The following is a 105,069-nucleotide window of genomic DNA, read 5'->3' on the forward strand; positions in this document are numbered from 1 at the left end:
AGTGTATATGAAAATTTTTTTTATTAAAAAGGCTTTTAAGAAAAAATCTTTTACCAAATATTCTTTATGAAAAATTAATTTTATAAACAAAAGGTTTAGAAAAAAACTTTTTATAAAAATAGATTTTATAAAGAAAAGCTTCGACAATTTTGAAAAAAACTTTTTTATGAAAAAAGCTTTTAGGAAAAGACTTTATAAATTTTATAAAGAAAAGCTTTTGATCAAAAACTTTTTATTAAAATAGGTTAAATGAAGAAAACCTTTTATTAAAAGATGTTTAATGAAGAAAAGCTTTTACATAAAAAGCTTTAATGAAAAAATGCTTTTACAGAAAAATGTTAAAAAAAAGCTGTTAATTTTTTTTTTTTTTTTTTCAAAAAATGTTTATTAAAAAATGTGTTATAAGAAAAACTTTTAACAAAAAAGGTTTTATGAAAAAAGCTTTTAACAAAAGATGTTTTATGAAGAAAAGCTTTTAACAAAAAAGGTTTTATGAAGAAAAGCTTTTATAACAAAATTTGTAGAAAAAGCTTTTATAAAATTTTTTCCGAGAAGATATTTAAAGAAAAAGTTACTATAACAAAGTTCATCAGAGAAAAACTTTTAGAGAAAAAAGTATCAAAGAAATACCTTACAAAAATAAAGCTTTTCAAAAAGCTACTTTATTAAACAAAACATTAATAGGAATAAAGAAGAAGTACTCTATCCATTAGATAATAATTTAAAAGTTCTTTATCCGGTACCTATTACTTTAATAACAAGTGTTAATACGTTTTTTTTTCGTTATCTGTCAAAAATGTATACGCAAAACCTACACTTGCCTCCAAACGCGGTTGTGATTTGTAATTTTAATAAAATCCCAACCAAAGATCCACATGATTCCGGTGTGTGTGTGTGTCAAGAAAAAACTCTGTATATGCAGAGAATGAAACAATCTATTAGCAATGGTGTTGTTTATAATCCCAGCCAAGATAATGATAATATTACATATACTCAAACACTTACCTAAACTTATAACAAAATATGTATTAACTGAGTATGTGTGTGTGTGTTTGGGTATAAGAGTAAAGGCATAAAGCTAATGGTTTTACTTGTGTTTTTTTCGCATTTCTTTTACTAAGTTAAGGAATTTCAATTACTATTATTATAGAGCGTGTAAATTAAATTAGTATGAGTCTAAGGAAGAGTTGAGTTTATGAGTCTAAGGAAGAGTTGAGTTTATGTGCAACTGTTTAATTTATATAACGGGGCATAAAAAGTCACCCACCAGGGACACTTTATGGGTTTAAATATGAACTACTTTGTTATAGTAGATTGCCAGTGTAAAAATACTACATATTTAATGTTTATTTGCATCAATCATTTTCACTTTATAAACGATGAAACGAGAAACTTAATAAGAATTATTACTTACCCGATCAAAATAATGTAGAGTTGACGAATGAGTAGAAAACGGTGGTAGTAGTTTCTGAGTAATTAAATTTAAAATGAATTAAATGTTTAGCTGCAAATAAAAAGAGAAAAAAATATGTTGTTATAAAAAGGGTAATAATTATATATGAAATATGATCTACAATATTATAATAAAGGGGGTAAAATTTGTAATTAAGTTTAGAACTAAAATATCAAATATCTTTTAAATTCTGAGAAAAAATTTAATTTGATTTTATAAAATCTTTAAAATGTAAAATCCCACAACATTTTTGTTTCACAAAATCAAAATTTATTCATTGAATTTCCCTAGAACTAAGTAAAAACAACAACAACAATAATCGAAATTACTGGACTCTAACGAAAAACAAACACAATTGTAGCAAACCATGTGTCATGTCGATGGGCGTTATAAATACAAATTATGTAAATTACAAAATGTTGTTGGATCAGAAGGAAGACCTGGATGTTGCTGCTACAAACTCATGCTACTGCTGTTGATATTGTTGCTGTCATTGTAAACAATTTAATTAATCAGTTTGCGTGTAGTTGTTTTAATTATCTCATCTACAGTAAACTAATACACAAAGGCAGCAATAAACACACCATCGCTCTCCTTCACTTCCTTTTTTTTCACCCTCTTTCGTACACTAAAAATCCTATACACTACCACACACTAACGTATAAACAAAGTGTAATGAATTGTTATTTGAAGTTAATTTAATTGTTACACTTTATAATTGAAAAGACAACAAATAAAATGATAATTGTTTATCAAAATAATCAACAGCAGCCCGTGAGCACCTAAAAGTATGCTAAATAATTTGTCATAAAATTACAACACAAAACCATGTGCAACTCACATTAGCGCACACATACAATGTTGCGTATGATTTATATGTATTTTAGTTATTCAGTTCATTATCATGGGGGCGTATGAGTAATGTGAGACAATTTGACTAAATAATATTGATTATGCGTGCGGGATGATAAATTTTATTTGGGAAACATATGGAAATTTACATAATTGATTTTTAATGAGTGCAAAGTACCATATAGACTATATACTAGACTATAAAGTAGACTTTAGAGTAGACTATAGACTAGACTATATACTAGACTATAAAGTAGACTTTAGAGTAGACTATAGACTAGACTATATACTAGACTATAAAGTAGACTTTAGAGTAGACTATAGATTTGACTATAGTCTAGACTATAGACTAGACTATAGACTGGCCTATAGACTAGACTATAGACTAGACTATAGACTAGACTATAGACAGACTATAGACTACGACTATAGACTAGACTATAGACTAGACTATAGACTAGACTATAGACTAGACTATAGACTAGACTATAGACTAGACTATAGACTAGACTATAGACTAGACTATAGACTAGACTATAGACTAGACTATAGACTCGACTATAGACTAGACTATAGACTAGACTATAGACTAGACTATAGACTAGACTATAGACTAGACTATAGACTAGACTATAGACTAGACTATAGACTAGACTATAGACTAGACTATAGACTAGACTATAGACTAGACTATAGACTAGACTATAGACTAGACTATAGACTAGACCAACGGTTCCCAAAAGGGGGTCCGCGGACCCCTAGTGGTCCGCTAACAAAATCCTAGGGGGTCCGCGAAGACGAACGAAAAAATCATGAATAAAAATATTCTCTATATGTTAGAAAATATTAAAAATATCTCCAATTTTTCATAAATACTAAAATACACAATTTTTATTCAATAATCCCAGATTTGTTGGTGACTCTTTGAATTTTATTGTTTCGGTCGTTTATCAGGATGAAGCTAGGCCCTACAAATTTATTGTTTCACTTTTATAAAGTAAAGTATTACGTGATTTGTAATTTTTATAAATGTATATGTATCGAAATAAATGTTTTTAAAGCAGACGGATAATCATTTGCCTTAGAATTAAATACTGATACTGGTATCCCAGAATATGAAGTTAGGTCACATTTCATAATATTTTTTTAAATTGTAAGCAAAAGTGTTAATCTAGTTAATTTTAAATATAAATATTCCATTCCGACGTGATACACAGATTTTAACTTAATTTTGTTGTCCAATATTATTAAATCAACATCAGAAAATTCATAGCGTTTTGCGTAAATAGTCAAAACCACGCAGTAAAATAATTCGTAGGTATTTTAAAATTCAAATTTAAGATCCAAATTCACAGTACATTCGCAAAGAGTTCAGGTCATATTTTATGTTGGTAACGCATTCCGCAACAACATCGAAGAAGTCTAACTTTCACATATTTTCCCGAAAACTTAGCTTACATTCTCAGCTCACTCCTATGCAATCGCAAAAAAATTTAGAAACATGACTCTTTAAGCGCATGTCGACAATACTTGATAAAGAAACCTTTTCGCTACCTTGACGAAAAATGAACATGAAAGCTCTCACGATCATAAAATTAAACATCATGTTAGAAGTCATTCTATATTTAAAACCATGCAATTGAAAACATCTCCGAAATACTAAATATTCTCAATATACGGGAATATTTTACAGGGTTCATGGACCAGGACTAAGACAATTTTCGGACGAACAATTATTTATAACAATAAGATATCAAAATATGTATGGGGGTCCGTGAAATTAAATAAATTCCTCAAGGGGTCCGCGAAGTAAAAAACGGTGGGAACCGCTGGACTAGACTATAGACTAGACTATAGACTAGACTATAGACTAGACTATAGACTAGACTATAGACTAGACTATAGACTAGACTATAGACTAGACTATAGACTAGACTATAGACTAGACTATAGACTAGACTATAGACTAGACTATAGACTAGACTATAGACTAGACTATAGACTAGACTATAGACTAGACTATAGACTAGACTATAGACTAGACTATAGACTAGACTATAGACTAGACTAGACTACTAGACTATAAAGACTAGACTATTGACTAGAATATTGATTAGACTATAGACTAGACTATAGACTAGACTATTGACTAGACTATTGACTAGACTATAGAGCATACTATAGACTAGACTGTAAACTAGACTATAGATTCGACTATAGACTGTAAACTAGACTATAGATTCGACTATAGACTGTAAACTAGGACTATAGATTCGACTATAGACTGTAAACTAGACTATAGATTCGACTATAGACTAGACTATAGACTAGACTATAGACTATAGACTAGACTATAGACTAGACTATAGGACTATAGACTAGGCTATAGAGAGCTATAGACCTATAGACTAGACTATAGACTAGACTATAGACTAGACTATAGACTAGACTATAGACTAGACTATAGACTAGACTATAGACTAGACTAATACTAGACTATAGACTAGACTATAGACTAGACTATAGACTAGACTATAGACTAGACTATAGACTAGGACTATAGACTAGACTATAGACTAGACTATAGACTAGACTATAGACTAGACTATAGACTAGACTATAGACTATAGACTAGACTATAGACTAGACTATAGACTAGACTATAGACTAGACTATAGACTAGACTATAGACTAGACTATAGACTAGACTATAGACTAGACTATAGACTAGACTATAGACTAGACTATAGACTAGACTATAGACTAGACTATAGACTAGACTATAGACTAGACTATAGACTAGACTATAGACTAGACTATAGACTAGACTATAGACTAGACTATAGACTAGACTATAGACTAGACTATAGACTAGACTATAGACTAGACTATAGACTAGACTATAGACTAGACTATAGACTAGACTATAGACTAGACTATAGACTAGACTATAGACTAGACTATAGACTAGACTATAGACTAGACTATAGACTAGACTATAGACTAGACTATAGACTAGACTATAGACTAGACTATAGACTAGACTATAGACTAGACTATAGACTAGACTATAGACTAGACTATAGACTAGACTATAGACTAGACTATAGACTAGACTATATAGACTAGACTATAGACTAGACTATAGACTAGACTATAGACTAGACTATAGACTAGACTATAGACTAGACTATAGACTAGACTATAGACTAGACTATAGACTAGACTATAGACTAGACTATAGACTAGACTATAGACTAGACTATAGACTAGACTATAGACTAGACTATAGACTAGACTATAGACTAGACTATAGACTAGACTATAGACTAGACTATAGACTAGACTATAGACTAGACTATAGACTAGACTATAGACTAGACTATAGACTAGACTATAGACTAGGCTATAGACTAGACTATATATATTAAACTGTAGAGTAGACTATATATATTAAACTGTAGAGTAGACTTTACATTTACCTAAACATTTCACTCAAAAATATTTCTAAACAATTTCAACAAATCCTCAAAATGCCTCTAACAACAATTTTTAAAATAATTATCCCATGAAACTAAAAACCAAATGTATTCAATTCCTAAAACTAACAACACATTACAACAAAAAATTTTCCATATCAACAACATTTCCGACAAAAATTTTAACATCAAAGTTGAATATTGAAAAATATGTTTGTATGTTGCTCTAAATCAACATTGATTTATTAATTTCCATTTCATAAAATAGAAAAATGTTATGGAAACATAACAAAAGTCAAATAGCTATAATTTATTTATGATGATATCAATACGAGTTTTATTACAAAAATTCAATTGTCAATTACAAAAGCAAACTTAAATGTTAACTTATTTTAAAGGAATTCAAATGTCAATTGCATTCTACAGAACTTGTATGTTAAAGTTCAAAATTCTAAAGAAAAAAACGAAATCAAATTAAATTATAGTATATTTATAAGGATTTGGTAGATATTAAAAATGGATTATTGAATACGAGAAAAAAAGTTGTAACTGTTGCAGGGTCTGCACAAAACGTTTTTCTATAAATAGCAACAATAGCCATCGAGAGGAATAACAAAACTCAGAAGAAATATGTATAAAATCAGCAACGAAATTTGTAATAAACCTTAGAATAAATAAACAATTTACTACAGATGCAATTTGGCATACCAAAATGGAGGAAAGCCAAACAGGAGTGTTGCTAAAAGAAACCATATAGATTCAACTACAGTGTAGAGTTAAATCTTGGGTATTGTTTTGAATATATACTCAACTATAAACAAGACCATAGTTTCGACTATAGACCACAGACTATAATCTCTAGACTAGACTATAGTCTCGACTATAGACTAGACTATAGTCTCGACTATAGACTAGACTATAGTGTCGACTAGAGACTAGACTATAGACTAGACTATAGACTTGATTATAGTCTCGACTATAGACTAGACTATGGGCAAGACTATAGTCTCGACTATAGCCCAGAATATAGACTAGACTATAGTCTCGACTATAGAACAGACTTTAGTCTCGACTATAGACTAGACTATAATCTCGACTATAGACCAGACTATAGTCTCGACTATAGCCTAGGATATAGACTAGACTATAGTCTCGACTATAGACCAGACTATAGTCTCGACTATAGACCAGACTATAGTCTCGACTACAGTCTATTCTATATTCTAGACTATAGTCTCGACTATAGCCTAGAATATAGACTAGACTATAATCTCGACTAGATTATAGTCTCGACTATAGACTAGGCTATAGACTAGACTATAGAATAGACAACAGTCTCGACTATATATACAGACTATAGTCTCGACTGTATACTAGACTATAGTCTCGACCATAGACTAGACTATAGTCTCGACTATAGACAACACCATAATCTCTACTATAGACTAGACTATAATCTCGACTGTATACTAGACTATAGTCTCGACCATAGACTAGACTATAGTCTCGACTATAGACAACAACATAATCTCTACTATAGACTAGACTATAATCTCAACTATAGACTAGACTATTGTCTCTACTATTGACTAGGCTATAGTCTCTACTATAGACTAGACTATAGTCTCGACTATTGACTAGACTACAGTCTCGACTATAGACTTGACTATAGTCTCGACTATAGACTTGACTATAGTCTCGACTATAGACTAGACTATAGTCTCGACTATAGACTAGACTATAGTCTCGACTATAGAGTAGACTACAGACTAGACTGTAGTCTCGACTATAGACTAGACTATAGTCTCGACTATAGACTAGACTATAGTCTCGACTATAGACTAGACTATAGTCTCGACTATAGACTAGGCTATAGTCTCGACTATAGAATAGACTATAGTCTCGACTATAGAATAGAGTATAGTCTCGACTATAGTTTTGACTATAGACTAGACTATAGTCTCCACTATAGACTAGACGATAGTCTCGACTATAGTCTTGACTATAGAATAGACTATAGTCTCGACTATAGAATAGACTATATTCTCTACTATAGACTAGACTATTGTCTAGACTGCAGACTAGACTATAATCTCGAGTATAGACTAGAGTATAGGGTCGACTAAAGACTAGACTATAGTCTCGACTAAAGACTAGACTATAGTCTCGACTACAGACTAGACTATAATCTCGACTATAGACTAGACTATAATCTCGACTATAGACTAGACTATAGTCTCGACTGTAGACCCACTATGGATCAGACAATAGTCTCGACTATAGACCAGACTATAGTCTCGACTATAGACCAGATTATAATCTCGACTATAGACCAGACTATAGTCTCGACTATAGACCAGACTATAGTCTCGACTATAGACCCGACTATAGTCCAGACTATAGTCTCGACTATAGACCAGACTATAGTCTCGACTATAGACCAGAATACAGTCTCTGCTATAGACCAGAATACAGTCTCTGCTATAGACCAGATATAAAAACCTTTGACGTTCGCCCTCCTATACTGGTAAAAATGAAAGAAGGAAATTGTATAAAAGAATAAAGATTTTGATTTATTTAAACGTATAAACACACGTACAAACACTGATTCTAAAGCACTTTCGGACACATGTTATTGCACTTCAACTACAAAATAACAAGAAAAAAACTGTACAAAAGTAGACAAAAAAATCTAAACTTGTTATGTGTATTTTATAAATTGATTTTTTTTTTAATAAATTTCCTATAATAAAATTAATATTTGGTTTAAAGAGAGTTATTCAAGTCATGATTAGAGTTATTTAAATTAACATAAAATTCTTTATATTTTTATATAGCTTATAGATTTTCTTGGGGTCATAAAATTATACTCTAAATCATTTTAATCTACTGTCTTTTTTTCAGGGATTTTATTGGTCTATATTAAGAAATCTATAAATCTAGGTTATAAAAAATTTGAGTAATAAATTTGTGGGACAAAGATGTTAAAAAAAAAATAAAGTTGTTTTTTATGTCTAAGGGACATAATAAAATAAAATGCAACAATTTTCTTTACTAATACTAATAAATAAATATTGTGTCATCGAGTTGAGCTTATTAAACTAAAAAGGTCATCTTTGCAACAGATAAAACTAATTTATTTTTTATTAATTTAAAATTGCAAGCTTTATAAATTTGTCAAAAAATTTTACTTTAATATTAAATATGTCCTTTAAATTATGAGGCAAATGATGACAATTTTTCTCCCTGCTAAAAACTTTTAAAAAGACTTATAAAATTCTAATTTAAAAAGTTATTACAAAAGCACAGAAAACCTCCAAAAAAAAAATTGGCAAAATTTCAATCAGGCTTTTATAAAAAAGAAACATTACAATCTATTTTTATGTAAACATGGAAACATAGAAAAATTATATTAACATTTACTTATACAAGTCAATAACATACATTCATATACATAGGAGTACTTACATATCATGCCCTTAAGGACCTAAACAAACACAGGCAGGATGCATACGTACATACGTTTGAGTGTGTTAAGTATGTAAGCGCCAGAACAAGTACATTAGAGGAGTTCAGTTTTAGACTAGATTATAATCGTAATTAGAGAAATGGTTGTAGAAAATATTAGACTGATATGTAGACTATAGAATCGACTGGAATATGGACTATAGACTATAATCCGGACAATAGAATAAACTATACCCTGCTATAGACTATAGACTTGAATATAGTATGGACTGTAGACAAGACTATAGTATTGATTATGGACTATACTAAAGTCTGGACTACAGACTAGAATATAGCCCAGACCATAGACGACTATAGTCTATATTATAGCCGACTACAGTCTGGACTATAGACTAGACTATATTCTGGACACTAAACTGGACTAAATACTAGACTATAGACTGGACTACACATTAACTATAGTCTGGACTATAGACTTGACTATGGTCTAGACTAAGACCGGACTATAGACAGGACTATAGACTAGACTATAGACCAGACTATAGACTGTACTATAGACTCGACTATAGACTAGACTATAGTGTGGACTATAGACTAGACTATAGTCTGGACAATAAACTGGACTATATACTAGACTATAGTCTTGACTATAGACTGGACTATAGCCTGGACTATAGACTCAACTATAGTCTGGACTATAGATTCGACTATAGTTTGGACTATAGAATCGTCTATAGTCTGGGCTATAGAATCGACTAGCTGGAATATAGACTAGACTAAGACTATACTATAGTCTGGACTATTGACTACACTGCAGTATGGACTATAGACTGGACTATAGGCTATATGGACTATATTCTGGACTATAGGCTACTATAGACTACTATAGTCTGGACTATAGACTAGACTATAGTCTGGACTACAGACTAGACTATAGTCTAAACTATAGACTACACTAAAGTCTAAACTATAGACTACACTATAGTATAAACTATAGACTTCACTATAGTCTGGACTATAGACTAGCCTATAGTCTGGACTATAGACTCGACTATAGTCTGACTATAGACTCGACTATAATCTGGACTATAGACTCGACTATAGTCTGTATCTTAAATTTATCCATCATATTATGAACCCGTCTACTACATCATATTGCTCTTCATGTCCTGGATTTTTTTTTTCTTTTTCATGTAAATTATTTATTTTTTTTTTTAAACTTGTACCGTTTATTTTTCATGTAATTTATTTTATATCTAAATTTATTTATTTTTCCTTGCATTTTTTTTTTTCTATAATTTTATCATGATATTTAACCATAAATATTGTTAAAGGCTTTTTTATGCTTGAATCACCATAAATAACAATAGATTCTATTACAAGCTACTTGCTGTACTAAATGTTTGAGGGAGGACAACAACAGTATTACAACCAGCAGATGACAAACATTATTTTTGTACTTGGTATTTTAATGAAGTCATTTCACACATCGATGCGGTGGGTAAGATGTGTTTAAGAAAAATTGTAGGGAAAATAGGGTTCTATAGAAAGAAACTGTATATATGAATATGGAAAATCACTTAATATTGAGCAAAATATTTTCAGATTTATTTATTAGAAAAAAAGTTTTTTTTTTTTGTACTTTATTGGTATAAGTATTAGTAAAGCATATTTTTGTATTTAAAACTTTAAATCAAGTTTTTGCTTTTCGATATTTTTTGTTCTGTTTTAATTAAGCAAATTTAAAGCCTTTTTGTTCACTAGCAAATCCCCTTCAAATCTAGTTTAACTTCATTTTTTAATTAAATTCTTGGCAATTTTGTTACTAGTAGTATTTTTTGGGATTTTAATTGCCACAAATCCAGCCAATCTAAATTGTGTGCATCGATGATCTTTACAAGCTTAAAATAAATAAATTTTTCAAAAGTAAAGCTATTGCATTTTAACTATTTACAAGCTGAAAACCATATTAAGGTGGCACTGATTTCTTCGCCCACGACGCCCCCCCAAACAAAAAAATATATGAAAACTTAACACAAAACTTTAGGAAAAACTACAAATCATTCCCGCCTATTTTAAACCTTAAAAAATCTACAAAATTTTAAACACAAAATACAATAACAATCTGCTGCACCCTAATTTCAAAGGGGAACAACAACCATTACTCTTTCAACCACTCATCCATTTTGCATCATTGGTTGCAATATTTTTCACAGTTGTCAGGCCAAATCTCAAATGTAACAAAAACTGCAAACCCACACAGATATGCTAAAATATGGACTCTGGACATCAACATTCATATTCATTCAATTCAATAATAATAAAAAAAAACAAACAAATAAAAAATGATTTTATAACGTTACAAATTCTATTTGTTTTCGATTTTAATTGATGGCACGTGATGTGGATTCATTTTGTTTTGTTATATTTTTTCTTTAGTTAAACACAGTTATTAAATGCAATAAAAAATTTGAATATAAAAAAAGATTTATGAAAAATATTGACTTTATTTTAAATGTGTTGAAATTTCCAATATATTGCGTGACTCTGTGGCAGTTATAAATTCAATTTTGTAAAAAAAAAGGCTTAATTTGCTGGGAGGCAATTTTGTTGGAGCTAGTTTAATGGCTAGAAGTTTGAAAATTTAAATAAAAAGAAAAGTACATGACCTAAGCTAGATGAAGCCTGGCATTTCAACGAAATCGAGATCGAGTTGAATATTCTACACGCTACGAGACACTGGACTATAACCTCGACATCAAACTGCATTATATATAGAAGTATACAGTTTTACTATAGAATCGACAATAGAACCGACTATAGAATCAACTATATACTCGACTATAGACAGAATAAATGTTCAACTATAATGCGGATTCAACTACAGACAAGATTAAAAACTATAGACTCGACCATAGACTCGAATATAAACTCAATCATAGACTCGACTATAGACTGGACTATAGACTCGACTATAGACTCAACTATAGACTCCAATATAGACTGGACTATAGACTCGACTATAGACTCGACTATAGACTCGACTATAGACTCGACTATAGACTCGACTATAGACTCGATTATAAGCTCGACTAGAGACTCGATTATAAGCTCGACAATAGACTAGACCATAAGCTCGACTGTAGACTGAACTATAGTCTCCACTATATACTTGACTAAAGACTCAAATAAGTCTTGGCTGCAGACTTTAGTTCGACTAATAATGTGGACTACAGTCTCAACTATAGACTTGACTGTAGATTCAACTTCAGATTCGATAATAGACTTGACTATAATCTGGCCTATAGACTCGTCTATAGTCTGGCCTATAGACTCTGCTATAGTCTGGCCTATAGACTCTGCTATAGTCTGGCCTTTAGACTCTGCTATAGTCTGGACTATAGACTCGATTATAGTCTGCACTATAGACTCGACTATAGTCTGGACTATAGGCTCGACTATTGTCTGGACTATAGACTCGACTATAGTCTGGACTATAGACTCGACTATAGTCTGGACTATAGACTCGACTATAGTCTGGACTATAGACTCGACTATAGTCTGGACTATAGAATCGACTATAGTCTGGACTATAGACTCGACTATAGTCTGAACTATAGACTCGATTATAGTCTGGACTATAGACTAGACTATAGTCTGAACTATATACCTGACATAGTCTGGACTATAGATCTGACATAGTCTGGACTATAGGCTCAACTTTAGTCTAGACTATAGACTCGACATAGTCTGGACTATAGACTCGACATAGTCTGGACTATAGACTCAACTATAGTCAGGACTATAGACTCAACTATAGTCAGGACTATAGACTCAACTATAGTCTGGACTATAGCCTCAACTATAGTCTGGACTATAGACTCGACTATAGTCTGAACTATAGACTCGACTATAGTCTGGACTATAGACTCGACTATAGTCTGGACTATAGACTCGACTATAGTCTGGACTATAGACTCGACTATAGTCTGGACTATAGACACGACTATAGTCTGGACTGTAGACTCGACTATAGTCTGGACTATAGACTCGACTATAGTCTGGACTATAGACTCGACTATAGTCTGGACTATAGACTAGACTATAGTCTGGACTATAGACTAGACTATAGTCTGGACTATAGACTAGACTATAGTCTGGACTATAGACTAGACTATAGTCTGGACTATAGACTAGACTATAGTCTGAACTATAGACCTGACATAGTCTGGACTATAGATCTGACATAGTCTGGACTATAGGCTCAACTTTAGTCCAGACTATAGACTCGACATAGTCTGGACTATAGACTGATCTGGACTATAGACTGATCTGGACTATTGACTGATCTGGACTATAGACCTGACTACAGTTTATACTATATATATACTCGACATAGTCTGGACTATAGACTCAACTATAGTCAGGACTATAGACTCAACTATAGTCTGGACTATAGCCTCAACTATAGTCTGGACTATAGACTGATCTGGACTATTGACCTGACTACAGTTTATACTATATATATACTCGATTATATTCGAAATTATAGACTCTTCTATATCTCGACTACAGATTCGACTACGGAATCGATTGTAGACTCAACTTCAATCTCGAGAACAGACTCAATAAACTCGAATTTGTACTCGAAATAAAGACACGACCAGGACTCGATTATACTCCTCACGGTATGTAGTCTCGACCATAGACTCGATTACCGAATTTTTTCTAGACTCCAACCGCAAGTAAGTACCAATATGTATAATATATTTTTCAGACAAATCAAAAATTCTGTTGCTATAATTTTTCTATAACAAATTTTCACTTTAACAACTTAATACGACAATTTCCTTTAAAACAAGGAAGCAATTGAATATTAAAATAATTTTCAACAAATAATCACCTATTACATGTTGTTTAACGGTTGTTTCCTAAATTTTATAAGACTTTAGAAAAGGGGTGGGAAAAATACGCTATAAAAACCAAAACACAAGACAGAATAGATGGCAAACTAGCAGCAGAAGTTAAGCAGGAAATATAACTGATAAAAAAGTGATACAAAATAAAAACAATGAAATTGCTAATTATAGCAATAGCATTGCTATTTTATGTGGCTAAAAGTGTGGAAGACAATTGTAATAATAATAAAGGCAACAATAAGTGGTTGACATCAGTAAGAAATTTGAAAAAGGATTCTGTTAAAAACATAACTTTGGCATATTTTCAATACCATGGTGTACGCAGTTTAAACTTGATAGTATGTCCGGCTGAAAACACAGGTATTAAAGGGAGTAAACTTTCCAGTTTTCCAGTTGTTAAAGAAGTTATTAAAATTTCAGCTCCAAAAATTTCATCAATAGTTTTATTTTATATGGAACATAATCTACCAGTACGTGTTTGGTCGGGTGAGGATTATTTATCCGAAATGCCCAAGCGTGAGGTGTTTGGTCCACCTATAACTTTTCGTGAGATTAAAAATGATACCCATCGACGTCCTTTAAAACTTAAGCTCGAACCTTTGGCCCATAAAACGGGAGTAATTTTGATGGATTTCAATACACCCTGTGCTTTGAATGTTTTACGTTGGTCGGCTGCCTCGGAAAATAACTATTTCAAAACCAATAGCTTTTGGTTGCTGATAACAAAAGATATCGCAGATTTAAAGGCTTTAGAAGATGAGGATATTTTCTTGCCACCCGATAGTGAAGTAAAAGTTTTAGTAGAGGAAGTAAATAAGAGATTTTCTCTAGTGGATGTCTATAAAGTTGCAGCCTTTAAACCTTTAAAGCATAACATTGTAGTGGGAAACTTTTCGGATGTACAGGAAATGAGCAAAGCTTTAAGTTCCTATGGTTCTGTTATTTCCCTGAGAGAAGATTTGGAGGGTATTGTTTTTAATACCGGTTTAGTGATCAATTTTCCCGATATGTTTACCGATATAGAAGATTTATCTTTAAGACATATTGACACCATGGCCAAGGTTACTAATCGTTTAGTGGTGGATATGGCCAGGAAATTAAATTTGAGGTTAGATCAGTTTTGTAGCTTAAAATTTTTAATTTTCTTTATTTTTCCTTTACAGATTTAATACTTATCAAACTGACAACTATGGCTGGCATAAACCCAATGGCTCTTTTAGTGGTTTAATGGGTCGTTTTCAACGTTATGAATTGGATTTTGGCCAAATGGCTTTTTTCATGCGTTTAGATCGCACTAAAGTGTGTAATTTTCTAGTAGAAACTTTTCGCATAAGAGCGGGTATAATGTTTAGACAGCCTCCTTTGTCCTCGGTGGCCAATATTTTTACCATGCCCTTTGATATTAAGGTATGGATTTGTTTGATTATATTGGTAGTGGTTACAATTTGTGTATTCGCCTTGGAATTGGCTTTGTCACCGCATACCCATGAAATGCATTACTGGGATTGTGCCATCTTTGTTTGGGGTGCTATGTGTCAACAGGGTTTCTATGGTTCGGTTTCTAATCTTTCAGCTCGTATTATAATTTTCACCACTTTCGTGGCCACCTTATTTCTGTTTATTTCTTTTTCTGCCAATATAGTGGCTTTATTACAAAGTCCTTCAGAAGCCATACGTACTTTAAGTGATTTGAGTCATTCTTCTTTGGAACTAGGGGTAATGGATACGGTATACAATAGAGTGTTTCTGAATGTAAGTTTAATTATTTATATAAGTTTAAAATATAACTTTCTTTGTGCTTAAAAGGAATCTACTGATCCGGTGACTAGATATTTGTATCGCAAGAAAATTTTACCCAAAGGTGAGAGTATATATATGAGTCCCGCAGCTGGCATTAACAAAATGCGCTATGAAACCTTTGCCTTTCAAGTGGAGCTACAAACTGGCTATCAAATTATAAGCGATACTTTTAGTGAACCAGAGAAATGTGGTCTTAAGGAAATGGAACCTTATAAATTACCCATGATAGCAGTGCCTACACGCAAGAATTTTCCCTATAAGGAGTTATTTAGGAGACAGTAAGTATTGCTTTTAAGGAAATCTAAATCCCCAAGCTAACTGCCTTTTTTCTTTTTTATAGATTAAGATGGCAACGTGAGGTGGGTCTTATGAATCGTGAAGAAATGAAATGGTTTACCCAAAGACCCAAATGTGAAGGTTTGGGCCGTTTTGTTTCGATTGGTTTAAAGGAGTGCCGTTATGCTTGGGCTGTTTTAGGTTGGGGTTGTCTATTTGCTTTGATCGCCCTGGGCTGTGAATTGCTTGTGAAGAAGTTTTTGAAATAGATTAATCTTTAAAAAATATACATCATCAAATGCACAATGTAGTAGAAGATATCTTCAGTATGCTTTATTTAGTATAAATACACCAGAAATTATTAAATAAACTTTAAAATTTGACACCATACTTGCGACTACGGATTCATCGTTCCTGATTGACTGGATACGTAAGATGATGAGTTGCAGAGTATAATTATTATTAATTCCTTCGATCCTGATAGGATTATAGTAAAGTGAGATAGATACACTTCATTTCTTTGATCTTCATAGTTTTCCTTTAGGTTTTGGCGTAGTGTTTATCCAATTTTTTCTTTTTATTTCATATCTTACTTTACAATTTGGACTGTCAATCTCTGCTAATTCAGGTTTGCTATACTCCATATCCAGTGATGATTCTTCTTATCGTTAAAATATCATAACTTTAAGATTTTGTGAAATTTACATCTTTTTTCTTTTTATTTCTTATTTTACTTTGTTCAATATTTTGATTTAAAAATATCCCTCGATGTGTTACTTCTGAATATTCCAACCATTCTGCTTTGCGAATGTGAGAGCTATATTTAGACATAAGTCTGTAATTCGTCAGACCACCTTTTCCTTTTTTTCAAATCCATCTGCAAATTTTTTCTTTTTATTTCTATTTTACTTTTCCACACTAAGAATCATTTGAAGCACTTTAACAAAGACATAACTTTATCTTAAGTTCCTTTTAGAAAGGCCATAGTTTTCTCCATTTCTCCAAACATTCAATACATTTTTTTCTTTTTATTTCTCGTTTTACTTTACAACTTTGAATTGGTAATTTCCTTTAACGCCATGACAGCAAACATTTCAATCACAATTTACTTTGATGAGCTTTTAATGGTTAATAAAGCATGTTGTTGTTTAATTACAAATGTTTCACGGACTACACTTTTTTCGTTTTACAGGCAAAGCTTGATTTTTTCTTTTTATTTTCAGTTTACTTTTGTTTAGATATAGTACTTTTTAAGTCTTCTACACTTCACTTTACAAAAAACCATAATTCCTTAGTTCTTAGCAAAATGATCATTATAATTTTTTTTGTTTCTTATTATATCGCCTTACACTTTATCTAACAACTTAATTTGGCAATTTCCTTTAATACGATGATAGTGAACATTACAAGCATTTCAACAACTATGTATTTACCTTGACTGCAATTGTGCTGCGTGCGTAAATGAACGTGTTGTCCCATAATTGCTGGCAAAATAACGGAAACCATGTGCTGGCTATAGGAGGGGGGGGATGTAAAGCAAAAACCTAACATGCAATAGAGTGTGCTGCTTATAAAAAGCCAAAGAAAACCAAAGACAAGTTAAGATTGTGGTGAAAAGATTAACACGAACAGCACAGGAAATACGCTTGATAAAGGATAACAAGAAATATTGCCAAAATACAAACGATGCAATTGCTAATGCTTTTAAAAGCAACATTGCTACTTTATGTGTTAAATAAAGTTAAACAATGTGATCAAGTTTTAGCTGTTAAATCATCTGTTAATGATAACAGCAATCAAGAGTTGCAAGGGGTAGGAAAAAGTGTTTTAATGCAAGACATTATGCTGGCATATTTTCGTTATCATGGAGTACATAGTTTGAACATTATAAGATGTCCTTCAAATGAAACTTCAAGTAAATATAAATTATTTCCAAGATAATTAAATATTACTGTTTGATTTTGTGTTAAAGCTCTTAAACTTTCCTCTTTGGCCTGGTTTTTCTTAAAACACAACATGCTGCTGCATGTTTGGTGGGGTAGGGATTATTTACAGGAAATGCCTGAGCCACCCTTATATGGTCCTGCTAATACATTTAAAGTTTTTTCAAATGACACTTATCGTCGTCCTTTAAAGTTTAAATTAGAACCTTTGGCTCATAAAACGGGTGTGCTATTAATGGATTTCAATACTCCCTGTGGTTTGAATGTTTTACGATGGTCTGCTGCCTCGGAAAATAATTATTTTACAACTAATAAATTTTGGCTATTGACAACCAAACATTTCTCGGATTTGACAGCACTAAATGATGAGGATATATTTTTACCCCCCGATGGAGAAGTTAAAGTTTTAGTAAAAGATCCAGAGAAAGGAAGATATTCCCTTTTGGATGTTTATAAAGTAGCCGCCTTTAAGCCACTCAAACTTAATTTTGTGCTACAGAATTTTAACGAAGTTAAAAATATGTTAAAAGCCTTAAAAAACTATGGTTCGGTAATATCTTTAAGAGAGAATTTGGAGAATATAACTTTTAATACCGCCATGGTAATAGCCTTTCCCGATATGTTTACCAATATAGAAGATTTGAGTATGCGTCATATTGATACCATTTCCAAGGTTAACAATCGTTTGACCATAGAACTGGCCAATCAATTAAATATGCAGTAGGTGTTTCAATTTTCTTACATTTTATAAATTATAAAAACTTTCTAACTACTTTTTAATTTAGTTTTAATACTCACCAAACCGACAACTATGGCTGGCATCAACCCAATGGTTCTTTTGATGGTCTTATGGGTCAATTTCAACGTTATGAAATGGATTTTGCTCAATTGGCCATTTTTATGCGTTTGGATCGTATGGCTTTATGTGATTTTGTGGCGGAAACTTTTCGTGTTCGCGCTGGCGTTATGTTTAGACAGCCTCCTTTGTCAGCAGTGGCCAATATATTTGCCATGCCTTTTGAGAATGATGTTTGGATTTCTTTGGTAGTTTTAGTTATTGTTACCATTTGTCTATTTGCTTTGGAGTTATTATTTTCTCCGTATAACCATCAAATGGATTATTTGGATTGTGCTGTTTTTGTTTGGGGTGCCATGTGCCAGCAGGGTTTTTATGTGGCGGTGGGTAATTGTTCGGCTCGTATTATAATTTTTACCACTTTTGTGGCTACTTTATTTTTGTTTACCTCATTTTCTGCTAATATTGTGGCTCTATTGCAAAGTCCTTCGGAAGCTATACATACTTTAAAGGATTTAAGTCAATCTCCCTTGGAAATTGGTGTACAGGATACAGTCTATAATAAAATATATTTTACTGTAAGTTAGCTTTAAACAAAACACTTGCTAATAAATACTAAACTACTTATCACTTAAGGAATCTACTGATCCTGTTACAAATCTTTTGTATCACAAGAAAATTGCTCCCAAGGGGGATAGTATTTATATGAGACCTACTATAGGTATACAGAAAATGCGTTCGGGTATGTTTGCCTATCAAGTGGAACTTCATACGGGCTATCAAATTATCAGCAATACTTTTAGTGAACCGGAAAAATGCGGCCTTAAGTCTTTAGAGCCTTTTCAGTTGCCCATGATATCCATACCTACGCGTAAAAACTTTCCCTACAAGGAACTATTTAGAAGACAGTAAGTTTTTTATTATGGAAAGGGATATAGATTATTATCTTGTTTATTTCTTTTAGATTAAGATGGCAACGTGAGGTGGGTCTTATGAATCGTGAAGATCGCAAATGGTTTCCTCAAAAACCCAAATGTGAGAGTGGTATGGGCGGTTTTGTTTCCATAGGCATAACCGAGTGTCGTTATGCTTTGGCCATATTTGGTTTTGGTTCTTTATTTGCTGGCGTGGTATTTTGTGCCGAGTTGCTGTTGAAGCATTCGTTTAAATTATGGAAATTTGTGAAGAAATGAATTTGTGAAACGAAGGAATTAACAGATTTTGAAATGTATTTTACTTAATGAAGCTTTTGGAATAAAATGTTACTGGGTGAAGTTTAGTTATATGTAAAATTAAAAAAGCTTTTTATGAAAAATTTCATGGAAAAAGATTTGAGAAAAAGCTTTTTCTAAAAAAATTTTTTTTTGGAAAATAAATAAACGTTTTATATAAAAAAAGCTTTTTCTAGAAAAAATGAAAAAAGCTTTTTTGTAAAAAAGTAAAAAAAGCTTTTTTGTAAATTTCAATTTTTGTCTAAAAAAGCTTAAAAGGATTTTTGTGAAAACAATTTCTAGCCAAAAAAGCTTTTTTTAGAAAAATTTTATGGAAAAAGATTTGTGAAAATAAATAAAAAATTTATAAGAAAAATGCTTTTTTTTAAAACTGTATGGAAAAAACTTTCTACTGAAAAAGTTTTTTATGAAATTTAAGCTTTTATATGAAAGAACTTTTATTCGAAAAACTTTAAAAGGCTTTTTGTGAAAACACTTTCTAGCAAAAAAAACTATTTTATAGACAAATATTTGTAAAAAAAAGCTTTTTGTGAAAATAAGCTTTTTCTAAAAAGGCTTTTTGTGAAAATAAGCTTTTTCTAAAAAAAATATTTTTATGAAGATAAGCTTTTTCTAAAAAAGATCTTTTTATAAAATTCTATTTTCTAAGTTTTTAGTAAAAAAAACTTTTTATAAAAAAAAGTTTCTTCTGAAAAAGTGAAGGGTTTTTCTGTAAAAAAGGCTTTTTTCTAACAAATTTTTAGTAAAAAAATCTATAAAAAAGTTTCTTCAGGAAAAAGTAAAAGTTTTCTCTATAAAAAGCTTTTTATTAGAAAATCTTTCTACTGAAAAAGGTTTCTTAAATAAACTTTTATGTGAAAAGCTTTCTCTTAAAAAAATTTAAATGAAAAAGCTTTTGGTGATGACAACACCTTCTATTGAAAGTTATTTTATGGAAATATTTGTGACAAAGCTTTTTGTGAAAATTTTTCTAATGTTTTTTTTTTTTTTTTTGAAATGACTAAAAACAAGCTTTTTGTACAAAAAGGTTAACTATGAAAAAGCTTTTATATAAAAAAAATTTCCATAAAAAGCCTTTTATGAAAAATTTTTGAAACTGAAAATAAGTTTTTTAAGAAAAAGGGTTTTGATACAAAAAGCCTTTTGTAAAAAAGTTTTTTATGATAAAAGCTTTTTTAAAAAATAATGTGTAAACAAAATATTTCTAAAAAAGCTGTGTATCAAAACAGCTTTGTTAAAAGCTTTAAGTTTTTGAAAAAAAGCTTTTTTAAAAAATGTTTTTTTTTTTTTGTATGAAAAAAGGATTTTCTAAAAAAGCTTTATAAGGAAAAAGTCAGCTTGGGGAAAATTTATTAACTTTTTCAGTTTAAAGTAAATCTTGATTCTTTTTTTCAAAACTACTATTCCAAACTACAAATTTAAAGTTCTTAAAACTTACATTTAAAATCTTCTGCCAACTTTGGAAACTAATTTACAATTATGTCTCTGAAATCAGCATCAGCATTTTAGGAATCTTGCTTTTTAAAATCAATCACACAATCAAATCCATTCTGATAGGCGAAGAAAACACTTATTCTATTATTAGTTTGTGATTTGTTTTGGAAAATTTTACTGGCAAATTTTAAAAATTCTTTGTTTATTTTTGTTGTTGTTTATATTAATTGTTGAAAAAAATTAGTTGTTTTAAATGGGTATAGATATCTCCTTAACGACGGCCTTTAAAATATCTGGAGTCTTAAAACACCAGTTTTTAATATTCTTACTAACACTACACCAGGCTTCGCCATGTTTAGGCTCCGAGGCTATACAACGTTCTAAAACCTCTTGCTGTTGGGTTTCGGTGCCATGCAGCAATTCAAATTTATAGAAATAAGCCCAGGCATCACCCAAATCGGGATCGATTTTAACCTAGAAATAGAGATAATTTAAATATTAAGATTTAGATCCTAACTAAAAGTATTTGCTGTTACAACAAACTTACTGTGCGATTAAACCAATCCCGGCATTTGGAGAATTTATGTTCAGACCAGAAAAGTTTGGATACTGCTAGCAAAACATGAGGATCATGTTCACATTTCTTTAAAGCATCTACCGATTTGGTTTTTCTTTGTGGTTTAGATTCCATGAATATGGCTTCTGCCCATAGTTCACCCGAATTGGGACATTCCTGTAAAGCTCTAGCCATCATAGTGCTGGCTATTTCCTTTAAACCAGCTCTCAGTTCCACACGTATGGCTTCTAGCCATAAAATGGGTGTCTTAGGATTGCGCAAACGTCCTCTTTCTAAGATAGATCTAGCCTTGGTTAATACTCCCTTACGTTCTTCTAGATTAGCCGATAGCAACCACAGGGGTATAGAAGTAGGACATTTTTTGATGCCTAGATTATAGGTGGCGGCTGCCTCTTCCAAACGTCTTTGTTGCTCTTCTATTTGACCCTTCATCATCCATAATTTGGGGAAATCAGGGAAAACTTCTACTGCTTCATCTAGCAGACGTGAGGCCTCATCCAAGCGGTCTAAAGCCCATTCTAAACGAGCCGATTTCATCATTACTCTAGGTGTGGGAGCAGAACCTCTGGCCTTAGCCAGCAAACGCCTAGCACGTTCATATTCAGCATTTTCGGATTCCAATTTAACAGCAGCCAACCAAATATCTTCGGAATTGGGATTAGCCTGGAAAGCCAGGGACAGAATACCTCTGGCAGCGGGTACATCACCAGCCAACCATTTGGATTTGGCACCCATAAGCCATAAGACCTCCGATTTGGGACAATGAGCCACAGCACGTTGTAGCAAAGCTTCCAAAGACTCGCGGGTACCATGATTCTTTTCGAAATAGGCGGCCCTCAACCAAATACTCTTCTTAGAGGGGAATATCTGCAAAGCATGAGCATAAACAGCTCTAGCGCATTCGAAAGCGTTTTCCTTAGCGCACTGAAAAGAAAAATACTGTATTAGTTGACAGTTATACAAATTTATTTCTATACTTACAAAATCGGCATCATCCATCCAGGTTTGTTTACGATCTTCTTCCTCCACACTTACACCTATGACCGCCTTGATAATAGCCTGACAGCAATTAACAGCTCCTGATTTCTCTGCTTCTATGGCCTCTTGGAACCAATGTTCTCTGTTAATTTCTACACCATTGGCCGCCAAAGAGGTCAAAGAACGATCTATAATCTTTTCCACCATGTGTATATTACCATTGGCCTCTTCCAGTTTGGCGGCCGTAGTCCAAATTTGCCTATCAGTGGGTATATTTTCGCGAGCCTTATTCAGAACCTTACGAGCATTTTCATATGTCTCAAGACGAGCCAAAGCCAACCACAATTCCACACTAGTGTTACAACACTCTACAGCTCGAGATAATAGAATTCTAGCATCATCAGGATTTTCCAATTCCACAGCAGCCTTCCATAATCTAACCGAATTGGGAATATGCTCCAAAGCCTTGCGGTAAACTCTTCTTTTGGCTTTAGTTTCAGTTTCTAAATCGGCGGCCTTTATCCAAATACGGACCGAAGTGGGTATATGTCGTGCAGCCTGGGCAATGACCGCTTTAGCGGTATCTATGGGCTGTAAACGAGCTGCTTCTAGCCATAAATCTTCTGATTGGGGATTTATCTCACAACCGCGCATAATCAAATTACGAGCCATTTGCACCTTACCAGTAACCTCCTCTAAACGAGCTGAGGCAATCCAAGCGGGCGGATGATTGGGATTAGTTTCTCTTACACTCTTAAGCAAAAGACGAGCTTTCTTTATATCATTAATATCACCACCATAAGTAGGAATCATACTCTGCAAATCGGTAAGATAACCCTTGGGATCTACTACCGTCTGACCGGTTACCGAATCAGAAACTTGGGACAGTTTGACATTCATAAGAGTATTACGAGCCTGACCTATTTTACGCAAATCTAAATCTCCAGTAGGTGTTAACATGCCCGGTGTAGCTACTCCGGGCACCATTGATGCCAAACCAGAGGAAGGATCTATGGTAGAAGAAGATTCTCCTCCTAGATTTCTAGCCAATACGCTATCGGGTAGAGGAGTGAATTTTTCAGCTCTGGCATTACGTTGTTTCCTATTACGACTGTCTCCCACTTCGGGTATGTTAGACCATTCTTCGGCGGTAACGTTGGATAAAGAACGTTTTAAGTCCGAAAACTGTTGTTGAATTTTGGGTCTGGGAAGGAGTGGTTAAAAATGCAGAAGAAGATAACAGGTTATAAGGAGGTCCAAAAGGAAATTTAAAGAAAATTTTTTGAAAAAAGATAATTTTAACAAAAAAACTAACCTCTCTTGACGATATCTTTCTAAATCTTCCCTGAGACGACGATCTCTATACTCCTTACGTTTTTCATCCATACGCTTGTCAATGGAATCATAAATAGCATCCGCCTCCTCATCATCCTTATCATAAGGATCTTTAGAGAATAAAGAACCACTGTAACCACTAAATTCATCATAATTAGAATCATTCAAGTCTTCATCCTCCTCTTCTTCCTCATCCTTCTTTTTGCGTTTGGCCGCTGGTGGAGCATGACGATCATCGGAAACATCATTGGCATCGCGGGCAGGACCAATATCAGAACGTGTGGTAAAACCTGTAGCACTATAAAACAAAATATTTATTAGTTTATATTTGAGTATAGAAAAACAAGACATTTTTTCAACTTACCCACGACCGACGCCAGCCACATAGCCTAAAGGCGCGGGAACTCCCAAGAAATGTTTTTTATTGCGATTAGCTATAACCGCTGCTGTTACATTTGACATTTTTTAGTTTTTTATATGGAAATTAATAAATTTTAATTATTTTTCTTTATTTTTTCACTAAAATAATTATAAACGTTTTCTGTTTATTTTCACTAGCTTGCTGTTGGTTGAAAAAAATTGTTGTACTAAACAGCTGGTCTATAAGAAAAAGTGAAGCCAAGTTTTTCTTCTCACAACACGAACAATGTTGCCATTTATATTAATAAAAACAATAATAAATGTACCGTTGCATTGTTTACTTTTCAAATTGTTATTTAATTGTTTATTAATCACTTTTTTAATATTTTCTTGATAAAAATATATGGTATTAACTTCTATTATTATGTTATATTTATTTTTTTTAATGTTGTTGAAATTCTACCACCTTTATAAACAATTTGTTGTACTTTCAGTCGGTGTTTATTAAAAAAACAATGCTGCCAAGTTTTTCTTCTTTAAACACAACAATATTGCCATTCATTGACATCTCATTAACACACACTTTACAACAAAAATACCGTCATTTTGTTTATTTACATTTGCATCTAGTTGTTTATATTTATTTAAAACGAGTTTATTTTAACAATTTTAATAACAAAAGTATTAAATAAGTTTATTTTAACCAATTTTATTAATTTATTAATAACTATTTGTTAATTTTAACAAAATCCACTACTTTTAATTATAAATACCAATATTTCCTAATACATTTTTAAAAAGTTGCTGAAAAATTAAGCAAAAAACAAAAATAACCAACAAAATGTATAACAGTCTTTTAATAATTAAGTTCCTCCATTGGATTCCTCCATTTCCAGTTCCCTAGCCAATAGTTGAGTGCGTTCATTTAAGGTTTGTTTCATATCGGGCTCCAGTTTCATAATGTCAATAGCTTCCTTTAGCAATTGCATAGATTCCAAGAATTTTTCCTAAAAAATAATAACACACAAACAAAGTTAAAATAAAAATGTATAAACTGCTATAAAAATAATTAATAAAACATTTCTTCTTATAGATATTAATGGAATTTTAAAGATTTGTTCGTTGTTCTTACCTGTGTAGCCGCTTGTGTTAGCAAACCATTTAAGAACTCCCGTTTAGTTTGCACAAACATGGCCTCTTGTAAATCCAGCAATAGATTACCTCTAAATATACTCCAGCCACCATCTAGAACTTCTGCAACTTCCAAAAGTTCTTGACAGAGATCAATTTTGCGCTTAATAGCAGCATCATTCATTTCTGTAAGTTTTTTGTATAAAAGATTTTAGTTTATTTTAATGAAATCCTTTTTCTAATATTTACCCGGTAAAGTAAATCCTGGTGCATTGCCATACAACTGGGTCAAAGCATATTTCACCTGCAAAACATGTGTGTTCTTTTCATGCAATATATCACGGTACCTGTGCAGAAAATCTTCAAATGCTTTGACCGAAGTTTTATCTAAAGCTTCAATCTCTTTTAACATGGCCATATTACCCAAATTGATTTGTTTAGCCGGCAACTGATGAGGGCATAATTGACAGCGCCAAACGGCCGAATTATCCATGGGATTTGTGGAAATTATCTGAATAAAGGAGAAACAACAAAAGCGAATAAAGTTTTCTGTTGGAAAATTAAGTCTTTGTGGAAGTGTGTAACTTTTCCTTTATTAATTACTCACCTTTCCCACTTTACATTTATGACACAGTACTGCGCCCACAAACAGATTCAGCTCCGTGGGATCTTGACATCTTTTACAAGTACAATCGAAACATTTCGCCTGAGCCAAATGTTCTCTTCTCATCAAAGTACTTTTCAAGGGTTGAGTGTAGGAAGTACAAATGATATCACCCTTAGCTATGGGCTTCTTAGCTATAAATATTATATTCATCTGTTCATCGAAAGTGTGGCGAGTATTGGAGACACAATCATGTGAAAGCATAGCCGCCAAGGGATAAATGGCACGTACTCTACGATTTTCCATGGTCTGACGTACTTCAAAGCTATTTGTATCTAAACGAGCAGCCACACGTAATATCTCTTCCTCACTCCAATCCGTCATACCCAATATAGTTTTGATAAAGGTCAATAAATTGGCTCTTAAAACCTTGTATAGGGGCGTATCTAGACGTTCTTGCAAATGATCTTCTAAAGCGGCAAACTGTTCATATAAAGCAGGATTTTTTTGCTTTAAAAGCATGCAGCGCAAGGGCAAGATGACACAATAGGCGGATTCTTTTTTGCCATTTTGGGCATGAGCGGGTTTATAATCAATTTTAGCTGAAAACTTGCGTGAGGCCATTAAGGCACATTCATCTTTGTGATGAACAGATTTCTCACAATCCGGACCACATAAAGGCCAAGCACAGCCTTTACACTTGTAGTAATTGCCCACAGGCGGGGTAAGTTTACGATGACAACCCAAACACAAGGGGGCACTAGCAACCTTGGGACCATAGATGAGGGGAGGCTCACGCAAAATTACTTCACCCAATTTAATGTCACGTGTGGCGCGTATATGACGCCCCAACACATCATTTTTAGTAATCTGTCAATCAGTTAAGTAATTAGTTTTGAAAACACACAAAAATTTTAAACATTTCTACAGTTGGCAAAATAAGTGAACACACTAATTTGTTTAATATAGAAACTAATTAAAAAAAAGCTAGTCAGGCAAATAATTAACACAAGGCGCCAAAAATTTTATTATATTTAACAATACATTAATGAATTTGAAAACTGTCTCTTTCCTTTTAACAAATAGTTTAAACACTTATGTCTGCAACTGTTTTAATTTAAATGTTTTGAACATATTCACCTCATAACATTTACACTCGGCCTTGTGACCTTTTTTCCAATGAATTTTCTGATGCTCTTTACCGCAGTAATACACCTGTTTGCAGGCCATGCATTTTAATGATGCCGGCACACCACACACAGCACATTTCGAGGAATTCGTCATTGTATTCTATTATTTCCCAAGTGTGTTTATATATTTTATTATAATTTATTTATTAATGCTATTGTTTTATTCACTTAATAATTTATTATTTTTAATTTTGTTTGCGTAATCGAAATTTTGCGATCAGAACGACCAACCACTGTGAACCGTAAGACAAATGAAATGAGTTTCATTCGACAAAGAAAACAAAGAAAATTTTTTTGTTTCTTCTCTCCCAATGCCACCACCACCATCCAAGTCCCCTATAGTTTTATATTAGTTTGAAAAAGAAAAACTGCATCATATAATGAAAAGTGGCCAACATCAACAACCAAGAAATAATAATGAAAACAAAAAAAATCACGTTCAGACATGCTCGTCAATAGAAACAAATAATGTAAAAAAAGAAACAATAAAAGAGAGGCGATTAAATACAAATTCATCCATTTGTCTGACAAATGCGTCTTTTATATTCGGCGGGCAGAACGAAATGATGACGACAAACTTATGTATTTGAAAGCAGTGAAACGGCAGCAGCAGCACCAGAGACTCATAAAAGAATGAAAACTATTTTGGGAAGACTGTAAGATTTGGCTAAAGGGGTATTTCTGTTCTAGTTCAGTTTGAGTTTAGTTCTAGTTCAGTTCTGATTCTGTCCTAGTTCAGTTCTCGCTCAGTTCTAGTTCAGTTCTAGTTCAGTTCCAGTTCAGTTCTAGTTCAGTTCTAGTTCAGTTCTAGTTCAGTTCTAGTTCAGTTCAGTTCTAGTTCAGTTCTAGTTCAGTTCTAGTTCAGTTCTAGTTCAGTTCTAGTTCAGTTCAGTTCTAGTTCAGTTCTAGTTCAGTTCTAGTTCACTTCTAGTTCAGTTCTAGTTCAGTTCTAGTTCAGTTCTAGTTCAGTTCTAGTTCAGTTCTAGTTCAGTTCTAGTTCAGTTCTAGTTCAGTTCTAGTTCAGTTCTAGTTCAGTTCTAGTTCAGTTCTAGTTCAGTTCTAGTTTAGTTCTAGTTCAGTTCTAGTTCAGTTCTAGATCAGTTCTAGTTCAGTTTTAGTTCAGTTTTAGTTCAGTTCTAGTTCAGTTCTAGTTCAGTTCTAGTTCAGTTCTAGTTCAATTCTAGTTCAGTTCTACTTCAGTTCTAGTTCAAATCTAGTTCAGTTCTAGTTCAGTTCTAGTTCAGTTCTAGTTCAATTCTAGTTCAATTCTAGTTCAGTTCTAGTTCAGTTCTAGTTCAGTTCTAGTTCAGTTCTAGTTCAGTTCTAGTTCAGTTCTAGTTCAGTTCTAGTTCAGTTCTAGTTCAGTTCTAGTTCAGTTCTAGTTCAGTTCTAGTTCAGTTCTAGTTCAGTTCTAGTTCAGTTCTAGTTCAGTTCTAGTTCAGTTCTAGTTCAGTTCTAGTTCAGTTCTAGTTCAGTTCTAGTTCAGTTCTAGTTCAGTTCTAGTTCAGTTCTAGTTCAGTTCTAGTTCACTTCTAGTTCAGTTCTAGTTTAGTTCTAGTTTAGTTCTAGTTCAATTCTAGTTCAGTTCTAGTTCAGTTCTAGTTCAGTTCTAGTTCAGCTCTAGTTCAGTTCTAGTTCAGTTCTAGTTCAGTTCTAGTTCAGTTCTAGTTCAGTTCTAGTTCAGTTCTAGTTCAGTTCTAGTTCAGTTCTAGTTCTGTTCTAGTTCAGTTCTAGTTCAGTTCTAGTTCAGTTCAGTTCTAGTTCGGTTCTAGTTCAGTTCTAGTTCAGTTCTAGTTCAGTTCTAGTTCAGTTCTAGTTCAGTTCTAGTTCAGTTCTAGTTCAGTTCTAGTTCAGTTCTAGTTCAGTTCTAGTTCAGTTCTAGTTCAGTTCTAGTTCAGTTCTAGTTCAGTTCTAGTTCAATTTTAGTTCAGTTCTAGTTCAGTTCTAGTTCAGTTCTAGTTCAGTCCTAGTTCAGTTCTAGTTCAGTTTTAGTTCAGTTCTAGTTCAGTTCTAATTCAGTTCTAGTTCAGTTCTAGTTCAGTTCTAGTTCAATTCTAGTTCAATTCTAGTTCAGTTCTAGTTCAGTTTTAGTTCAGTTCTAGTTCAGTTCTAGTTCAGTTCTAGTTCAGTTCTAGATCAGTTCTAGTTCAGTTCTAGTTCAGTTCTAGTTCAGTTCTAGTTCAGTTCTAGTTCAGTTCTAGTTCAGTTCTAGTTTAGTTCAGTTCTAGTTCAGTTCTAGTTCAGTTCTAGATCAGTTCTAGTTCAGTTCTAGTTCGGTTTGAGTTCATTTCTAGTTCGGTTTGAGTTCAGTTCTAGTTCAGTTTTCTATGAAAAACTTTGACTTCTCTGTGAAGACTGCAAAGTTCTTTAAGGAAACTGCAAGAGTTTGAATACCGTATGAATTCTTTTATATCTCTGGTATTCCTAAAGGACTGTCTAGCGTGTCCGCGTTATTATTTTTTTGTCATTCTCTTGCTGTTTAATTGTTTTGGACATGTGTTCACATATTTCAATTTTTATCGCGTTCTCTTCGCGTTAATACAAATGAAATTCTCCTGCTCATGATCATCTTAATGATGTTCATAATCATCAAGATCATTACAGTGTTCTTTAAGTACTTTAGTATAGATACATAAAGTTTTAGTTTTAGATTTTGTATTTTTCTTTTAAAAATAGATGACAAAACGTTTTCTATCACAAGAATATTTTATGCTAGAGAGATTATTGGTTTTTCTTTGTGTGTGTTTTTTTTAGAGCAAGTGAATGGAGGAAAACGTTATAGAACAGACAAAAAAAAAACAAATGTTTAGATACGAAATATTTAGTTTTGAACGAAAATTTGGGGGAAAACTATAACGTCAGAGGGGATATGTTTATATTTACTTTTCTAAAAGTTAAGAAGAATTCTTCAGCATTTAGTATTGGTCCTTCGAACCAGCAAATTATTTGTTTATTTACCTTTTGGGTTACACAATATATATTAAGGTGTTTCAAGATCTTTTTTACTTTGGTCCTTTTTATGTTATGTTTTTACCTTTTTTCTTTTAGTGTTACAAAAAAACTCTTGATTTTTTTATATTATTTAAGGTTTCTTGTTATAGAATTTTTATTTTTTATTTAATATTTGTAGTTTGTATATTAATTAATTATAAGTTAATTGTATTATTATAAACAAGTTGTTTTTTTTATTAGTTTATTTACTTAATTTAAAAAAATTGGAGGAAATCAGTCTTTTTTTATGAAAGAAAATTTAAAGAAAGTATAAACTTATGGGGTTGTTGGTTGGTATTATCTTTTAAGTTTTTTTTTATATAGAAAAAAGTTAGTATGTATTATAATATTATTATTAAATTAATTACAAAAAAATTAGTAGAGAAACTATTAATACAAAATAAGTAATATTAAAGATTGTCTACTATCTAATAATTAATTAAAAATTGTTAATTTTGTTTGATATTATTATGAATATTGTTTTTGTTACTAATTTGTAAGTTTAATAGCATGATTACAAGGAATTGTTTATTTTGAATTTGAAGCGTCGTTTCATATATAGTCTGATTATTGTTTATTATTAAGAGAACTTTTTAAACCTTTAAGTTTTACATGAAATTCTTTAGAAAAAACTTTTCTTTTAACTGTCTTATTTTGTAAATTTAAGTTCTCTTTTGTTGTAGCAAAAACTTTTTTTTTACGATTTTATTAAATTTGTAATAAATTTTTTTTAAAGCAAAATTTCTAAATTACAAACTTACAATTTTACAACTACTAATACTTAAAACAAAAAAAAAAAAAAAAAACATTCACCACAAGAAACACACTTCTAATATATGTACATACATTCAGACATACAGCTCTATATAATACATACATACAACATATAAATATTTTTAAACTTAAAAAACTTTTTTTTTATCTAGACAACAATTTATATTCTTTTTTTTCTCAATTAAACTTTAAACTTGAAGCACTTTTGTTGGTATTTATTTAAATTTTTTTCCAAAAAACGAAATTTGCTTAAATAAACAGAAAGTATTTATATTATTATTAATGTATTTTTAAGTATAAAAAGGAATACATTTTACATTTTAAAGATATTTGTTTTCTGAAGCCTTTTTCTTTTACTAGTTACTTTGTTTAATTGTATTTGTATTTTAATATTTGTATCATTATGTATTTTGTTATATATATATTTGTTTGTTTGTTCAAGGTGGTAAATAGGTTTGTTATCTCTAAGTGTGTGAGGGGGCTTTGAAATCAATCTAACTTTATAAAAAATTCATTAAAAATTCTGGATATGGAAGTTTAAGACTTCGTTTAAGTTAGAATATAAATAAATTGAGGGGTTATTAACTATTTTCCGTAATTTTTGTATATATTTTTGCAAAATTTAAAATTTTTTTCAAAACCTAACCTCAAAAATTTATTTTAAAATTTTCTTTTAAATGACTCAGTTATTGTACAAAATCTTTTCCGTTATAAAACAAGCTCTTAGTTGTTTATAATGTTATACACTTTAATTGTAAATTCTATGTTTTTTCTTAAACTTCTTTAAAATTTTCCATACATAACCTTAAAAATTCTCTTTAATCGCAAATTTTTTCCTTGAAAACTGTTTAAATATTGCAAAAATATATTGTTTAAATTGCCAAATATATAAATTTATTGGTTATTCACTATTTTCTAGGGATTTTTTTACAAAAATTTAAAATTTTTTCAAAACCTAACCTCAAAAATTTCAAATCAAAGTTTTTCTTTATTAAAATCAATTTTCCACAAAATATTTTCAATTACTCAACTATAGCCTAGTTGTTTATAACATTATAAACTTTAATAGTAAATTATATTAGTTTTTTCTTAAATTTCTTTAAAATTTTTCAAATATAACCTTAAAAATTTAAAAAAATCTCTTTAATTACAAAATTTTCCCGGAAAACTGTTTAAATATTGCATAAAAATAACGTTTAAGTAGCAAAATATATAAATTTATGGGTTATTAACTATTTTTTGGGGATTTTTTTATAAAATGTTGCAAAATTTTTAAATTTTTTCAAAACCTAACCTCAAAATTTTCAATTTGAATTTTCTGTTTAAAAACACAATTTGTCTACAAAATCTTTTCAATTATTCAACTAAAGCTTAGTGATTTATAATTTTATAAACTTTAATTATAAATTCTATAAGGGTTTCCTCAAATTTCTTTAAAATTTTTCAAACATAACCTTAAAAATTTAAAAAAAAAATCTCTTTTATTGAAAATTTTCCCCTGAAAACTGTTTAAATATTGAAATTTACACTAGTTCATAATTTTATCCACTTAAATTAAAAATTCTTAAAGATTTTTTGTAATTTAAAAAAAAAATTCAAACATAACCTCAAAATTTATAAAACAAATTTTCTCTTTAATTACTTGAAATTTCTTACAAATCTGTTTAAATTTATAAAAAATTAACTCGTGGTTTATGATTTTGTTACATTAAGGTAAGATTCTTTAAGATTTTTCTTAATTTTTTTAAAAATTTTCCAATTTTAATTTTTCACCAACATAACCTCAAAAAAGTTTAATTTAAGATTTCTTTTCTTTTACTGAGATTTTTTAGGAAAACTTTTTTTACTATTAAACTGTAAATGTAAAGTTATTTGTATAGTTGAATACTTATAAAATCTTGAGAAAGTTTATTATGGAAAATATTCAAATTTTCAAAACATAACCTAAAAACAAATTGTGTAATTGAACAAAAACTACTTTAAAAGTGTAACTAACTGGTTAAGTTGTGGCTGTTTTGAAAACATTTCTCAAGTGTTTTTCAATTAATAAATTTTTTACTTTAAAATACCCAAAAAAAACTCTTTTATGGTAAAAATTTATTAAAATATTGAACATTTTTAAAAGTTTTGAAAGTTTTTTATGTTGAAATGTAAAATCTTTAAGGAACTGTTATAGAAAATTTAAATTTTTAATTGCTAAGAAAAGTTTTTAAAAATTTTAAATATTTTTAAGTTCTTGAGGAGTATTTTTTATTAAAATGTTCAACATAACCTTAAAAAATATTGTAATTGTAATAAACCACTTGAAATTTTGTTATGTTTTTGGTTTTTAATAAAATTTTTCAAGTGTTTTTGTTTCAAGAAACTTTTTACTTTAAAAAAAACTTGAGATTTGTTAATAATTTAGTAAAAACTTGAAGATTTTGAAAATTTTTTAAAGTTTTAATATAAGATTTCTTAAAAGCAGAAGTATTTAATGAACTGGTTAAGCAATTTAGAGCTCTTGAAAAAGATTTACAATTAGAAAAGTTTTAAAGTGAAAGAAATGAAAAGATTTTCAAAAAGTTTTGAAATTTTTCGAAAGTTGTGTCTTTAATACAAAAGTTTTTAAGGAATTGTTTAAGAAATTTGAAATATTTAATAGATATAATTGATTTTGAATAAATTTTTGAAATATTTAATGGTTACAATTGATTTTTTATGATTTTGAATAAAATTTTGAATGAAATATGTTCTTAATAGAGAAATTTTTAAAAAAAGTTTTCAATTTGTAAAGAAAACATTAATTTCCCTTAACACCAAATTTATCTGTCATTGTGAAGTCAATTTTTTCGATAACATTTCAATTTTAAAAAATGATTTGTTAGAAACAAATTTTGTTTAGCTATAAATCATAAAATTTCAATAGCAAATACTCTTAAAACCAAACAATTTATGTGTAAAAAGAAAACTCTAACGACTGCCCATAATACAAACTAACCTCAATTGTTTCCCCTCTACCGCATAACCTCACTTTTTAGTTAATTTTTGGCAGCCCCACACACACACACAAATATAATTAATGTACATTTAAAAATTATTTACTTATAAAAAAAAAAATAAAGAAATAAACTTTGTATAAAAAATTGAGTTTAGTTTTCGAGTACATTATTCATATTTCTTTTTACTTCCCTTTCCATCTTCTTTCATTCTTCTTTCTCTTCGAAATGATGATAATGATGATGTATATGCTCATGAACATAACGATGTATTAAAGAAGAGGAAGTGTTGCTAGTATTAGCACCATTTGTATTGGCCAAAGTGGCGCCAGTCGGATTGCTATCATTGCTGGCCGCACTATTACGGCCACTTTCGGTAACTGCACCATCCACTGGCACTTCATCGGCATCTTCTTCTAGATCATCGTCTAGATCCTCCTCTAAATCTTCTTCTATTTCTAAATTATCTTCCAAATGTAAATGGTGCAACTCATCCTCTACTCTAAGTAAAGTATCGGCATTTAAGGGACGATTTCCCAGGTTAGCAGATTGTGTTAATACCTGCTGCTGCTCTTCCTCATCTTCATCATCCACATCATCTAACTCCACCAAAGTTCCCTCAGCTACATGTCTTTTGCGGTTATTATCTTCCAATAACTTATCCTTATTATGTACAGGAGATTCATTATGGGAGTGTGTATCCTCCTCACTGCTATGACCCAATAGATTTTCACATTCCACAGCATCCACTTCCAAAGGCAGTATAGTAGTATAATCATTTTCCTCTCTTAAACACAGTTTATTGGCTTTTAGTTTGGAACTCAAAGAGACATTATTAGCTTCTGCTATTAGTTGATTAGGACGTCTTTGTCTTAATACTCGGTGCTTACGCCGTGGATTACTTTCACGACTATTAACTCCATTAGCCGCAACTAAATTAGTTTGTTGTAATTTTTCACTCAATTTGGCATATAATAATTGATCATAGTTTTTAACTTGATCGCGACGCCATTTGTCCAATTGTTCTAAAGCTGGTTTCTCCATAGTGGGACTTACCAAATGCAAAGCGGATAAATTGTGTTTGGAGGATGAGGGCAAACGTTGGTAGCCATGATATTGAGGAGAATTTTGGGTGGTTTGTGAGTGGGTTTGTAATTGTTGCTGTTGCTGCTGCTGGTGATGATGATGTTGATTTTGGGCATACGAACCGCTGCGTAAAATTTTACTAGTTTTAATTTGGTTAGCGGTAACTGCCAAACTTAAGTGTTTCGAAGCATTGGGAGAGTTAGTAGACATTATAGGTTGAACAGTGGCAATTTGCTGGCCACTGCTAAGGGCAGAGGCCAAATTTGAGGGACTGGTGATTTGAGCTGCCAGAGAAGAATGAGCAGGTGGCGAATGACTTAAACCACCACCACAAATGGTGGCATGCAGGAAAGAATCATAACCACAGAGATTCATTTTACCATGATGTCCGGCCGCTGCACCACTACCATTACCCCCCAGTAGAGCATTGTGGGCCGCTATAACAGCCGGATTAATGGCCATTTGTTGATGATAGATGGGAATGTGTGGCTGAAGATGTTGATGATAGCTAGAGTTGCTGCTACTTATGTTGAGTGTTTCTGTAGGCAGACTTGTATCGTGTGGCTGATGCTGATTGTTGTTGCTGTTGCTGATGGTATTGACACAACTGCTGGAGCGTTGTTGGCCGTTGTTGCTGCTGCTGGGATAGTGATTGTGTTGCGGTGAGTGTGTTGTATGAGCATTGTTGTGATTGGCAATTAATGTAGGAATTTTCGATACTGTATTTGAGCGTTGACGCTGCGAACTTGTAGGTGTTGTTGCTTGTGAATGTTTGTTGTGGTGGCTGTTGTTGTGCTGGTTGTGGTGTAGATGCTGTTGATGATGTTGTTGTAGTGTTTGTGGTGTTTGTTGCGTTGGCTGTGAATGTCGGATGGGACTCACATTTGCTTGGGGTTTTCTATAAACAGGAAACAGAAAATCAGTTATTAGTGGTGTACAAAAGGTAGTGGGTACATTTTTTCTTTAAGGATTTCTCCAAGGACAAATTTGTAAAATTTTTAATAATTTTACTTAAAGTTTGTAAAAGATTTAACGAATATTTAATTTTTTTTTTGGAAATTTTCTCGAAAATGTTTTGTTATTTTGGATAAGAATGGGAATAACAAACTATTTTTATTAATTTTATTATATATTTGTATTTATTTATTTTTTAAGTTTATAATATTGAAGGTAACTTCGGATTATAGGGTAATTTTTGCTCTGGTTTTTACATTAATTTAACAATACCATTCAAATCATGCCAATTTTTTCTTCAGGAATTAATTTAAAATCATGCAATGTTGCCAAATTTCACAAAAAAACTAAAGTGTAAACAAAAAACTTTAAAAACTCAAAACAGGCTTTTTAAAAAATTTAATAAAAACTTAACAAAAACATAATTTAACAAAAACATATTTAAAAAAGCTTTTTAAAATTTCATAAGAGATAGTATTTAAACGCTTACCCATTCAGCTGAAAACACAAACGATTCTTTTCCATACTCTCCCTTATAATACTTATAAGATCATTACGATTTAAAGCCGTCTTCCAGCATTCGGCGGAATTACGTTTTTGAGCACTCGATGATGACACTTTACCTCCTCCTCCTCCTCCTGCCTTCAAAGGATTACGCAATTGCACACCATCCACCATATCAGTGGCGCCATTAACAGCACCACCAGCACTATTATTCAATTGCTGTTCAGCATGCCAAAGCAATTGTTGTTGTGTGCTGCTGGGTGGTTGTTTTTGTAAATGACGATTTTTCCAGCAGGTTTCATTACCCACCGATAAACTGCGTTGTCTAGTTTCCATGCAGTCTTGATGCTGTTGTTTTTTTTTTAATGGATCAATGAGGATTGATGGTTGGCATGGATGATTTGTTGTTTTTGTATGATAAGTGTTTAAAATATGAGTCCAGGTTAATAACAAAGTGAAAATGTAGCACAAAGATAGTAGAGGCAAAGAGGCAAGTGTTAAAGAAAATTGGTGCATTATCATCACAAAAACAAATTGTACGAGTACATATAAATAAAGAAAAAAAAAACAAAAAATAAAAATTATATTTACAAAATAATTATAAATAAAATTAAAATATAAATAAAACACATGAACTACATGAAAATTGGCAACATGGCAAACATGTTGTTTACAATAGAAAATTATCTCTAAGGAGAGTTTAACGTCAGCTTTTAGATTTTAGAATAAGAAACTCTGGAAGAAATATTAAATTCACTTTTAAAAAATAAGAAATGCACTTTTCTATGAAAATTACATTTTTCTATGAAAAATGCAATTTTGAATGAAATGTGCAATTTTTTAAAAAAAAGCACTTTTTACAAATAATTTTATTTTTTCCCAAAAATTATAAATCTCCTCAAAGCTGATACACTCCTCCCCCTTAAACTATTCTCTTACTTAAGCTAATAAAATTTTTTTCGTTTTAATCCCACAATTACCTTTTGTTTCCGAGATTTCCTTAACATTTTTATCCTTGTCGAAGCCACATGTTTCATATAAGCCTCATTTGTGGCCGACGAGGTGATCTTGGCATGAGCGGGATGGTATTGTGCGATGGGTGAAATGGCAGCACTGCGACTTTCATCCACTGCCGCTAGACATTCTCTACAGGCCTCGGGTGTGGTGACAGCGGTCGCCGCCTTAAGATTATCATAAATAGTTTCGAGTGGTGAACTAGTTAAATCCGGATTGTTGGGTGTGGCGCAGCAATGATGTTCAGTTGCTTTAGATTTATGTAGTTTGTGTGCTTTGGAGCTGGTTTTAGCAGCCAAAACATGTGATAGATTTGAGGAGTTAATGGCAGTTGTGTCACGTTCTTTGTCACTGTTGCTATCATCATCCTCCTCATCAGATTTGATTAGCTTGCGTGGTCTATAACGATGCAGTCTACGAGCTGCTTGAGAGGCAGACTTTTGATTTGAATCTAATACCACTGCGGCAGAGGAGACAGTTTTCTTATTTTTGCTGGCTTTCGATTTGCCCTCGGGCGAAACAGTGAGACGCACATTTATGGTTTTACTACCACTATGAGGCACTACCACTGATTTGCCAATGGACTCATAAATCGTATAAACAATGCCCACAATATCATCTTTGGTTATTTTACCATGATGACCATCCAAATCATAAAAGGTAAAAGAAAACTGCAGGGGTTGTGATGATTTGCCACCCTCCACCGAAACATCGCAAGTAAATTCCTGTAAAAGAAACAATAAAATCATAAAATTAAATAAAATATATTTGTTCATTAGATTTAAAAGATTTTTCCTTCAATATACGGCATATGTGGACTTAAAAGACCTTCAGATTTTGTTTACCAAATAGTAAACTAAAGCCAGTAATGGTCAATTTAAGTGGAGACCACTTGTGGAGACTACAATTGATGGAAATGGAAAAAATCCAAAATACTTGAAAACTAATCAAAACATTTATTAAATACAATTGTTCGAAATATCCAGCAAAATGCCATTAAAAGATTTTTCCAGCCATGGGGGAGCGGCTTTTAATATAAAAATTGTACTTGATGATGACGTTGATGGTGGTGGCTACATTAATGGTTTTGAAATCCAAAATCAATATTATATACAAACATTTATTCCAAACCCACATAAAGATATCAAAATGTTATAAACAGTTTCAGCCAGGCATGGGAAATTGAAATTTTTAAATAGCACCTTTCTTTTACAAAAATATCAGACTAGAAGACTATAGGCTAGACTACACTGTGGACTATAGACTAGACTATAGATTAGACTATAACTAACTAGACTATAGACTAGACTATAGACTAGACTATAGACTAGACTATAGACTAGACTATAGACTAGACTATAGACTAGACTATAGACTAGACTATAGACTAGACTATAGACTAGACTATAGACTAGACTATAGACTAGACTATAGACTAGACTATAGACTAGACTATAGACTAGACTATAGACTAGACTATAGACTAGACTATAGACTAGACTAGACTAGACTATAGACTATAGACTAGACTATAGACTAGACTATAGACTAGACTATAGACTAGACTATAGACTAGACTATAGACTAGACTATAGACTAGACTATAGACTAGACTATAGACTAGACTATAGACTAGACTATAGACTAGACTATAGACTAGACTATAGACTAGACTATAGACTAGACTATAGACTAGACTATAGACTAGACTATAGACTAGACTATAGACTAGACTATAGACTAGACTATAGACTAGACTATAGACTAGACTATAGACTAGACTATAGACTAGACTATAGACTAGACTATAGACTAGACTATAGACTAGACTATAGACTAGACTATAGACTAGACTATAGACTAGACTATAGACTAGACTATAGACTAGACTATAGACTAGACTATAGACTAGACTATAGACTACACTATAGACTAGACTATAGACTAGACTATAGACTAGACTATAGACTAGACTATAGACTAGACTATAGACTAGACTATAGACTAGACTATAGACTAGACTATAGACTAAATAGCAAAAGGGGTAGCAAAAATTTCGTGAGAGCAGCGCAGCATTATTCGGTGTTAAAAAGAACTGTATAAGTAGTATACTACCAAATTTTCCATGCCTGGTTACAACAACAAAATAACAGTATTTCTTCTTTTTCTCTGAAAGCAATCATTATCAAAAAAAGTATAATATTTGATTTTTATGGCCTGAAGATGTGAAGAAAAATCGAAAATTCACTGCTAATGGCGCTTGTAGGAAAATATACAAAAACATGAAAAAAAACAACCAATTGAATACAACAACAACAATAATCTACACAATTCCAGCTAAGAATCTTTTTTATATATAGCAAAGCAATTAAAATTTCCAAAAAGAAAACAAACTGTTTTGAATGTTTATAAAATTAAATAGAAAGTCGTCGTTTGTTGTCGTCCCCTTGGGTGTAGTAGCAAGTAACAACAAAAACAACGTCAACATCTACATAAAAGTGTGAAATTAAATTTATTATGTAGTTTATAAAATTTTTCTAAGAAAATGTTTGTTTTTTTTTCGAAATTTTTCAAAATGTTTTAGAAATCTTTTTTTAATGAGTTTTAATGATTTGGGTGTGTGTTTTCATGTTCATTTGCCTACGTAAACACATTAAGCTTGTTTTTTTTGATAAAAGTTTAAAATGTCAAATTAATAACGGTTTTGAAGTTTATAACTCAAAATAAAATGTTAAAGGCGGGAACAGTGTTGTCAATTGTTTGAAAACAAAAAATGCAGCAAAAAAAAAAACCATAAAAGATCTGGCTTATTATACCTCTAACCACTCTAAATATTGCACACCTTTAAACATCTGTTTATAATTGACTTGTGGTTGGACACTATAATCTTTTTTCAAGCTAAAAACAGTTAATTTTATTTATTTTCTTAAAAATAATTTACCTCTAAACGTATATGATCCTCTGAACGCTGCTGCTGTGATGGCTGTTGATGATGCGACTGCTGTTGCTGCGTATGATGTGCGTGACGTGTTGAGGAGTGGTTATTGGTTTGAGATTCCAGCTGTTGTCCCTCCATTTCATGTTGAAGCGTCTGTTGTTGTGGCTGTTGGCAATCTGTTTGTGATAACTGTTGTTGTTGTTGACCATGTTTGTTAGTTTGTTTTTGATGTTTTCCGTTATTACTACTACTATTACCAACAACCATATCCTTTGTACCGTTATATGCCAATGACAGCTGTTGTGTTGTAACATGATGATGATGATGTTGTTGTTGCAGCTGATGTTGCTGTTGCAACTTTTGTTGGTGATGTCTTTGATTGTTATTGCTGGCAGATGTTAGGTGACACGCATTTATCCCAGAGGAAGGTGATGTTGTTGTGGTGGCTGGAGCTGTGGCTGCGGTAGTTGCTGCTATTATATTGACAACGGGAGAACGTAATGGTATATTATTTTCACGATCACTTACAAGCAAAAGATCGGGTGGTGCACTGCATGAGGATGAGGCACGCACCTGATGATACATTAATTCTTCGGAATCGGTGGTACATTCTTGAACTGTAAAGAAAGAAATAGAAAGAAATGCTTAATAAAAATTTGCAATATAAGGTATTAATCTTAAAATCGCTACAAAAAACCCATTTTCAATACATTTGGCAACATTACTGTTAATCATAATTTGTATAAAGCAGTGATGCCAAGTATGCTATTCCCAATCAAATGCTAAAATTGCATTAAGCAGTAGAAAATATTGAAATACTCAAGTTCTAAGCGAAGTTATATTTATTATAAGATTTTTACTAAAAACAACAAAAATTTAACCAGCATAATCTATCACCCAATCTAAAAAAAAAACTATTTCCTTTTAAAACCCACTCAAGAAAAAAAGGCGGAAATTACAGTCTTACCAAACCTCCGGAAATAATCAATTTCAAACTCTTATAACTCCTAAGCTTAAAATCCAACTTCCCTAGATAATTGCCTCAAACAGAGTAAAGTAAACGGCGACCTAGATGAGCTTTATTAAAAGAATTTTTATAGAAAAAAAAAAAAAAAAACTATTTGAATTATTTTTTTATAAACAAAAGCCAACTGTTTTTCTTTATTTTTAATATCTAATCTTAAAGACGGTATCTCTTTGTTGTTGCTATTGTTATTTGGCGGTGTTTTGGCTCTTAGGGTTTTATTTTTGGTTTGGCTTTAAAACCAAATGAATTTTTAGCCGGCTGACTGGCTGGCTGGTTGGGTTTGGTTGTGGCTTGATTAATGCCTTTTAACATGCAATTTTGCACAGTCAGCGTTTCTTTTTACGCTATTCAAACAAATTCTTTGTCGTCATCATCAGCGTTGTCGACGCGTTCAGTGTCCATTATTGATATATGTACGTAAGTATGTTTGTAGTATAAAGGAGTAGTACTTGAAAGCTTAAAGTGTATTCATCATGCTATTTGAATTTACTACATACTTACACACGACACGTTTGCCAAAGAGGGTAGAGTGAGAATTTTTGTCATAAAGTTTTAACTTTTAGTTAAAAATATGTTTTTTATTACATAGTTTTTAATAACTTTCATATATTTACTGAAAACCTGAGTATTTTCATAACAATTTAACTATTTTTTAAAAAAGTCATTATTAATTTCTTTAAATTTTATATAAATAAGGAGTTTTCAATTGATATTTTATTATTCTAGTGTTTTTGCTGAGGCTTACATATCAATAAATTGGTATCACTAACAAAATCTCCATGTTTGCAATAACGATGCAAGACGAACAAGGCGAATTGACAAAATCTTTGATATTAAGTCAAATGAGGAATCAATTCAAGTATTTTCTTAACATTTTAATAGTTTATTAGAGAAATTTTTATAATTTTTATCTAAATATCAAGTTTTTAATTGACATTTTCATTTCGTAGCCTTTTTGCGGAGATTTACACAAAAAATGGCATCACTTACAAAAACGATATCTTGCAAAAAGTAAACAATGCGAATTGAGAAACTTGGCATCACTAAAATAACAGTCATATTATGAAGGAGAGCGAATGAATAATAATAACAATAGTGACAAAATGACAGTCAAACTCACAGAGTATAGTCAAGCCGTTTTTTATTAACTTAATAATTTTATTTTAAAAATTTTCTGTTCTACCCTCGTATTTTTATATCTAGTGCTTTGTATACGATATATTTTTTGTCTTGTTAGTTAAATAAAATGCCGAGTCTTTGTGGCGCCGCATAAAAAGTAAAAGTTAAAAGAAAAACAAAAACAACAACACCACCAAATACACAAAATAAAAATATAATGGCCCTGCTTGTTGTAGTTGTTGTTTATTTCTGTGTCCATTCAATTAACAGCTCATTGTATTTTTTTTATAAGTTTTTTTCTTTTATTTAATGTGTTGAATTATTAATATGCAAAATGGAGAAAAAAATATAATTATGAACCTTATTTGTTTTGCTGAAGTAAGTTTGTTTTTGTTTTGATAAAATACTGAGTGGAAAAAAGAACTGTAAGTTCTTACAAAAGGATAAATACAATAAAAGCGTTAGGCGTAAAGCGTTAGTGTGCTAAAGAAAAACAAAAAAATTAAGAAAATTTAAGTTTAAGGCTAGAAAACCCTTGTTAAACATAAAAATAAACAAATTATGTTAAACTATATAAATATTATTAAACCAAAATATTATTTACAAAAAAATTACAAACTTTTTCTGTTAAAAAAAAATGTTTATTTGAAAAACTATTTCCTATTTATTACTTTCAACAACATCTCATCACTTTTATTTCAAACAATCAATCATTTATAGTTGTTTTTCAGTGTGCTACCGATTTCATAAATCTAAAATTGATATATTTTCCCCCATTTATTTTTTAATTAAAAAATCTGTTACATTTTACAAACAACTTTCGTCAGTGTGTTTGTAACATGTAATTTTTTGTAATAATAATTTTTGAAAAAATAAGATTTCAAAATCACTGACAGACAGATGTATTTGATAATGACATAAATGTCAGAAAAAAAATTGAAAAATGTTTTTGTTAACTTTATTTAGTAAAGTAGAGTGAAGAAGAAAATAGAAAATTTCGAAAAAAAAATTATCTAATAAATGTGTAAAAGTAAGATTATAGCAGCAAAGACTTTATTAGTAATAGAAAAATCGAGAACAATGGGTGAGTTAGTAAAGTTACAGAGATTTTACGATACTCTTTGAAGTTCTGAATTCCAACCACGTTCCTTGAAGTTTTATAAACTTCTAATTCAGGACTCGACATTATTTTCTATTTAATTAAGTCTAGTTTAATTAGAATTGGTTCAGCCGTTTAGTGTTCAAAACTCAAACTTTTCTTATGTCCAAAGTGCCCTACTTTGTGGGCACTCCCTTTACATTAATAAACTCCAAATAGAAATCTTTATAATCAGCTACAACTATTCATTGGTTATAGAAAATTTCCTTAAAATTGATTTAGGATTTTTTGCAATTACAGCTTGATATTTACCCTTAAACTTTCTGCTAACTCTAACAATAACAGAATGCCAACTTGGCGCTTTTTCGCCGAATTTAAGTAAAATCTGATATTTTTATTTCTATTACCAACTCCTAATTTGTTAACCATGTGTTTACTATATAGTTTATGGTTAACAAAAACACTCATTTGTTGCGCGCTTAGATTCATTATTATAGACCACCTTCTATTTCTTCATTTTGCCTTTACAGTTTATTACATACAAAGCTTAGCCTAAAGCGCGGTATCTTTTAAAACAAAAAATAATAATAAATGCTTTCAAGTTGTTTTTTCCATTTTTTATTTCTTGCTGATTCTTCTCAACTGAAAAAAAGATACAAAATAGTCTTAAAAAAAAACAACAAAATTGTAAACCTCTAAGTCAAAGCCGCCAACATCAACTACACTGACTCTGACTGTTTGCCTGCCTGGTCTCACTGCTGTGAACATGAGAGCACGGAAAATCATCTAAAAAAAGACTAAACGACCGAGTGACAGTAAAACCGACTTACAAACTAAATGTGGGAACAACCGTCATACTGAAACTCAGTGGTTACAGTGTGACGAGTTTCAGATTTAAAATTATGGAGCGGCATCAGATGACTTCAAAGTATGGCTCACATTTTATATATTATATAGATTCGACTTGAAAAATATAATAATTTGACTTAATTATAACCTCACATTAATTCGTCTTAAAATGTACAATATAGGTATTGGTTTAATTTAATGATAAAATTATAAGTCTTTTTAAAGTTATTTTATTTTCATAACTTTGCTCCACTGTGCCTTGTGTGACTCTTTCAGTCACTTAATATTTTCAATTTTTTTCTGTGTTATTTGGCTTACAATCAAGCCGCGTCTTTTTTTGTTTGCCTTCATACAAAATGCCGTAAAAGCGTGCCTTTTGTGAGTGTAAATACGTACATGCAAACAGATTTACATACAAATATACTAATGTAAGTTCGTGTGTTTTTGTTATTGTGCTGAAAGTAGTGTGTTGTTTACAGGCATGGATAATTCAAAACTTAAGTACTTCTTTCAGTACATAGTCTATAGTATAGTCTATAATCTAGTCTATGGTCTAGTCTATAGTCTAGTCTATAGTCTAATATATAGTCTAGTCTATAGTCTAGTCTATAGTCTAGTCTATAGTCTAGTCTATAGTCTAGTCTATAGACTAGTCTATAGTCTAGTCTATAGCCTAGTCTATAGTCTAGTCTATAGTCTAATCTATAGTCTAGTCTATAGTCTAGTCTATAGTCGATTCTATAGTCTATTCTATAGTCTAGTCTATAGTCTAGTCTAGTCTAGTCTATTCTATAGTCTATTCTATAGTCTATTCTATAGTCTAGTCTATAGTCTAGTCTAGTCTATAGTGTAGTCTAGTCTATAGTGTAGTCTAGTCTATAGTGTAGTCTAGTCTATAGTGTAGTCTAGTCTATAGTGTAGTCTATAGTCTAGTCTATAGTCTAGTCTATAGTCTAGTCTATAGTCTAGTCTATAGTCTAGTCTATAGTCTAGTCTATACTCTAGTCTATAGTCTAGTATAGTCTAGTCTATAGTCTAGTCTATACTCTAGTCTATAGTCTAGTCTATAGTCTAGTCTATAGTCTAGTCTATAGTCTAGTCTATAGTCTAGTCTAGTCTATAGTCTAGTCTATAGTCTAGTCTATAGTCTAGTCTATAGTCTAGTCTATAGTCTAGTCTAGTCTAGTCTATAGTCTAGTCTATAGTCTAGTCTATAGTCTAGTCTATAGTCTAGTCTATAGTCTAGTCTATAGTCTAGTCTATAGTCTAGTCTATAGTCTAGTCTATAGTCTAGTCTATAGTCTAGTCTATAGTCTAGTCTATAGTCTAGTCTATAGTCTAGTCTATAGTCTAGTCTATAGTCTATAGTCTAGTCTATAGTCTAGTCTATAGTCTAGTCTATAGTCTAGTCTATAGTCTAGTCTATAGTCTAGTCTATAGTCTAGTCTATAGTCTAGTCTATAGTCTAGTCTATAGTCTAGTCTATAGTCTAGTCTATAGTCTAGTCTATAGTCTAGTCATAGTCTAGTCTATAGTCTAGTCTATTAGTCTAGTCTATAGTCTAGTCTATAGTCTAGTCTATAGTCTAGTCTATAGTCTAGTCTATAGTCTAGTCTATAGTCTAGTCTATAGTCTAGTCTATAGTCTAGTCTATAGTCTATAGTCTATAGTCTAGTCTATAGTCTAGTCTATAGTCTAGTCTATAGTCTAGTCTATAGTCTAGTCTAGTCTAGTCTAGTCTATAGTCTAGTCTATAGTCTAGTCTATAGTCTAGTCTATAGTCTAGTCTATAGTCTAGTCTATAGTCTAGTCTATAGTCTAGTCTATAGTCTAGTCTATAGTCTAGTCTATAGTCTAGTCTAGTCTATAGTCTAGTCTATAGTCTAGTCTATAGTCTAGTCTATAGTCTAGTCTATAGTCTAGTTTATAGTCTAGTCTACAGTCTAGTCTATAGTCTAGTCTTTAGTCTAGTCTATAGTCTAGTCTATAGTCTAGTCTATAGTCTAGTCTATAGTCTAGTCTATAGTCTAGTCTATAGTCTAGTCTATAGTCTAGTCTATAGTCTAGTCTATAGTCTAGTCTATAGTCTAGTCTATAGCCTAGTCTATAGTCTAGTCTATAGTCTAGTCTATAGTCTAGTCTATAGTCTAGTCTATAGCCTAGTCTACAGTCTAGTCTATAGTATAGTCTATAGCCTAGTCCATAGTCTAGTCTATAGCCTAGTCCATAGTCTAGTCTATAGCCTAGTCCATAGTCTAGTCTATAGTCTAGTCTGTAGTCTAGCCTATAGTCTAGTCTATAGTCTAGTCTATAGTATTGTCTATAGTCTAGTCTATAATAGTCTATAGTTTCTAAAATTTCAATTTGCCATGCCTGGTTGTTTATCTTTTCGTTTCATATTCTTTCATATGTAAGCGTTGTTGTAAACAGAGCCTGTTGTAAACAGATATAGAGAGTATAAGTACTCTTATATGTAAGTGTGTTTGTTGTTTGTGTACGTTTAGTTAAAAGGGGTTTTTTTAAGTTAAAATATATACGAAAAAATCGTGCTTTGGAACTGGTTTCTGTTATATTTTTCTTCATTATTTTCAAAGTAAAGTTTACTAACAAAGGTATTACGAATATTTGTGTTTTGTTGTTTTTTCTTGCTGATTGCGGCATTAGTTAACTTAACTCATCATCACACATAAACAGGGATGCAATTTTTGGTACTTTACTACTAAGACCTTTGTTGACGTAAACAAGTAGCAGTAGGTGGCAGTATCCTTTTTTATTTTATGGTGTGTTTTCCTTAAATGTTTATGTATGAAGTTTATTTTGATTTAATATTAACAGTTAAATATCATAAATTATCTAAGGGACTTATAAGTTTTCTTACAATTTTCATAATTTTAAAATATTTCCAATTTAAAATGAATTTATTTAAATTTATAACTCAATTAGCATTACAAATTTTTACTAAATGCTTTATATATTTATAAAATTATCAAGTTTCTTTAAAAGAAATGTTTTAAAACTTTTGAATTATTTAAGAAATTAACAAGTTTTTAGGTATTAATAGCTTTCATTTACAATTTGTTACAATTGTTATAAATTTTCTAAGAAATTATAACAACTTGCTAATAGAAACTTAAACAAACATTTAAAATTCTTAAAAAAGAAACTAAGTTTAAAAAGTAAATTTAAGATTATTATTGTTGTAATGTAAAGAGTGACTGCTATTCTTTGCTTAAGTGTTTGTTTGTGGAGATTTAGCTCTTTGATTTAAGCCATGTGTTCATAATAGCAAATAGAGTTGCCAGATTATTAATTATAATTAATATTATTTACATATAATAAATATTTAAAAATAAAAACCCGTCAAAATTTGCAGATTTTAAGGGATGTTAATAAAATTTGTATTTTTAACAGATTTTCATATTTAAACAAAAATTATTTAAATCAATTTCTCACAATTAACTAATAAAATTGTAAAAATTCCAAAATTTCATAGATTAATTAATGACAAATTAATGGCAAACAAACTCTATGCCGCTTTTAATAGTTTAATAAAACAATAATAACAAGCTCAACAACAAACCACAAAATAAATAATAAATTTTAAATTAAAAAAAAAAACAAAAAAGTCGTTATAATTGAATACAATATTTTTCTAAAACAAATGATGACGTTAATTATTAAGCGGTTTTTTATTTATTTACTATTTATGGCTGGTTTGAGAACGGAAAAGGGCAGGCGGACTTGGTTAAGGTTTTGCCTAGATTTAAAAGTCATAAAAAATTAAAACAAACAAATCAAAAAATTAACTTGCAGGCGGCATATACAATTTTATGACTGTTATTGGGCAATTATTGATTACAAATTTCGTTTTTTTTTTATTTTATTATTTCTCTGATTATGGTTGCGGTCGGTCTGAAAAGGCGGCAATCAAAATTTAAATTCAAAACTAATAATAGTAAATAATAATAAAAAATAATAAAACATTAAAAAGCCGCTCTAATGCTAAGAAAAATAAAGCTTAATGATGTTATTAACAAGTATACAATTTCAAAATAAATATTAATAGAAAATAATATAGAAAAAAGTTATAGATATAGAAAAAAAGATTAAAACAATAACAAATACATAGAATAATTTAGATAATTTTAATTAAGTAGAAAAAAAAGTTTTAAAAAATTAATTTCCAAAACATTTTCTTTATTTCTTCTAAGAAAAATTTTAAAATATTCTTTGTTTTAATTTCATTTGATGTATAAGAAAAAGTTTATTTTTTCCCAAAAAAAAAAATCAAAGATCTTAATTGTTCTTTGTTTCTTTAAAGAAAAAGAAATCAAAAAAAAAAAAAAAACTTAAAATGTTAATAAATATTTTTTTTTTTTTTTGTGATACCAAGTTTTTGTGGCTGTTTATTGTTGTTGTTGCTGTTTATATTAATGATGACTCAACAATTAAAATTGATATAAAACATTTCAAAGGAATTCCGAAAAAAACGTGTTCTGTCTTATCTTGGCGCCGCTATCGTGTCTAAAGAGCTACAAACACACAAATTTGAAAAAAATATACAATAATTTACATAAAAAACCAGTTCGTCTAGTGCAGAGCACAAATAATAATCGTATACAATAGCAGATAATATAATAAAAAAAAAGCTACAAATCAAAGGTATTTTTAATAAAAAAAAGCATTTTAAATAAACCAACAAACAATTTAAAATGTTAAAAGCAGAAACATTAAATTAATTAACAGTAAGGATACGATTTGAAGGATTGTTTACTATAAAACTAAACACTTGTTTAAAGGCTAAAACTTGGCAGCACTTAATCCTTCAAGTTTCAAGTGTTACCATTCTTAAAACACTGTTTAAAATGTAAACAATTTGACAATACTAAGGATAAGATTAAAGGGTTGTTTACTATTAAGCTAACCACTTGTTTAAATGTAAAAAACTTGGCAGCACTTAATCATTTAAGTTTCAAGTATTGCCCTTTTAAAACAATTTGGCAACAGTAAAGATAAGATTTGAAGGATTGTTTACTATAAAGCTTACCACTTGTTTAATGGTAAAAAACTTGGCAGCACTTAATAAAGTTTCAAGTGTTGCCCACTTGTATAACAGTGAAAACGTAAGAAATTTCTTAAGATTTACTACAACTTTTTAGCTTTTCTTAGGAAAAATCACTATAAGACGAAATTAGTGGCAAATTCAGACAAAAGTGAGCACATTCGATATATTCTTATGAATAAGACATTAGTTTACATAAATATTTTGAGTTATTTGGTGTATACTCTACATATTTTTGTAATTAAAACAGTGGTATTTAAGTCCAGTAATTTGAATACTACTGGTTAAGTTTTAGCAACAATAGCAATATAAATCTTGATTTCCTTGCTAAAATTTATCACTGGGTTACGCTCAATCATCGTCGTCGTAGAACTAGTAGTCAATTAAAATAACTTTGAATGAAGAAATGGAATGCCAGGTATTTGAATGATTTATGCATAAACATGACAAGCTCAATGCCCTACCACAGACGGCGCATTAATTAATAGTTATTAAAAGTACGATGAAAAAACAACACAATAATCAAAATTATTCTTGTTTAAGAGGTGTCTTACTTTAAGATCTTCTTACGTATTCAACCCCTTGTAACTATATTAAATTGAAATCTCTAATCTAATCAATAAGATTGACCTGACCTTCTTTGGGTTTTTCTCTTCTGCTAGTTATAAAATTACTTTTAAATTCACCCACGTTTAAACTGAAGGACCATAATTATTTCGCAATCTACTGCTGCTAAATGGAGTGTGCGTTTGTTTACATTGCCACAAGTAGCAGTAGCTTCAACAAGCAATTATGAAAGTGTTGCAAACAGCAACAAATTGTTGCTTGCTTGATACATTCGTTTATTCCTTAAGTATTTCATAGCTACTGTTTCCGTAAGTACTTTTCAACGAAATAAATGACAAAATAATTAAGCTGGGATTAAAGCAATAATTCTTCAAAAAGCTTTTTGTAAATTATTAAGTGTGACAAATATAATTTAGCAAAAAAAACACCATAACAATAAAAATTAAATTGAAAACACTAAAACACACGCCCAAAGCTACAATTTATTATAATAAAAAAGTAAAAAATCATAAAAAAAACACTTGAAATAACGACGGACAGACAGACTTCAAACACACACAGGAAATTTAAAATATTTTATGTCATGTTCTTCCGAAAAGAGGCAAAATTTTTTTCTTCTACATAATTTTTGACTTTTTAAACTTGTTTTTTTTTCTGGGAACATATTAAATACTTAACAAACACTAGTTAATCCTCTGACATGTTTTTTGTTGCCACAAACAAAATTTTATATTTTATTACATTTTTTCATTTTAAGGAAAAACATATAAAAGTCACATTCATCAAAGGCCCGCGCCATTTTGTTTTATGGGGCAAATAAGGGGCTAGGGGGGGGAGGAGAGAGCATGCAAAGAGATGTCTACATAAACATATTGTATACAGTTATCTAGCAACAACAACAACAACAAAATTTTCTTCTTAAGATAAAAGCTAAACACATAAAAACTGTCAAGTAAACATCAAAGTGGATGTGGTTGACATGTTAAAATATATTTATAAACAAAAAAACCAACAACAAAAACACTCATACATTATTGCTGCACACTTTGCTTATTTTAACTTTTCTTTTTTTTTTTGCTACGTCTCTCAAAAATTTATATTTTTCGCATTCATTACCACATTTTATGACAAGCATCACCAAATATATATTTTTTTAGCTTTGTGGCAAAAGAAATTTAAAATTTATCAAAGATAGATTCTTGTTTTTTTTTATTATTTTAAGGGTGTTTATCATAAACTACAAAGAAAAGAAGGTGGTTTTTAATATTAAAGAAATTTTACAAAGAAACCCATCTAAATGAATTCTTTTTTATAATTTTTCAGAATTATTTACAGGTTTGCTAAATGAATAATATTAATAAACTTGCTTTAAGGCAGGAGTTTAGGATAAAACGTTACAACAGAGTAATGCAAGATAAGTATGGCAATACTAGTGTTTTGTTATTTAAGAGATGCCAACTTATTTTTAAGTGAAAACAGTGATGCCACTAGTTACACTTATATAAAACAGTGATGATTATATGTCTGTATCTTATTAAAGCAAGAGTTACGCCAAAATGCTATTAAAATAACCCAAATTTAGACTTTTCTTTAAAATATGAACATTTTGGGAATTTTTTTTTATTAAAAAAGAAAATGTTTATAAGTTTTTATAAAAATTTTGACAAATTTCATGTTAAAAGAAACATTTATGAAAACATTTTGGGAAATTTTTAAAAATTTTTTATAAAAGGGAAGATTTAAGAAAATGTAAAGGGAAGTTTTTATTTAGCAAATCTTGTATAAAAAGGAATTTTGTATCTTCTCCTTTTGTATAAAAGGAGAATTTTAAGAAAATGTACTATAAAAGGGATATTTTTAGAAAATTTGGTATAAAAGGGAAATTTTTAGAAAATGTTGTATAAAAGGGAAATTTTTAAAAAACTTTATACAAAAAGGGGCATTTTTAAAAAATTTTGTTAAAAGGGAAATTTTTCGAAAATCTTGTATATAAGGAAAATTTTTAGAAAATGTTGTATAAAAAGCGCATTTTTTTAAAATTTCCTATAAAAAGGGAATTTTTTTAAAATTTCCTATAAAAAGGGAATTTTTCCAAAATTTCCTATAAAAAAGGAATTTTTCGAAAATGTCCTATAAAAAGGGAATTTTTTCGAAAATGTCCTATAAAAAGGGAATTTTTCGAAAATGTCCTATAAAAAGGGAATTTTTCGAAAATTTCCTATAAAAAGGGAATTTTTCGAAAATGTCCTATAAAAAGGGAATTTTTCGAAAATTTCCTATAAAAAGGGAATTTTTCGAAAATGTCCTATAAAAAGGGAATTTTTCGAAAATGTCCTATAAAAAAGGAATTTTTCGAAAATGTCCTATAAAAAGGGAATTTTTTCGAAAATGTCCTATAAAAAGGGAATTTTTCGAAAATGTCCTATAAAAAGGGAATTTTTCGAAAATGTCCTATAAAAAGGGAATTTTTCGAAAATGTCCTATAAAAAGGAAATTTTTCGAAAATTTCCTACAATTTTAAGAAAATTTCCTTAAAAATGGAAATTTTTCAAAAATTTCCCTTCAAAAATACATTTTTGGAAAATTTCCCATAAAGCAAATTTTTAGAAAATTTTTCAGTGAAAAGGAAATTTTTACAAAATTTGTTCCCAGTAACTCGGCAAAAAATCTCCCCAAAATCAGTAAACTTAAAAAAGAGAAATTAGAACACTTAATTTTAAACCCTTCTTTTTTAAAAACTGCCTTTTTTTAAAAACCTTTGTTTTGTCCCTATTTTCCCCCTGAACTAAAAAAGTATCATTCAAGTACATTGCTCTAGTTTTGTATTTCATTTAATTTAAAACTTTTTTTTCAAAATGAATTTCCTAACAACTCCCCTAACTAACCCTTGCATTATTAATAAATCCCCCAACTACTCAAAACTTGTTTCTATAACACATAAATACAATATAAGTATTATTTGAATGAATGGATTTTCAATAATCTTCAACAAATAACTTTAAGATAGTACATCAGCAAAGCAAAAGAAGAGTTGTTTAAATAAACAAAAATAGCAAGAAGATGAAGAAAAAATTGTATAAAAATACAATCTAAATAAACCGTCAAACAGCAAAATAAATACTTTTAGATATACTGCCTGCATAAGTAAATAACAATTTTTTTTTTGTTGCAGAGTAAAGAAAGCACATCCCTCATCATATTTTTTCTTCCTTTAACCTTTTTTATGGCAAAAATATGAGGCATAAATAAAAGGGGACGAGCTCTAGGAACAATAGTCTTTATATGTGCGTATGAGTTTTAGATTTTTCTTAAATGCTTTTTTTTACTGCTTGTACTCTAGCATTTCTTACAGAACGTGCAATTGTTCGTTTGGGTTTTTTTTCATTAATGCAAAACTTGACCCAGTTTTCTAGCTTCATTCTTTTCTATTCTTGCTTAGCAGCATGGTAAGCACAGTAAATGTAAATAGATTTGAAGTATGTATTCAATTCCCCCATTTGTGTTGAATATAACACTGCCACATAATATCCATGCCACATGGAACGAGTGAATGATGCTTTAAGTAAATATAAAACTCGTAAGTTGTTTGTATGACATCTAAAGGTTTATTTTTCCCCCTTTCTTATTATTCCTACTTGTATACCCCTTAAGAGGGAAATATGGCAACAATAATAATTGGGTATTATACATTAAAGAGGTTAAGTTGGTAACGCTATGCTAAAAGTAGAATAAACAAAACAGCAAATTAAACAGTAGCAGTTTGAGAGAGTGTGAGAAAAAAATCAAAACAAAGCGGCTTAAAACAGAGTTGCATTTCATTAGCTGTAATTGAAAATCAGTTGTAAAGTTAATGTTGGCAAGAAGCGAAGGGTAAGAAAAAACAGCTTAAGACAGGAAATTGAATGTTTAATGGATTGTTGAAGAGTAATAAAGTGAATGACTGCAATAAGTTTTCTTTTTGACAGATATATTAACAGTTCAGTAAATAGGGTTTAGATTATAGAATTTGATCTGGTCTATATTATATTTTATAGTCTGGTCTATAGTCTAGGCTATAATATAGACTAGACTATAATCCACACTATAGACTGGACTGTAGACTAATCTTTAGTCTAGACTACAGTATAGTCTATAGACTGGACTATAGTTTAGTCTATAGTCTGGATTATAGTCTAGTCTATAGTCTGGACTATAATCTAATCTATAGTCTGGACTATAATTTAGTCTATAGTCTGAACTATAGTTTAGTCTATAGTCTGGACTATATTCTAGTCTATAGTCTGGACTATAGTCTAGTCTATAGTCTGGACTATAGTCTAGTCTATAGTCTGGACTATAGTCTAGTCTATACTCTGGACTATAGTCTAGTCTATAGTCTGGACTACAGTTCTAGTCTATAGTCTGGAATATAGTCTAGTCTATAGTCTGGACTATAGTCTAGTCTATAGACTGGACTATAGTCTAGTCTATAGTCTGGACTAATGTCTAGTCAATAGTCTGGACTATAGTCTAGTCTATAGTCTGGAATATAGTTTGGACTATAGTCTGGAATATAGTTTGGACTATAGTCTGGACTATAGTCTGGACTATAGTCTAGTCTATAGTTTAGACTATATTCTAGTCTATAGTCTGCACTATAGTCTAGTCTATAGTCTGGACTATAGTCTTGTCTATAGTCTGGGCTATAGTCTAGTCTATAGTCTGGACTTTAGTCTATAGTCTGGACTATATTCTAGTCTATAGTCTAGCCTATAGTCTAGTCTATAGTCTGACTATAGCCTAATCTATAGTCTGGACTATAGTCTAGTCTATAGTCTGGACTATGGCCAAATCTATAGTCTGGACTATAGCCTAGTCTATAGTCTAGTCTATACTCTAGTCTATACTCTGGACTATATTCTATAGTCTGGACTATAGTGTAGTCTATACTTTGGACTAGTTCGGACTATAGTCTATTCCTCTCAAATTTTTTTAGAAAACGGAAATTATGACAGCTGTAACTTCGATAAATTAACACTATTTAATAAAAATTTAAGAAGTATTACTCTCTAGACGTTTTAAAACATATTCTTTTAGAGTATAAAGGATACCCAGTTCCTTTAGATATGTAAATTAACCAACCCACTACTTTATTATGCTTTTTAATAATGTATGTTAAAAGCATAAAGTAATTTCAAAAGTCTCTAATATGTTAAAATTTTCTTCCTTTTTTTCGTTTTGTCATAAATATGCAGAAAAAGAAAGAAAAAAAGCAAGAAAAAGAAATAATTCATCAGTTATGCTTTAGACATGCTGAATTACTGACAGTAATACGTCAAGGGAGAGATATATGAGGGCAGCCTAACTCCCTCTCTTACAGGCACATTTTGTAAACAAAAAGGCATTTTTTTTTTTGAAAACGTGCCATGATTAAATGATGAGTGTTTAAAGAAAAGAGAATATGAAAATGTTCAAGACTAGAGAAAATAAAAAAAGAAAGAAATTAAATGGACATAATTTACAAAAAGTAAACATAAAAATGGGAAAAATAAACCAGAAATGGCATAATTATATAAATAAAACCCTAAGTAAATAAAACTATAAACAAAAATATCCTTTTTTTTTTGTTTTGCTTTTGCTCACTCTATGGCTTAAGCAAATAATGTACAAAGTGTAACTGAAATTTATGATGACATTAAATGTCATTGTTAGTTACACGTTTTGGTTTTAAGCAGTAGTATGGCAGCTCTTTACGTGAAATTAACATTAGAGTCATAATGTTAGCAAAAATCTACAAGAAATCAATTTATATATTCATCAGGAGAGACTTTAAGTTAAGAACATTAAAATTTATTACTTAATATCACACCTTTATTTCCAGCAAATTTGCAAAAATTTTATGTTTGAATCTTAAACATTAATGTAATTTAAGGTTTTAACGTTTTGTTGTTTCTTTCTTGTATTTTGGGGGAAAATTAGAAATTATTATTCTTTTTACGCATCTGCGTAAAATAATGAAATTTTATCATAATGACATTTGTTGGAAATAAAACTTTAGCTGGGTGGTGTTCGTAACAAGTTCAGGAGGAGGAGGAGGGAGAATTGAAAGGTTAAAATTTCTTTCTTGGCGTTGAGAGTAGAATGAAGATGATTATGATGTTGTTACTGATAGAAATTGTAATAAATGTAGACACTAACACACAGTTTAAATCCAAAAGTTAAATGTTTATTGAAGATTTTTGTTGTTAGTGTTATTGTTGTTACTGTTGTTTAGGGCTGCCACCAGAGAGATTGGCAATAACAACAACAACAATAAATATTTGAAAGAAAAAACAAAGCAACAGAAAAATAATGAAATTAATCCGCCATGAAGTATGCCAAGCACGTTTGTTTTTCCAACCATATGTACAAAATAGTGTCTTTTGTCTTCCTCTTCCTTTCCCCCCTCCCTGCTTACATTTCAAATGTTTATGGCAGGAGGCAGTTGTAGGTTATTGAATGGAAAACAGAAAAAAACCTCATGCTATTGAATTTCCAAAATGTTGAGAAAAAAAAACACAAACAAAGATGAGTTTCTTTTTTTTTATTTAACATTTGTATAAATGCCATTACCATGGTTACTACAAATATATTTAGATACGCACACGTACAAAACAATTGTCATTGGATTGTATAAAGAAAATAGGCCGGGGTAGTACAAGATACACTTAGAACTCTTAAACAAGATTTATTAGTCTAAAAAGATTAGATTAATTTCTATGAACATGTCTTACTTTTTGGTTTTGAAAATATTTTCTTTAAAGTTTGAGTTTAAAAAATAATTAAATTAGCTTCATTCATAAAATTTAATAAGATATACTAATTGACCTTTGATTTTTAGCTAGAAATTCCAGAAACTTTTGCACAACTTTGACATATTTTCTTTATATTTAAAAATTTTCAAGCACTTTCTGCGTTTAGAATTTGAAAATAACCTATTTTAGACAACTTGACTTTCGACCCAAAAAATTAAATTATAAAAATGTCATAAAATTAAAATAAATTTTTAAATTTTATTAATAAAATAAAATTTTCAATTACTAGAACTAATGAAATATTTTTAAAATAAAAATTTTAGTAATATGACCTTTGACCTTATGAAAGAAAACTAAAGATTTCAAAAAATGTTAATATTTTTTTCTATGTTTAAAAATTTCCAAACGTTTTCGGTATTCAAAATTTTAAAATAAACAATTTTAAACAATTTGACCTTTGACCCAAAAAAGAAAAGTATACATTTTTTCATAAAGACGAGCAAATTTAAATATTTGTTGAACAAAATAAATTTTTAAATTATTAGATATAAGGAAAATATAAAAAAATGTTCCAAATAATAATTTCCAATAATGACCTTTGACCTTTAACTCAAAATATAAGAAAGTTTGAAAATGTATGCAAATTTTTTTATATTTACTTTATATTTAAAATTTACCAACGACTTTAATGTTTAAAACTAGAAAATAATTAATTTTAAAAAACTTGACCTTTGACCCAAAAAAGATAATTAAAAACATTGTTATAAAAGTATAAAATTTTTGGGAATTTATAGAAGAATGTAAAGTCCTTAATTAATTTAAATAATCAGAATTAATATAACTCAAAAATCAAAATATAATATATGACCTTTGACCTTTAGTTAAAAATGTATAAAAATCCTAAAGGACATATAAAGATAAAAAAATAAATTCCTAAATTATGAAAAATTTTAATTAGCCTATTTTTTTAAATATTTTACTTGTCTACAAATAAACACCTGAAAAATAACGAATTTTAACAAACTGACCTTTGACCTAATATTGGAAAAAGTGCTGAATTAATACAAAAATCCTAAAATTTGTATAATTTTTAAATTGCTTTGGTTTTCTTAAATTATTTTTTCATAGAATAGTTCAAATTTATATATATGACCTTTGACCTCTTGGTTTAAAATCCTGATTTTTTTACATTTTCCTTAAAATGTATGTTTAAAATTGCATATTTGAAATTCCCGTTATAAGATTAAGTAAAAAAGGTTGAAAAATTAATAATTTTTATAAAAATAACCTTTGACCTCTCAGCTAAAATTTAGGTATAACAGAATTTTCTAAAGAAAATTTTGAATTTTTACTTTAAAATTTTTTATTTGTTCCATTTCAAGCCGTTTAAAGAGTTTTAAGTGTGTGTGATATGGTACACTTTATAATCTCTAAAGATCAAAAAGAGGGGGAGAACAAACATACCTTTAGCATTCGAACAATATAGAATTGTTATGGTTTTAAATGAATGTTTTTTGTTGTTGTTGCTATATGGTTTTTGTTATGCTCCTGTTTTTATTGTTTGTTTGGCATAGGTAACTCTAGTATACCTATAACAGCTGTTGCCAGGATGTGTTTTTTTTCAATAGAAATCATTTGTTTTTATATTTACTAAAACTCATGGTAAATTCTATTTCTTAAGGGATTTTATATAGAACAGGTTATTTTAATATTTTTACCTAGAATTGTAAATGAGTATTTTTACTAAGGATTGGTATCATTGATATTTTTCGGTATTTGCTAGATTTTCCTATATCCTTGTAGATATAGAGAAAAATATATAGAGAGTTTTAAGGAAACTTTAATTGACCTAGTTTTATTTTATGTTCAATACATAATAAAGAAAAACCTAAAGTAAATAGAGTTGTAATACTTAACTATGCTAAAGTTAAAAACAAAAGAAAAATCTTTTGTTATTGCAAAGATTTTCTTCTTTTTGTCTTCTTATTATTATGGTCTTTGAACAATTTGCCATGAAATTTATTTCCAACATTTATTATACCAAGAACGTTAAAAGAACAAGAGGCAAGCCTTAACATTTGCGTTAACTTCTTTATGGTTCTGACAATATCCATAAAAACTATGGTTTAATTGTAGCAAAAAGCAAAAATAAGACAATAAAAATAGAGAGAATAATATAAAACATAAAAGTTAATTTGCAAAAATCTATTGTATTTTAAGTAGATCTGGCCAAATAGGCTTAATAACTGTAAATTTCAAGTTAACAGACAGAACAGAAAGAAATGGAAAATCAGAATTAAAAAATTAAATTGCCAGAGTTTAAGTTATAAATCTGGCAACGCCTATAGATAAACTGCACAAAAAGAAAGTATTATCAGTAATGTTTTAACAAACTGCAATGAAATTAGCCCAAAATAATTGTTTTTAATCAAACGACCTTTGACCTCATGTTAAAAAAGCATTAAAATCATAAACAATTTTAAACTTTTCTTAATTTTTAATTCAACTGAAAATATTGTTTATGATTTTTTCATAAAATATAGAAGATTTTTCATATTATACTCTTTTGAAAATTGTTGACCTTTGACCTTAATTTCAAAGGTTTGTAAATACGCCAAAATATTTATATAAATTTGTTGATATATAAATTTCTAAAATATTAGAAATAAAAAGTATTGAAATTAGTCTAAAATAACCGTTTTTCGATAATATGACCTTGGACCTTAAATTAAAAAAGCTTTAAAATTATAAATAAAATGCTAAATTCTCTCAATTTTTAATTGATCTAAACATGTATAAATTTTCTTCATAAAGCAAAGACGTTTTTTTTTTAATAATAAACTGTTTATGCAAAATATTGACCTTTGACCTTAACCTCACAAAAGTGTTTTAAATTTGTAAAAGAAGCAAATATTACAATAAATGTTTATTAATTAAAATTTCTAAAATATTAGAAAAAAAAAAAGTATTGAAATTAGTCAAAAAATAACCGCTTTTCTATACGACCTTTGACCTTAAGTTGAAAAAAGTTGTCAAATCATAAAAAATAGCAAATTTTTATTAATTTTAGATTAAACTAAAACGATTTCTTAGTTTTTTTTTATAAAATAAAGAATATTTTTTAATAATAAACAGTTTTGAAAACGATTGACCTTTGACCTTAAGTTAAAAAGGCTTTAAAATCATAAAAATTAACACATTTTGAAAATTTTTGATACATCTAAAAATATTTTTTTAGTTTTTTCATAAAGTATGAACAAATTGTTTTGCAAAACTTAGATTTTACACCTAAACTTTTGAACAATCTGGCAACGCTTACTTCTTCTACTATAAGAAATATAATTAGAGTGTTGACAGTTTTCTTTAACTTTTTTTACTTTACCCAACCGGATAATTACTAATATTTACATAAAATTATAATAAAAACTAGTGTAAATTGTTACAACAAACAAATATTTAAATAATTTCTTTGTTAATGAGAGACTTTTTAATCAAAAAAACACTAAAAGTTAAACCCCAAAAAGCAACTTTAACGAAGAGATTTTGACAAGAGAACATATTTACATAGAAATATGTAAAAATTTAGTTGTTGTTGTTGTAAAGATGACAGGAAACTATTTGAAACTTAAATCCCCATTGAGCTGTCTAATACAGGCAGTAGTATAGAATAAGAAACAGGCCAACAAAGAGACTCTTAAACCAAAACATAACAATCAATATACAGACAGACACACCATTTTAACAAAAACTCATGCACACATTCAAACATACATATGTACATACATATCTACATTTACAAACATTACATTTAACATTAATTCATATAAACCATGTAGTATGTAAGTTGGAATGTTTGAAAATCATTGTTAAAGGTACTTTTTTTGTTGTTATTGTTGTGCCCCACCCAAAAAACATCAACATTGTTTACCCACTTTTTTTTGTATTGGATTGGCGATTGTATTCATTGTCGTTAGTTTAAAGAGTAGTTTTGTCAAATGTTTTTTGTAGTTGTTGTTGTTTTTTTACAAAATGAATTTTCTCACTATAGAGCCTTTGTTTTTCTAGTGAATGGTTTGGAAAGAGTGTTTTGTATGAATGAATGACACCTTAGCGGTGGTTTAAATAACTTTGTGTTCTCCCTCCCTAGTACATGGTATTTGAAAATTTCAAATGCTGTGTTGAATGGAATAGAAAAATGTTCATCTCAACAAATGGACAAACATTTAAATATATGTACATATAGACGTACATGATTTTTTTATTTAAATATCAAACCTCCAAACGGAAATAGTGTTAAAATAAATATGTTTAAAGTACACACATGTGAGAATCATAAAAACGAGGGAGGGTTTTAAAAAGTTAAAGAATTATAAGGAATTTCTATAGAATAATATATTAATAACTGTTATAAACAAATTTTTATATAAAAACTTAAGATATAACAGCTTATTTTATTTACAAAATATGTATAATAGTTTTTTTTTGGAAAAAATTGTGTATAACAGTTAATTCTATATATAATCAACAGTTATAACAGTTGTTTCTATAGAAAAATTAGTGTATAACAGTTTTTTCTATATAAAAAATATGTGTATAACAGTTTTTTCTATAGAAAAATGTGTGTATAGTGGTTTTTTCTATAGAAAAATGTATGTATAACAGTTTTTCTATAGAAAAAAATAAGTTTAACAGATTTTTCTGTGTATAACAGTTTTTTTTTTCTATTGAAAATATGTGTATAAGAATTTTTTCTATATAAAAATTTCTGTAACAGTTTTTTCTATAAATAATTTGGTGTATAACAGTTTTGTTCTATATAAAAATGTGTATATAACAGTTTTTTCTATAGAAAAATTAGTGTATAACAGTTTTTTCCATATAAAAATTTGTGTATAACAGTTTTCTCTATAAAAAAGATTGGTTATAACAGTTTTAATATAGAAAAATTTGTGTATAACAGTTTTTCTATAGAAACATTTGTGTATAACAGTTTTTTATATAGAAAAATTTGTGTAAAACAGTTTTTTCTATTTGTATATAAAAGTTTTTTCTATAGAAAGATGTGTCTATAACTGTTTTTTTAGAAAAATGTTTGTATAACAGTTTTTTCTATAGAAAAATTTGTGTATAACAGTTTTTTCTATAGAAAAATTTGTGTATAACAGTTTTTTCTATAGAAAAAAATTGTGTAAAACAGTTTTTTCTATAGAAAAATTTGTGTATAAAAGTTTTTTCTATAGAAAGATTTGTGTATAACAGTTTTTTTAGAAAAATGTTTGTATAACAGTTTTTTCTATAGAAAAATGTGTGCATAACTGTTTTTTTTTCTAAAAAAAACTTGTTTATAACAGTGTTTTATATAAAATTTTTTGTTGCAACAGTATTTCTGTAGAAAAAATTATGTATAACAGTTTTCTTTATAGAAAATGTGTGTATAAAAGTTTTTTCTATAGAAAAAAATTGCGTATAACAGTTTTTTCTAAAGAAGAATGTATGTTATGAAGTTTTTTCTATAGAAAAATACACGTATCTATCTGTCATAAAAAAAATTTCTTCTTTATTTACTTATACAAAGTTGCCAGATGGTTTTAATTAACAAAACAAAAATCTTTGAAAACTTTAATAAATCATTAAATTTAAAAAATATAGGAGAAAAACTTAACAATTTTCTCTATTCAAGTTTCATTTTAAACTTATTTTGATTTAACATTTTTTTAAATTTTCTCTTTAATCCCTAAAAATTCATTCACTATCACTCTTGAATTGGAAAAAAAAATGTTAAGAAATAAATTTTTCAATAAAAAAAACACTTTACCAACTGTCATAAACATAAATCTATAATATTTGTTTACTTTTCAAAACCGTCCCCAACAACATCCCCCAACCCCGTCCACACAAATAATCAAACATTTACTCAGTGACTAAAACACTCGACACTCAAGCAAAAAGTACTCTCATATACGTTAAACCATCTGTACGTATGTTTTACTCCATTCTCCTACTATCTATCACACTGTGGTGACTGTTGTTGTCGGCATTTTTCATTTATTGTATTAAAGTGTCGCTATTTTTTCAAAAGTGCACTATCCACCATTTAAGTGGTTTTTAATTGATAAAAGCCTGAACAGAACAGAAAAAAAAAATAAATTGATATGACTGTGTTTTTTCTTTCTTTAAATTGTTTTCATTTTAATTCCCACGCCTTATGCATATGGTTCTAGTAGTTTTGTAAAGTGATTGTGCTGTTGATTTGTTTGAAATAAATAAAGAAATCATTGGCCATTGACACTATTATTGTTTGTATTTTATATACTTTTTCCAATCGATAATAAATCAACAGTTAGATTGTGGGCTTTACAAATTAAATAACAACTTTTTTATGTAAATTTAAGTTAAAAAATCAGAATGTATGAATAACTTTAAAGATTTTTAGTTAATTTTGCAGATATTTGTTTAATTTTGTTAATTTCTTGAAAAAATATTTTTTAAAAAATCAGAATTATCTTTCAGTTTTCATTGTGCTTAACAACGCTTAAATTGTCATCATTGTTTGTCTGGCATTACTGTTTAGCTAAATTGCCTTCTTTGCAAGTGTGGTAACACTACTCTCATGCATCAGCTTCTAGACAAAATGCCAAAAAATTAAGGCTGCCATATGATTTTTCATCAATAATGCAAAAAAACTGATAATTAATTCAATCTAAGAAGAACTTTAATAAAAAATTTGTTAATTTGCTTTTTTGAACAGAAAACTTTAACCAGTCTCCTTCAAATTTACTTATTCCTTTAATTATTTTAACAATTTTTATTTATGTCAATAAACTTAAAATAAAACATTTTCGCTTTCCCTCCCCTCCTAAATCTAACAATTCATTTGACTGATTTTTATCATTGGCAAATGTGTAATTTGATTTTATGTGTCATTTGACAAAATTGTCAACTCCCTTCTCTTAAATTTTTCAACAGATTTACATATGACATTCCGTCAATCTTAGCAGTAAGTCTGTACCATTTTCATTCATATTTAACCTTTTATTTCCGTATTGTCGCACACAAAATCTTTAGCCCATATTAGAAACTCTTTTCTGTTTTTAGTCAAAAAAAAAAAAAAGCAGCCAATATTTTTATATGTATATTTCCGCGTACTTTAACACTTTACTACGGCTGCTGTCGCCTTTGTGTGCACACACTTGAGTTCACTTGGATTTACTTAGACTGTAAAGTACTTACACACTAGGTTTGTCGAGTGTCTGGTCGGAAAGGAGGGTGTGAGAGGGTTCGGTAAGAATAGTACAAATCAAATGTATGTAGATTTGCTTAAAATCTCGCTAAGAATACTATTTAAATGTTTAGTGCTTGTTTTAAGGAAATTCAGCAGTTTAAAGTAGAGAAATGTTAAAATGTAAACTATTTACCTTTGGAAATTGTAATTTAAATATTTATTTCTGGAACTTAAGAATGGAATAGAGTTTAACGGATAATACGGATTTTAAAACATTTTACATTAGAAATAAATCTGGCAACGCTTTATTTCTACAAAAGGTGACAATTTTTGTCATATAAAAAGTTGCCAGATATTTTTTGTAATATTAAAATATTGATATTAGAAATAGCTCTGGTAACACTCTCTATTATACACAAAACTGTTATACACAAATTTTTATGTAGAAAAAACTGTTTTATTAAATTTTTCTGTAGGAAAAAACTGTTATACACAAATTTTTCTATAGAAAAAATTGTTAAATAAAAATTTTTTGGTAAAAAACAGTTTTATTAAATTTTTCTGTAGAATAAACTGTTATAGAATAAACTGTTTTTCTATAGAAATAAACTGTTATACACAAATTTTTCTATAGAAACAACTATTATACACAAATTTTTCTATACAAAAACTGTTATACACAAATTTTTCTATAGAAAAAACTGTTATAATAAAATTTTCTTTAGAAAAAACTGTTATACACAAATTATTCTATACAAAAAACTGTCATACACAGTTATTCTATAGAAAAATCGATATACAAAAATTTTTCTATAGAAGAATCAGTTATACACAAATTTTTCTGTATGAAAAATTGTTATACTCAAATTTTTCTGTAGAAAAAACTGTTATACAAAAATTTTTCTATAGGAAAAACTGTTACACACAAATTTATCTGTAGAAAAAACTGTTATACACAAATTTTTGTATAGAAAAAACTGTTATATACTAATTTTTTATAGAACACAAACTTATCTACAGAAAAGTGTTACACACAATATTTTCTATAGAAAAAACTGTTATACACAAATTTTTCTATAGAACAAACTGTTATACACAAATTGTTCTATAGAAAAAACTGTTTTACACTGTTATACAAAAATTTTTCTGTAGAAAAAACTGTTATACAAAAATTGCTCCGTAGAAAAAACTGTTTTTTCATAGAATAAACTGTTATACTCTTATTTTTCTATAGAAAAAACTCTTATACACAAATTTTTGTATAAAAAAACTGTTATACACAAAATGCTTAATAGAAAAAACTGTTATACTATAAGTTTTCTGTAGAAACTGTTATTTTCTCCAAATAAATCCAACAATTTGTTTTAAAAACTAAGAAATTTTGAAACAAATTCTTATATGAAATTTATCTCCGCCCTAAGCATAAATATTTGTTCCTCTTTTTTTTCTATGACATTTATGATTTATATGTTTCAAATGTCATTTTACGACAGCTTGTCAAATATAATAATACTACGCTCTGCTCTGTATTATGTTTTTTTTTTCTCATCTTGTTCTGCTTGTTCATTCTATCAATCTCTTTCATGCACATAACTTCATTTGTGATTGACAGTTTGATTGATGGTTAAATGAAAAGTAAACAAAACCCCAGAAAAAAAAAACAACTATGTTAAATTTTCAAAATTTCCTAAGTTCTTTTTTTTTTGTAGAATTTATTAAGAATTTAACAGACATATTTAATTTAATCATCTTATTTAAAAAGAAACTAAGGAAACTATGTTGTTCATTGAAAACGAAACCTTATATTTGTTTTTGTTTAAACAACAACAGTAAGAAAACACATTTTTCTATAGAAAACTAAAACCCTTTTTTACAGTAAATATGAATAACAAACAACAACAACAACAACAGCAGTACGCAGTGTATAATCAGTTTCAAAGAAATCCCTATTTATTTATGCCACTCTAATTAAGATTTGAATCTTTATTATATTCAGGCCTTTTATGCCTGTTTTTGCTGTTTATAGAGTGTAGTAGTAGTAGTAGGGGCGAATATGGGATTCCAAAAAATAATCAACAACTTCAGCAGAAAAGCAAAAAAAAAAAAAATTAACAATATATGTATAAAAACCTACAATTGTTAACATTGTTGGGTTGTAGTCAAAACCTTTTGAATTTTCTTTTTTTTTTCTAAAAAACAACATCATTACATGGCATGCAGTAGTAGTTACATATACATATGTAAGTATATACATTTTTAATATCTCTGGCCTGTTGTTGTAAAAATAATAATAACACCACCATTATCATCCAGTTAGTGTGTAAACCAGTCAGTCAGTCAGTGGAGTCGTTGCTCAATATTTATTTTTCCTTTCTGTAACATAAACATAAGAGCTGTTGAATGCCCCATTCATTTTCAGCGTTTTTTTTTAATGTCCTACATTTTTTAATAAAAAAATCATGTTTTTTTTGTTAAATATGAAGTGTAAATTATACATGCTTTAAGTTAGTGTTATAAAAAAGTAGTGGCACAAAATAATTTGTTTGTAAAAAGTTTCAAAAAAAAGTTCATATTAAAAAAAATTATATACTGTTATCATATTGTCATATGATAACACTGAGGAAGATGTAACCGTCTGGTAACTCCTAAATATACAGCTATCCCATTACCCTATTTGTTTTGTTTACAATTTACACTTTTATACAACTCTGTATGTTAATGCAATTCTAAATTGTCTAGTCTATAGTCTAGTCTATAGTCTAGTCTATAATATAGTCTAGTCTAGTCTAGTCTAGTCTATAGTCTAGTCTATAGTCTAGTCTATAGTCTAGTCTATAGTCTAGTCTATAGTCTAGTCTATAGTCTAGTCTATAGTCTAGTCTATAGTCTAGTCTATAGTCTAGTCTATAGTCTAGTCTATAGTCTAGTCTATAGTCTAGTCTATAGTCTAGTCTATAGTCTAGTCTATAGTCTAGTCTATAGTCTAGTCTATAGTCTAGTCTATAGTCTAGTCTATAGTCTAGTCTATAGTCTAGTCTATAGTCTAGTCTATAGTCTAGTCTATAGTCTAGTCTATAGTCTAGTCTATAGTCTAGTCTATAGTCTAGTCTATAGTCTAGTCTATAGTCTAGTCTATAGTCTAGTCTATAGTCTAGTCTATAGTCTAGTCTATAGTCTAGTCTATAGTCTAGTCTATAGTCTAGTCTATAGTCTAGTCTATAGTCTAGTCTATAGTCTAGTCTATAGTCTAGTCTATAGTCTAGTCTATAGTCTAGTCTATAGTCTAGTCTATAGTCTAGTCTATAGTCTATAGTCTAGTCTATAGTCTAGTCTATAGTCTAATCTATAGTCTAGTATTAAGTCTAGAATATAGTCTACTATTAAGACTAGCCTATAGTTTAGTATGTATACAGTCTATAGTCTACTTTTTTTGCTACTCGCTGTTTTGTTTTCTTTATAAAGTACTATATTTTGCAACTGTGCAGTGTGGCAGCACTAAAGTGTTTTGTTGTCCTTTTATTTCTGTTGTTTTGTTTACAAACTGCATGCTCTTCTTATATAAACTCTCTCTGTTTTGTTTACAAAAAACATTTCAATGCAAATTAGAGCAATAACATGTCATTACTTATGTATGTTAATTACTTTTCAAAGCAACTCTGTAGAAATTTGTAGCGTTTTTTGGTTGCTATAGTTTTAAAAAGCTTTTCAAAACCCTTTAATATGTGATTTTCTTTTCTAATTTATAAATAAAAAAAACTAATAAAAATTGCGGGTTAATTGCATGGGTCAGATTTTAATTACAAGGTTTTTGTGATTAATTTTTTGTAATCACTGTTTTGTGAAAAGTTTACTGTAAATGTAAAGCACAACTATAAAATGATTGGCGGGTTAGTCGATTAGAAAAAAAATTGGAACATTTAAAGGCAAATTGTGTTTAAATATGAAATGAACTAAAGGCATAACGCCAAGAGTCTGACGCTAAGCCAAAATCTATACATATTTTATAATCTATTAAGAATATACAGGCTAATTAATGTTGTAATCTATACAAATTTTGGTTTGTAATCTTTTAAGAAAATCATTATGATATTTTGCCTGACAGCTGCATTTAAAAATTTCTTAAATGAAAAAATAAACGCCAGCTGTGGTTATGATCAAATATATTTCAATAATTATTGTTTGAAATGTCATATTTTCAAAGATCATTATCCTGACATTGAAAAACATCCTTTGTTTCTCTAACTGCCTTTCACTTTAATCATTAATCAGCATCTTTAATTTGAAATAATAATCTTTTAGAGTTTTCTTAAGAATTTTAAGATAAACATCAACACTTTTTTGCCCAAAATTTTTAGGAGTTTTTAAGAAGCAACCTTTCAAATTGTCATTCATACAGAAAATTGAAATGTGTGATATTTTTGTGTAAACTGAGTATCGAAATAATTAGTCACATTTTGCCTGCATATGGCTACAAATACAAAAACGTATCAATTGTGGTTGACTCATTAGGGGATTATTCCAGGAAGCCACTAAACAAAGAAACTCAAAAACACTGTGTGTGGTCCTTCATTCCTACACTTTCACACAAAAAAACACTCAAATATTTTCTAAAATCTTGAAGAAGATAAAGAGCAAAAAAAAAAAGAAATTTTAAAATAAAACTGACATTTCAAAACATTAAACTATGATTAATCTAGGTTTTTAATAAAACAAAAAAATATCTAAAAATATTTGTAACAAATAAACCCGAAACCTAATAATATTGGAAAAAAAATCTCTAAAATGAAAAATCTAAACGTTTAAAAGTCATCCATCATTGTCAAGACATGGGTGATGCAGTCACAGTAATCTACGCACAATAACCAAAGAAAAAAAATTACAAAAAAAAAACAAGTTTCAACATATTTGGAGGCCTCATCACAATGAAAGGCTATAGAAAAAAGTACAAAAAAAGAAAGAAAACAGTAAAAACTTTACTTAAACTTCTAGCACTAACCGCCTAAATGTAATACAACTTAAATAGGTTCTACTGTATTTAGTTTATCTTACATCTCTATGTTAAAGTTTTTAACATACGAACGAAAGTTTTTTTTTTCTTTTTGGGGATACAACATCAGCACCATGGTACGTTTGCGTGTTTTATTATTTTGTAAAGCCGCCGTCTGTCTGTTCGGTCGGCCTATTCATGTCAAAAACAAAAGCAACAACCACCACATTGCACAAAACAAACCGAAAAAAACAACAACAAAAATCTCCAATATTAAAAAGAAATAAATAGAAAAAACGAGTAAAAACTGACTGACTGACAGAATGACTGACCAGGCCTGGTCGGGGCCAAACAGAAAGCAACCACATTGCTGTTTGCTATCATCAATTTCAATTAAGCATACATTTTTCATCAAAAAAAAAAAATACTCACAACATAAGCGGGAATAAATAGTTTAAATGGAAAAAGCGTGAGTAAGTGCTTTACGAGAGGTTTAAATATGCTAAAGCAATGGTGATGGTATTAGAGTTGTTGTTGTTGTTGTTGGAGTGGGGAAGAAAGAGACCACCCTTAAATAGGCTTTAGCTTGCAGGTTTTTAATAATTTTTATTAAATTTTCTCATCTGTCAAAAGTTAGAAAAGCTGCTGTCACTTAAAGTTTGACATATTTCGTAAGGGGTGTGTAAATTGTTGTAAATAAAATTTAATAAAAGTTGATGATAAAAGTATTCTCTGCGTAATTTAAATCTATAAAATAGTTGGGGACTAGTTGCAAGTTTATCATCCCTGACAGTCGAATTCGGGGAATCAATTAGGTCACGGACACTGTTTAACTCTTTATTTTAGTAATTGAAGAGTGAGAAACTTAATACTTCTATCCTAGTTCAAGTTCAGCTGCTAATGCGACTAGAGCTAGATCCCACTTTCTTTTTTCCTTGGTCCCGGTTACTACAACACTCTTACTAGTCTCGAGATATTGTTCCGATACAATTTAACCATATAAACTAATTCAAGTCTAGGTGCTAATGATATGACGTCTAGATCCAGCTTGATAAATCTGGTAAGAGAATAGTAACGAAAAATTATCGCCCACTTTTGCGCGATCGTGTTACCTATATCCATAAAAGTTAAAGGAAATAAAGAACCTCTTACTAGATTACCAAATCCGTTAACACTGACACGAAAAGTTCTTCTGGATCCAAATCTTTACAGTTATATAAGCCTTCCGAAGTAAGACACCAAAAATATCGCTTCTAAGATCCACTAGAGTCAGATTCTTCTGTCACTCCTATGAATGTTGTATTGGTGAGGACCTTTTCTTGATTGCCAGTTTATACAGAAGAAGACAATATCTTCAATGTACCAAGAGATAATGTAATCGATACTTCATATAAGGCATTTAAAGTGGATCTTTGGCTCTACATGAAGACAATATTTCACACTGGCCCAGGAACTGTTAAGGCAGATAATCCTCTAGCTCTTGCAAATATAACCTTCGTGAAGTTAAAAGAAAGATTTCACATCTTGAAGATTCTTTTGAGAGCGAATGTAAAATTTTGATTCAGTGGTTGGAAGTTATCTGAACTAGTCAGGGAAATCTATGAATGTTCCTTTCATAAAACAGAGGAGATATTGACAACATTTAAGACTTAAAGATAATAGAATTATCTGGGACTTAATGTATTAATCCAGGTTTTAACCTTCAAACGATCTAACCATTCTCTATTCCTATCTGAAAGTAATCAAAATTTTGTGCATCCTATCAAGTTGCTTTTGTATGGTTTTTCATATCGATCCAACAGAGGCAGATAGATATAGATCTGAAGGTACTTAGTGATCTTCAACTATCAATATCTAAACTTAATATAAGTTCATCAGTCAGAGCCTTGCTGCGATCTCGTCTGAAAGGAACTTTAAGAGTTACATCGACGTCCAGAGTTTTTATATAATTGGAGGTTTCCTTAATTAAGATCCTTGCATAATTGTCGTACGTTCTTGAGCTCTAAGAATCCAGTGGAATCCGAACTTTGAACAAACAGTTATGAGGAAGTTATCAGAGATTTGATTCATGATTAAATGAAGATCCTTGCCTACGTTTTTGATCATCTACAATCAAGTATATAAGTATATATGTACTTCTGAAGACCCTAATGATCTACATATGTTATATTAAGGTTAAGCTAAGTTTTTCTTCTATTCTTTAAACTTTTTGACATAATTTTGTTGGCCACTGTTGTGGTATTATAACAATTTTTTTTTCTTTCAATTATTTTTTATTTCTGTTCATGCAGCAGGAAACCAAAGACAAGAAGCTACCGAGTAACAGTTTTTTTTTTCATATTTATATAAAAACTGTCGATCTTTTTTTACCAAAAGGAAACTTTACTTCACTCATACCCAACAGAGAGTTAAAAACATTTAAAAGGATTCCAACTAACATGTAGATATTATTGCTATTTCCTACAGACCGGCATGAAAAGAAACGCGCCAACAAATCTTGTCTGCAACAAAGTATACGAAGAGAAAGATATGAAACCTGAAACTCTTTGAAACGCACTTCTTGCCAGAAATGAAAAAAACGATCTACAGCAACAACAAATCGAGGAAAAAACACAAAGGGTTTCCAATTGTTAATTCCAGAAAATACTAGCAAGTCTTTAACTATAAGATACCACGAATTGGAAACCCTTAAGCTAAACAACTAAAATCCAACAAATACTACTAAAAGACCGCTTTAACAAAAGAAAAGACGGGAGAAGCAGAAAAAAAAAGAAAAGAATCAACCAACAAGCAGAGAAAAAAAAACGAAAACATCGCACACTTTGAGAGCTTCCTTTAGTTCTCTGTGTGTGCCGATGCCGACCAAACTACAAAAAAAAGTGGAAAAAATAAGACAAAAAACAACAAAGACGGTAAGACTATAATCACAAGTTATCTGTGGAAACGAAAGAATGAAACAAACAAAAGATCCGCCAGACGTATGGACGGTTATACACAAACACACCTTAACTTCAACAAAACAAAACAAAAAAAACCAAGCCTACTTGAGATGATGCTGCTTACAGTAGACCCTTTGGCGTTAAATTCCTATAGAGGATCGTTTTTAGCTAAATATCATTTTAGCTTGTGGTTTTTAGATTCTAAGCTTTACAAGGGATTACTGTTTGGTATCCACATCCTCTGCCAACCAAACCAACGAACTTTAGCTTGCATTTTACGAATAGTATTATTTTACTTACAGCATCATGCATTGTTTGGTAGTTAGTGTCAATCTTTCCGTTTATATTTTTTTCCTGGATATTCTTTGTTTTTCCTGCCGCTCCTGCTTTTTGTAGTAATAGCATTGTTGTTGTAGTTGTTGTTTGCAGTTACATAAAATGTACTGGTTTTGTATTATATAAACAGATATATAATGCGGCATATATTCTTAGTTGAAATCTGACTGCGCAGAATGAAGAGAGTGTTGTCAACTTTTTTAAATCTGGAAAAACGTTCTTTTTAATTTCCAATCAATAAAAATGTTGCAATAGCTGGTTTAAAGGCTCTGGAAACTGTATTGCATCTTAGTCCCAATATGAAGCATCTCTCTCTCTCTCTCTGGTTGATGAATATCAAGAACAAACGATCTCCACTCGCTCAATGATCATTCTCAGGTAACATAAAGAATTTTGAAAAGTTCTTATTCTTTAAACATGGGAACCAATAGAGGATAACATAGATAAATCGAAGATGTATCATTCTTACGTCTTAACATCTTTCTCAGCAAGATATTGATCATCACAAGCGATTTCAAAGTTCTGTTCAAAGAGATATTTCTGAATACTTACAGATGGAACAATGACTAAATCAACTGTGGTGCAAAACCTGAGATTTTACGTTTTAATACGTGCTCCAGATAAACCATTTATCTTCAAGAGCTAGAGGTTAGGAAAGTTGTCTTCCCAAAAAAGAGAACATTCCTTCTAGCACTGACATCTGTCTGAATAGAACGTCCAAAGATTCTATACAGATGAGAATGGTGGCATGATTTCCGAGATTTACTTGAAGACTATGCCTCGTATAAGTCCGGTATATGAAGCTTATTTGTTTCAGAACAATGTGATGTCGTCGAGGAAGATGTTCATGTTAGCACTTGACTTCGCAATGTAAGTGTTCTAGACAAATTTTCACTTGGAATAAGCTATTTTCTATGATGATCTTGGGTTAATGAGCTCAATACGCCTTCCTGATAAGGGTAGAATCTTTCAAAGTTCTTTACACAAAAGGAATATTCCAGGAATCACTGCAATCTTTCATAAGATACTTTCTCCATATCCATCTGTTAGGGGCAGACGTTTTGGTCCAAGAAGATTTTCCTTCCTAACTTGTAAAAGCAGTGTCTGTGCAACTTTACAAGAGGGACGACCTAGGTAGGTAGGTATGTTGATAGGAGGATATATATTACATCAAATCCGAAGAAATACACCTAGGCCACTATCGGACCTGTTGTGCGCTCCTTATCTTTACGGACGACCTAAAGAAATGTTGGATGCAGATCACTTCCCACTGGCATTTATATGTGATTAATTTCCTCTATCTGTACTAGACCAAGTGGATTCCACGAAGCTGAATAGCAGACCTACTCTCGCATTGGCTCTCCAAACGAAATTAATATCCTATTTCGCAAAAACTTGGAAAAATCGTTCCTATTTTCCAGCAAAAAGCTCCAAATGAACTTTAACTATAAACAATACTTTCCAAACAAAATCAACGAAAAAAAAAACATTTCAATAGTTCTAAAAACTTTAGTTTTCCTGTATTTTTAAGTTTATTTTACCTGCTTCTTAAGACTTTTCGGAAAGAAGATAGACAGACAAGCAGAACAACAACAACACAAAACCAACGAAACTCAACTGGTAAGGTGAGTTTCGGCAAATATTACGTTTATTCTTTATATATATAATTTTTTTTCTTTTTCGCCAGTTAACTTCAGTGATATTTGTTTGTAAATATTTTTAATGGCCGACTTTTTTTTGTGCTTGAGTTTCGAGAGCTGGTCAATGCTGCAATTGCAGACAAGCCGCTTCTTCTACCAGCAATTAGTGTTTAAGGGTATGAGATGATTGAAAGGTAGAGGAGATTTATAATGAAATGATCAATGTTTGAAAGCTGAACAAAAGAAAGATGGAACATGGTTGGGTTTGTGGTAGATTGAAAATAACAAATCAAGAAATTGTTCTGTTTTTTTTTCATTCTTTATAATTTTGGTTTTGATTTTGCTATAGGTTCTTTAAAGTTTTTTCAAATTTTAAGCTCATTGTTCGTAATAATACTTTCTTGTATCACTATAATATAGAGGAGTATTGTATTTTCATTTTAAATACCGGGCACAAGAATAAAACAACAACAAAACGTAATAATACTATACAATAACTGAAGCAATCAGGGTTGGAATCTTTAAAACCATAAACAAAATTGAAGCACATTTTTTACTGTATAAAATTCAGTCCTAGTTCAGTTCTAGTTCAGTTCTAGTTCAGTTCTAGTTCAGTTCTAGTTCAGTTCTAGTTCAGTTCTAGTTCAGTTCTAGTTCAGTTCTAGTTCAGTTCTAGTTCAGTTCTAGTTCAGTTCTAGTTCAGTTCTAGTTCAGTTCTAGTTCAGTTCTAGTTCAGTTCTAGTTCAGTTCTAGTTCAGTTCTAGTTCAGTTCTAGTCCAGTTCTAGTTCAGTTCTAGTTCAGTTCTAGTTCAGTTCTAGTTCAGTTCTAGTTCAGTTCTAGTTCAGTTCTAGTTCAGTTCTAGTTCAGTTCTAGTTCAGTTCTAGTTCAGTTCAAGTTCAGTTCTAGTTCAGTGTTAGTTCAGTTCTAGTTCAGTTCTAGTTCAGTTCTAATTCAATTCTTTTCAATAATTTTTAATACTACTTCATTTTCCAACTCTGTGTATTACAGAGCTCAGAGTATGAAAACATTTATTTACATGTTTGTATGTAAGTGTATGATGTAGTGTTGTAGAGTATAGTTTTGCTAGTTGTTGCTTGCCTTACTCTCCTGTCAGCCTTCATTTGTTTACATCGAGTTTTTTTCTCTTGCTTACTTGTTTTGTTTTTGTTTTTATTTTTTCAAACGGAGTAAAGCTGTATAGTAAGTGTGTTTGTAAGTATGTATTTATGTAGTTGTTGTTCAGGTTTTTATTTTTTTTTTTTATTTTTCTTTTCTTTAATGTTTAGTTGTTGTTGTTATTTGTAGTATTGTTGGCGGGTCGGTTGGTTGGTCGGCTTTTCAAAAGCAAACGATCAATTATTGTGCTGCTTTTGAATGCCATGCCGAATATCTTCAAAAATAAAAAAAAACATGTTTTTTTTGTATTTTATTCTCTTCAGCCAGCCAACAACTACAACAGTTTTCAACAACACTTGTAACTCGTTTAACGTAGTACAAACTACTTTTTCGTTTTGTTATTATGGCCTTTTTTAAGTGCTCTAACTATTATCAGAGTTAAAATATCTAATAATTACAAGTGGTTGAATGGAAAAATTGTCATTAATGGGATGAAAATAAAAAAAAAATATATTTTAATGACTTTGTAGTGGTGGGTGTATTCAAAGTGTTTATAAATTATTTTAAAAAGTTTTATTTATTGTTTTTGCTAAGAATTTTTCTTAAATTTATTTCAATATTTAAATTTATAGTTTTGGCTAAATAAACAACAGATTGTTTAAACAGATTTTTTAATTTTATTTAGGCAAATAATAAGAAAAAAAAATTTTAAAAATGACAAATTAACGAAATATCTACCTATGTACCTATTGAAAAAATGTTCTAGTCCTGTTCTAGTTCTGTTCTAGTTCTATTCTAGTCCTATTCTAGTTCTATTCTAGTTCTATTCTAGTTCTATTCTAGTTCTATTCTAGTTCTATTCTAGTTCTATTCTAGTTCTATTCTAGTTCTATTCTAGTTCTATTCTAGTTCTATTCTAGTTCTATTCTAGTTCTATTCTAGTTCTATTCTAGTTCTATTCTAGTTCTATTCTAGTTCTATTCTAGTTCTATTCTAGTTCTATTCTAGTTCTATTCTAGTTCTATTCTAGTTCTATTCTAGTTCTATTCTAGTTCTATTCTAGTTCTATTCTAGTTCTATTCTAGTTCTATTCTAGTTCTATTCTAGTTCTATTCTAGTTCTATTCTAGTTCTATTCTAGTTCAGTTCTAGTTCAGTTCTAGTTCAGTTCTAGTTCAGTTCTAGTTCTGTTCTACTTCTGTTCTAGTTCTGTTCTAGTTCTGTTCTAGTTGTGTTATAGTTCTGTTCTAGTTCAGTTCTAGTTCAGTTCTAGTTCTATTCTAGTCCTATTCTAGTTCTATTCTAGTTCTATTCTAGTTCTATTCTAGTCATATTCTAGTTCTATTCTAGTTCTATTCTAGTTATATTCTAGTTCTATTCTAGTTATATTCTAGTTCTATTCTAGTCCTATTCTAGTTCTGTTCTAGTTCTGTTCTAGTTCTATTCCACTTCTGTTCTAGTCCTGTTCTAGTTCTATTCTAGTTCTATTCTAATTCTATTCTATTTCTATTCTAGTTCTATTCTAGTTATATTCTAGTTCTATTCTAGTTCTGTTCTAGTTCTATTCAACTTCTGTTCTAGTCCTGTTCAAGTTCTGTTCTAGTTCTGTTCTAGTTCTGTTCTAGTTCTGTTCTAGTTCTGTTCTAGTTCTGTTCTAGTTCTGTTCTAGTTCTGTTCTAGTTTTGTTCTAGTTTTGTTCTAGTTCTGTTCTAGTTATGTTCTAGTTCTGTTTTAGTTCTATTCCAATGCTGTTCTAATTATGTTCTAGTTTTGTTGTACGTAGTTCTGTTCTAGTTTTTTTTTTCTAATTCATTTCAAGTTTAGTTCTAGTTATTTTCTAGTTCTTTTCTAGTTATTATCTAGTTATGTTTTAGTTTAGTTATAGGTAGTTAAATTGTGGAAAGACTCATTCCCAGCTGCAATTAAATTCTAATCGTGAAAAGTTTTACCAAAATCCTAGTTGTCCCTCTTAAGCTACAACAACAAACAAATTAATTACATAAAAAGTTTTGATTTCAATTCATTATAAATATTTAAATTTTTAAGGTCATTGCTATAAAATGTCTAAGATAAATTTATAAAAAAAACTGCTGAGAAAAAAACTTACCCGAGAATTGTTTATAACCACCGAGTATTTTATGTTTCCACCATTTTACTAGATTTCCTGCCATAGCCGCCAAAAAAAGCTAATGCTAAGCTGTTTCTAAGTTTTTTCTTGTATTTTTTCTTCTAAAAATTTTGTATATTTTTTAAAGCAAAGTTGTTTTTAAAGACAATAACAACAACAGCAAAGGGAATTCAGTATTTTTGTTTACCATACTTGTGTTGTATATTTACTATTTTTTGCTTTTTTTTAATTTTGTTTTTTTTTTACTCACTCACTCATTTTTTTAACACAAACAAAAACAACATTTGTTTTTTTTTTCAAACTTTTTACTCAGTATAGGCAAAGGGCACAACAACACCATTTATTTTTTGTTTTTATTTTGTTGTTTTTTTTTCTTGTGCTGCTTGTTCTTTTACGTCGTTTTGTTGTTATTACTTTTTTAGGTCAAAAACAACAACAAACATCACTCACAGTAAAAAGACAGAAGAAGAATAACAAAAACTTTTTTACAACTTTTTTTTGTTTTTCTTAATACTCGTTTTTGTTGTTGTTTACTGCTGCTTCTTCTTTTCGAAATAAAGACAGACAGTGAAGTGAGTATAAGAAAATAAATACACAGAGAACTTTAGCTGTAGGTTGGTTGTTGTTTTGAAGTTAAAGTTGTAAAATTAACATAAATTTTTAACTAATTATACAAAAAAATTTTTTATAATTTTTTAACAAAATTGTTAAAGAATTGTATTTTTGTTGTTTTGCTATAAATTATTCCAGTTGAAAGCATTAGAAAAATCCAGTTACTTTGCTAGCGTTATTTCTTTTAAGTTATTATTGTTGTTGTTGTTTGTTTTATATTGCAAAGAGGGTTGTTTTTATTTTTTGTCATATGTATTTTTTTACTTATTTGTCGGTTTTTGCCTTTTGGTCTTTTACAAACGATGCCGATTAATTTTTGGTTTGTTTAATTTTTGTAACATTTTTGCACTTGATTAGTCACACACTTTTTTTAATTAAATTTCTTAACTCCTCAGGATTTGATAAAATTATTACTTTTTCATTAAAATACACTTTTTATTGTTTTCATTTTGTTTAAATTTATAATACACTTTGTTTTCCTTTTTTTTTTGTATATTCAACTTTGTAAATAATAATTTTCCTTTACAATTTTCCATGGATTCTGTTGTGTATATACAAGAGATATATATTTTTAATATACAAGGAAAACAACAACAATAAAAAACGTATGTTAAACGTTTGAATTTATCCGCTAGACCGTTTTATACAACATTTCCACTCAACGTTCAACTAAAAACTGAAATGAGTTGAGAGTTGAGCGCTAACAGAAAACAAATAGCATAAAAACAACAACAACATTGATGCTCTGCTTAACTGAGAAAAAAGGTGGCCAGCAGTAGCTAATAATGTATTTTAAAATTATAAATGAATTGTTAAATTAATATAAAAGTATTTAAATTATTTAACAATAATTAAAATTTTTTTTTAATTTTATTTATATTTATTTGAATTTGAAACTGAATGTAAATATTACGAGTAATGTGCTTTGGAATGAACAAAAAACGCTAAATTGACCATACTCTTAGCGTTAACTGTTTGAGAGCGAGAAAACAGAATAAAAGGGAGAGTCACAACATGTTGGTTGCTACAAAGGAACTCGGCACAACAATACAGAGCTGGGTAATTTAGTTAGTTAGTTCGTTAGTTAGTTAGTTAGTTAGTTAGTTAGTTAGTTAGTTAGTTAGTTAGTTAGTTAGTTAGTTAGTTAGTTAGTTAGTTAGTTAGTTAGTTCGTTAGTAGTTAGTTAGTTAGTTAGTTAGTTAGATTAGTTAGTTAGTTAGTTAGTTAGTTAGTTAGTTAGTAGTGAGTTAGTTAGTTAGTTAGTTAGTAGTTAGTTGTAGTTAGTTTAGTTAGTTAGTTAGTTAGTTAGTTAGTTAGTTAGTTGTTAGTTAGTTAGTTAGTTAGTTAGTTAGTTAGTTGTAGTTAGTTAGTTAAGTTAGTTAGTTAGTTAGTTAGTAGTTAGTAGTTAGTTAGTTAGTTAGTTAGTAGTTAGTTAGTTAGTTAGTTAGTTAGTTAGTAGTTAGTTAGTTAGTTAGTTAGTTAGTTAGTTAGTTAGTTAGTTAGTTAGTTAGTTAGTTAGTTAGTTAGTTAGTTAGTTAGTTAGTTAGTTAGTTAGTTAGGTAGTTAGTTAGTTAGTTAGTTAGTAGTTAGTTAGTTAGTTAGTTAGTTAGTTAGTTAGTTAGTAGTTAGTTAGTTAGTTAGTAGTTAGTTAGTTAGTTAGTTAGTTAGTTAGTTAGTAGTTAGTTTAGTTAGTTAGTTAGTAGTTAGTTAGTTAGTTAGTAGTTAGTAGTTAGTTAGTTAGTTAGTTAGTTAGTAGTTAGTTAGTTAGTTAGTTAGTTGGTTAGTTAGTTAGTTAGTTAGTTAGTTAGTTAGTAGTAGTAGTTAGTAGTTAGTTAGTTAGTTAGTTAGTTAGTTAGTTAGTTAGTTAGTTAGTTAGTTAGTTAGTTAGTTAGTTAGTTAGTTAGTTAGTTAGTTAGTTAGTAGTTAGTTAGTTAGTTAGTTAGTTAGTTAGTTAGTTAGTTAGTTAGTTAGTTAGTTAGTTAGTTAGTTAGTTAGTTAGTTAGTTAGTTTAGTTAGTTAGTTAGTTAGTTAGTTAGTTAGTTAGTTAGTTAGTTAGTTAGTTAGTTAGTTAGTTAGTTAGTTAGTTAGTTAGTTAGTTAGTAGTTAGTTAGTTAGTTAGTTAGTTAGTTAGTTAGTTAGTAGTTAGTTAGTAGTTAGTTAGTAGTAGTTAGTTAGTTAGTTAGTTAGTTAGTTAGTTAGTGTTAGTTAGTTAGTTAGTTAGTTAGTTAGTTAGTTAGTTAGTTAGTTAGTTAGTTAGTTAGTTAGTTAGTTAGTTAGTTAGTTAGTTAGTTAGTTAGTTAGTTAGTTAGTTAGTTAGTTAGTTAGTTAGTTAGTAGTTAGTTAGTTAGTTAGTTAGTTAGTTAGTTAGTTAGTTAGTTAGTTAGTTAGTTAGTTAGTTAGTTAGTTAGTTAGTTAGTTAGTTAGTTAGTTAGTTAGTTAGTTAGTAGTTAGTTAGTAGTTAGTTAGTTAGTTAGTTAGTTAGTTAGTTAGTTAGTTAGTTAGTTAGTTAGTTAGTTAGTTAGTTAGTTAGTTAGTTAGTTAGTTAGTTAGTTAGTTAGTTAGTTAGTTAGTTAGTTAGTTAGTTAGTAGTTAGTTAGTTAGTTAGTTAGTTAGTTAGTTAGTTAGTTAGTAGTTAGTTAGTTAGTTAGTTAGTTAGTTAGTTAGTTAGTTAGTAGTTAGTTAGTTAGTTAGTTAGTTAGTAGTTAGTTAGTTAGTTAGTTAGTTAGTTAGTTAGTTAGTTAGTTAGTAGTTAGTTAGTTAGTTAGTTAGTTAGTTAGTTAGTTAGTTAGTTAGTTAGTTAGTTAGTTAGTTAGTTAGTTAGTTAGTTAGTTAGTTAGTTAGTTAGTTAGTTAGTTAGTTAGTTAGTTAGTTAGTTAGTTAGTTAGTTAGTTAGTTAGTTAGTTAGTTAGTTAGTAGTTAGTTAGTTAGTTAGTTAGTTAGTTAGTAGTTAGTTAGTTAGTTAGTTAGTTAGTTAGTTAGTTAGTTAGTTAGTTAGTTAGTTAGTTAGTTAGTTAGTTAGTTAGTTAGTTAGTTAGTTAGTTAGTTAGTTAGTTAGTTAGTTAGTTAGTTAGTTAGTTAGTTAGTTAGTTAGTTAGTTAGTTAGTTAGTTAGTTAGTTAGTTAGTTAGTTAGTTAGTTAGTTAGTTAGTTAGTTAGTTAGTTAGTTAGTTAGTTAGTTAGTTAGTTAGTTAGTTAGTTAGTTAGTTAGTTAGTTAGTTAGTTAGTTAGTTAGTTAGTTAGTTAGTTAGTTAGTTAGTTAGTTAGTTAGTTAGTTAGTTAGTTAGTTAGTTAGTTAGTTAGTTAGTTAGTTAGTTAGTTAGTTAGTTAGTTAGTTAGTTAGTTAGTTAGTTAGTTAGTTAGTTAGTTAGTTAGTTAGTTAGTTAGTTAGTTAGTTAGTTAGTTAGTTAGTTAGTTAGTTAGTTAGTTAGTTAGTTAGTTAGTTAGTTAGTTAGTTAGTTAGTTAGTTAGTTAGTTAGTTAGTTAGTTAGTTAGTTAGTTAGTTAGTTAGTTAGTTAGTTAGTTAGTTAGTTAGTTAGTTAGTTAGTTAGTTAGTTAGTTAGTTAGTTAGTTAGTTAGTTAGTTAGTTAGTTAGTTAGTTAGTTAGTTAGTTAGTTAGTTAGTTAGTAGTTAGTAGTTAGTTAGTTAGTTAGTTAGTTAGTTAGTTAGTTAGTTAGTTAGTTAGTTAGTTAGTAGTTAGTTAGTTAGTTAGTTAGTTAGTTAGTAGTTAGTTAGTTAGTTAGTTAGTTAGTTAGTTAGTTAGTTAGTTAGTTAGTTAGTTAGTAGTTAGTTAGTTAGTTAGTTAGTTAGTAGTTAGTTAGTTAGTTAGTTAGTTAGTTAGTTAGTTAGTTAGTTAGTTAGTTAGTTAGTTAGTTAGTAGTTAGTTAGTTAGTTAGTTAGTTAGTTAGTTAGTTAGTTAGTTAGTTAGTTAGTTAGTTAGTAGTTAGTTAGTTAGTTAGTTAGTTAGTTAGTTAGTTAGTTAGTTAGTAGTTAGTTAGTTAGTTAGTTAGTTAGTTAGTTAGTTAGTAGTTAGTTAGTTAGTTAGTAGTTAGTTAGTTAGTTAGTTAGTTAGTTAGTTAGTTAGTTAGTAGTTAGTTAGTTAGTTAGTTAGTTAGTTAGTTAGTTAGTTAGTTAGTAGTTAGTAGTTAGTTAGTTAGTTAGTTAGTTAGTTAGTTAGTTAGTTAGTTAGTTAGTTAGTTAGTTAGTTAGTTAGTTAGTTAGTTAGTTAGTTAGTAGTTAGTTAGTTAGTTAGTTAGTTAGTTAGTTAGTTAGTTAGTTAGTTAGTAGTTAGTTAGTTAGTTAGTTAGTTAGTTAGTTAGTTAGTTAGTTAGTTAGTTAGTTAGTTAGTTAGTAGTTAGTTAGTTAGTTAGTTAGTTAGTTAGTTAGTTAGTTAGTTAGTTAGTTAGTTAGTAGTTAGTTAGTTAGTTAGTTAGTTAGTTAGTTAGTAGTTAGTTAGTTAGTTAGTTAGTTAGTTAGTTAGTTAGTTAGTTAGTTAGTTAGTTAGTTAGTTAGTTAGTTAGTTAGTTAGTTAGTTAGTTAGTTAGTTAGTTAGTTAGTTAGTTAGTTAGTTAGTAGTTAGTTAGTTAGTTAGTTAGTAGTTAGTTAGTTAGTTAGTTAGTAGTTAGTTAGTAGTTAGTTAGTTAGTTAGTTAGTTAGTTAGTTAGTTAGTTAGTTAGTTAGTTAGTTAGTTAGTTAGTTAGTTAGTTAGTTAGTTAGTTAGTTAGTTAGTTAGTTAGTTAGTTAGTTAGTTAGTTAGTTAGTTAGTTAGTAGTTAGTTAGTTAGTTAGTTAGTTAGTTAGTTAGTTAGTTAGTTAGTTAGTTAGTTAGTTAGTAGTTAGTAGTTAGTTAGTTAGTTAGTTAGTTAGTTAGTTAGTTAGTTAGTTAGTTAGTTAGTTAGTTAGTTAGTTAGTTAGTTAGTTAGTTAGTTAGTTAGTTAGTTAGTTAGTTAGTTAGTTAGTTAGTTAGTTAGTTAGTTAGTTAGTTAGTTAGTTAGTTAGTTAGTTAGTAGTTAGTTAGTTAGTTAGTTAGTAGTTAGTTAGTTAGTAGTTAGTTAGTTAGTTAGTTAGTTAGTTAGTTAGTTAGTAGTTAGTTAGTTAGTTAGTTAGTTAGTTAGTTAGTTAGTTAGTTAGTTAGTTAGTTAGTTAGTTAGTTAATTAGTTAAAAGTTCTCTTATCTATCCATCATCATCTGTACTACTTATGTTCAATTGTTCTTCTCATCTAAATTACAGATGTTCCCACATTTATCACAATTATTGGGAAAATAAAAAATATGTTCTAGTAGAGATCAAAGCAGTGCTGAGGCCCTTATAACTTTAGGGCATAAAAGCTTTATTCTGTTATATAACAAACACACACACTCACTTCTAAGCCCATTAATAAACATCCGCTAAATAAATAAAACGGTTTGTTTGTAACTCATCATCATCATCATGTAAGAAATGCTGTTTGTAATATGTAACTGATCCCTGTCATTTGTTGCTTGTGCTACAACAATGAAAAGACGACGATGACTTTATTAATGTCAAACAAATTCGTCGACAGTAAAATATTAAAACATTTCATGCCTTTATTCTTTTGTTGTTTTTTTTTTTTTTTTTTTGTTATATTAGCAAGCAACGACCCCTATTAGTTCCTGCAATTGTTTTCGGTTTTTTGTGTAACAATTCAAAAACATCAAAGTACTTTACACAAACTCTCGGCAACATAATTTTGAATTTATTAAATCGAGAGTTAGGAGAGGCTAGTTAAGTTCCCTTTCTTTAAAATTTATATCTGTTGCGGTTTGTTTGTAATAAAAGATAAAAATTGTTTAATGACATTTGAGAAATTAACTTAGGAAAAGTAAATTATTAAATACTAGAGTAAATATAATGACAGCGACAGACGGTAAAGCGAAATTATGACTATTGTTTGCACTTTAGTCTGTAGTGCAGTCTAGTCCATAGTATAGTCTAGTACATATAACAGTCTAGTCCATATTCTAGTTTCCAGCATAGTCAGTCTAGTCTATATTATAGGCTAGATTCTAGTTTTGACTATAGCCTAGTCTTTAGTTTGAACTATAGCCTAGTCTATAGTCTGGACTATAGTCTAGTCTATAGTCTGGACTATAGTCTAGTCTATAGTCTGGACTATAGTCTAGTTTATAGTATAGTCTCTCAGTAGTCGCTACAATTGTAATTTCCCCCACGGAGCAGCAACAGCTGATGCGCATAAAAATATGAAGTACGGAATATGTACTTGTATTTGTAGTACTTCAAGGGCAATTAGCGTTAAGAGACGCTGATGTTTTTTGTTTTATTATATTCTTGCAACATCATTTCCATCAACAGAATCATCATCATCATCAACAGCAGCGGCATCACCATCATCATCTCCATCAGAGTCATCTTTCATCGTTGCAATCATAAGTCATCAACTTTTAAATACAGACAAATATACATATGCAAACATATGTATTATGCAGATATAAACATAAAACAGCATACACATAACTATGTGGGTCTACTGAGAAGTTCTTGGAGAAATATATAAAGCAAAAAAACACCCTTTTTGTAATACCCACAACTGTTCACAATTTCTCTGTTAAATAAAAAAGTTGGAAATTGTTTTAAAAAGTCTTGAGTTACTTTTTTTATTTACAGCCAAATACTTTTGCAACAACCCCCGATATCTATACATATTATCCAGTAGCACTTTATGGTTTTTAAGTGTTTGCATTTTATGGAGCGTACGTGAGTTGGCAATAATTTTGTTGCAATACTTCAAACTCAAAGAGTTATCAAAAGAAATAAACTAAATTACAAACATTAATCAAAATTATTAGAAATCTTTGAAAGAAAGAGAGATCTTTATATGAAAAAACCTAATCGGTCTATATCCTAAAATTGGGCAAATCGGTAATCACTTGAATTTTCCTTAAAGAAGTTTCGATTGAATAAAAATCAAACATCGGCAAACACTTTCATTATTCATTAAAAGTTTATTTGAAAAACCTAAAATCGGCCGTAGATTACTCTCCCGTTGAGAACCCCCAAAGGCAATAACATTCTGTGATCAGTTCTATGATCATATTGATCTTTTTTCCCATTGCTTTGGAATTCGAATAAAATCTTAAGAAACTTAATTAAGTTTAATTTCTTAAGGCTTCCTAAAGAATTTCTGACCAAGAGGAAATCATTCATAGAAAGATCAAAGAATCTCGATTGTATAATTTAAGTGACACTCATGTAAATGCTGCTGGTAGAAGACATGATGATAATGTTAGGGAGAAATGTAAAACAATGGAATTGATACTTTGCCTGCATTTATACATTATATGTACTGCTTCGTATAAGTTTAGATCATCATGCGATCATGATGATATTGTCTAAGACCAGCTGGTTGGTTGATTGTTTGTTCGGTTGGTACAGGGCGTTAAAATGCCGCAAAACATTTAAAACAAAACACAACCAAGCAACCAACCACACTCACACTTAATTGTAAATAAGTAATAATTTAATAAATCCAGCTACAATTAATAATGAATACTCTTGTATGTGGATAGATATGTACATATGTATGTATGTACATATGGATGTATGTATGCATAAAAGACTGTGTTCCGATATAGACCGATATGTACACGTTGGAACGTTTGAGAAAGCCGCCAACAACGAGCCAGCAGAAATAATTTTTGCGCGGCACACATCTTTTGATGTGTTAATAAAAAAAAAAAACAAAAGCAACAACAAAAAAGATATGAAAACAACAACAATACAACCGTTGTCCATACTTGCATATTGCGCGCATGCGCTCAATCCAGTATCCGATAATCAAGTCGACATTTGCTTAAAACGTACTCATACTCAAAACAACAACTATTAATGTACACTCTCGCGCTCTCCTCTTAGCCCCCCCAACTTTTCTTCACACAAATACGAACATGAACTTTTAGTTTCTTCCACCAATTTTTCACTTTGTTGTGAGCGGCGCTGCGAATCGATTTACAAAATAAAAGTACAAAAAAATTAAAAGATATAAAAAAACTAAAAACCGACAGTAAGATAGACAAAATGACTATATTTCAAGATTATTCATCTCTCAGGCGTTTCGTTCGTATTCTGGGTGGCAGTAATGTCGGCTTTTGATAAAAGCTTTCATTACTGATGGTTACGTCCGTAATGTAGACGATTATACTTTACTTGTGGAACCAGTGTGTGTGTCTCCTGTTGATATTTCCGCTCAAGAACAATCACAATAATTTTTTTGAACAAGAGGGGGGCAAAAAAAAATACGGTAGAGGACAAGAGGAAGGGAGAAAAACTCCGGGAAGAGAGCAAACGAGAGGAAAAGGAAAGCAGGGCAAAAGCAAGGAGCAAAGGAGACGGGGCCGCAAGCGCAGAAACACCCGTCAGGGGGGCAAAGAGGGGCGAAGAGAACGAAGAACGAACGAACGAACGAACGAACGAACGAAAAGAACGAACGAACGAACGAAACGAACGAACGAAACGAACGAACGAAGAACGACGAACGAACGAACGAACGAACGAACGAACGAAACGAACGAACGAACGAACGAACGAACGAACGAACGAACGAACGAACGAACGAACTAACGAACTAACGAACGAACGAACGAACGAACGAACGAACTAACGAACGAAACGAACGAACGAACGAACGAACGAAAGAACGAACGAACGAACGAACGAACGAAAACGACGAAACGAACGAACGAACGAAGAACGAAACTAACGAACGAACTAACGAAACGAACTAACTAACTAACTAACGAACTAACAACTAACGAACAACTAACTAACGAACTACTAACTAACTAACTAACAATAACTAACGAACTAACTAACTAACTAACGAACGAAAACTAACTACGAACTAACTAAAACTAACTAACTAACGAACTAACGACGAACGAACGAACTAACGAACTAACGAACTAACGAACTAACTAACGAACGAACGAACGAACTAACTAACGAACTAACGAACGAACTAACGAACTAACTAACTACTAACTAACTAACTAACTAACTAACTAAACTAACTAACGAACTAACTAACGAACTAACTAACTAAACTAACTAACAACTAACTACTAACTAACTAACTAACTAACTAACTAACTAACTAACTAACCTAACTAACTAACTAACTAACTACTAACTAACTAACTACTAACTAACTAACTACTAACTAACTAACTAACTAACTAACTAACTAACTAACTAACTAACTAACTAACTAACTAACTAACTAACTAACTACTAACTAACTAACTAACTAACTAACTAATAACTAACTAACTAACTAACTAACTAACTAACTAACTACTAACTAACTAACTAAATAACTAACTAACTAACTAACTAGACTAACTAACTAACTAACTAACTAACTAAGTAACTAACTAACTAACTAACTAACTAACTAATAACTAACTAACTACGACTAACTAACTAACTAAACTAACTAACTAACTAACTAACTACTAACTAACTAACTAACTAACTAACTAACTAACTAACTACTAATACTAACTACTAACTAACTAAGTAACTAACTAACTAACTAACTAACTAACTAACTAACTAACTAACTAACTACTAACTAACTAACTAACTAACTAACTAACTAACTACTAACTAACGAACTAACTAACTAACTAACTAACTAACTAACTAACTAACTACTAACTAACTAACTAACTATCTACTAACTATCTAACTAACTAACTAACTAACTAACTACCTAACTAACTAACTAAGTAACTAACTAACTAGCTAACTAACTAACTAACAAGTTTAATTAAGTTTAAAAGGGTTGTATACCAAAGTATCATCCACTCGGCGACCCAAAGGTCCTTTGAGATTCCCTTTAAACGAATAAAGAACAATGAAAAATAAAAAGAAGACAGAAGAAAAGATATAGATAAGGAGAATAAGAATTTCCCCCCAAAATGATCAAAGAAAGAAGGTGGGCATGGAAGGGAAATCCCTAATTGTTTGTTATCTGAATAACCAAAACATCCCCTTAGTGAATCCCAGAATGTCGCCCAAGTTACACCCTGCTATGTACATCTCCTAGTAAAATCTTTAACTCTTCCTGTACAGTCCTAATAGTTGCTTTTGGGTTTAACTTCGGCCATAATGTCCTAGAAACTCTACAGGATCGGTTGAAGGAGTTTTTGAATTATTCTGAGATTAGTCTATAGAATACGGTTTTACTACTACTAACAGAACTACAGCCGTTTTTAGGTTTCTGTTATATAACACGTTTTTTTATGAAAAACTGAAGTGATCGTAGGAGTTCGATATTTTCTCAAAACACAACTTAAAAATGAAAATCGAATTCTATTAGAGTCGTATTTAAACTTTTACAACATATAGATTTCTATGGAAGCAAATTACTGCTTATTGTTCACATTTTATTACTACATTTGTCGACCAATTTTACTCATCTTTAATTATTTTTTTCTACTTCCTCTATTTTTTACTTTTTTCATTTTTAATATGTAAACACTACAAAGCACACACAGGATATGGAAACCATGCGAAAAAATTTACACACAAAGGACTTAATTACACATTTCACAATTACACGGTGTATAACAAACAACAACAAAACAAACCAAAAGTTGGAAAAAAAAAAAACAAAATAAAACAATGATACCAATACAAAGCGAACAAAAAACAAATACGTAATTATTTGCGTGCATATGTACACAACTTATTACGCATTTTTATGTCCTTTTTGTTGGAAACCTGCGAACAGGAAAATTGAGAATGTGAAGTGTACTTAAGCAGAAATTACTGAATGAGAAAATTTGTAAAAGAAAACGTTGGTTCGATTAAGAAATAATGAAGTAAAGAATGAATGGCAGTTGTTTTTTATTATATGTTTTTTTAAAGAAGTTTTTGAAAATATTTCAAAAAATCCTTAAAAGTGGCCTAAATCAGAAAATTGTGAAAATCTGTAATCACTTCAACTTTCCATCAAAAGTCTTAAACTCAGCCGCAGATCCTTACAAATTTTTAAATTGAAAAAATTTCTTTAAAAAGACGTTTTTTTGTATATGAAAACTGTAAAATATGCTTTATTTTCTTTTGTTGTGTGAAAAATTACAATATTTTTTAATAAATTTTAAATTCTTATACAAATTTAGTGAAAATTTCAACACTATTTTGCCTTAAACGGTTTTAAAACACTTACAACATCCTCTGGCAACCTTAAACCTTTTTCCGATTGCTTAGTCAAGACACCAACCTTATGTTAATATGAAACCACATCATAACAACAATGTAATAGCATCTGGCTACTCTGTTTTTATAAACATCTGTTTATGTTTATTTTTTTATTGGTTTTGCTATTGATTTTCTTTTTTTTAAGCAGCAAAAACACTTTTTTGATAAATAACACGATTTTTTGAGAAAATTATTAAAATTTTGTGGAAAATAGTGAAAATTTATAAAAACATGTCTAAAACAAAAGATGTGCCGGCCTACGTATGCATTAATTGTGGGCAAAAGGTCAAGGAGTTGTTTAAGAAATACAGCAATACAGTGAAAACGGTGAATTGTGTAAGTGAAGAGAAGGAAAACTACTAATCCGTATTAATTCCGTATAATTCTTTAAACGGAAAGTGGTTTTTATGTTTTGAAAGAAATTTCTATAGAAAATTGTCTAACCAAAGTATTTTTATAAAAAACTGTCTAAAGAAGACGTTGTTCTATGTAAATTTTCTAAGAAAAATATTCTCACAAGGAAGTTGTTCAGCGAGAAAACCTTTTTTAGAGAAAGTTGTTTAAACAAGACAGAGTTTTATAGAAATTGTCGAAAAAAAGAAACTTTTCTATTGAAAATTTTCTAAAGAAGACATTCTTGTCATACACTTTTCTATAGAAAATCATGTAAAGAAAACGCTTTCCTAAGAACCTATCTAAAATATACCATTTTCAATAGAAAATACACTTTATTTAAAAATATAGTCTAAAGAATACACTTCTCTATAGAAAGTTGCCTAATAAAGTACTTTCCTTAACAAAGTCGTTTAAACAAGATACTTTTTATAGACAATTGTCTAAAGGAGACTCTTTTCTACAGAAAAATATCTAAATAAAAAGCTTATGTATAGAAATATGCTTAAATAAGAAGTTTTCTATAGAACACAAACAAAATACATAAAACAATTTCTTTAAAAAAAACGTTCCATAACTGAAAACCCCCTTTTCAATTTCAGGAAAAATGTCATCATATAGCTGATAAATATATAGAATTTGAGCCGGTAATTATATTAGTGGATTCTATGCTTTTATCTCAGCAGGCCTATAGACATGCTTTATTTAATCGGGATTTTAAGGTAAGAATCTTTAGATTTTTCAATTGTTTATAAAGATTTAACATTTATTTGTAATTATTCTCTTTAGCTGTTTTGGAAACTTTCTTTAATGTTATTACTGTTGGAATCATTTACCCTGTGGCGTGAGAAAAGAGAACAAACTCATGATGACATTTCACAATCGATATTGGTTAATGAACATGGATTTTATTTGTGCTGTGGTCAAAATATATGTGGTAGGTTAAACACCTTTATAATTTCCTTATTTTTATAGTAAACTAACTTAACTTTAATAATTTAGAACAAAAACACTTACCCCTCACTCGGCTTAAACAAATCTAATCACTTGTCGTTGCAATATTCGATAGTAATTTAGTTTAGCTTTGAAAAACATAATATTCCAAGTTCATCCCATTGTAGAATGTGTAAACTATATGATCCTTGGATAAATTCATATCCCAGCTTATCTCTATATATGGTATGGATCCGTTTCATTTCCATGTTGTTTAAAATGTTAGAAGCCGGAATGTATAAAAGAAATTTTTAGGAGCATTTTGTTGCCGGATTGAGACCCACAAGTAAACTATGACGTACATAGTCATAGCCGAGAACCGGCAGACAATTACAACCATAGAAGATTATTCGATTATAACTGTTTCATTTCTTAATGATATTCCCGACTACATAACGCCAACCTAGATGTACTTGCATCATTGTGACTGCTTCAGTTCTGTTATTTCGAACTTTTGGCAACAGCATTCCGTTCCACCACAGATTTTAGGAAAGTAAACATTATACTTTCCTTAAAAACATGAATTTGCTCACATATTTCGTATAAGGATTTTGTATTATACATTTTCTACAAAACTTCAGCAATAACTTCACAATTTACTAAAAACTTCACATGATTAGGCCAAGACTTTTGGCAAATTTTTGGAAAACTTTCAAATCACACAATTAAATACACAAATATTAAACACATTCAACGGCACGTTATGCATTGCGGCTCTTTTAACTAAAAAATTAACAAACTTTTAGGATTTTTCTCTTTTTTACACTTTTTTCTTAAATTTTAACAAAAACCGAACCATTCCAGCGAATTTAAGCGCGATGACTGGCAAAATGTAAAAGAACAAGCTTAAATTTCCGCTAAAAAGTTTGTGTTGTTGTATTTTTGACAACATGAAAATATGTCATAAAATTTGACATATACACAGGGTGTCTCATATAAAACAGAGAAATAGTAATAGCGATTAACGGTAATTTTGTTTGTGACATTATTATGTAAACAAATCAACAGGGATGCCACATTGTAATGATAATTTCTAGGGGGTGATTCATATAAAATGCAATAACTTGAAAAATAACGGTAATTTTGTCATTAAAATCAATTATTTTGGGTATTTTGTGAATAATTATGATAAAATTAAATCTTTTTGAGGGTTTTAAAGGCAATTTAAAAGAAAAGGTCAAATGCTCTCAATTATAATTTTAAGAATTTAAAGCAAATAGCTCTTACAGAATCTAATCTCAAATATGTTTTAATAACTTTCAAATAACTTCTCTTTACAGATTACCTACTTTCCACTCTTTTGCTGCTCTTAGCCTCTATTGCTCTGCGTAAAAACGTGATTCTTAATATGGGTCTTAAAACGTTTGGTTTTATTCTTTTAAAAGCCAATGTTTTGGCAAATTTTTCAAAATTCTTTCTTTTGCCCATTATATTGTGGCGTGAAAATACTACAGATTTTGGTGCAGCTTTACATCGTACTTTGGTCACGGGTCATCATTTGTTTTCTTTGATATTTGTTTATGTGGTTGTCACGCGTTTTCGTGTTTTACAAGCGGCTCTTATAGTCTTGCCAGTCTATATTATTAAGGAGTTTATAATGCAAAATTTGTCAGTGTATATGGAGGAGCACTTTTCAGAAAGTTAATGAAAAGAAAGACTGGATAAAAGTGTGATTTTTTTCTTGAATTATATAATTTTATATATTAAACTATAAACGTTAATAAAAATGATAGCTTTCTTTCGAACAGAATATCTGGGGGTCACTTGGTTATCATAAAGTATAGCATATTTCTATGCGCTTATTTCTCTAAATACTGAGAGAAATGTGTGCAGTTCATAGAATTTCCAAACTATATTACAATTTTATTGTTATCTTTATAATTTCCTCGATAGTATAGTGCTAAGTATCTCTGCCTTAATGGAAAATAAAGTCCAAAAATATTATAAAATATATTGATAATTACCTTCTAAGTAAATATCACTCTCACACCAGCAGTAGCCTTAAAACGATTGCTTTAACTGTTTACATTTTCTTTTCACTTTAATTTCCTTAAATAAATATAATTTCAACAATTTCTTTTGTTTTATATCTGATTTTATTATTAGTTTATTAAGTCGTTTATGTGATTATGATCTCTTTCTTTTTTTTTGCAATGAAGTTCAAGTTTGTTTTGTTGCATTTCATTATTTATGCTGGTAGTTGTATTAGATGAAAACTGTGTTTTATCCTCTGGTATTTTATTTGTATTTTGTTTTTATAATAATTCATTTTAAAAATATGTCTTATATCACTATAATTCGTTTAGTTTATGCATATTTCTTAATTTTTTGTTTGTTTTTATTTTAAAGTTTTTGTAATCACTTAAATATTATGCTGTTTTCTATTTCTCAATTTGTTGATATTGTTCCACCTCCTTTCGTTTAAAACCTCAAACTTAAAAGTTTATTGAGTGTTTTTGAAAAGGGGCCGGTGAAATGAGTAAGTTTGTTTTCTAGCAATCCTTAGTTGTAAATGAACTTACAAATCAATTAATATCTACTTAAAACGAACCTTTCTGCTTCGCTTAAATGTTATTATTTTTAGTTTTTATAATTATTTTGAAGTTAAACGCTGTTTCTTTACCATAATCACTTCGAGGATAAACTTAATTGGTTTTCGAAAATTAAAAAAATCTATATATTTTAATTATCTAAATAGATAAAACGAACGTGTTCCACTATAGGGGAGCAAAGTTAAAAATTAAAAAAAAAAACTAAATGTAAGTATTGGTTTGTATTAATAGAAAAAAAAACATAACTAAATTAGGTTTAGGTGTTGATGAGCATGTTTAAAAAGTTATTGTTTAAAAAACGAGCAGTTTTTCTTGTTAATTAATTGATGTTTGCCATCAATGTTTCTTTTTTTTTTTTTTGCTATAACACTGTCCACGTTCTTTCACTTTCTTGTTTGCTTTTTATATCTTCTATATATTTTTCCTTCATTCACCTTAATCCATTTCGTATATTGCTTACAATATATAGTAATGCTTAGCTTTCTTTATATATATAATTGTATTGTATTGTTTTCATATACCGTTTTTCAAATATTTTGCACGAAAATGCCTTTCTTTCTTGCTTCCTAACTGGTTCTCAAGAGTTCTTCTTCTTAACGTTTTCTTAAGGGGTTTTCTTTAACTAAACATCTAGAGCGTATTGTATCTCTTAAAGGCTAAATGAATTTCTTACAACATAGGTGCGCGCTGGTTGTCTATATGTAACCCTCACTTCTTATCTATATCAACTAAAATAATATCGCCACTCTGATCACATGGCTGCTACGTTACTTGGTGTCTTTAGGCTCTAGGAGGTCATATTCCATGACGACGAAGAGGAACATGATGAACAATCGTCACTTTCGGGTGTTGCATTTAGATTGTGTGGCGCTGTGGGTCCCCAGATGCGTACGGTCGAATCATCACTGGCCGAGGCCAGCAATGAGGGATAAACGGGATTCCAGGAAACACAGTTAACAGTCTTGGCATGACCGGCTAACTTGGCCAAAGGTTCTTCTCGTTTTATGTGCCAAATACAGACGTGTTTATCTTCACTACCGCTAGCGACAAAGCTTTCATTAACGCCACCGAAACACGAGTGTATGGCGAAATTACTTTGACGTATACCCTGAAAGCTGCGTACAATACATTTATCTTCAATATCCCATAAATGTAGTCCTTGGCTGGAGACATTTAGCAGGGCTAAGCGATCAGCGGAATTGACTGAAAATGTCATAATCGGATGTGATTCTTTGAGTACATCAAAATCTGTGCGTGGGTTATCAAAGTTGTACCTGAAAGTTGAGAAGAAAATTGTAGAAAGACATTTATCAGCTATGCAGTTCATAAGCTAGACGTTAAAGTTCTTGATATTTTGGAGTATAAGCTTTGATTTCTATTCCGTTCAATTCTTGTAGGAAAGAGTAATAGTTTTCCAATAAAACCTAATGTTTTTAACAAAATTGTTCTCTGTGTTAGAAGATTAGACTTATTATTTGTGAAGTTAATTCATTTTGAGGCCTTTGAGCCCGTGAAAACAAAGGACAGCATTTTAGCAAACATAACCCCAGTACATTTTCTTAAAATAGTTTAAAATGAATCTTCTCTCTTCATATTTAGTGTTTACCAGTTTCATCTTATAGGTTTGTTTTACTAAAACATCTTTTTATAACATAAACTATAAGATTTTACAAGGTTAGACAAATAGTGAGGCGTCTAAGGACTAATGATTACGATAAGCGTTTTACAAACGTGTTTAATTTTCCTCGATAGTATAGTAGTCACAATCCCTGCCTTAAAAAAGTTCATAATACGTCTTCTTAATATATTGTAAATATTAAGAATCAATAATTTATATTCCTCGATAGTATAGTGTTCACTACTCCCACCTATTTCTTTATAAAGTTTTAATTTTTTTATAAAATTACTTACCCCCTTATGCGATAGTGATTATCAGCGGCTAATATAGTCTTATTATCCGATCTGAAGGCCACACTATTAATACGTACACCCTCCCATGATTCCAGCACCGTACCTTTGAGATCGCACAAATGGAATTGACCCTTTTGGCCACCACAAACGAAACGTGTACCATCACGATTGAATGCACCACATGACAGACTATCCGATTCCTGATTCATATTATTCATTTTCATCAGCAAGCGACCGTCGTCCACATTGAAAATACACACTTCTGTGGAATCCTCAGAACCCACAATCAACACCAATTTCGAATCGGGACTCCAGCTAATAAAAGCCACACTAACTTGTGATTGACAGTCTAGAGAGCGTCGCTGTTTCAATTGTAATTTATAAGGATCAACATCCCATATTATAACAGCGCCATCCTTGCTGCCGGTGGCCAATTTAAGGCCATCAGGTGAAAATTTACAAAACCAAACCTCATCACAGTGATCGGATAGTATTTGTATGGTCTGCAGGGGAAAACCATCGGTGGCACAACAATGGTCGGTCAGCAGTGAAACATTTTGTAAATTTGTCTCCCAGGCCATGTCATGGAAGAGACAATTTTGTGTTTGCAATTCAACGGCCTGTTGTAATAAGGCACGCAAGCGACGCGGTGCCATCATAACGGAAGGTGGTAGAAAGGTTTGTAAACGTTCCATAACCAAAGATCTTGACAATATACCTTTGCCTTCCCATTTGGTACGTTGATGCAAATCCTGACTATTAGAACACATCATGTACGAGGACAATTGGTGGACTCGTGAAATATTATGCTGCAAGGGTGTTAACTCATTGCGTAAAACATGCAAAGCATCCAAATGACAGTTGTCATCTAAGTTTTCCAAATATTTTTGTTCCAATAGGATAAATTTCATTTCGGTAATAGTCGAAGGTTTGCCATTATCTATCAGGGGCTCTAGTTCCTGAAAATAAGTAGAAGAAACAAATATTTATACGAGCTATTAAGTATAAGAGTAATAAAATTTTATATAGCATTTTAAACCAGACTTATAGCTGCTGATAGGAACACATTATCAGCAACAGCCAAGTCCCCCAAAAAACCACAATAACAACCAATGATGATTGATTGCTGTAGTAAATTTTCATGAGAAAAATAAAATCAAAACAAAAACCATAACAAAACAAAATATGTAAACGAATGCTGTATACAACGCACTTCGTATAATGGAGAACAATGTCCTCTGCTAAAGGAGTAAGGTAACAGTGGAACATAGTATGTATTGATAATAGTAAGTAATAATAACAACAAAACAAAGGAAGATTAGTTTGCAATCACATTTACCAACAACCATTATCTTTATATGGATGTTTGTATATTCAATTGGTGGATGTACATATGCCTGGGAGTTTGTACCTGTGTATATTTCCATTTCCATGAACATGTAAAAGAAATTATAAAAAAAATTTCTTTGTCTTTTAAATTTCGTTTACAAAAAAGTAATACAATAACAAAACAAGAAGAGCTGATAGAGCACTAACAACAAAAACAAAATAATGCTAGAGAAAGAGATTTGTTAAACAAAGAGTAAAGTAATAATCAAACAGGGTTGCCCGTGATTTTACATAAGTAAATTCTTTCTGGGATGTGTAATCCACATGTGAAATTCAATTTTCTTCTGCAGAAGCAGTGAATGTGGTTGACTTGAGTTTAATCCGCTGGAAAGAGAGAAAACTATGGAAGAACGACAGAGGAGATGAGATAATATATCTAAGGCCCCATTGACCTTTGCACTACCTTACATCTAATGGGTTTTTAAAGATCAATAAAGAATTCATTAAATCTAAAACATTAAGTGATAGAAGTGACGAGCAGGAAAGGAATTGAACAACTAAATCAACGGATAGCGAAGGTGGAAAACAGGTAGTATTGTGGGCGGACTTTAACAGAAGTTCATGCTACCGTTATAAGGCATAGAAGTCAGTTATTGATACAATAGGGAATTTAGTGACAAAATGACAATAAAATCCCCATGGAAGTATTGACATGATCAGGATAACATGAAAACACAAAGAAATCTCAATTCTTGATAGATTCAACCGACAAAGAACTCTTTATCATTAATGTATGTGCTCAATAACAGAAGGATCGTTGGCAGATTCCCATGGAAATATTACCATGATCATGATTATATGAATCTCAATATATGATAGATTAAACCGACAAAGAACTGTATAATTAATTTATCTGCTCAATGACAGAATGCTAATGAAAAGAGAATTGCCAATGACAAATATCTACATGAAAACGAAACTGCAGGCCGAACTAAAGAGGAGTAAATGATCGACGAAATCTCAGTTGTGTCTAATGGAGATGAAACATAGCGATACAACATCATTCAACACAATCTTTAAAACTTAAACTTTTTTCTGGTATTTTGGAAATTTTTAACAAAAAAAAATCTCTGTACATAATAAAATTTTAAATATAAAACAATTGATGACAAGACATTTATTATTAAAATGTTTGCAAAAATATGACAGCCATCATGATTACTGTTGAGAGAAGTGAAAGAAAGAGTTCACTAGTCACATAAGTGTATTCCATATAAAGTGGTGGCACACATATACACTGGGAATATGTATGGAATATAAACAAAAGATGAACTCATTTCTTGTTTTGTTGCTCTGTTATTATTATTGGCAATGTTGCTGTTTTCAGTACTCCTGACACTAATGGCTTAGCAGTCAATTTCTGCTGCAGTTGCAGCTGCTGCAAACTTCTTCTATTGCATTTTGGATACATATGTTTAGGAATAGAAATGCAGTTGTTGTTGTAAAATAAAGCCAAAAACAAAAATCAATGTTATGATAAAGATGAGGGTAAACAATTCAAAACAATTACTCAAGGGGGGTTAGGGAGTAGGTTTAAGCAGCGGTAACATAGTTAGATATACCCTGAGAGAAAGAGAGGTAGGTACAAAAAGAAAATACAATTAAAAGAGTGTAAGGAGAGTTGGAATATTAAAGAAATTTCTGTAATTTTTTTGTACAACCAACAAAGTAAACAAAGAGCGTTTATTACGGAAATGATAACTATGTGTAGAGGAGAAAACAAATATGGAAACAAAAACAAGACAAAAACTCTATACAAAAGACAAAAAAATATTAAATGGTAAAGACGTAAAAATACCTTAAAATATTAAAAAAACCAACAACAGCACAAAAATAAAAAAGTTAACAAGACAGAAATGCAAAACACACACTCGTACTTTAATACACATTTATGTATAAAAAGCACTAATACACCCACCAGAAACCATGGACAGACGGACGGATGGAACGGACGTATGTATGAACATACATTTTGACACACGACAAACTGCTACACAATTTTCAAAAAAAAAAAACTCAGTTTTCTTTCTTTGGCATTTCTTTTTTTCCTCCGTTTTGTTTTTTTTTTTTTTTTTGTTATGGTTATTGCTGTAACGTTCACTCACCTTTAGATCTGCATCTGCCTTGCTCCATTCGCCCGATAAGACATGCTCACGAAACTTGGTAGCGGAGGGATGTTCCAAATAGCAACCCGATTCGTTCATTAGCGTCTTTACCGATTTCTTTAGGCCCAAATCTTGCAAATACTGGCCAATAAGGCGTATTATTTCCTCATTAGACTTGCCCAACCAGGAAATTGTTTTATTGGCCACTTCATTGTGATTGTTTTGATCATCGCAATTATTGGGCGCCTCTGTGCTGCTGTTGTTGTTATTGTTTTGGTTGGCAGTGAAACCGTTGTGTTTGGAATCGTGTCCATTGGTGGATGTCGAATTATTAACGCTCGATGAAGCGGCGGCGGCGGCAGAGGAGTCAGTGGCAGCATGACTGCTACTACTACTACTACTGCCAGCGGCTGGAGCTGAATTGGGCATGGCGCCACTTTCCACGGTCGAAGCACTAAATGAAGAGGCACTCGATGAGGAGGAGGTGGAAGGATTCAAAGCAGAATTTTGCATAGTGCTACCAGAGTCCTTATCTAGTTGGCCACTACCACTACTGCCTCCGCCGTCCTGGGGCAGTTTTCTTTTAGCCTCGTTTGTTGTAGTTGCTGTTTTGTTATTGTTATTACTATTGCTGTTAGTGTTATTTGTTTTGTTATTGTTCAAACTGCTGTTGCTATTTGTTGTTGTGTTTTGTTTATTATTTGCTGATTCACCTTTTGTCTGTTTTTCGCGATTATTTTGATGGCGTAACTGCTCTTGCTGTTGTGCAGCCGCTCTTGAGGTTGTTGCTGTTTCTGTGTCTATGGACACTAACGAACTGAGACTCGTACTACTACTGTTGTTGTTGATTTCCAACAAACTTGCTGTTGTTGCTGTTGCTGCTACTGTTGTTGTTATTGCTAAGGCTGTTGTCGTTGTATTCGTTCCTACTACTACTGCGGCGGCTGCGGCTGCTGCTGTTGATGTAGTGGCACCTCCTGCTGCTGAACGTCGTCCTTTTTTGCGCGGCGGCTGGTCCTCAGATGAGGCACCAGTTGCAGCAGCTTTTTTGTTATTTCTATCAATTTTGAGTCTCTTTTAAAAACACCCACTCCAACGAGGACCACTGCTGCTGCTCTCCTACTACTACTACTCCCTATTTGTACTCGTTCGTTCTTTGTTTCTTTGACTTCCTGCCTTGCGCCGTCTCTAGGAACTCTCTCAGCCGCAAGCGCAATCAAGCGACCTCGTCAGGTTCGCTTATTCTAGACTCTATTTACTCTTTTTATTGTTGTTGTGATTACTGTTTTTGACACAGCTGGTCAATTACAAGATAAGATTGCTCCAGGGCGAAAAACTTATTAACTGTAAACAAATAGATAAATTGTTAAATTAATAAGTAAAAATTTTGTGTTATTTTTTAAGAAATTGAAATTTTATTAAAAATTACAACAAAAAAATTAATTTACGTTCTAATTATTTGTGATTAAAAAATAAAATTTTAAATTCTATTTCACTTTTCTTTGTCATTCTGAAAGCTGCTTCTTGTTGTTTACTATTCTAGCTTTTTTCAAACTGCATATAAAAAATGCTATCTCCCTCTCCAATGCTGTCATCTTATAAATACGCCTTGAATCCCACTTGTATTTTTTTCTCCCTCTCTCTGTTTAGTTTGTTTTTATTTTTCTTTATTTGATTTTTTGTTTAAATAAATCTGGCAATATGGTTTTCAGGATGACATTAAACAGCTGATCCACTAATTCTAACCTAAATGCATTTTGATGTAAACAGTGCATACACACCACAAAAATATTCGTGGCAAACACGAATTATGAAAAATTACGACCCAATTCAATAATGGTGGCCCCACAAACACGATTAAAACACAACATAATAAATATGAAAAAGAGAAAAAACACACACAGCATTATGCCAAATGAAAAATAAACTAGTTTTTATGTAATTTATTATTTTGCTGCATTATCTCAACAATAAAAACAAAATGTATGTTGTAACTCACTTGATAAAAGGGCTCGCCTGTTTTTTTTTTTTCTTTTTTTTTTTAATGCAACACTTGGATTTACTATTTTAAGGCTTATTAAGATTGCAACACAACAGCTGGTTATTTAGTACAATCTAATCAAAATAGTAGGAATCTGGTTACAAAATTGCCAGCACAAAGATTTTCTAGTTCTTTTATTACTTAGACAAATTTGTATGCACTACACTCACGTATTATTGGGAGTAATAATAGTTTTTTCCATTTTTTTGTATTATTTTACAAAATAGCACACCAACACACATTCACTTCTAAAAATGTACACAGAAAAAAATAATATAGTACCTACAAATTTTATATTTTTTCTTTTATATATTTTTTTCTTTTTTAATTTTCTACTCTGTAGTATCTTCTTTCTTTCTTGTACGCTTTGTTTAGTTTAGTTAGTGGTGTATGTGTTCCTATGTATAGTTTTTCTTTTTCTTTCTTTTTTTAGTACGTTCTGTTGTCTATATATTTATTGGTTATTTTGCTTTTGATGCATTGAAAATTAGATTTTTTTCTCTTACACTTGCACACACTTTCAAAATGGAAAAAAACTATAAATGGTTGCACAAATTATGCTTTTCTTTACTCTACAAGCAAATTCTTTTATTTCCCAGGCAATATTTGCTAAGTTTTTGGTCTATTTATTATTAATAAACAAACTGTTTAATAATTTTATAAATTTTACACTTTAAATCAATCGAATAAAACACTAGATTTTCTTAAGCCAATGAAATTTGACAATAAAACAAAGAACACTACATTGGACATCAAAGTCTAGCAGATTTTATGCTGACGACGTTTGTTTTTAGAACTGGCAGCGGCGGCTTATAGTAGTGAAAGAAAAAAATTAAAATATATACCTAATTGTTATTTAAATTGTAAAATTTAAAAAATTTATTTACATTTTTAAGATTACTAAGCAAAATATAGGGTAAATTTTATTAATTCATTTAAACTGTTTTCTATTTATATTAAAAACCTTAGCAATAATAATAGGCGACGGCTAGCCGTTGTTTGAAACTTTGCATTTCAGTTCTACTATATTCTTTTTCGTACTGCAGCTAAACAATGTCGTTAATGTGGTGATTTTATTTTTGTTCAGCCTTAAAAAAGTAGCCAGATGGTTGTCATGTGTAAAAATAATACTTTTGGTGGAATATCGTAAAGGAATTTATACTTATTTTATAATAAAGCAAATATTATTAATACATTTAAAAATTATTTTAATAAATTTAAACATTTTATTTTAATAAATTAAACATTTCAATAAAATAGTGTTGATTTTAGTTAAAATCAATAAAATTGAAATTTGTTTCCAGTTAAAATTCATCCTAAAAGTATGCTGTAGTTTTAGATAAGTACTTTTGTTAATGTAATACACTGAGAGAAATTTTTTAACAAGATTTGAGAAAAGTATTTTTACGCTTGTTTAAAACCCAGAGAAATTTTGAGCAAGATTTGAGTAAAAATTAAATCACATTTTTTTAAACTTTCATTCAAATTATACTTCTGTTAAGTTTAGTTTAAAAAATGCTTCTATAGAACATTTTTTAAAAAATACTCCTTATTTCTTTGCAAGATTATAAAAAAGATTCTGAAGAAATCACTTTTCTATTGAAAAGAGTTTAAAGAACAGAGATATCTTTAGAAACGAGTCGAAAGAAGACACTTTTCTTTAGAAATTAGTCTATTCTCTAGACTTTCTTATAGAAAAGATTTTAAAGAAGACACTTTTTTTTATAAAATAGTACAAAGAATCAATTTTTCTAAAAAAATTAGTCAAAAAAAGAGACTTTGCATTACTTTTATATAGAAAAAAGAGTTGTATTCGAAAGAATAAACGTTTCTATAGAAAAGGTTCTGAAGAAGACACTTTTTTATAGAAAAAAGTCTAAAGATGATGATTTTCTATTGAAAGGTTCTAAAGAAGATACTTTTCTATAGAAAAGAGTCAAAAGAAGACACTTCTTTTAGAAAATAGTTCAAAGAGTATACCTTTCTATAGAAGAGTCCAAGAAAGATATTTACTATAGAAAAGAGTTCAAAAAAGACACTTTTCTGCAGAAAATAGTATTATGAAGACAATTTTATATAGAAAAGATTCTAAAGAAGAAATGTTTTTTTATAAAAAAGAGTTCAAAGAATTTAATAGAAAAGAGTCCGAAGAACATACTTTTCTATAAGATAGTTCAAAGAAGTCACTTTTTCTATTGAAAATAGTCTAATAAAGAGACTTTTCGTTGGATAGGAGTTTAAAAAGTAGACTTCACTTTAGAAAAGAGTCTAAAGAAGACCCTTCTCGTTAGAAAAAGTTTTAAAGATTACAATTTCCTATAGAAGAGTCCACAGAAGACAGTTTTCTATGGAAAAGAGTTTAAAGAAAACTTTTCTGTTAAAAAATGTCTGAAGAAGTTTCTTTATTAAAGTTAAGAGTCTAATGCAGAGGAGAGGAGGTTATTTTCGTATAGAAATTTTAAAATTTAAATAAAAACACTTTGTTTATTTTTTTCTTTAATTTTGATATTTTTATTAATATATGTATATATATATTTTTATAAATCACTCTCGTAAATAGAAATAAATATCTTTTTACAATAGAATAAAGTTTTATTTTTCATTGTTTGGTTTTATTTTAATGGATTATTATTTATTTATATATAATAATTTTTATCTATCATAGTAGTTTAACAAGGTTGATTTTTGTTCTTGGGAAACATTTAGCTTTGTTTTTTTATATTAATTATTATATTTTTGTTTATGTTTTTAGCAAAATTTTAAATAAATTATACTTGGTTTGTTCAATTTAATAAAAAAAATAAGAAAACTAAAAAGTAAAAAATAAAAAAAGGAGTCATTAGAAGTCATTAATTACTCTTTAGAACGTTTCGAAAGTTAAAAGTACTTAAGAAAAACGATTTAGTTTCAAAACGTTTTAAAGAAAATTTCTGGCGATATTAGGATTATTATTATAATATAATGTTTTGTATTAAATAAATTTATTTATTATTTTAAATATAATACAATTTCTATGAAAAAAAAACGCTCTAAAATTTTCAAAATCTCTTTTAAATTAAGGCAAGCCAAGAGATTTTTTATATTTAATTTCAATATTTTATATATATTTATATAACTTTTGAGCGTTTTTTTGTAGGTTAGTTTTATATTATTTAATTTTTTTAATAAAAACTAAAAATTTAAAGAATTTTATAAAAACTAAATAGTAATTAAACTACAATTCAACTTGCCTTTCAGATTTTCAATTTAAATACAAAATTTTGTTTTAGGTTTTTTAGAAATTCCCAGAATTATTTATTATTTTTTTGTTTAGTTACATTTCAGTCTCTCACACACACACACACTCACACCCAAAAAATCCGCTTACTTTGCTTAATCCTTTTCGTTTTTAAACTGTTATTCTGTGGTTGTGCCTTTAAACTTTGATTTAATTCTCATAATGTTTGGATTTAATAATAGTTTCTTTTTATATGTTGTTTTTTTCTTGTTTTTGTTTATTAATTTAATTTTTATTTGTTGTTTTTTATAAACTAAATATTTTATTTTATGTATATATAATATGTTTTTTTATATTTATTACTTTAATATTGTTTTTATTTCAAATGTTTAGTTTTGGTTTTTTTTTTATTACAAAACCTTTTTCTAATTTATTTAAATTTAATTTACTTCATTGTTTCATTGTCTATAAGTTATTTTTACTTTACATAATTTGTTTTTAATTAAATATTTTTTTCATTTTAAATGATTTGTTTTTTTGTTTAATTTTGTGTTTTTTATAATGACATGATTTTATTTTTCTCTTTTTTTTATATTTTATAATTAATATTATAATGATAATAATAGAAAAAACTATCCTAGATTGTTAGTTTATATATATAAGTAGTTGGTAATCATTTCTATAT

General features: G+C 29.9%; 6 protein-coding genes and 1 pseudogene across 12 annotated transcripts; 3 read left to right on the forward strand and 4 right to left on the reverse strand.

The window, feature by feature from the left end:
• Nucleotides 1-14,323: 14,323 nt before the first annotated feature.
• On the forward strand, nt 14,324-19,573 carry LOC119607912. The gene is made up of 8 exons (XM_037962054.1): nt 14,324-14,531; nt 14,592-15,279; nt 15,335-15,923; nt 15,978-16,249; nt 16,312-16,503; nt 18,041-18,162; nt 18,220-18,910; nt 18,976-19,573. Exons 1-8 carry the CDS (start codon nt 14,324-14,326, stop codon nt 19,571-19,573), a joined length of 3,360 nt encoding a protein of 1,119 aa, XP_037817982.1.
• LOC119607910 (pre-mRNA-processing factor 6) lies at nt 19,311-25,131 on the reverse strand. Its single transcript, XM_037962051.1, has 6 exons — nt 24,907-25,131; nt 24,523-24,840; nt 23,211-24,411; nt 22,200-23,153; nt 21,657-22,126; nt 19,311-19,542 (listed from the first exon to the last, which is right to left on the reverse strand). Exons 1-5 carry the CDS (start codon nt 25,002-25,004, stop codon nt 21,902-21,904), a joined length of 2,796 nt encoding a protein of 931 aa, XP_037817979.1. The 5' UTR covers nt 25,005-25,131; the 3' UTR covers nt 19,311-19,542; nt 21,657-21,901.
• LOC119607919 lies at nt 19,592-20,179 on the forward strand (annotated as a pseudogene).
• Nucleotides 25,132-25,594: 463 nt separating the features above from the next.
• Nucleotides 25,595-28,096, reverse strand: LOC119607918 (SET domain-containing protein SmydA-8). Its single transcript, XM_037962062.1, has 5 exons — nt 27,778-28,096; nt 26,641-27,507; nt 26,283-26,544; nt 26,035-26,219; nt 25,595-25,909 (listed from the first exon to the last, which is right to left on the reverse strand). Exons 1-5 carry the CDS (start codon nt 27,919-27,921, stop codon nt 25,766-25,768), a joined length of 1,602 nt encoding a protein of 533 aa, XP_037817990.1. The 5' UTR covers nt 27,922-28,096; the 3' UTR covers nt 25,595-25,765.
• Nucleotides 28,097-34,616: 6,520 nt separating this feature from the next.
• On the reverse strand, nt 34,617-79,216 carry LOC119607911 (protein naked cuticle). The gene is made up of 5 exons (XM_037962052.1): nt 77,910-79,216; nt 41,070-41,683; nt 38,095-38,853; nt 37,101-37,462; nt 34,617-36,554 (listed from the first exon to the last, which is right to left on the reverse strand). Exons 1-5 carry the CDS (start codon nt 77,971-77,973, stop codon nt 34,778-34,780), a joined length of 3,576 nt encoding a protein of 1,191 aa, XP_037817980.1. The 5' UTR covers nt 77,974-79,216; the 3' UTR covers nt 34,617-34,777.
• A 10,653-nt stretch (nt 79,217-89,869) lies between these two features.
• LOC119607923 (protein ARV1) lies at nt 89,870-92,919 on the forward strand. Its single transcript, XM_037962071.1, has 4 exons — nt 89,870-90,119; nt 90,779-90,898; nt 90,966-91,113; nt 92,450-92,919. The coding sequence occupies exons 1-4, from the start codon at nt 90,015-90,017 to the stop codon at nt 92,812-92,814; spliced, it is 738 nt and encodes a 245-aa protein (XP_037817999.1). The 5' UTR covers nt 89,870-90,014; the 3' UTR covers nt 92,815-92,919.
• Nucleotides 92,920-93,251: 332 nt separating this feature from the next.
• On the reverse strand, nt 93,252-101,916 carry LOC119607921 (WD repeat-containing protein 26 homolog). 7 transcript variants are annotated; one of them, XM_037962067.1, is made up of 5 exons: nt 101,686-101,916; nt 101,126-101,415; nt 99,127-100,470; nt 95,633-96,591; nt 93,252-94,995 (listed from the first exon to the last, which is right to left on the reverse strand). In XM_037962067.1, the coding sequence occupies exons 3-5, from the start codon at nt 99,637-99,639 to the stop codon at nt 94,509-94,511; spliced, it is 1,959 nt and encodes a 652-aa protein (XP_037817995.1). In that variant the 5' UTR covers nt 99,640-100,470; nt 101,126-101,415; nt 101,686-101,916; the 3' UTR covers nt 93,252-94,508. The 7 variants fall into 7 exon arrangements, with proteins under 7 accessions (XP_037817995.1, XP_037817997.1, XP_037817993.1 ...); XM_037962069.1 differs by having other exon boundaries at nt 101,338-101,415; nt 101,674-101,916; XM_037962065.1 differs by having other exon boundaries at nt 101,674-101,916.
• Nucleotides 101,917-105,069: the final 3,153 nt, after the last annotated feature.

The sequence above is a fragment of the Lucilia sericata genome, unplaced genomic scaffold (genome assembly GCF_015586225.1).
Source record: "Lucilia sericata isolate MDLA Ls3-8-SP2 unplaced genomic scaffold, ASM1558622v1 Contig000760F_arrow, whole genome shotgun sequence".
Classification (NCBI taxonomy): Eukaryota; Metazoa; Arthropoda; class Insecta; order Diptera; family Calliphoridae; genus Lucilia; species Lucilia sericata.

Coding starts and splice junctions, on each gene's coding strand:
- LOC119607921 (XM_037962067.1), bottom strand. CDS start 99,639: ATGCAAAATTCTGCTTTGAATCCTTCCACCTCCTCCTCATCGAGTGCC. Junction 96,592..99,126: donor AGGCAGATGCAGATCTAAAG/GTGAGTGAACGT, acceptor ACTTATTTTCAG/GAACTAGAGCCCCTGATAGA. Junction 94,996..95,632: donor AATCACTATCGCATAAGGGG/GTAAGTAATTTT, acceptor CTCAACTTTCAG/GTACAACTTTGATAACCCAC.
- LOC119607910 (XM_037962051.1), bottom strand. CDS start 25,004: ATGTCAAATGTAACAGCAGCGGTTATAGCTAATCGCAATAAAAAACAT. Junction 24,841..24,906: donor GTGGCTGGCGTCGGTCGTGG/GTAAGTTGAAAA, acceptor TTTGTTTTATAG/TGCTACAGGTTTTACCACAC. Junction 22,127..22,199: donor GGGATTGGTTTAATCGCACA/GTAAGTTTGTTG, acceptor CTCTATTTCTAG/GTTAAAATCGATCCCGATTT.
- LOC119607911 (XM_037962052.1), bottom strand. CDS start 77,973: ATGGCAGGAAATCTAGTAAAATGGTGGAAACATAAAATACTCGGTGGT. Junction 38,854..41,069: donor AGGATCATATACGTTTAGAG/GTAAATTATTTT, acceptor TTTCTTTTACAG/GAATTTACTTGCGATGTTTC. Junction 36,555..37,100: donor TTGTGTTTTCAGCTGAATGG/GTAAGCGTTTAA, acceptor TCCTGTTTATAG/AAAACCCCAAGCAAATGTGA.
- LOC119607923 (XM_037962071.1), top strand. CDS start 90,015: ATGTCTAAAACAAAAGATGTGCCGGCCTACGTATGCATTAATTGTGGG. Junction 90,120..90,778: donor CAGTGAAAACGGTGAATTGT/GTAAGTGAAGAG, acceptor TTTCAATTTCAG/GAAAAATGTCATCATATAGC. Junction 91,114..92,449: donor CTGTGGTCAAAATATATGTG/GTAGGTTAAACA, acceptor TTCTCTTTACAG/ATTACCTACTTTCCACTCTT.
- LOC119607912 (XM_037962054.1), top strand. CDS start 14,324: ATGAAATTGCTAATTATAGCAATAGCATTGCTATTTTATGTGGCTAAA. Junction 14,532..14,591: donor ATGTCCGGCTGAAAACACAG/GTATTAAAGGGA, acceptor TTAAAATTTCAG/CTCCAAAAATTTCATCAATA. Junction 15,280..15,334: donor GCCAGGAAATTAAATTTGAG/GTTAGATCAGTT, acceptor TTTCCTTTACAG/ATTTAATACTTATCAAACTG.
- LOC119607918 (XM_037962062.1), bottom strand. CDS start 27,921: ATGACGAATTCCTCGAAATGTGCTGTGTGTGGTGTGCCGGCATCATTA. Junction 27,508..27,777: donor CCGAGTGTAAATGTTATGAG/GTGAATATGTTC, acceptor ACTGATTGACAG/ATTACTAAAAATGATGTGTT. Junction 26,545..26,640: donor ATAAATGTAAAGTGGGAAAG/GTGAGTAATTAA, acceptor TCCTTTATTCAG/ATAATTTCCACAAATCCCAT.